Raw genomic sequence first — 144,179 nt, 5'->3', positions numbered from 1 at the left:
ATAGGGCTGCCGAGTATAAGTACTTAGCCCAACATACATTATATAGAGCTCCCGAGTATAAGTACTTAGCCCAACATACATTATATAGGGCTGCAGAGTATAAGTACTTAGCCCAACATACATTATATAGGGCTCCCGAGTATAAGTACTTAGCCCAACATACATTATATAGGGCTGCCGAGTATAAGTACTTATCCCAACATACATTATATAGGGCTGCCGAGTACAAGCACTTAGCCCAACATACATTATATAGGGCTCCCGAGTATAAGTACTTAGCCCAATAGATGCATTATATAGGGCTCCCGAGTATAAGTACTTAGCGCAACATACATTATATAGGGCTCCCGAGTATAAGTACTTAGCCCAACATACATTATATAGGGCTGCAGAGTATAAGTACTTAGCCTAACATACATTATATAGGGCTCCCGAGTATAAGTACTTAGCCCAACATACATTATATAGGGCTGCAGAGTATAAGTACTTAGCCCAACATACATTATATAGGGCTCCCCAGTATAAGTACTTAGCCCAACATACATTATATAGGGCTGCAGAGTATAAGTACTTAGCCCAACATACATTATATAGGGCTGCAGAGTATAAGTACTTAGCCCAACATACATTATATAGGGCTCCCGAGTATAAGTACTTAGCCCAACATACATTATATAGGGCTGCAGAGTATAAGTACTTAGCCCAACATACATTATATAGGGCTCCCCAGTATAAGTACTTAGCCCAACATACATTATATAGGGCTCCCGAGTATAAGTACTTAGCCCAACATACATTATATAGGGCTCCCCAGTATAAGTACTTAGCCCAACATACATTATATAGGGCTGCAGAGTATAAGTACTTAGCCCAACATACATTATATAGGGCTGCAGAGTATAAGTACTTAGCCCAACATACATTATATAGGGCTCCCGAGTATAAGTACTTAGCCCAACATACATTATATAGGGCTGCCGAGTATAAGTACTTAGCCCAACATACATTATATAGGGCTGCAGAGTATAAGTACTTATCCCAACATACATTATATAGGGCTGCAGAGTATAAGTACTTAGCCCAACATACATTATATAGGGCTGCAGAGTATAAGTACTTATCCCAACATACATTATACAGGGCTCCCCAGTATAAGTACTTAGCCCAACATACATTATATAGGGCTCCCGAGTATAAGTACTTATCCCAACATACATTATATAGGGCTCCCCAGTATAAGTACTTAGCCCAACATACATTATATAGAGCTGCAGAGTATAAGTACTTAGCCCAACATACATTATATAGGGCTCCCGAGTATAAGTACTTAGCACAACATACATTATATAGGGCTCCCGAGTATAAGTACTTAGCCCAACATACATTATATAGGGCTGCCGAGTATAAGTACTTAGCCCAACATACATTATATAGGGCTCCCGAGTATAGGTACTTATCCCAACATACATTATATAGGGCTCCCGAGTATAAGTACTTATCCCAACATACATTATATAGGGCTCCCGAGTATAAGTACTTAGCACAACATACACTATATAGGGCTCCCGAGTATAAGTACTTAGCCCAACATACATTATATAGGGCTCTCGAGTATAAGTACTTAGCCCAACATACATTATATAGGGCTCTCGAGTATAAGTACTTAGCACAACATACATTATATAGGGCTCTCGAGTATAAGTACTTAGCCCAACATACATTATATAGGGCTGCAGAGTATAAGTACTTAGCCCAACATACATTATATAAGGCTGCAGAGTATAAGTACTTAGCCCAACATACATTATATAGGGCTCCCCAGTATAAGTACTTAGCCCAACATACATTATATAGGGCTCCCGAGTATAAGTACTTATCCCAACATACATTATATAGGGCTCCCCAGTATAAGTACTTAGCCCAACATACATTATATAGGGCTGCAGAGTATAAGTACTTAGCCCAACATACATTATATAGGGCTCCCGAGTATAAGTACTTAGCCCAACATACATTATATAGGGCTCCCGAGTATAAGTACTTATCCCAACATACATTATATAGGGCTCCCCAGTATAAGTACTTAGCCCAACATACATTATATAGGGCTCCCGAGTAAAAGTACTTAGCCCAACATACATTATATAGGGCTCCCGAGTATAAGTACTTAGCCCAAAATACATTATATAGGGCTCCCGAGTATAAGTACTTAGCCCAACATACATTATATAGGGCTCCCGAGTATAAGTAATTAGCCCAACATACATTATATAGGGCTCCCGAGTATAAGTACTTAGCCCAACATACATTACATAGGGCTGCAGAGTATAAGTACTTAGCCCAACATACATTATATAGGGCTCCCCAGTATAAGTACTTAGCCCAACCTACATTATATAGTGCTCCCCAGTATAAGTACTTAGCCCGACATACATTATATAGGGCTCCCGAGTATAAGTACTTAGTCCAATATACATTATATAGGGCTGCAGAGTATAAGTACTTAGCCCAACATACATTATATAGGGCTGCCGAGTATAAGTACTTAGCCCAACATACATTACATAGGGCTCCCGAGTATAAGTACTTAGCCCAACATACATTATATAGGGCTGCCGAGTATAAGTACTTAGCCCAATATACATTATATAGGGCTGCAGAGTATAAGTACTTAGCCCAACATACATTATATAGGGCTCCCGAGTATAAGTACTTAGCCCAACATACATTATATAGGGCTCCCCAGTATAAGTACTTAGCCCAACATACATTATATAGGGCTCCCCATTATAAGTACTTAGTCCAATATACATTATATAGGGCTCCCGAGTATAAGTACTTAGCCCAACATACATTATATAGGGCTCCCGAGTATAAGTACTTAGCCCAACATACATTATATAGGGCTCCCGAGTATAAGTACTTAGCCCAACATACATTATATAGGGCTCCCCATTATAAGTACTTAGCCCAACATACATTATATAGGGCTGCCGAGTATAAGTACTTAGCCCAACATAGATTATATAGGGCTCCCGAGTATAAGTACTTAGCCCAACATACATTATATAGGGCTCCCGAGTATAAGTACTTAGCCCAACATACATTATATAGGGCTCCCGAGTATAAGTACTTAGCCCAACATACATTATATAGGGCTGCAGAGTATAAGTACTTAGCCCAACATACATTATATAGGGCTCCCCAGTATAAGTACTTAGCCCAACATACATTATATAGGGCTCCCCAGTATAAGTACTTAGCCCAACATACATTATATAGGGCTCCCGAGTATAAGTACTTAGCCCAACATACATTATATAGGGCTCTCGATTATAAGTACTTAGCCCAACATACATTATATAGGGCTCCCGAGTATAAGTACTTAGCCCAACATACATTATGTAGGGCTGCAGAGTATAAGTACTTAGCCCAACATACATTATATAGGGCTGTCGAGTAGAAGTACTTAGCCCAACATACATTATATAGGGCTGCCGAGTATAAGTACTTAGCCCAACATACATTATATAGAGCTCCCGAGTATAAGTACTTAGCCCAACATACATTATATAGGGCTGCAGAGTATAAGTACTTAGCCCAACATACATTATATAGGGCTCCCGAGTATAAGTACTTAGCCCAACATACATTATATAGGGCTGCCGAGTACAAGTACTTAGCCCAACATACATTATATAGGGCTCCCGAGTATAAGTACTTAGCCCAATAGATGCATTATATAGGGCTCCCGAGTATAAGTACTTAGCCCAACATACATTATATAGGGCTCCCGAGTATAAGTACTTAGCCCAACATATATTATATAGGGCTGCAGAGTATAAGTACTTAGCCCAACATACATTATATAGGGCTCCCGAGTATAAGTACTTAGCCCAACATACATTATATAAGGCTGCAGAGTATAAGTACTTAGCCCAACATACATTATATAGGGCTCCCCAGTATAAGTACTTAGCCCAACATACATTATATAGGGCTGCAGAGTATAAGTACTTAGCCCAACATACATTATATAGGGCTGCAGAGTATAAGTACTTAGCCCAACATACATTATATAGGGCTCCCAAGTATAAGTACTTAGCCCAACATACATTATATAGGGCTGCAGAGTATAAGTACTTAGCCCAACATACATTATACAGGGCTCCCCAGTATAAGTACTTAGCCCAACATACATTATATAGGGCTCACGAGTATAAGTACTTAGCCCAACATACATTATATAGGGCTCCCCAGTATAAGTACTTAGCCCAACATACATTATATAGGGCTGCAGAGTATAAGTACTTAGCCCAACATACATTATATAGGGCTCCCGAGTATAAGTACTTAGCCCAACATACATTATATAGGGCTCCCGAGTATAAGTACTTAGCCCAACATACATTATATAGGGCTGCCGAGTATAAGTACTTAGCCCAACATACATTATATAGGGCTGCAGAGTATAAGTACTTATCCCAACATACATTATATAGGGCTGCAGAGTATAAGTACTTAGCCCAACATACATTATATAGGGCTGCAGAGTATAAGTACTTATCCCAACATACATTATACAGGGCTCCCCAGTATAAGTACTTAGCCCAACATACATTATATAGGGCTCCCGAGTATAAGTACTTATCCCAACATACATTATATAGGGCTCCCCAGTATAAGTACTTAGCCCAACATACATTATATAGAGCTGCAGAGTATAAGTACTTAGCCCAACATACATTATATAGGGCTCCCGAGTATAAGTACTTAGCCCAACATACATTATATAGGGCTCCCGAGTATAAGTACTTAGCCCAACATACATTATATAGGGCTGCCGAGTATAAGTACTTAGCCCAACATACATTATATAGGGCTCCCGAGTATAGGTACTTATCCCAACATACATTATATAGGGCTCCCGAGTATAAGTACTTATCCCAACATACATTATATAGGGCTCCCGAGTATAAGTACTTATCCCAACATACATTATATAGGGCTCCCGAGTATAAGTACTTAGCCCAACATACATTATATAGGGCTCCCGAGTATAAGTACTTAGCCCAACATACATTATATAGGGCTCTCGAGTATAAGTACTTAGCCCAACATACATTATATAGGGCTCTCGAGTATAAGTACTTAGCACAACATACATTATATAGGGCTCTCGAGTATAAGTACTTAGCCCAACATACATTATATAGGGCTGCAGAGTATAAGTACTTAGCCCAACATACATTATATAGGGCTGCCGAGTATAAGTACTTAGCCCAACATACATTATATAGGGCTGCAGAGTATAAGTACTTATCCCAACATACATTATATAGGGCTGCAGAGTATAAGTACTTAGCCCAACATACATTATATAGGGCTGCAGAGTATAAGTACTTATCCCAACATACATTATACAGGGCTCCCCAGTATAAGTACTTAGCCCAACATACATTATATAGGGCTCCCGAGTATAAGTACTTATCCCAACATACATTATATAGGGCTCCCCAGTATAAGTACTTAGCCCAACATACATTATATAGAGCTGCAGAGTATAAGTACTTAGCCCAACATACATTATATAGGGCTCCCGAGTATAAGTACTTAGCCCAACATACATTATATAGGGCTCCCGAGTATAAGTACTTAGCCCAACATACATTATATAGGGCTGCCGAGTATAAGTACTTAGCCCAACATACATTATATAGGGCTCCCGAGTATAGGTACTTATCCCAACATACATTATATAGGGCTCCCGAGTATAAGTACTTATCCCAACATACATTATATAGGGCTCCCGAGTATAAGTACTTATCCCAACATACATTATATAGGGCTCCCGAGTATAAGTACTTAGCCCAACATACATTATATAGGGCTCCCGAGTATAAGTACTTAGCCCAACATACATTATATAGGGCTCTCGAGTATAAGTACTTAGCCCAACATACATTATATAGGGCTCTCGAGTATAAGTACTTAGCACAACATACATTATATAGGGCTCTCGAGTATAAGTACTTAGCCCAACATACATTATATAGGGCTGCAGAGTATAAGTACTTAGCCCAACATACATTATATAAGGCTGCAGAGTATAAGTACTTAGCCCAACATACATTATATAGGGCTCCCCAGTATAAGTACTTAGCCCAACATACATTATATAGGGCTCCCGAGTATAGGTACTTATCCCAACATACATTATATAGGGCTCCCGAGTATAAGTACTTATCCCAACATACATTATATAGGGCTCCCGAGTATAAGTATTTAGCACAACATACATTATATAGGGCTCCCGAGTATAAGTACTTAGCCCAACATACATTATATAGGGCTCCCGAGTATAAGTACTTAGCCCAACATACATTATATAGGGCTCTCGAGTATAAGTACTTAGCCCAACATACATTATATAGGGCTCTCGAGTATAAGTACTTAGCACAACATACATTATATAGGGCTCTCGAGTATAAGTACTTAGCCCAACATACATTATATAGGGCTGCAGAGTATAAGTACTTAGCCCAACATACATTATATAAGGCTGCAGAGTATAAGTACTTAGCCCAACATACATTATATAGGGCTCCCCAGTATAAGTACTTAGCCCAACATACATTATATAGGGCTCCCGAGTATAAGTACTTATCCCAACATACATTATATAGGGCTCCCCAGTATAAGTACTTAGCCCAACATACATTATATAGGGCTGCAGAGTATAAGTACTTAGCCCAACATACATTATATAGGGCTCCCGAGTATATGTACTTAGCCCAACATACATTATATAGGGCTCCCGAGTATAAGTACTTATCCCAACATACATTATATAGGGCTCCCCAGTATAAGTACTTAGCCCAACATACATTATATAGGGCTCCCGAGTAAAAGTACTTAGCCCAACATACATTATATAGGGCTCCCGAGTATAAGTACTTAGCCCAAAATACATTATATAGGGCTCCCGAGTATAAGTACTTAGCCCAACATACATTATATAGGGCTTCCGAGTATAAGTAATTAGCCCAACATACATTATATAGGGCTCCCGAGTATAAGTACTTAGCCCAACATACATTATATAGGGCTCTCGAGTATAAGTACTTAGCCCAACATACATTATATAGGGCTGCAGAGTATAAGTACTTAGCCCAACATACATTATATAGGGCTCCCCAGTATAAGTACTTAGCCCAACCTACATTATATAGTGCTCCCCAGTATAAGTACTTAGCCCGACATACATTATATAGGGCTCCCGAGTATAAGTACTTAGTCCAATATACATTATATAGGGCTGCAGAGTATAAGTACTTAGCCCAACATACATTATATAGGGCTGCCGAGTATAAGTACTTAGCCCAACATACATTACATAGGGCTGCCGAGTATAAGTACTTAGCCCAACATACATTATATAGGGCTGCCGAGTATAAGTACTTAGCCAATATACATTATATAGGGCTGCAGAGTATAAGTACTTAGCCCAACATACATTATATAGGGCTCCCGAGTATAAGTACTTAGTCCAACATACATTATATAGGGCTCCCCAGTATAAGTACTTAGCCCAACATAAATTATATAGGGCTCCCGAGTAGAAGTACTTAGCCCAACATACATTATATAGGGCTCCCCATTATAAGTACTTAGTCCAATATACATTATATAAGGCTGCAGAGTATAAGTACTTAGCCCAACATACATTATATAGGGCTCCCCATTATAAGTACTTAGCCCAACATACATTATATAGGGCTGCCGAGTATAAGTACTTAGCCCAACATACATTATATAGGGCTCCCGAGTATAAGTACTTAGCCCAACATACATTATATAGGGCTCCCGAGTATAAGTACTTAGCCCAACATACATTATATAGGGCTGCAGAGTATAAGTACTTAGCCCAACATACATTATATAGGGCTGCAGAGTATAAGTACTTAGCCCAACATACATTATATAGGGCTACCCAGTATAAGTACTTAGCCCAACATACATTATATAGGGCTCCCCAGTATAAGTACTTAGCCCAACATACATTATATAGGGCTCCCGAGTATAAGTACTTAGCCCAACATACATTATATAGGGCTCTCGATTATAAGTAATTAGCCCAACATACATTATATAGGGCTCCCGAGTATAAGTACTTAGCCCAACATACATTATGTAGGGCTGCAGAGTATAAGTACTTAGCCCAACATACATTATATAGGGCTGTCGAGTAGAAGTACTTAGCCCAACATACATTATATAGAGCTCCCGAGTATAAGTACTTAGCCCAACATACATTATATAGGGCTGCAGAGTATAAGTACTTAGCACAACATACATTATATAGGGCTCCCGAGTATAAGTACTTAGCCCAACATACATTATATAGGGCTGCCGAGTATAAGTACTTAGCCCAACATACATTATATAGAGCTCCCGAGTATAAGTACTTAGCCCAACATACATTATATAGGGCTGCAGAGTATAAGTACTTAGCCCAACATACATTATATAGGGCTCCCGAGTATAAGTACTTAGCCCAACATACATTATATAGGGCTGCCGAGTATAAGTACTTATCCCCACATACATTATATAGGGCTGCCGAGTACAAGTACTTAGCCCAACATACATTATATAGGGCTCCCGAGTATAAGTACTTAGCCCAATAGATGCATTATATAGGGCTCCCGAGTATAAGTACTTAGCCCAACATACATTATATAGGGCTCCCGAGTATAAGTACTTAGCCCAACATACATTATATAGGGCTGCAGAGTATAAGTACTTAGCCCAACATACATTATATAGGGCTCCCGAGTATAAGTACTTAGCCCAACATACATTATATAGGGCTGCAGAGTATAAGTACGTAGCCCAACATACATTATATAGGGCTCCCCAGTATAAGTACTTAGCCCAACATACATTATATAGGGCTCCCGAGTATAAGTACTTAGCCCAACATACATTATATAGGGCTCCCCAGTATAAGTACTTAGCCCAACATACATTATATAGGGCTGCAGAGTATAAGTACTTAGCCCAACATACATTATATAGGGCTGCAGAGTATAAGTACTTAGCCCAACATACATTATATAGGGCTCCCGAGTATAAGTACTTAGTCCAACATACATTATATAGGGCTCCCCAGTATAAGTACTTAGCCCAACATACATTATATAGGGCTGCAGAGTATAAGTACTTAGCCCAACATACATTATATAGGGCTCCCCAGTATAAGTACTTAGCCCAACCTACATTATATAGTGCTCCCCAGTATAAGTACTTAGCCCGACATACATTATATAGGGCTCCCGAGTATAAGTACTTAGTCCAATATACATTATATAGGGCTGCAGAGTATAAGTACTTAGCCCAACATACATTATATAGGGCTGCCGAGTATAAGTACTTAGCCCAACATACATTACATAGGGCTGCCGAGTATAAGTACTTAGCCCAACATACATTATATAGGGCTGCCAAGTATAAGTACTTAGCCCAATATACATTATATAGGGCTGCAGAGTATAAGTACTTAGCCCAACATACATTATATAGGGCTGCCGAGTATAAGTACTTAGCCCAATATACATTATATAGGGCTGCAGAGTATAAGTACTTAGCCCAACATACATTATATAGGGCTGCAGAGTATAAGTACTTAGCCCAACATGCATTATATAGGGCTCCCCAGTATAAGTACTTAGCCCAACATGCATTATATAGGGCTCCCCAGTATAAGTACTTAGCCCAACATACATTATATAGGGCTCCCCAGTATAAGTACTTAGCCCAACATGTATTATATAGGGCTGCCGAGTATAAGTACTTAGCCCAACATACATTATATAGGGCTCCCGAGTATAAGTACTTAGCCCAACATGCATTATATAGGGCTCCCCAGTATAAGTACTTAGCCCAACATACATTATATAGGGCTCCCGAGTATAAGTACTTAGCCCAATATGCATTATATAGGGCTGCAGAGTATAAGTACTTAGCCCAACATACATTATATAGGGCTCCCGAGTAGAAGTACTTAGCCCAACATACATTATATAAGGCTGCAGAGTATAAGTACTTAGCCCAACATACATTATATAAGGCTGCAGAGTATAAGTACTTAGCCCAACATACATTATATAGGGCTCCCGAGTATAAGTACTTATCCCAACATACATTATATAGTGCTCCCCAGTATAAGTACTTAGCCCAACATACATTATATAGGGCTGCAGAGTATAAGTACTTAGCCCAATATGCATTATATAGGGCTCCCCAGTATAAGTACTTAGCCCAACATACATTATATAGGGCTCCCGAGTATAAGTACTTAGCCCAACATACATTATATAGGGCTCTCGAGTATAAGTACTTAGCCCAACATACATTATATAGGGCTCTCGAGTATAAGTACTTAGCACAACATACATTATATAGGGCTCTCGAGTATAAGTACTTAGCCCAACATACATTATATAGGGCTGCAGAGTATAAGTACTTAGCACAACATACATTATATAGGGCTCCCCAGTATAAGTACTTAGCCCAACATACATTATATAGGGCTCCCGAGTATAAGTACTTATCCCAACATACATTATATAGGGCTCCCCAGTATAAGTACTTAGACCAACATACATTATATAGGGCTGCAGAGTATAAGTACTTAGCCCAACATACATTATATAGGGCTCCCGAGTATAAGTACTTAGCCCAACATACATTATATAGGGCTCCCGAGTATAAGTACTTATCCCAACATACATTATATAGGGCTCCCCAGTATAAGTACTTAGCCCAACATACATTATATAGGGCTCCCGAGTAAAAGTACTTAGCCCAACATACATTATATAGGGCTCCCGAGTATAAGTACTTAGCCCAAAATACATTATATAGGGCTCCCGAGTATAAGTAATTAGCCCAACATACATTATATAGGGCTCCCGAGTATAAGTACTTAGCCCAACATACATTATATAGGGCTCCCGAGTATAAGTAATTAGCCCAACATACATTATATAGGGCTCCCGAGTATAAGTACTTAGCCCAACATACATTATATAGGGCTCTCGAGTATAAGTACTTAGCCCAACATACATTATATAGGGCTCCCGAGTATAAGTACTTAGCCCAACATACATTATATAGGGCTCCCGAGTATAAGTACTTAGCCCAACATACATTATATAGGGCTGCAGAGTATAAGTACTTATCCCAACATACATTATATAGGGCTGCCGAGTATAAGTACTTAGCCCAACATACATTATATAGGGCTCCCCAATTTAAGTACTTAGCCCAACATACATTATATAGGGCTCCCCAGTATAAGTACTTAGCCCAACATACATTATATAGGGCTCCCCAGTATAAGTACTTAGCCCAACATACATTATATAGGGCTCCCCAGTATAAGTACTTAGTCCAATATACATTATATAGGGCTGCAGAGTATAAGTACTTATCCCAACATACATTATATAGGGCTCCCCAGTATAAGTACTTAGCCCAATATATGCATTATATAGGGCTGCCGAGTATAAGTACTTATCCCAACATGCATTATATAGGGCTCCCCAGTATAAGTACTTAGCCCAATATATGCATTATATAGGGCTCCCCAGTATAAGTATTTAGCCCAACATACATTATATAGGGCTGCCGAGTATAAGTACTTAGCCCAACATACATTATATAGGGCTCCCCAGTATAAGTACTTAGCCCAATATAGGCATTATATAGGGCTGCCGAGTATAAGTACTTATCCCAACATACATTATATAGGGCTCCCCAGTATAAGTATTTAGCCCAACATACATTATATAGGGCTGCCGAGTATAAGTACTTAGCCCAACATACATTATATAGGGCTCCCCAGTATAAGTACTTATCCAAACATACATTATATAGGGCTCCCCAGTATAAGTATTTAGCCCAACATACATTATATAGGGCTCTCGAGTATAAGTACTTAGCCCAACATACATTATATAGGGCTGCAGAGTATAAGTACTTAGCCCAACATACATTATATAGGGCTCCCGAGTATAAGTACTTAGCCCAATAGATACATTATATAGGGCTCCCGAGTATAAGTACTTATCCCAACATACATTATATAGGGCTCCCCAGTATAAGTACTTATCCCAACATACATTATATAGGGCTCCCCAGTATAAGTACTTAGCCCAATATATGCATTATATAGGGCTCCCCAGTATAAGTATTTAGCCCAACATACATTATATAGGGCTCCCGAGTATAAGTACTTATCCCAACATGCATTATATAGGGCTGCCGAGTATAAGTACTTAGCCCAACATACATTATATAGGGCTCCCCAGTATAAGTACTTATCCAAACATACATTATATAGGGCTCCCCAGTATAAGTATTTAGCCCAACATACATTATATAGGGCTCTCGAGTATAAGTACTTAGCCCAACATACATTATATAGGGCTGCAGAGTATAAGTACTTAGCCCAACATACATTATATAGGGCTCCCGAGTATAAGTACTTAGCCCAATAGATACATTATATAGGGCTCCCGAGTATAAGTACTTATCCCAACATACATTATATAGGGCTCCCCAGTATAAGTACTTATCCCAACATACATTATATAGGGCTCCCGAGTATAAGTACTTATCCCAACATACATTATATAGGGCTCCCCAGTATAAGTACTTATCCCAACATACATTATATAGGGCTCCCCAGTATAAGTATTTAGCCCAACATACATTATATAGGGCTCTCGAGTATAAGTACTTATCCAAACATACATTATATAGGGCTGCCGAGTATAAGTACTTAGCCCAACATACATTATATAGGGCTCCCCAGTATAAGTACTTAGCCCAACATACATTATATAGGGCTCCCGAGTATAAGTACTTAGCCCAACATACATTATATAGGTCTGCCGAGTATAAGTACTTAGCCCAATATACATTATATAGGGCTGCAGAGTATAAGTACTTAGCCCAACATACATTATATAGGGCTGCCAAGTATAAGTACTTATCCAAACATACATTATATAGGGCTGCCGAGTATAAGTACTTAGCCCAACATACATTATATAGGGCTCCCCAGTATAAGTACTTATCCCAACATACATTATATAGGGCTCCCCAGTATAAGTACTTATCCCAACATACATTATATAGGGCTCCCCAGTATAAGTATTTAGCCCAACATACATTATATAGGGCTCTCGAGTATAAGTACTTATCCAAACATACATTATATAGGGCTGCCGAGTATAAGTACTTAGCCCAACATACATTATATAGGGCTCCCCAGTATAAGTACTTAGCCCAACATACATTATATAGGGCTCCCGAGTATAAGTACTTAGCCCAACATACATTATATAGGTCTGCCGAGTATAAGTACTTAGCCCAATATACATTATATAGGGCTGCAGAGTATAAGTACTTAGCCCAACATACATTATATAGGGCTGCCAAGTATAAGTACTTATCCAAACATACATTATATAGGGCTGCCGAGTATAAGTACTTAGCCCAACATACATTATATAGGGCTCCCCAGTATAAGTACTTAGCCCAACATACATTATATAGGGCTGCCGAGTATAAGTACTTAGCCCAATATACATTATATAGGGCTGCAGAGTATAAGTACTTAGCCCAACATACATTATATAGGGCTGCCAAGTATAAGTACTTATCCAAACATACATTATATAGGGCTGCCGAGTATAAGTACTTAGCCCAACATACATTATATAGGGCTCCCCAGTATAAGTACTTAGCCCAACATACATTATATAGGGCTGCCGAGTATAAGTACTTAGCCCAACATACATTATATAGGGCTGCCGAGTATAAGTACTTAGCCCAACATACATTATATTGGGCTGCCGAGTATAAGTACTTAGCCCAACATACATTATATAGGGCTCCCCAGTATAAGTACTTAGCCCAACATACATTATATAGGGCTCCCCAGTATAAGTACTTAGCCCAACATACATTATATAGGGCTCCCCAGTATAAGTACTTATCCAAACATACATTATATAGGGCTGCCGAGTATAAGTACTTATCCAAACATACATTATATAGGGCTCCCCAGTATAAGTATTTAGCCCAACATACATTATATAGGGCTCTCGAGTATAAGTACTTAGCCCAACGTACATTATATAGGGCTGCAGAGTATAAGTACTTAGCCCAACATACATTATATAGGGCTCCCGAGTATAAGTACTTAGCCCAATAGATACATTATATAGGGCTCCCGAGTATAAGCACTTAGCCCAACATACATTATATAGGGCTCCCGAGTATAAGTACTTAGCCCAACATACATTATATAGGGCTGCCGAGTATAAGTACTTAGCCCAATATACATTATATAGGGCTGCAGAGTATAAGTACTTAGCCCAACATACATTATATAGGGCTCCCGAGTATAAGTACTTAGCCCAACATACATTATATAGGGCTGCCGAGTATAAGTACTTATCCCAACATGCATTATATAGGGCTGCCGAGTATAAGTACTTAGCCCAATATACATTATATAGGGCTCCCGAGTATAAGTACTTAGCCCAACATACATTATATAGGGCTGCAGAGTATAAGTACTTATCCCAACATACATTATATAGGGCTCCCGAGTATAAGTACTTAGCCCAACATACATTATATAGGGCTCCCCAGTATAAGTACTTAGCCCAACATACATTATATAGGGCTGTCGAGTATAAGTACTTAGCCCAACATACATTATATAGGGCTGCCGAGTATAAGTACTTAGCCCAACATACATTATATAGGGCTCCCCAGTATAAGTACTTAGCCCAACATACATTATATAGGGCTGCCGAGTATAAGTACTTAGCCCAATATACATTATATAGGGCTGTCGAGTATAAGTACTTAGCCCAACATACATTATATAGGGCTGCCGAGTATAAGTACTTAGCCCAACATACATTATATAGGGCTGCCGAGTATAAGTACTTAGCCCAATATACATTATATAGGGCTGTCGAGTATAAGTACTTAGCCCAACATACATTATATAGGGCTGCCGAGTATAAGTACTTAGCCCAACATACATTATATAGGGCTGCCGAGTATAAGTACTTAGCCCAATATACATTATATAGGGCTGCCGAGTATAAGTACTTAGCCCAACATACATTATATAGGGCTGCCGAGTATAAGTACTTAGCCCAATATACATTATATAGGGCTGTCGAGTATAAGTACTTAGCCCAACATACATTATATAGGGCTGCCGAGTATAAGTACTTAGCCCAATATACATTATATAGGGCTGCCGAGTATAAGTACTTAGCCCAACATACATTATATAGGGCTGCCGAGTATAAGTACTTAGCCCAATATACATTATATAGGGCTGTCGAGTATAAGTACTTAGCCCAACATACATTATATAGGGCTGCCGAGTATAAGTACTTAGCCCAATATACATTATATAGGGCTGCCGAGTATAAGTACTTAGCCCAACATACATTATATAGGGCTGCCGAGTATAAGTACTTAGCCCAACATACATTATATAGGGCTGCCGAGTATAAGTACTTAGCCCAATATACATTATATAGGGCTGCCGAGTATAAGTACTTAGCCCAACATACATTATATAGGGCTGCCGAGTATAAGTACTTAGCCCAATATACATTATATAGGGCTGTCGAGTATAAGTACTTAGCCCAACATACATTATATAGGGCTGCCGAGTATAAGTACTTAGCCCAATATACATTATATAGGGCTGCCGAGTATAAGTACTTAGCCCAACATACATTATATAGGGCTGCCGAGTATAAGTACTTAGCCCAATATACATTATATAGGGCTGTCGAGTATAAGTACTTAGCCCAACATACATTATATAGGGCTGCCGAGTATAAGTACTTAGCCCAATATACATTATATAGGGCTGCCGAGTATAAGTACTTAGCCCAACATACATTATATAGGGCTGCCGAGTATAAGTACTTAGCCCAACATACATTATATAGGGCTCCCCTCTCGCTCCTTCGTGCATCCCTGCTCTCACTTCTTGGACGTCGTTCTGACCCAGTCCCTGTCTGGACTCTTTAATGCCAGATCAATATAAAAAACCTAAATCCACTCCTCCGCTGTAGGGAGATATTCAGTATAGGTAGATTTAGCAAAGTACCAGCGGGCAGTAAACCTACCACATCTCTGTAGTGCGGTCTGCTACCCCCTCGAGATGGGCTTGTGACTGCAAGCCCCCCGCTACAGCAACTCACTGTCCGAAGCAGTGACAAACGCAGGCGAGAAGAGAAAAAGGAAACAGGAACGACAACAGGAAAAAAAACGATAGAAGTAAAAAGGCAAGAATAGAAGAACTGAAAAATAATAGATGAAGAGGAAGCTCTCGGTTAACTTGTGTTTGCAGGCCTCGTTCACATATCCTTCTTCAGGTACAGTATGTGTTTCTATATGTATTTTTATGGATACATCACAATCCAATTTATAGTCTATGGTGCTGTTCACATGTCGATATTTTCATGCTTTCTTTTCATGGATCAAAATCACCTATACAAGTCCATAGCTCGTTGAAAACCATGGATAGCATATGGATGTCACCTGTGTACGATTGAGGAAGTATCTGATTTTAACATTGTAATATGCAGGAAAAGCTTTGCAAATTTTTATTTTGTTTGTATACTAGAAAAATCACTGATGGTAAAAACGGACACACTGAACAAACACTGATGACAATCTGGTCCAGCACACTGACGGACATCAGTATTCACATATGAGAAAACCAGATGCCTGAATGAGACCTTAGACCATCAGCAGATCTTTATAGAACCTCTTATTTCCTACCTTCTCTTGTCATTTCTCCGGGTTCCAAGGAAAACCATCCCGAGGTGTCCAGAAGACAGCTTGAGAACTGGCGTCAGATTTGGATTCCATTTATAATTTAACTTGATTTAAAGGCTCTGAGAAGGAGAATCTAGAGCCAATAATGGGCATTACAGTAGTAATGATACTGTCAAGGAAAAGGCCCTCAAGATGGATTGTGGGTGTCATCCTCCAAATGTACAAACTTCGACAGCTGTCAAAACATAGAGGTAAACCCAAACTTGGAGTGCCCATCAAGAATGTCCAGGTCTTGTGGTGGTTCATCCTTGTTAGTATAATGGCGAGTGTCTTCAACGTGTCCATCAACGTTATGGAATAATAGCGATCCACAATGGAACAAGGATGAGGAGCGTGGATATGTAAAGCCAGCAGTCAATGAGAGGTAAACAATGGCCGTTATTCCTGGTTAGTACAGTGGGGAATATCCCCTCCTATCAACTATATAGAACTTTACAATCTACAATGAATCAAGAATAATGACAACGGACCAGTAAAGATGTCAGCCAATAACAAAAAAACCCAGTGGTGGTTCTTCCTCGTTAGTATAGTGGTGAGTATCCGACCTGTCAACTATTTAGAATAATAACAATGCACAATGGAACACGAATAATGACATTGGACCCGTAAACTATAGCCAATAGAAATAAATAACGACAGTTCTTCCTCATGAGTATAGTGGTGCGTATCCCCACCAGTCAGCTATATCAAATAGCAATCCACAATGGAACAAGAAAGATCAGTGTGGACCTGTAAAGGCAGCCGCCAATAAAAAATATGCGGTTCTTACTCTTCAGTATAGTCGTAAGTATCCTGCTGGTCAATTACATAGCATAATAACAATGTGCAATGGAACAAGCTTTCCTCCCTCGGCATCACTGAAACCTGGCTCACCCCCTCCAACATTGCCTCTCCTGCTGCACTTTCGTACGGTGGATTCCACCTTTCCCACACACCCCACTCCAATGGCAAGCACGGTGGAGGAGTAGGTTTCCTCCTATCAGAAAACTGCTCCTTCACCCAAATCCCACTGCTGCCCTCCGTTACTCTCCCCTCTTTTGAGGTGCACTGTGTGCGCATCTACTCCCCCTCCAACCTCCAACTGTCTGTCATTTAACATCCCCGAGGGTCAGCCACCACCTTCTTTGACCACTTCACCACCTGGCTACTTCATTTTCTTTCCATTGACATCCCCACTATTCCCATGGGTGACTTCAACATCCCCATTGACACTTCCCTCTCAGCTGCCTCTAAGCTTCTATCCCTCACTTCGTCCTTCGGCCTTACTCAGTGGTCATCCGCAACCACCCACAAAGATGGCCACACTCTGGACCTCATCTTCACCCGCCTCTGCTCCCTGTCTAACCTCTCTAACTCACCCCTCCCTCTTTCTGACCACAACCTACTTACATTCTCTACCCTCTCCTCTCCAGGTGCACAATCCCCACTCCACCAACTTGCACACCCTCGCAGAAATCTAAAACACCTTGACCTACACTAACTCTCTGAATCTCTTCTCCCTCTTACAGACATTAGTTCCTTACATGATGCAGATGTTGCAGCCACTTTATACAACACCACAACAGCTACAGCTCTCATTTCGGTCGCCCCCCTCACACATACGAAAGCTCGCACAATCAACAGGCAACCCTGGCACACCAGCCTAACCAAAGAACTGCGACGGTCCTCCAGGGTTTCTGAGCGTAGATAAAAAAGGTCCCACTCCAATGAGCACTTCATCACATTTAAACAGTCCCTCACTACCTTCAAGTCCACACTCACTGCAGCAAAACAAACATACTTCTCATCTCTCATATCCTCCTTGTCTCACAACCCCAAACAACTATTTAACACCTTCAATTCTCTCCTCCACCCCTCAGTGCCTCCTCCCTCTTCTCTTATTTCAGTGGAAAACTGTGCCTCATTCTTCAAGCAGAAGATTGACACCATCAGACAAAGCTTTTGCCTAAAGTCCCCACAGCCCCTCCTCATATCCACTCAACCCTCCTCCTCCAAAACCACGTTCTCCACCATTACGGAAGATCAACTTTCCTCTTTACTCTCCAAGTCACACCTCACCACCTGTAAGCTTGACCCAATCCCGTCCCATCTCATCCCAAACCTTACCACTATCTTCATCCCAACCCTAACCCACCTTTTCAATCTGTCACTAACAACTGGCATCTTCCCCTAATGCTTCAAACATGTCTTAATCACACCCATCCTCAAAAAGCCCTCTCTTGACCCTTCCTCTCTGATTAGCTATCGCCCCATATCACTTCTCCCTTACGCCTCAAAACTACTGGAACAACACGTCCATTCTGAACTGTCCTCCCACCTCTCCTCCTGCTCCCTCTTCGACCACCTAAAATCTGGTTTCTGACCACACCATTGTGATCCCACAATCGCATACAATATTTCTCCCGTGCATCCCCCCTACTCTGAAACGCTCTACCCCAACACATCAGACTCTCGCCTACTGGGGAAACCTTCAAAAGGAGCCTGAAGACCCATCTCTTCCGACAAGTCTACAACTTGCATTAACCATCGCTCCACCATACCGCTCCATGACCAGCCCTACCCTCACCTACTGTATCCTCACCCATCCCTTGTAGACTGTGAGCCCTCGCGGGCAGGGTCCTCGCTCCACCATACCGCTGCACGACCAGCTCTACCCTCACCTACTGTATCCTCACCCATCCCTTGTAGACTGTGAGCCCTCGTGGGCAGGGTCCTCGCTTCACCATACCGCTCCATGACCAGCCCTACCCTCACCTACTGTATCCTCACCCATCCCTTGTAGACTGTGAGCCCTCGCGGGCAGGGTCCTCGCTCCACCATACCGCTGCACGACCAGCTCTACCCTCACCTACTGTATCCTCACCCATCCCTTGTAGACTGTGAGCCCTCGCGGGCAGGGTCCTCGCTCCACCATACCGCTGCACGACCAGCCCTACCCTCACCTACTGTATCCTCACCCATCCCTTGTAGACTGTGAGCCCTCGCGGGCAGGGTCCTCGCTCCTCCTGTACCAGTCGCCGTCACACTTTGCTCAAGATTATTGTAATTGTATTTGCGATGTATACCCCTTTCTCACATGTAAATCGCCATGGAATAAATGGCGCTTTAATAATAAATAGTAATAATAATAACAAGAATGAGAACATTAGACCTGTAAAGCTACAGCCAATAAGAATTAAGCAATGGTGACTCTTCCTCGTTAGTATAGTGGTGAATGTCACCACCTTGTGGGGATCGTAGGGTTAATTCCGTGGTACAGAATTATTCCATTCTTAGGTTCTAACAATAGAGATATTGAAAGAGAAAAATACAAAAGACAACAATTTTCTAGGGAAATGTGAGGTGGTTGTGATGTCATGAGTTGAAGGGAAGGTGCCGTCATTTTTACTTTTGTATTAATAATTATTGATTATATAACCAATTATTTCTAATACAAATTAAATGCACTTGTAGCACCCTGAGGATTCGGCTGCTACAGGGGTATTGCACCTCAACCCAGAGGTGTGATATTCCACTCCCGAGTAAGGATGGAGTGTGGAACTGAGCTCGGTAGGCTGCATGCACTACATACATCCCATTTCCGAGGAGCAGACCGACGGTACTCCCACTTAGAAATGTGCAGGTACGACCGAGTCTGTTCCTGGCTGGAGTGGGAGGGGGGTGGTACATCCCAAGTAGTGTAGGGGCAGATAGGGGGAGCAGCCTGGGTAAAGATAGGAGCTCATTGGGTGCTGGTCACCTGAGCTCACACATAGAGGGTGTATATAAGGTGGGCACCAACTAAGAACAGGGTCAGTTGCAGAGAGGAAGTCAGCGAGCAGAGGAGAAGAAAGACCCAGAGTGAGAGAGGAGAAGAGAGAGAGAGACCCAGAGGGGGAAACAGCAGAAAAGGACTCCAAGAACCCAACTTAAATCCCCGGGTGAAGAGTCGGCACAGGGTACCGGAACCCAAGCTGGTGGGGGCAAAAACACACCCCAGCCAGAGACCGGAGACCGTGGGCAGCGTTTGTCACGGTCACCCACCACATCCACCACGAAGGCATACCACGTGGAGGGTCAGGGAACCCGAGGCCAAGGGTCTCCCAACAGAAGGCCCGAGGGAGCTGGACCTGGGTGGATCAATAGTGGGGACGGCCAGAGAACGGACAGAAGGAGAGCTCAGGGTCACGCTCCGGACTTATTTGGGGGTTGGCTGGATCCAGAACCTGGTGGACGCAGCACGGCTCGGGAGGTCACTCGAAGCTGGAGTGACCAGAACATCAGCAGTGAGTAAACATCCTAAACTGCATAACCCGACTCTGTCTCTGATTGCCGTCTGCACTGCATCACCACAACCCCCATCCTCTGCACCTGATCCCCCTGAGGCTATACCCCACCCGTTGGGGGTTATATCATCAAAGCTGCACCTACACCATCAGCCTCAGCGGACCCTGCTGCAGCGGCGGCCACAGTGACCGCAACACAACGGGTGGCGTAGTCGACATTAAGAACTTAGCAACATCTGTAGGACTGCCACATACAACTCAGTTTGACACCCTGGGCACGGACCGGGTCACAGCCACTCGGAAGACTACAACTCCCATCTGATCCGGCTCCGGATATTCCCCCTAAAGAATATGGCCCAGGGGGCGCGTCACACTGATTAAAGCAGAGCATCACGGCAGTGAGCGGTGGTCATCAGCATGACATTGTACTACTGTAAGGCTACTGCGCTGTTCTCATTGCTAGAGAAGTCACCACCGCAGCGCTGCTCTGAGCGGTGAGACCAAGACTGCAGAGAATTGTTCCAGAAGTGAGAAAATCACTGTTGCCTAATATTAGTTTTCCAATGTCAGGCTGCCCGACATGCTCTCACCGCTGCTGTCACTGCAATGTTCAGAGAACTGCAGTGCAATCATCACACTGCTGTGCTCTGAACACTGACTGAGCTCTGCTATATCAGTATAAGCTTCATTCATTGCTACCTGCATTACAGATATCAGAGGAGGCATTACGCTGACATAAAAAAACAAAACCCAAGATAAAAACAAAGTGAGCAAAATAACATGGTGTACTTGGTTAACATAATTTTGATCAAAAAAACATAAAAGACGTCCCACCACGTCATGGTGACCCTATTCGGGACCGTCCTAACCTCTAGTATTAAAACCTTACCATATGTCAAATGAGCAGGACCAAGACCCCGATTAATGGAAACCCAGCAATGGGGAGCTATATAAATGCAATGTTCAGCTAAAAAAAAGGGAGGCCACACCTTTATTTGCATTCTGTGCAAATAAGGTTGTGGCTTCCCTTTTACTTGAGCTGGACATTATGTTTATATAGCTCCCCATTGCTGGGTGTCCATTAGTAAGGGTCTCGGTTTTGATTCACATTTCCGTCATTTGACACATGTTAAGGTTTTAATACTAGTGGTTAGGATCATCCTGAATAGGGTCACCGTGATGTGGTGGGATAGCTTTTACATTTTTTAGATCAAAATTATGTTAACCAAGTACCCTATATTATTTTCATGCACTATTGATATTTATTTATTTACTGCAGAGTATTTGCTCATTTTGTTTTTATTTTGGGTTTTGTCTGCTTAGTAGCCAGTGTGAACATTCACCTACATGCTGCATGCGCACCAAGTTATATTCCAGTTAATTTCTTTAGGTTTTTGTTTACACTGACATTGTAGAGCTGTGTATCTAATCCCATCATGTGTGATACAGCCAACAGATCCACATATCTAATGCCCATATGTGATACAGCCTGCAGTGCTGCATATCTAATGACCATCATGTGTGATACAGAACAGAGCAACGTATCTAATACCCATCATGTGTCATACAGCCCACAGAGTGGCGTATCTAATCCCTATCATGTGTGATACATCTCAGAGCCATGTATCTGACGCGCCCCCTGGGCCTGTGTTGTGCAGGGGAACCCGGAACCGGGCCTGTTGTAGAATGCTGGGGGTTGTATTCTCCGTGTGGCGGTGACCCGGTCCGTGCCCAGGGTGGTCAAACCAGTGGCAGTCTTAATGTATAGCAAATGTCCGACTACGCCACCCTTGGATTGCGGTCAGTGGGGACCGCCGCTGCGCTGCCGACCGCTGAGGCTGATGTTGTTTGCGCAGCCGAGTATGGGATAACTCCCCACGGGAGGAGTATAGCCTCAGGGCAGCTAATGTGAGAGATGATGGGAGTGATGGTGTGAGGGTCCCAGTGCTAATGGTGCTGGTGCGGCAAGGAATCACAGAGACGTGAGGTGCAGTTCAGGGTCTTTACTGATGGTACAAGGCAGACCCTCCCAGGAGTACTGGCTAGTATAAGGGGCCTGGTCAGTCTGCGAGCAAGCAGGAGTTCCCCTGGCCAGGTGGAGTTGCAGGCCTCCCCGTTTATCTGCACTCTTCCTGGCTACCTTGCTGTCAGCGGTTACAAGTAGCCCACGTCCCTGAGTATACCGTGTGGTGCTCACCCGTATGGCTGGTGACTTGGGGCCTTCTGTTAGCCTCCGCTCCTGGATGGCGGCGCTGGTCCCTTCTTTGTGACTGAGCCTCCGGGCTTCTATGGCCAGAGGACCTGGAATCCCCTGCCGGCTGGTTTCTGCTGCTGGGTATATATCAGTCCCCACAGCCTCGGACTCCTGTGTCCGGTTTTAGTAACTTCAGCCAGGGCGAGCTATATCTCTGCTCACAGCCCCTGGCCTTCTGCCTCTGCTCCTACAGAGCTCCTGTTCTCACTTTCCCTCTCCAGGCTCTGACTGCTCTGCTTGTTCTCCAGGCTCTGTCTCACCTAATCCCGCCCCAGACCCAGTTTATAAGGGCAGATTCCTCCCCTCCCAGGTCTGGGTGGGCAGTGTTGCATGCTTAGGGATCCTGACCAGAGAAACCTCCCACTTGCTCTCAGACATAATATCTCTATTACTGTGGCAACCAGACCCCTGGGGTGTCACATATCTACTGCCCATCAGGTATGATAGAGCCCAGAGAGACAATAATATAATCCCAGCGTGATACACTTCTCGTATCTAATGCCAGCTTGTGATGCACAGACACGTATCTATTCCTAGCACGTGATCCACTCTGTGTATCCAATCCTAGCGCGGGACACACTTTGCGTATCCAATCTCAGCTCATGACACACTCCGCACATCCAATCCCAGCGCGTGATGCACTCTGCGTATCCATTCCCAGCGCGTGATACAGTCCGCGTGATACAGTCCGCGTATGTAATCCCAGCGCACACCACATCAAACATCACCAACAGAATCCGCGTTGCCAGCCATCCTCGGGGACTGTCCACATCTCAGAATCACTTTGCAGTCACCAGTAATCTCTCTGCTCCGTGATCCTAAACTTCATTCTCTCTTATTCCTTTTGCAGACAACCAGAAGGAGCGCGGAGAAGACATCAGACACCGCCCACTTTTACTGCAGTCACCTATGGGTAGTGTATTATCCTACATAGAGGCCTATAGGGAGTGCATTATGCTATATAGAGGCCTATGGGGAATGCATTATACTATATAGAGGCCTATGGGGAATGCATTATGCTATATAGAGGCCTATGGGGAATGCATTATACTATATAGAGGCCTATGGGGAATGCATTATACTATATAGAGGCCTATGGGGAATGCATTATACTATATAGAGGCCTATGGGGAATGCATTATACTATATAGAGGCCTATGGGGAATGCATTATGCTATATAGAGGCCTATGGGGAATGCATTATGCTATATAGAGATATATGTGGAGTGTATTATACTATATAGAGGCCTATGGGGGTTGCATTATACTATATAGAGGCCTATGGGGGTTGCATTATACTATATAGAGGCCTATGGGGAGTGCATTATGCTATATAAAGGTCAATGGGAAGTGCATTATACTATATAGAGGCCTATGATGAGTGCAGTATACTATATGGAGGCCTATGGAGTGCATTATACTATATAGAGGCCTATGGGGAATGCATTATGCTATATAGAGGCCTATGATGAGTGCAGTATACTATATGGAGGCCTATGGGGGTTGCATTATACTATAAAGAGGCCTATGGGGGTTGCATTATACTATATAGAGGCCTATGGGGGTTGCATTATACTATATAGAGGCCTATGGGGGTTGCATTATACTATATAGAGGCCTATGGGGAGTGCATTATGCTATATAAAGGTCAATGGGAAGTGCATTATACTATATAGAGGCCTATGATGAGTGCAGTATACTATATGGAGGCCTATGGGGTGCATTATACTATATAGAGGCCTATGGGGAATGCACTATGCTATATAGAGGCCTATGATGAGTGCAGTATACTATATGGAGGCCTATGGGGGTTGCATTATACTATAAAGAGGCCTATGAGGGTTGCATTATACTATATAGAGGCCTATGGGGAGTGCATTATGCTATATAAAGGTCAATGGGAAGTGCGTTATACTATATAGAGGCCTATGATGAGTGCAGTATACTATATGGAGGCCTATGGGGGTTGCATTATACTATAAAGAGGCCTATGGGGAGTGCATTATACTATATAGAGGCCCATGGGAAGCGCATTATACTATATAGAGGCCTATGGGGGTTGCATTATACTATAAAGAGGCCTATGGGGGTTGCATTATACTATATAGAGGCCTATGGGGGTTGCATTATACTATATAGAGGCCTATGGGGAGTGCATTATGCTATATAAAGGTCAATGGGAAGTGCATTATACTATATAGAGGCCTATGATGAGTGCAGTATACTATATGGAGGCCTATGGGGTGCATTATACTATATAGAGGCCTATGGGGAATGCATTATGCTATATAGAGGCCTATGATGAGTGCAGTATACAGTTGACGCGCCCCCTGGGCCATATTCTTTAGGGGAATACCCGGAGCCGGATCAGATGGGGGTTGTAGTCTCCGAGTGGCTGTGACCCCGTCCGTGCCCAGGGTGTCAAGCTCAGAGTATGTGGCAGTCCTACAGATGTTACAAAGTTCGTTATGTCGACTACGCCACCCGTTGGATTGCGGTCACTACGGCCGCCGCTGCAGCAGGGTCCGCTGAGGCTGATGGTGTTGGTGCAGCTTTAGATAGTATAACCCCCAACGGGAGGGGTATGGCCTCAGGGGGTCAGGTGCAGAGGATGGGGGTTGTGGTGGTGCAGCGTAGATGATAATTAAAGACAGAGTCGGGTTGTGCAGTTCAGGGTGTTTACTTACTGCAGATATTCCGGTCACTCCGGCCTTGAGTGACCACCCGAGCCGTGCTGCGTCCACCAGGTCCTGGATTCAGCCAACCCCCAAGCAAGTCCGGAGCGTGTCCCTGAGCCCTCCTTCTTGTCCTTTCTTCTGGCCGTCCCCACCAGGGATCCACCTAAGTCCAGCTCCCTCGGGCCTTCTGTTGGGAGACCCTTGGCCTTGGGTTCCCTGACCCTACACGTGGTTTGCCTTCAGGGTGGATGTGGTGGGTGGCCGTGGCAGATCCTGCCCACGGCCTCCGGTCTCTGGCTGAGGTATGCTTTAGCCCCCACCAGTTTGGGATCCGGTACCCTTTTGCCAACTCTTCACCCTAGGGTTGTACTTGGGTTCTCAGAGTTCCTTCTGTCTCCCCCTCTGGGTCTTTCTTTCTCCTCTCTCACTCTCTCTGGGCCTGGGGCTGCTCTTCTCCTCTGCTCTGCTCTTCCTCTCCTCTGGCTTCTCTGCAAAGACTGGCTGACTGACTTCTCACAGACTGACCCTGATCTTAGATGGTGCCCACCTTAAATACTCCCTCTATGTGTGAGCTCAGGTGACCAGCACCCAATGAGCTCCTAACTTTACCCAGGCTGCTCCCCCTATCTGCCCCTACACTACTGGGATGTACCACCCCCCTCCCACTCCAGCCAGGAACAGACTCGGTCGTACCTGCACATTTCTAAGTGGGAGTACCGTTGGTCTGCTCCTCGGAAATGGGATGTGTGTAGTGCATGCAGCTTACTGAGCTCAGTTCCACACTCCATCCTTACCCGGGAGTGGAATATCACACCTCTGGGTTGAGGTGCAATACCCCTGTAGCAGCCGAATCCTCAGGGTGCTACATTCCCCCCTGGTAAATCACAGCACGTCCTCGGGCTGTAAGATATAACAAACACCAAAACATACAATTTTTGCATAAACAACATAATAAAAACATATAAAACATATATATCAGCAATAAAACTTTTTTTTTTTTTTCATAAATAACATTGACTTCTCTTGCTTCTAGCTCCTCCTCCGGACACTGTGCAACGTGTGCCCGGGAAAAGTGCAACAGTTTCTCTAGAAAAATGGTCTTCCTATAAAACCGGTAGGGGGCGCTTTAGGAAGCGCAACTATATACAAGGGATATGGCCGCTCTCAGTCCTCGGCCAGGTAATGGGAATAGGGATGACCGCTCTCAGTCCTCGGTCAGTGGGAATAGGGACACACGGGTTAACAGTTCAGTTCTCTGGTCCCAACGGGGACTATAATAGCAGCAACGGTTCACTGTGCCCCGACGGGCAACTATATACAGCTTGTACTCTGCTGTACTCAACGACGACGTCCTCCTGCTCTTTCTTTGTGATTCACTTTAGCTTCAGACCCGTCCGGGTCCTCTTGCTCCTCCTCACACCGCAGCTCCTCCTCCGTCAGGCGATGCACATGGAGGGCGTAGGGTCCTTTGGCACACTTGTGCCGGGTGAAGGTGACCTCGTCCCCTATATACAGGTCACGTCCTCTGTGTCCCTCCGGTAGGTGGGACTCAACGTCTCTTCTTGTCACGAAGACGTCGCCTGGGGTGCGGTGATCTCGGATGAAGCCCCACCCGTGCTGCATATTAAACTTGATCACAGTCCCGGTGGAAGGGGGACCATGAGCTGCACGGGGACTCCTCCTGGCCCGGCTCTTCTGCTCCGCGCTCTTTATTTGGGCTTGTTGTTCCCGGACCCGCCTCTCTCTCCGCTCCCTCTCGAACACCTCGAGTTGCTGGCGGCAGCACTCTGCACGCTCCGCTGCAGCTGCCCGAGTCTCCTGAGTGAACCCCATGAGGTCTTCTCCGGTGGGGTCCCACTCAAACTGTGCCTCCTCTAGCGGGGGCGAGGTCCTTTTTACGGGCTTTGGAGCCGGGATCAGGGGTTCGCACATGGCCCTTGCTTTTTGCAGCTCCAGCTGGATGTATTCCTGGGGCCATATGAAGGGCTGCCCATCCGGGCACGTATGTTGGGCGAACAGATCTTCTCCCAGATGCGGCACTCTTGGTTTTATGGGCGCGGTGGTGGTGGCGCCCGGGTTGCCCAGGCCTTGCGGCCAGGCCTGGGGCACCTGGAAAGTGAAGGGCACCGTAAGGACGGCGGCGCCCTGGGCTACTTGGCCCTGCGACCAGGCCGGTGGCTCCGCGGAGGTAGGGGGCGCTGTTGGTATTGCGGCGCCCGGGGGTACTAGGCCTTGCGACCAGGCTGGTGGTACTTCCTGCTTGGTCACGCTCGGGGTCGAGGCGTGTGACGTCACAGGGGTCGCGGCTGCGGCTTCCGGTTGAGGCCTAGTCTGTGGCGGTGACGTTGCGGTTACGGGCACGGCAGGGGGTACTTCGGGCTCTGCGACGGGGAGCTGCGGCAGGTACGCGGTTTCCCGGTTTGGGGTAGAGACGTCCCCTTTACCTGCCTCCTTTCGTTCGGCTCCCTTCTCGGCGCCGTCTCCGGCCTTCAGTCCTCCTGCGCCATCCTCAGAGGCGGTCTGTCTCCTCGTCTCGGGTGGCGTGCTCCGCGGACGGGTTCTTGACCGCTGGGCCATCTCACGGCTCCACTCCGCCAACGTCTCTCGCTGCACCCGGGCCATCCTCCGTGCGAGGCCCTCCAGCGCAGTCTGTGCACACTCCCGATCTCGGGGGAGCTGTGCCAAGACCTCCACTAAGCCTAGTGGGGTCGTTGCTTCTAGCAGGCTCCTGACCAACGGGTCGGTGCTGCTCTGCTCTCCTTCCGTTGTCTCCAGCAGGCTCCTGGCCAGCGGGCCGGTGCTGCTCTGCTCTTCTTCCATCTCCGGGTAAGCTTCTTCTGGACTCAGCTCTAGGCTTCTTGTCTCCGGGTGCGCTCTCTCCAGACTGCTCCAGGCGACACCCATCTTTGCTCTCTTGTTCTCAGTCCTCCCACTTCGAGGGCGGTCCCGGGGCCACTTGGTGATTGTCAGCTCCAGGGGCAGTTCTTTCACGCTGACAGACACCTCTAGCATCACAGTCTCTGTTGGTGGGGGCGGTTTCCACTTTTGGCGCCATTTTCGGTCCTGGCCCACGATGGGAGGCGGCCTCTTGCCATCCTCTGGCACGCCCATAATGGCGTCCGCTCTGACAAGGCGGGAAACCTTTGGAAATGGCGGGAATCGTCTCCCAGTGGCGGGAAACTCTGCAGATGGCGGGAAAAAGCTGTTAATGGCGGACAACCGGCGGGAATCGATCTGTGATGGAGTCCGATGGCGGGGACCCTCCGGAACCGGCGGGAGACTTCTTTTTGAGGTAAACTTGTTCTTTTCTTCAGGCACGCAGTACCCGGGTGTTGCGGGCACGTAATCCTGCCGACTACGCCAAAGTTGACGCGCCCCCTGGGCCATATTCTTTAGGGGAATACCCGGAGCCGGATCAGATGGGGGTTGTAGTCTCCGAGTGGCTGTGACCCGGTCCGTGCCCAGGGTGTCAAGCTCAGAGTATGTGGCAGTCCTACAGATGTTACAAAGTTCGTTATGTCGACTACGCCACCCGTTGGATTGCGGTCACTACGGCCGCCGCTGCAGCAGGGTCCGCTGAGGCTGATGGTGTTGGTGCAGCTTTAGATAGTATAACCCCCAACGGGAGGGGTATGGCCTCAGGGGGTCAGGTGCAGAGGATGGGGGTTGTGGTGGTGCAGCGTAGATGATAATTAAAGACAGAGTCGGGTTGTGCAGTTCAGGGTGTTTACTTACTGCAGATATTCCGGTCACTCCGGCCTTGAGTGACCACCCGAGCCGTGCTGCGTCCACCAGGTCCTGGATTCAGCCAACCCCCAAGCAAGTCCGGAGCGTGTCCCTGAGCCCTCCTTCTTGTCCTTTCTTCTGGCCGTCCCCACCAGGGATCCACCTAAGTCCAGCTCCCTCGGGCCTTCTGTTGGGAGACCCTTGGCCTTGGGTTCCCTGACCCTACACGTGGTTTGCCTTCAGGGTGGATGTGGTGGGTGGCCGTGGCAGATCCTGCCCACGGCCTCCGGTCTCTGGCTGAGGTATGCTTTAGCCCCCACCAGTTTGGGATCCGGTACCCTTTTGCCAACTCTTCACCCTAGGGTTGTACTTGGGTTCTCAGAGTTCCTTCTGTCTCCCCCTCTGGGTCTTTCTTTCTCCTCTCTCACTCTCTCTGGGCCTGGGGCTGCTCTTCTCCTCTGCTCTGCTCTTCCTCTCCTCTGGCTTCTCTGCAAAGACTGGCTGACTGACTTCTCACAGACTGACCCTGATCTTAGATGGTGCCCACCTTAAATACTCCCTCTATGTGTGAGCTCAGGTGACCAGCACCCAATGAGCTCCTAACTTTACCCAGGCTGCTCCCCCTATCTGCCCCTACACTACTGGGATGTACCACCCCCCTCCCACTCCAGCCAGGAACAGACTCGGTCGTACCTGCACATTTCTAAGTGGGAGTACCGTTGGTCTGCTCCTCGGAAATGGGATGTGTGTAGTGCATGCAGCTTACTGAGCTCAGTTCCACACTCCATCCTTACCCGGGAGTGGAATATCACACCTCTGGGTTGAGGTGCAATACCCCTGTAGCAGCCGAATCCTCAGGGTGCTACACAGTCATGGCCAAAAGTATTGAGAATGAGACAAATAGTAATTTTTCCAAAGTTTACTGCTTCATTTTTTGTAATGGCAATTTGCGTATACTCCTGCATGTTAAAGAGTGATCAGCTTAACAGCAATTACTGTACATGCAAAGTCAATATTTGCCCAGAAAAAGAACTTTAACCCCCAAAACACATTTCAACATCATTGCAGTCCTGCCTTAAAAGGAGCAGCTAACATCGTTTTAGTGATTGATCCATTAACACAGGTGTGGGTGTTGATGAGGACAGGGCTGGCGATCAATCAGTCATGATTAAGTAAGAATGACATCACTGGACACTTTAAAAGGAGGCTGGTTCTTGGTATCATTGTTTCTCTTCAGTTAACCATGGTTATCTCTAAAGAAACACGTGCAGCCATCATTGCACTGCACAAAAATGGCCTAACAGGGAAGAGTATCGCAGCTACAAAGATTGCACCTCAGTCAACAATCTATCGCATCATCAAGAACTTCAAGGAGAGAGCTTCCATTGTTGTCAAAAAGGCTCCAGGGCGCCCAAGAAAGACCAGCAAGCGCCAGGACCGTATCTTAAAACTGTTTCAGCTGCGGGATGGGACTACCAGCAGTGCCGAGCTTGCTCAGGAATGGCAGCAGGCTGGTGTGAGTGCTTCTGCACGCACTGTGAGGCGGAGACTCTTTGAGCAAGGGCTGGATTCAAGGAGGGCAGCAAAGAAGCCACTTCTCTCCAGAAAAAAACATCAGGGACCGACTGATATTCTGCAAAAGGTACAGGGAGTGGACTGCTGAGGACTGGGGCAAAGTCATTTTCTCTGATGAATCCCCTTTTCGATTGTTTGGGACATCTGGAAAACAGCTTATTCGGAGAAGAAGTGGTGAGCGCTACCACTAGTCTTGTCTCATGCCAACTGTAAAGCATCCTGAAACCATTCATGTGTGGGGTTGCTTCTCAGTCAAGGGAATCGGCTCACTCACAGTCTTGCCTAAAAACACAGCTATGAATAAAGAATGGTACCAGAATGTCCTCCAAGAGCAACTTCTCCCAACCGTCCAAGAGCAGTTTGGCGCCCAACAATGCCTTTTCCAGCATGATGGAGCACCTTGCCATAAAGCAAAGGTGATAACTAAATGGCTCATGGAACAAAACATAGAGATTTTGGGTCCATGGCCTGGAAACTCCCCAGATCTTAATCCCATTGAGAACTTGTGGTCAATCATCAAGAGACGGGTGGACAAACAAAAACCCACAAATTCTGGCGAAATGCAAGCATTGATTATGCAAGAATGGACTGCTATCAGTCAGGATTTGGTCCAAAAGTTGATTGAGAGCATGCCAGGGAGAATTACAGAGGTCTTGAAGAAGAAGGGGCAACACTGCAAATATTGACTTGCTGCATTAACTCATTCTAACTGTCAATAGAACCTATTGGTCCTCATAATATGATTGCAATTATATTTCTGTATGTGATATAAACATCAGACAAACACTAATAAAAACCAGAGGCCAGCAGATCATGGGAAAATATCATTTTGGTGTCATTCTCAAAACTTTTGGCCATGACTGTACTATATGGAGGCCTATGGGGGTTGCATTATACAATAAAGAGGCCTATGGGGGTTGCATTATACTATAAAGAGGCCTATGGGGGTTGCATTATACTATATAGAGGCCTATGGGGAGTGCATTATGCTATATAAAGGTCAATGGGAAGTGCATTATACTATATAGAGGCCTATGATGAGTGCAGTATACTATATTAAGGCCTATGGGGGTTGCATTATACTATAAAGAGGCCTATGGGGAGTGCATTATACTATATAGAGGCCCATGGGGAGCGCATTATACTATATAGAGGCCTATGGGGGTTGCATTATACTATAAAGAGGCCTATGGGGGTTGCATTATACTATATAGAGGCCTATGGGGGTTACATTATACTATATAGAGGCCTATGGGGAGTGCATTATGCTATATAAAGGTCAATGGGAAGTGCATTATACTATATAGAGGCCTATGATGAGTGCAGTATACTATATGGAGGCCTATGGGGTGCATTATACTATATAGAGGCCTATGGGGAGTGCATTATGCTATATAAAGGTCAATGGGAAGTGCATTATGCTATATAAAGGTCAATGGGAAGTGCATTATACTATATAGAGGCCTATGATGAGTGCAGTATACTATTTGGAGGCCTATGGGGGTTGCATTATACTATAAAGAGGCCTATGGGGGTTGCATTATACTATAAAGAGGCCTATGGGGGTTGCATTATACTATAAAGAGGCCTATGGGGGTTGCATTATACTATATAGAGGCCTATGGGGAGTGCATTATGCTATATAAAGGTCAATGGGAAGTGCATTATACTATATAGAGGCCTATGATGAGTGCAGTATACTATATGGAGGCCTATGGGGGTTGCATTATACTATAGAGAGGCCTATGGGGAGTGCATTATACTATATAGAGGCCCATGGGGAGCACATTATACTATATAGAGGCCTATGGGGGTTGCATTATACTATAAAGAGGCCTATGGGGGTGTCATTATACTATATAGAGGCCTATGGGGGTTGCGTTATACTATATAGAGGCCTATGGGGAGTGCATTATGCTATATAAAGGTCAATGGGAAGTGCATTATACTATATAGAGGCCTATGATGAGTGCAGTATACTATATGGAGGCCTATGGGGTGCATTATACTATAAAGAGGCCTATGGGGAGTGCATTATACTATATGGAGGCCTATGGGGTGCATTATACTATATAGAGGCCTATGATGAGTGCAGTATACTATATGGAGGCCTATGGGGTGCATTATACAGCTCTGGCAAAAATTAAGAGACCACTGAACACTTTTCTATTGGAAAGCATGGAAAGACTGGTGGAAAGCAGCCAAGACGCATGAAAGCTGTGATTAAAAATCATGGTTATTCCACCAAATATTGATTTCTGAACTCTTCCTGAGTTAAAACAGGAGTAATTTGAGGTCTGGAAGCACTGTATCTCTGCTTCTCTGTTTCTTTTTTAGTATTTTGACGCTTTATCCTTTGATGCAAATAAATACAAAATTTTTAGCTTTGAATTTCGGAGACGATGTCAGTAGTTTCTAGATTAAAACAACAAGGTACATTGTACTCAAAAATCTACCTATAAAGAGAAAAATCAGAGAAAATGAAAATTTTGCAGTGGTCTTTTTGCCAGAGCTGTATTATATGAAGGCTATTTAGGGGACCATCATACAGTGAGGGGGCCATCATAAAGTGTAGGAGCTAATGTGGGGTCTTTGTACAGTGTGGGGGCCATCATACAGTGTTGGAGCCATCAAATAGTTTGGGGGCTACTAAGGGGTCAATATTCTGTGTGGGGTGTACTATACTATGAGAGGCATTATACAGGGGAGCTGTACAGGGGGAAACCCAGGACATTATTAAATCTCTAGTGGGCACTTATTGTTATAGGGGAACTCAGGTTATTGTGACTGTCAAAGGGGCACACAGAGGGCACTATTACTTTCTAGGGGGCAAAATGTGGGCTCTGTTTTCTAGGGCACTTGCACAGGGCATTAATATGTTCTAGGTGTTTGTTTTACCATCTAGAGGGATCACAGTACCACATAGTAGGGGTAGTAGTAGGGGCACATATGGCAGCCGCGGCTCATCGTTGTGGTATCAGCAGGATGAGGAGTTTGTGCAGGTTGGGGATAGGTGGAGACGGTGCCTGAAATGTGAGAAGTCAAATGTGTCTTTGTTGAAATCTCTGCAGACGAGACCTTGCTGGAAGACGTTTTCATGACGGTCTGGGCCAGATGGAAAAGACGGGAAAAGTGAACCATTCCATCATAAAGAACATCAACTGTAAGTTATTATATATAACTGTACTGTAATCTCCTATATGTTCTGCAGGACTGATATCTACAACTATATGTCACCATATGGCGGTAATATTAGTGTTGGTGTTTGTATAGAGAATTATATTAGCCCACTTTAATGCCCTTTCTGTTGTCCAAAACCCATTTGGGCCAGACTGGGGTAACCTGAATTTGATGTGGATCATCACTATATATCTAATGGTAGTGTGAGATCAGTGGCCCAATTTCATTTTAACCCCTGAAAAACACTAGTTACATAACTTATTCAACTCATCAAAATCGCCTGTCTGCCCACTTCCATGCCCGCTCTGATGCCCATGACTCGTTTGTGCCAGGCAGGAGTGACCTGAATTTGATGTGGGGCATCACTATCTATGTGTCTGCACTGTGAGATCAGTGGCCCAAAGTCATTTAACCCTTTCAATAATGTCCTTCAGTGCCCACTTTGATGCCCATTTTTGTGCCAGTTTTATAACTTTTTGTAGCTGCTTTTAAGTGTACTCACAACAGGGCTCCTCGCTGTATTGTATTTTATTGTTGTCATTTTTTATTTTTGTCATTAAACCTGTAAAAAAGCAGAAAAAAAAGAAATTGCCGAATAAGAAACCAACTTCAGCATCGTACCATGGGGGCACTTTCAGTGGTATAACTGCTATACAACACTATATCATCTGTATATAATTATAAGGAAAGTTTGTTGACCCCCTTTTCCCCAGTCCCCCTCTCCCATATTATTGAATGGATGTTCTCTCTGCAACAAACTTTCCTACCTCTCTGACCTCTTTATTTCTCATGATGGAAATATGGCTGACACCCTGTAACACAGCCTCCTATGGCAGCCTTCAATCTTCTGATGCTCGTTATTTTTTAGTCCCTTTAGGGGATTATTTGATTGCTTATAATATATACTACAATACCACAGTTTGTAGTATATAGTGAAAATCTTGATCTTCTATGGAGCTCAATCATTGGAATCCATTGGTCCCCTTAGATCGTGGGGACTGTTAACCATTTAATTGCTGCTGTCAGAGTTTGACAGCGACAATTAAATGGTTAACAGCCGTGGCCAGAACTCGGAGCCAGCCGCGGCTGCTGGAGATTGATGCCAGCTTTTTAATATAGTCGGCATCTGCCGGGTGTGGAGGAAGCTCAGCTCCTGAGCCCCCGTCTCACATTCAGACTTCCTCCCAGGACGTTAATACAACGTCCTAATGCGGGAAGGGGTTAATCCTGAAGTGACAATCACCTACTAATCACCAGGCTCTGTTGTCACCTCCAGGGACTGAAGCAGCATTTCTGGTGAACAAAGCGCCATCACTTTTGAAGAATTTGACGGGTGGCATGACCACACCCACCCCGCACTGGCTCCTCCCCTGATCCGCCCTCTACTCCAGGGCTGATTCAAATTTACATGAGAAAACAGAAATTCACACAAGTTTTGCACAACTCCCCGGTGTACAAAAATAAAGCAACTTTTCAAAGCTTTTACTCCAGTCCAAAAAAACCCCCAAAAACTAAAGTACCTAATTTCTGGAAATAGTCACAATAAAACAGAGACAAGTCAGTCATTCGCCCCAGCGTGCAAATCTGGGGAGGCAGGTTCTCTGGCCGTGGGTCTCCTGATCCGATAAGGCCGCCATGTTTGGGTCAGGAGACCTGCGGCCAATCCCTGCATCATGGTGTGTACTCGGCCCGAAACAAACAGAAGTCTCAATGGCTTCCACCTACATGGTGTAAAAATCACTAAAGCCAAGAAAACGGCAGCACATCCCGCTGAGGAAGGCGTGTTGTGCACTTACTCCATGACGGCTTCTGGACTCGACATTTGTCATCCATCTCTGAAAAACAAAACCAGATTCTGTAACCTCTGAGGGAAACTAGAGGCCGTAACGGCATAAATGATAGAAGTCATTTACCTCCATCTCCTATCAGAGACCTCCGGCCTCCATCTCCACAGGCCTAAACCTGACTGGTCGCCATAGCGACACCACAGCACTCGCTGTCACAAGATGGCCGCCTGCTTTACTTCTCAATACTCAGCTGGGACTTGTAGTTCTCGCTAACACAGTACATTACTAGAGACATGATTGCCTGGAGAGCTGCAGCACACCTCCTCCTCCTCACTGTGAGGCTGGGAAACCTCTGCTGGCTGTCAGTAACTGCTGATATTTCTCTCCATCATCCAGATCCTCACCTCCTCTTCTGGGGTCACCTGACCGTGAAGAAGGCGTGGCCTAGAGAATCGCAATGCTGCACATGTAAGACCACCGGAAGACCGTACATGGTGCAAAATAGTGTCGTTACTTAGGTTCTGCAGCATCTGAGGTGTATGATGAGGTTCTGCAGCAGCTGAGGAGTATTATGAGATTCTGCACCAGCTGAGGTGTATGATGAGGTTCTGCCGCAGCTGAGGTGTATGATGAGGTTCTGCAGCAGCTGAGGTGTATTATGAGGTTCTGCAGCAGCTGAGGTGTATTGTGAGGTTTTGCAGCAGCTGAGATGTATTATGAGGTTCTGCAGCAGCTGAGGTGTATTATGAGGCTCTGCAGCAGCTGAGGTGTATTATGAGGTTCTGCAGCAGCTGAGGTGTATGATGAGGTTCTGTAGCAGCTGAGGTGCATTATGAGGTTCTGCGGCAGCTGAGGTGTATTATGAGGTTCTGCAGCAGCTGAGGTGCATTATGAGGTTCTGCAGCAGCTGAGGTGTATTATGAGGTTCTGCAGCACCTGAGGTGTATTATGAGGTTCTGCAGCAGCTGAGGTGTATCATGAGGTTCTGCAGCACCTGAGGTGTATTATGAGGTTCTGCAGCAGCTGAGGTATACTGTGAGATTCTGCAGCAACTGATGTGTATTATGAGGTTCTGCAGCAGCTGAGGTGTATTATGAAGTTCTGCAGCACCTGAGGTGTATTATGAGGTTCTGCAGCAGCTGAGGTATACTGTGAGATTCTGCAGCAGCTGAGGTGTATGATGAGGTTCTGCAGCAGCTGAGGTGTATTATGAAGTTCTGCAGCATCTGAGGTGTATTATGAGGTTCTGCAGCAGCTGAGGTATACTGTGAGATTCTGCAGCAACTGATGTGTATTATGAGGTTCTGCAGCAGCTGAGGTGTGTATTATGAAGTTCTGCAGCAGCTCAGGTGTATTATGAGGTTCTGAAGCAGCTGAGGTGTATGATGAGGTGGGCAGCAGCTGAGGTGTATGATGAGGTTCTGCTGCAGCTGAGGTGTATGATGAGGTTCTGCAGCAGCTCAGGTGTATGATGAGATTCTGCAGCAGCTCAGGTGTATGATGAGGTTCTGCAGCAGCTCAGGTGTATGATGAGGTTCTGCAGCAGCTGAGGTGTATGATGAGGTGGGCAACAGCTCAGGTGTATGATGAGGTTCTGCAGCAGCTGAGGTGTATGATGAGATTCTGCAGCAGCTCAGGTGTATGATGAGGTTCTGCAGCAGCTGAGGTTTATGATGAGGTGGGCAACAGCTCAGGTGTATGATGAGGTTCTGCAGCAGCTCAGGTGTATGATGAGATTCTGCAGCAGCTTAGGTGTATGATGAGGTTCTGCAGCAGCTGAGGTGTATGATGAGATTCTGCAGCAGCTGAGGTGTGTTATGATGATCTGCAGCAGCTGAGGTGTATGATGAGGTTCTGCAGCAGCTGAGGTGTATGATGAGATTCGTCAGCAGCTCAGGTGTATGATGAGGTTCTGCAGCAGCTGAGGTGTATGATGAGGTGGGCAACAGCTCAGGTGTATGATGAGGTTCTGCAGCAGCTCAGGTGTATGATGAGATTCTGCAGCAGCTCAGGTGTATGATGAGGTTCTGCAGCAGCTGAGGTGTATGATGAGGTTCTGCAGCAGCCGAGGTGTATGATGAGATTCTGCAGCAGCTGAGGTGTATGATGAGGTTCAGCAGCAGCACAGGTGTATGATGAGGTTCTGTAGCAGCTGAAGTGTATGATGAGGTTCTGCAGCAGCTGATGTGTATTATGAGGTTCTGCAGCAGCTCAGGTGTATGATGTGGTTTTGCCGCAGCTGAGGTGTATGATGAGGTTCTGCAGCATCTGAGGTGTATGATGAGGTCCTGCAGCAGCTGAGGTGTATGATGAGGTTCTGCAGCAGCTGAGGTGTGTATTATGAGGTTCTGCAGCAGCTGAGGTGTATGATGAGGTTCTGAAGAAGCTGAGGTGTATGATGAGGTGGGCAGCAGCTCAGGTGTATTATGAGGTTCTGAAGCAGCTCGGGTGTATGATGAGATTCTGCAGCAGCTCAGGTGTATTATGAGGTTCTGAAGCAGCTCAGGTGTATGATGAGATTCTGCAGCAGCTCAGGTGTATGATGAGGTTCTGCAGCAGCTCAGGTGTATGATGAGGTTCTGCAGCAGCTGAGGTGTATGATGAGATGGGCAACAGCTCAGGTGTATGATGAGGTTCTGCAGCAGCTCAGGTGTATGATGAGGTTCTGCAGCAGCTCAGGTGTATGATGAGATTCTGCAGCAGCTCAGGTGTATGATGAGGTTGTGCAGCAGCCGAGGTGTATGATGAGGTTCTGCAGCAGCTGAGGTGTATTATGAGGTTCTGCAGCAGCTCAGGTGTATGATGAGGTTTTGCAGCAGCTCAGGTGTATGATGAGGTGGGCAGCAGCTGAGGTGTATGATGAGGTTCTGAAGCAGCTGAGGTGTATGATGAGGTGGGCAGCAGCTGAGATGTATGATGAGGTTCTGAAGCAGCTGAGGTGTATGATGAGGTACTACAGCAGCTGAGGTGTATGATGAGATTCTGCAGCAGCTGAGGTGTATGATGAGTTTCTGCAGCAGCTCAGGTGTATGATGAGATTCTGCAGCAGCTCAGGTGTATGATGAGGTTCGGCAGCAGCTCAGGTGTATGATGAGGTTCTGCAGCAGCTGAGGTGCATGATGAGATTCTGAAGCAGCTCAGGTGTATGATGAGTTTCTGCAGCAGCTCAGGTGTATGATGAGGTTCTGCAGCAGCCGAGGTGTACGATGAGGTTCTGCAGCAGCTGAGGTGTATTATGAGGTTCTGCAGCAGCCGAGGTGTACGATGAGGTTCTGCAGCAGCTCAGGTGTATGATGAGGTTCTGCAGCAGCTGAGGTGTATGTTGAGGTTTCTCCAGCAGCTCAGGTGTATGATAAGGTTCTGCAGCAGCTGAGGTGTATTATGAGGTGGGCAGCAGCTGAGGTGTATGATGAGGTTCTGCAGCAGCTCAGGTGTATGATGAGGTTCTGCAGCAGCTGAGGTGTATGATGAGGTGGGCAGCAGCTGAGGTGCATGATGAGGTTCTGAAGCAGCTGAGGTGTATGATGAGGTGGGCAGCAGCTGAGGTGTATGATGAGGTGGGCAGCAGCTGAGGTGTATGATGAGGTTCTGAAGCAGCTGAGGTGTATGATGAGGTTCTGCAGCAGCTCAGGTGTATGTTGAGGTTTCTCCAGCAGCTCAGGTGTATGATAAGGTTCTGCAGCAGCTCAGGTGTATGATGAGGTTCTGCAGCAGCTGAGGTGTATTATGAGGTTCTGCAGCAGCTGAGGTGTATGATGAGGTTCTGCAGCAGCTCAGGTGTATGATGAGGTTCTGCAGCAGCTGAGGTGTATGATGAGGTGGGCAGCAGCTCAGGTGTATGATGAGGTTCTGCAGCAGCTCAGGTGTATGATGAGGTTCTGCAGCAGCTGAGGTGTATGATGAGGTTCTGCAGCTGCTGAGGTGTATGATGAGGTGGGCCGCAGCTCAGGTGTATGATGAGGTGGGCAGCAGCTCAGGTGTATGATGAGGTTCTGCAGCAGCTGAGGTGCATATTACAGATCTGCCTGTGGTTTCCTTTGAGGTGTGATATGATATAATCAGGATGTGACCTCACCTCAACCTCCTTTCACTTTCATTGCCGATCGGCCGAGGATCAGGATCTTCGTTCCAGACGTCGTCATGTCGGGAGCCTCCGGTAATCACTCTCATTATTTGGGGCGCTTCTCCTGTCAGTCTTCTCTTATGTGAGAACCTTGTCTGCTCTGATGATTCGATGTAGCAGAGCTGAGATTGTCATTATATTTATTATTCGTGTACTGCTATCACAATGGAGAGAACCGAACGACAAACTCAGCTCTGCTGCACCTGTGCATATATTGGGTGACGGCTGCGCAGAGCGATGCTGGATCACATTCTGTACTGATTATCTGCTGGGTCTGGAGGTTGGTAACGTGAGGACACGAGACTCTGCAACAGAAAGTGATGAGTGCAGCAGTGAGGGAAAGGGATGGGACTAATATGTACAGACATAGGGCCCAAGAAGCCGACATTGGCTCTGCTGAGTATTGCAGTCCTTCTCTGAACTGAACTTTGATCATTCTCCTTTCACTTTCTCTTTCGCTCTGAGTAGGAGTTCAGCACTCATCTCTTCACATGCAGATTTCACCTTTGCTCTAGCAAACGCTGAATATCATATAGATAAGATTTTATCGCTTTTTTCTGTTTCCCATCCTTTTCCCTGTAACGTTCTTCTTTCTGTCGTTTCCCGTCCTTTTCCCTGTAACGTTCTTTTTTCTGTTGTTTCCCGTCCTTTTCCCTGTAACGTTCTTCTTTCTGTCGTTTCCCGTCCTTTTCCCTGTAACGTTCTTCTTTCTGTCGTTTCCCGTCCTTTTCCCTGTAACTTTCTTCTTTCTGTCGTTTCCCGTCCTTTTCCCTGTAACGTTCTTCTTTCTGTTGTTTCCCGTCCTTTTCCCTGTAACGTTCTTTTTTCTGTTGTTTCCCGTCCTTTTCCCTGTAACGTTCTTCTTTCTGTCGTTTCCCGTCCTTTTCCCTGTAACGTTCTTCTTTCTGTCGTTTCCCGTCCTTTTCCCTGTAACTTTCTTCTTTCTGTCGTTTCCCGTCCTTTTCCCTGTAACGTTCTTCTTTCTGTCGTTTCCCGTCCTTTTCCCTGTAACGTTCTTTTTTCTGTTGTTTCCCGTCCTTTTCCCTGTAACGTTCTTCTTTCTGTTGTTTCCCGTCCTTTTCCCTCTAACGTTCTTCTTTCTGTCGTTTCCCGTCCTTTTCCCTCTAACGTTCTTCTTTCTGTCCTTTCCCGTCCTTTTCCCTCTAACGTTCTTCTTTCTGTCCTTTCCCGTCCTTTTCCCTCTAACGTTCTTCTTTCTGTCCTTTCCCGTCCTTTTCCCTCTAACGTTCTTCTTTCTGTCCTTTCCCGTCCTTTTTGCCTGTAACGTTCTTCTTTCTGTCGTTTCCCGTCCTTTTCCCTCTAACGTTCTTTTTTCTGTTGTTTCCCGTCCTTTTCCCTCTAACGTTCTTTTTTCTGTTGTTTCCTGTCCTTTTCCCTGTAACGTTCTTCTTTCTGTTGTTTCCCGTCATTTTCCCTGTAATGTTCTTCTTTATGTTGTTTCCCGTCCTTTTCCCTGTAACTTTCTTTTTTCTGTTGTTTCCCGTCCTTTTCCCTGTAACGTTCTTTTTTCTGTTGTTTCCCGTCCTTTTCCCTGTAACGTTCTTTTTTATGTTGCTTCCAGTCCTTTTCCCTGTAACGTTCTCTTCCGTAACGTCCTTACCCCCAGAATACCATTTTTTGTTTTGAGCAGGTAACCCGGTAATTGAGCAATTTGCAGTCACATATGAGTCTCTGAAGCTCGGTGCTGGCATTTTATTTAATGAGAGGCAAAGTTTATCACTGTCTCAGGATCTAGCCATCTATGTGACCACGTCTATGTTGTCTTCCTCGTCTTGTAATAACGAGATGACTCGGAGTTCTGGATTCTATCAGAATCTGACAGAAATTTGCTTCTTTATTCTTTCAGTTCCTCTTCAGATGTTTGCACAATGACAGTCTTCTTGTCTTCTTCGTCAGGTGTTACAGGTCCTCAGGAAGTTTTTGGCATCACTTCTTTAGAATTTCACCGCTACAACAGGTCACTGTTGACTCCACACAGGTTGGGTTCTCCATGAACCTGTGCTCCACAGCACTTGCCACCACTAAACTCAGCTCAGTAACACAACCTGCAGTACATACACAGGAAGGGGGTCACTAACGTTCTGGCCCTATCTCTATGAGCTCTTACTCTCCAGACTCCACCTAACACACTCCTGTTCAATAAAATACACGTCACTGGCTACACCACAAGCCTCAGGGCAGCCGATCACACCCTACAGGCTGTCCACCAGCTTCTCTGACTGATGTTCCACACACTCCCTTTTCAACTAAGTTGTACCCTCCTCCAGGTACGTATCTAACTAAGCTTACGTCCTTTACCGCCCAACAGACTTTTCAGAATCAAGCCCTTACCTGTTTGACAATGCAGTCAGCCACACCACCCCAGTAACACTCCTGCAGTTCTGCAAGGTGTTGCCCTCTAAGACTTAACTACTGCAGCCCATTACTCGCAAGCAGCAATGAATTTCCTGGTCAACTCACCATCTGCTCTTCAGACCTCATTTGGCCATGTCAGCATCATGGCTTGGGTCCACTGAAAATTGTGGCATAGGATGCACTGTGCAACGCACTCCAAGCTACATCAGATAATCCGCACTCTGTCCCTTGATACCAAAACGCACCTTATGTTCCTGCCATCAGCATTCTGTCTCAGCACAAAGCTTACCCCATAGTCATCTTCCAGATAAAACCATCCCAAATGACAGTGTATCTTGGGGTGATAATCATAGCATGAAGAGACAGCACTATTCTCTTTGTCCGTAGCAATAAAGGGCAACTCTATACAAAGAGAACCTATTCGCAAAAATTTACAAAAACTAGATACAGTGTAATAATATAATTCATTATCGATGCGTTTAACTCTTTGATTCCTATTAACTCTCACTTCATTACTGCAGCTATGATGGACAGCCCAGTGTGTCTGATTGAGAACACCAAGGAAGGAAAGCTGGCGGTGAATCCTGAGGCCGTAAAATTCCTGACAAATATCATCCAGCCGGTGGTGGTGGTGTCAATAGTCGGCTTATACCGAACGGGGAAGTCCTACCTGATGAACAAGTTAGCTGGAGCCAAGAAAGGTTTGGTGCTCACTAGAATAAGTAGATCATCAATCCAACTCAGAGCATATATTGGTTTACACCAGAAATGTATTCAAAATCCATATAGAAGAAGATTTAGATTTATGTAATTACTGAAAAAATAAAAACATTAATTTTCAATAATTCATGTCCATAGGTTTTAACCTGGGTTACAATGTCCAAGCCGAGACCAAAGGCATCTGGATGTGGTGTGTTCCTCATCCTACGAAGCCAGACCACATCCTGGTTCTGCTGGACACTGAAGGTCTGGGTGATGTGGAAAAGGTAAGGTAGTGTAGGGGTTCATATTTTTTGGTGGCCGCTGGAGTCCACACAGGCACGAATTTTAGTATCAAACAGGATAAATTTGATTTTCTTGCATAAACTTTCAAAATAAAGTAAACAGTCCTCTCTTAGGGTAGGTGCAATAAAGTAGCACAGTCTCATCCACAGAGCAGTACAGGCACTGCTTATGCTCCAACACTACCGACCTCACCTAAGCCACCCCAACTGCCTTATATAAGACCTGCAAGCCCTGGACTGGAATGTATGGGAGCGACCTTTCCCACCCAAGCTCTTTTGGTCGCTCCTAAATCCTGGACCGAAAATCTGGTCCACTAAAATTCCTCTCAATAACTTATTGTTACCAGAGCACTATTTTCTGGGACTTACATCCCCTAGGCCAGCCACATTGGTGACACATACCTTCCATCCAAGACCTTCTCTCCTGTTTCCCTTCAGTAGATATAGGAGTCTTCCATGATCAGTGCTTGGACAACAAGAGAAACCACCAGTACATTGAGATCCAGGTTATGTGCACTAGATTCTGTGATGGGACATTGATCAAGGGAACTAATCTGATTCCCATATGTGGAGTAGGGAAGGAATTTTTCTGGTAATATGAAGCTATTCATGGCTGCCTGATGGGGTTTTTGCCTTCCTCTGGATCAACATATCAGGCTATAGGTTGAACTCAATGGACTTAAGTCTACCTTCAACAAAAACTATGGTCTTCAAGGGGATCCCAAAATCGGTAGATTTTCAGATCCCGAGTGGTGGGATCATTCTCGATTATCAACGTTATGATTAGAGTCCAATAGAATCAATAATACCTTAGAGATAGAAAAATAACGAGAGCGATGTGTAGAGCGTTTTTTTTTTTTTTTTTTTAACAGGGAGACAAGAAAAATGACATCTGGATCTTCAGCCTCGCCGTCCTCCTGAGTAGTGCCCTGGTGTATAACAGCAAGGGTACAATCGACCAAGATGCCATAGACAAGCTGAAGTATCCTTCGAAGAAGTTACATAAAAGTTTATGTACTTTTCTATTACAATTGTTATAAAGGGCTATTCACAAAAAATCATGTTATCCCCTATCCATGGTATAGGGGGTGACTTGCTGTTCATTAGGTGATGCAGTTGGATCATGGCATGTCTACGAGACTGACAAGCACGGCGCTCATCTATTTGCGTAAGTCCCAAAGAGAATGAATGAGGCGGAGACCACACATGCATGGGTTTGGACATCCAGTGATCTGCACGTTACCCCCTATACAAGGTTAGGGGTTAACTTGATTTTTTGGAAAAGAGATTGAGCGGTACTATTGATGCAGATCTAGATTGTCTATTGTATTTGTGTCCAAGAAGTCATTAGTGACTGTAGCCATTTTGATAGGTTGGACTTTTTTGAGACAAAGCGATTCCGAATACGTTTATTTTGTTTTATTTTATAGGTGACAAATAGTGTAATTATTTTATTTTATACAAAATTATAATTTTCATTTTCTAATACGGTTAATTGCAGTATGTAACTAAAATCACAATCTCCTATGAAGCACAGTATGTGGCTGGACTTCACAGGAGTTCCAACATGGCAGCCATTGAGCCATCAGCAGGTCCGCAGCAGCCAGACATGATTTTTAATAAATAGCAAACGATGAACGAATGATCATTAGTTGGCCCAGGTTTGTCTTATGGTTTTTTTTTATACATTTTGGAAGAGAAAAGCCATTATCCGGCATTTCCTTATCCACCGTGAATAGATTTGTGGGGGACCTCGCAGAACTAATCAAGGTGAAATCTCATGACAATGAGGATGAGGAGGCTGAATTCTCTCTGCATTTCCCCATTTTCATCTGGGCTGTGAGAGATTTCCATTTGAAGCTGAACGTTGATGGGAAACCGGTTACGGAGGATGAATACCTGGACAACGCTCTGAAGCTGAGAAACCGTAAGTATCAAAACAACACCTAGAGATATAGGAGCGGTATAAATGCAGGGGCAACAGTCAGAGATAGCTTCGCTTTCCATTGACTTTCATCCCATCACATTTCTCTTCTTCATGGCAGCGGAAAAAACAACCAGGGACGAGGATTATAACAGACCCAGGAAACGCCTCCGCATGTACTTCGGGAAGCGCAAGTGCTTCGTGTTTGATCAACCATCTGCGAATAAGGAAGATCTTCAGAACATGGACAACATTTCCGAGAGTGAACTGAAACCTGAATTTTTGAAGCAGACGAAGAATTTCTGTGACTATGTCTTACAGGAAGCCGGAGCGAAGAGAGTGATCGGCACCGTCACAGTTACAGGAAGCCGTGAGTTATGTCTGTGCGAAAGGGAGGCCATTACTAAAGCAAGAAAGATGGAGAGCAGACTGCTGCCACTATCAGAGAGTAGACTACCATTCCCACTTGAGAGTAGACTACCACCCCCACTTGAGAGTAGACTACCACCCCCACTTGAGAGTAGACTACCACCCCCACTTGAGAGTAGACTACCACCCCCACTTGAGAGTAGACTACCACCCCCACCTGATAGTAGACTACCATCACCACCTGAGAACAGACTACTACCCCCGCCTGAGAGCAGACTACCACCCCCCACCTGAAAGAAGACTACAACCCCCACCTGAGAGTAGACTACCACCTCCACCTGAAAGTAGACTACCACCCCCACCTGAGAGTAGACTACTCCCCCCCCCTGAGAGCAGACTACCACCCCCACCTGAGAGTAGACTACCCCCCCCCCCCTGAGAGCAGACTACTACCCACACCTGAAAATAGACTACTACCCACACCTGAGATTAGACTACTTCCCCCACCTGAGAGTAGACTACTTCCCCCACCTGAAAGAAGACTACAACCCCCACCTGAGAGTAGACTACCACCTCCACCTGAAAGTAGACTACCACCCCCACCTGAGAGTAGACTACTCCCCCCCCCTGAGAGCAGACTACCACCCCCACCTGAGAGTAGACTACCCCCCCCCCCCTGAGAGCAGACTACTACCCACACCTGAAAATAGACTACTACCCACACCTGAGATTAGACTACTTCCCCCACCTGAGAGTAGACTACTTCCCCCACCTGAGAGTAGACTACTACCCCCACCTGAGTGTAGACTACTACCCCCACCTGAGTGCAGACTACTGCCCCCACCTGAGTGCAGACTACTGCCCCCACCTGAGTGCAGACTACTGCCCCCACCTGAGTACAGACTACTGCCCCCACCTGAGTGCAGACTACTGCCCCCACCTGAGTGCAGACTACTGCCCCCACCTGAGTACAGACTACTGCCCCCACCTGAGAGTAGACTACTACCCCCACCTGAGTGTAGACTACTACCCCCACCTGAGTGCAGACTACTGCCCCCACCTGAGTACAGACTACTGCCCCCACCTGAGTGCAGACTACTGCCCCCACCTGAGTGCAGACTACTGCCCCCACCTGAGTGCAGACTACTGCCCCCACCTGAGTGCAGACTACTGCCCCCACCTGAGTGCAGACTACTGCCCCCACCTGAGTGCAGACTACTGCCCCCACCTGAGTGCAGACTACAACCCCCCTTGAGAGTAGACTACTACCCCCACCTGAGTACAGACTACTACCCTCACCTGAGTACAGACTACTGCCCCCACCTGAGTGCAGACTACTGCCCCCACCTGAGTGCAGACTACTGCCCCCACCTGAGTGCAGACTACTGCCCCCACCTGAGTGCAGACTACTGCCCCCACCTGAGTGCAGACTACTGCCCCCACCTGAGTGCAGACTACTGCCCCCACCTGAGTGCAGGCTACTGCCCCCACCTGAGTGCAGACTACAACCCCCCTTGAGAGTAGACTACTACCCCCACCTGAGAGCAGACTTCTACTTCCAGACTTCATCAGTTCATCCATTCGTTCATTGCATATTTTTCAGAGCTTGGTAAATTGGTGGAGATGTACACTGAGGCTATAATGACTTCCAATATTGCTTGCATGGAGGATGTGGCCCATACATTGTCTGACATGGAGAACAAGGCTGCCGTCCAGGAGGCTGCGCAATATTATGAGAACAAGATGAAGGAACGCGTCGTCTTTCCCACCGAGACTTTGAGCGAGTTCCTCGAGCTGAGCCGGAAGTGTGAGGACGAAGCCCTTCCGATCTTCTTGAAAAGGTCATTTAAAGACAAAGACCAGAAATTCCTCCAAGAATATATGGTGAGTCTGACACCAGTGATGAGCGAATTTGCCGAAATTATGGCCATTCAACTCACCACTTTGCTGGAAGGAAATCTAAAAAAAACGGATTTGGGTCCAAGTATTTTATTTTAATATAAAAGTAGAGAATTCGATTAGCTTTGAACAGTGTGATAAGACGACTCTCTCGGCTGTTTTCTGAAGTAGATTCAGGACACAGTTTCCTCTGCAGGTTTATTGTATGGCATAAAGCTCTGCAGATTCAGCAAAATAAACACGGCCTTCCTGCATAACGGCAAAACAAAAGGTAAACCATAGCACAGTCCATAGGAGTGTGGAGTTTGCCCACACAGGTTGTAGCACAGCCTTCAGCTCCTCTTGAGCTATGGCTTTCCAGTCTGGAGAACTTGCCTCTCCAACCACACAACACACAAAAAAAATTAGTCACTGAGCATTTATCCTAGCTCAGCCACACCCTGAGGGAAGGTAGGGTGAATGACTTCCCACCCGATCTCTATGCCATTCACACAAAACCACTCCCTTCACAATGGTGGTTAGTGGTTACACCCCCAACAGATAACATGCTGGGGAAAAGTTGTCGGTTCAGTTCATATAGGCTAGCAGCCGTAGTGACACATACCTCCCCTCGCATATAACACCAGTGTCACAACAGATTCAATCTTCTCATTCTAATACCTAAAATGAAGGTGATATTTCTCTTCTCAAAGCCTTTCATAGGAAATTCACATTCACAGTACTTCCAGTTTCCCAGGAGGCGCTCTACATCATGTCTAGGTGACTACCATGATAAGAAATCACGAGAAACTTGTATGACCAATACTATGAGAGAAGCGTGTAGGAAAAGTGGTGTAAAAAATGCAAAAATAATCAAAAGCACGACCCATATCTACAATAGGACCTTCAGACCGAATCTAATCTATCTTCATCTGTACCTTAAAAGTCCCAAATACTCCGTATATCGAGTTGCGCCTGGAGCTTGACTCTTATGACCAACTAGATGGTGGCCCGATTCTAACACATCGGGTATTCTAGAATATGTATGCGTCCGACCGGGTGCAATCAGCAGAGCGGTGTTTAAATGGGTTGTGCACTACTTTAAATTAACCCCCCAATGTATCCCCCCGGGCCCCTAATGAATTTTGGAGGACCGGGGAGCGAGGCCGCCGGTCGGGGTACTTCTGCGAGCAGCCGGGAGATGACCGGCTAGCACAGGGTGAGCTTGTGAGGGTGAGCGTGGGAGGGTGAGAATGTGAGGGTGAGCATGGGAGTGGGTGAGCGTGGGAGCGGGTGTGAGGGTGAGCGTGGGAGCATGTGAGGGTGAGCGTGGGAGTGTGTGAGGGTGAGCGTGTGAGCGTGAGTGTGAGCGTGAGTGTGAGCGTGTGAGTGTGAGCGTGTGAGTGTGAGCGTGTGAGTGTGAGCGTGTGAGTGTGAGCGTGTGAGTGTGAGCGTGTGAGGGTGAGCGTCCGAGGGTGAGCATCCGAGGGTGAGCATCCGAGGGTGAGCGTCCGAGGTTGAGCGTCCGAGGGTGAGCGTAAGCGTCCGAGCGTGAGCGTCAGAGCGTGAGCGTCAGAGCGTGAGCGTAAGCGTCCGAGCGTGAGCGTCCGAGCGTGAGCGTGAACGTCTGAGAGTGAACGTCCGAGTGTGAGCGTAAGCGTCCGAGCATGAGCGTCAGAGCGTGAGCGTCAGAGCGTGAGCGTAAGCGTCAGAGCATGAGCGTCAGAGCGTGAGCGTCAGAGCGTGAGCGTAAGCGTCCGAGCATGGGCGTCAGAGCGTGAGCGTCCGAGCGTGAGCGTCTGAGCGTGTGAGGGTGAGCGTGTGAGGGTGAGCCGCTAACAGCCGCCATCTTGTTCTGAAATCCCCCGTCGCTAATTGGCCGCGGCCTGACCAATCAGCGACGTGGGATTTCCTGGACAGACAGACAGAAAGACAGACAGACAGACTGGATGAGACAATTATATATATTAGATTATTCAGCAAAAATTTGCAGGTTGTCTTTTTCTTCCTTCAGGAACTGATACAACATAAGAAGAATGAGTTCTGTCATATCAATGAGGAGAAGTCTCGGGAAGTTTGTGAAGTCCTGATTAAGAAGCATGCTGCAGAGCACCAGGAAGCTTTTTCTAAAGGATCATTTTGCGTTCGTGGTGGCCATAAAAAATTCAAGCAAGACTTAAAAGCAATAGAGGAAAAATATCACATGGAACCCAGGAAGGGCATTCAGGTCGGTGGTAGAGAATAATGACTGAACATTTGTTCGGCAGACAGCTGACTTTCCTGACTCCCCCATAAGTGTGGAAGAGAGAGAGGAGAAAGCCGCAAGTAGACTCTTCTGGTAGCAGCTTATCTTTGAAAACAAAAGGATCAGGTGCTGAAATTCCAATGGTTCAATCCTTCTCTTCTCCGACATCATCTGTTCAGGAGAGTAAGGAGGCTCCCATAAACATCAGATGGCCGTCCAGTCCGGCCCTGATCGGCAGATTCAGTGGACTTTCATCGAATGTGTATGGGGCCCTTCAGGGCCCTCAGTGTCCAACATATCTATGATGCCTCCATCAAGTGATCGCTGACTCTTTCCAGTTGATCTATTTTAACCTTTGATGGCCATTTGTGCTTCGCGTGATGGACGAGACTCAAATTGGCCCTTCTCATGGTTCAAATAGGTTGGGTACTCATCATTTCTCCAAGATTTTTTATATTTTTTGCATTTCTTGTTCATGCAGGCTGAAACTATACTCCAGAAATACCTCACTCATTGGAAATCCATAGGAATCAATATTCTGAAGACTGATGAAGCCTTGACTGAGAAAGAAAAGGAGCTTGAAGGTAAAGGATCACTTATGGGAGTTGGTGTTCTTCTTACAGTTTTGTGTGGATCTTCTGACTTTCTCAACGTTGCGTTCACGATTTCTCTTATACATTTCTCAGCTCTTCATCCTCTGTCAGAGACTCATATCTTCACATATCCACAGTAATTGACCATGTCCACGGGTTTAATCCGGCTACGTACAACCTTCTTATGAAGCAATGCTATGAAATCTCCAGGCCAAAATCCTCGAGAAAGAAGTAATATAGTAGAAAAATGTTGAACTTTTGAGCTGAACATCCTTTAAATGTCCCTTTTGTCTAGAAATTTTTGTAGGGGTGAGGCGGACAATATGACACCGAACAATATGGCACCCTACTTCAGGTAAAGCCGTCTTATCTTCAATTCTTCTCTCTGCAGAGGAGAAGGCAAAGAAACAAATTGAAGAGATGGAGCAAAAAGTGCGTGAAATGAAGGAATCTCAGAAGAACCAGAAGCTTGAAGATGAGAAGGCGTACATAGGGAACCACGTCATGGGCGCGTTTGAAAAATTTTCTGAAGAAAATAGATTGATGGCTGCTCAAATTCAACGAGCTATTGCAGACAAGGAGAGGGTGAGTGCTGGCGGTCTGTGTCCTCGTACTGTATGAATGAGGCAGGAGACATTTATGACACCATTAATTCATAATAACTCCTTCAGCATAGATCAGATGTAGACATTGAACAGACAGCTTCATTCAATGTGTAGCAGCTGCTACCGGGTACTGTAGATCAAACGTATATTCAAGAGAAGGAGCTGATCTGCAGCACCCATCCACGACCACTACACACTGAAGGAAGCTGCACTGATCAAATCTGGCCGTCGCCAGAGCAGATAACAGCTGGTCAGTGGGGGTGCTGCATGTTTGCCCCTCAACAATCTGATATTGATGACCTATCCTGAAGATATGCTCAGGGAACCTCTGTTTCAAGCAATCAGTAGCCCTACAGAAAGTCACCAAGTAAACCGGGACTAATGGGCTACTGGGTTTTACCATTCTCATTGTTAGGACTTGTGCAGATGACCGTATAACTTGGACAAGTGCTATCCATCGATTTGACGACTTCAGCATGTTATTCTCTGGGGCCGTGCACGTGGAGTCAATCCGGAGAAAATAATCACACCATGCAGAGAGAATATGAGAATCGGATGGCACTCGACCATTCAACTCTATAGGTCCGATTTTTACAGACTGACATTATACAGAAGGTGGAGAAACCTTTTTTTTTCTCCATCTCCGAGAAAATCAGATCGCACTCTGTGGATGTGGAGAATCGTGTGACCCGAGCCTTAATGCTTCATGTGATGTGTCCTCACATGGTCTAATATTGTCAGCAATTAGAACTTTTTTTTAGATATCTTTAAACATTTTGTTATTACGTAGGGGTTTTTTTGTTTCTTTTTTACTTTAGTCCTACTGGGTGACTATTAGACAACCCCAGCTTAATCATTTGAGGACCCCAATTGAAATAATAACTATGTATAAATCTCCAGCATAACGCCGCTTTTCCCAGAGTGGCTGCCGTTTGGATGCAGCCTTTACTATTTCATCAGAGCAGACGATTGACTGCAGCGGTCACAACAAATATTGTCACTCTTTGGAAAAAGTGAGGTTGATATCGATGGAACGACACTGCTGCAGGATGTGAGCATGCACTGTTTTTATTTTACTTGACCTGAACTGAATAAGCTGGGAATGTGCAGCAGAGGACAACCACTTTAATTGCATATCTTCTGCACTATCGACAGACCTGATAATAGACTCAACCTTTGGTAGGGTGTAATAGAAATAGTAAAATGGAAGCCATGGAGGTAACGGTTAGACCTCCAACTGGCACAGTAGGGCGGTGGATGGGTGACAGAGCGAGCAGCAGCATCCTGAAGGTTAAGCTACCCGGATTGGGACTGGAACTGACTCATGCTCCTCTAAGACCCCCCGATCATGGGACACTTTGCCTGACTAAGACTTAGTGGGCGCTATTACCACAGCTTTATACTCAGCCATTCTTATTGTGTGCACAGGAGCGGGATTCCTACGTGAGACAGGGATTTCAGAAACAAGCCAACATGTACCAAGCGCAGATCAAGGACTTGCAAGTGGAGGAGGAGAAGAAGATGGAGGAACATCAGTGGTATACACCCGTCCTTGATAAGTTGAAGAACGTGGTCTCCGCTGTTGCCCCCTCACTTATTGAAATGGCGGGAAAGATGATCCATGCTAAAGCCGGCCAGATATATAAAGAATTCAAAATGCGTAAATAATCCATGTACGTAAATGCACAAAACATCGTTCACCCATCAGACCCTTGTACCTACACCCGCGTGCCGTAAACCCCTACTGTGGAGAAGCCCCTCACCTGCTGCCCAGAAGGCAACTCAACTAGTAAAGATGTCTTCTGTCCTCTGTACGCGCCTCCATATGACATCTCAATGTGTCATGCTTAGATCCACTGGAGTAACTCAAACCTTGCGGGTCCCCCAATGCAAAATCTTCAACAGGGCCCCTACGTACCAGGGGTCTCTAGTAGGATGGGTCATCTCCAATAAGCTGGATCTCGGGTGTGACTGCACCTGTTTAGATCATCTCATTTACAGGGTGTGTAGATTTATGTATCCACATCTGCGGTATGTTGTCCAAAGGGGCACCTCTGAACTTCACCTAGGGGGCTTTTAATTTAACTGGTCACATGATTGGCGAGTCGCCTCATTACTAATAACATACAGCTGTGACACATCAGGCACTGATTAGAGTTTTCTTTGTATCATTAGAATCATTCTTCACTTAGTAAGAATGTTATATCGGCATATATTACTACCGGATGGATATGTCGTGTACATGGGACCTGCCCCTCGTACATCATCATTGTCCACCATGTTGTTTCTTGGCAAACGCTCGGCTGCTAAGAGACGAAATGTTGCTGTGTTTCCTCACATTGACGAATAAACTACTGCATCTTTACAATATGGAATGTTGGTGTGCGGCCGTTCTTCATGGGTAGAGGGATAGAAGTTTTTTAGATCACAACTAATAGGCGTCCACCGGCTGCTACTTATTCTATCATCTCTCTATTATCTATCTATCTACGTACAAAAATGAAGGCTGCACTCCCAAAATAGAAAATTAGAAAAATGTAATAGCCCATAGTGATGGAAACGTTTCGGTTCAATTGAGGACCTTTCTCAAGCAGAACAACACAAAAACACAGAGGGGGAAAAAAAGCAGATTGGACATAATTTCATACAAAACCCCAGATATGGGCCGGACAAAATTGGGGGTAAATAACTTTGTTTCAAGTTTGTGATGCTCGTTCAGACTCACCTGTGGCAAGTAACAGGTGTGGGCAATATGAAAATCACTCCTGAAACCAGATAAAAAAAGGAGAAGTTGACTCAATCTTTGCATTGTGTGTCTGTGTGTGTCACACTAAGCATGGAGAACAGAAAGAGAACTGTCTGAGGATGTTGAGAACCAAAATTGTAGAGAAATATCAACAATCTCAAGGTTACAAGTCCATCTCCAGAGTTCTTGATGTTCCTTTGTCCACGGTGCGCAACATAATAAAGAAGTTTACAACCCATGGCACCGTTGCTATTCTCCCTGGATGTGGACGGCAGAGAAAAATTGATGAAAACTTGCAACGCAGAATAGTCTGGAAGGTGTATCAGCATCAAGGTTCAAAGAAATCCAAGCTGTCCTGTAGGATCAGGGGGCATCAGTGTCAGCGCGAACTATCCGTCCACATGTGAAGGAAATGAAACGCTATGGCAGGAGACCCAGGAGGACGCCACTGCTGACACAGAGACATAAAAAAGAGATAGACTGCAGCTTACCAAAATGTACGTGAGTAAGCCAAAATCCTTCTGGGAAAGCGTCTTGTGGACATATGAGACCAAGATAGAGCTTTTTGGTAAAACACATCATTGTACTGTTTACGGAAAATGGAATGAGGCCTACAAAGAAAAGAACACAATACCTACAGTCAGATATGGTGGAGGGTCACAGATAGTTTGGGGTTGATCACCTGTGGAAAGATCTGAAAATTGCTGTTGGGAGAAGACGCCTTCAAATATTAGAGACCTGGTGCAGTTTGCAAAAGAAGAGTCGTCCAAAATTCCAGCTGATAGGTGTAAGAAGCTTGTTGATGGTTATAGGAAGCGATAGACCCAATTATTTATTCCAAAGGGTATGCAAACAAATATTAAGTGGAGGGTGCCAACAATTTTGTCTGGCCCATTTTGGTATTTTGTGTGAAATTATGTCCAATTTGTCTTTTTTTCAGTTTTTTTGTGTTGTTCCAATACACACAAAGGAAATAAACCTGTATAAGAAACATGTGGAATTGTGATAATGTTCTGGGAGAAATACTTAATTTTCTGGGACAATTTCAAGGGTGCCAACACATTCGGCCATGACTGCAGCATTTGTCTAATTTCACTTAATCTTTCATAGATATTTTTTGTTTTCCTGTACGTTGTCCCCCCCCCCCCCCTCCGTTGCAGGCAGAGCACGCTGATACATCTCTGAGAAATTTTCACTTTCACTTTGAGAAAAGCCAGAAGTTTCCACCCTACGAGATCTGCAGGGTGGAGGTGTCTGCTTGCCGTCAGTGAATTCAGACCTCTCTTGTTTCCATCCAGGGGCAGTAACTTTATATACAGCCGGTCCTGCTCTGGCTGCAATTGTGTCCAGCGCAGACAATGCTCTGTGAGCTAAACAGCCGGTACAGCTGCTGCAGTTGTCCCCTGTAACTAGTTTTAGGACAGAGAGACAGGAATAAGTAAACTAACAAACTAAGCTGTACCTACTCTACCCGGCCGATGGTTGCTGTTGATTGGCAGCAGGGGTGACAGTGCTATAGCCAATCACTATGCTCAATGCTCAGGCTGTTGTAGTCGACATGAAACTGCTAAAACTGCCCAGTGATTGGCTGCAGGGGTCACATCCGATGTATTCGTGAAACCACCCTGTCAACAAAGAGTGAGGGGCAGCAGAGTGTAATCTAAGCAGCTGATGGGTTCTCACTGATTGCACCGTGGTCATAGGGCTGCGTTTACTGAGCCGCAGCTGCTACTTTATTGTTCCTCCCAGGAGTAAAGAAATGAGAAGAAAACAAGTAACAGCAGAAGACGAGTCGTCAAAAATAGAAAAGACGACTCCAAGGAAGAACCGAACATGGAAGAAGGATGAAAGGAAAACCTGCACCCAGAAGAAGACTCCAAGAAAGACCTGCACCTAGGAGAAGACTCCAAGGAAGACCTGCACCTAGCAGAAGACTCCAAGGAAGACCTGCACCCAGAAGAAGACTCCAAGAAAGACCTGTACCCAGAAGAAGACTCCAAGAAAGACCTGCACCCAGAAGAAGACTCCAAGAAAGACTTTCACCCAGAAAAAGACCCCAAGGAAGACCTGGACCCAGAAGAAGACTCCAAGACTGACCTGCACCCAGAAGAAGACTCCAAGGAAGAAGGGAACCCAGAAGAAGACTCCAAGGAAGACCTGAACCTAGAAGACTCCAAGGAAGACCTGTACCTAGGAGAAGACTCCAAGGAAGACCTGCACCCAGAAGAAGACTCCAAGAAAGAGGGGAATCCAGAAGAAGACTCCAAGGAAGACCTGAACCTAGAAGACTCCAAGGAAGACCTGTACCTAGGAGAAGACTCCAAGGAAGACCTGCACCCAGAAGAAGACTCCAAGAAAGACCTGCACCCAGAAGAAGACTCCAAGGAAGACCTGCACCTAGGAGAAGACTCCAAGGAAGACCTGCACCTAGGAGAAGAGAAACCTACAGAGAATAAGACCCCAGTAACAACGGGAGTGGGGAGCAGCTGCTGGGAGGGCTGTAGAGGAGCACACTATGGAGCTTGTTCCTTAAAGAGGTTGTCCACTACTTTTACATTGATGGCCTATCCTTAGGATAGCTCATCAATGTCCGATCGGCCGGGGTCCGACACCTGGCACCCCCGCCGATCAGCTGTTATCGGTGTCAGCTTGAAATACTCACTTGCTGAGATGCTCCATCTACTTGTAGTGGCTGCCGCAGGTTACTACACAACCGCCTCCTATTGATTTGAATAAATAATGTAGTAGATGTCACCTACAGTCCTATGTAACACCCAGACAGTGTGTTTGGACTTAGGTTAGTAATGTTTAACTGCTTTGGTTTCGTGGTTCCCGCAGGCACTTTGCCAACTTTGATGCCAACTTTCTAGTTACTTTGTGTTTCATCGTGTCAATGTCCTTTAACCCCATATCTCCCACTCTCGGTGCCACTTTGCTGCCCTTTCTGTCCTCCGGTTGGTATTATAGGGGGCCGCATTCAGTTTATTATCCTGGAACCTTTTCCTTATTAAAGACCCAATAAAGACAAGAATATTTTTCCTGCAATGAAGAAATTGGGGAAGAAATAAATGTCATAATCAGAACCGCACTCATCCCGGCGCTCGTGCCGTCCTTGCTGGCACTGGGTCCCACTAGGGCTGGGTATAACGTGCCACCACATGCCCTCCAGTGTCCGTCCTGGACCTTGGAGACCCCTGAGAGAGGCATCATTATATATCTACGGCTACATCCAGAGGAGCCATCGAGAGGGCGCCCCCGGAGGTACAGAGCAGAGATGACCAAGTAATCGCTCCAGTAACAATTCCAAAAGTTCATGTATTGGTAGAAAAGGCACGGCCATTGTTTGTTTGTGCCATAGAAACGAAGTCACAGCAACCTCCACCGAAAGGATATTACATTTTGCCAGAGGGCGATTGTCACACCTGAACTTAGAGGACGAGAACACAGAAGACTCACAGCTAGAAGACTGAGCGGAGGAAGAGTTGCAAAGAAGGACTCCCGGTAAGACTGAATGATATATGTACTCAGGGTCAACAGTACAGATAATGTAGTAGATGTCACCTGCAGTCCTATGTAACACCACAGATAACACAGTGATAACTCTCTGAGTACAGATAATGTAGTAGATGTCACCTGCAGTCCTATGTAACACCACAGATAACACAGTGATAACTCCCTGAGTACAGATAATGTAGTAGATGTCACCTGCAGTCCTATGTAACACCACAGATAACACAGTGATAACTCTCTGAGAACAGATAATGTAGTAGATGTCACATGCAGTCCTATGTAACACCACAGATAACACAGTGATAACTCCCTGAGTACAGATAATGTAGTAGATGTCACCTGCAGTCCTATGTAACACCACAGATAACACAGTGATAACTCTCTGAATACAGATAATGTAGTAGATGTCACCCGCAGTCCTATGTAACACCACAGATAACACAGTGATAACTCTCTGAGTACAGATAATGTAGTAGATGTCACCTGCAGTCCTATGTAACACCACAGATAACACAGTGATAACTCTCTGAGAACAGATAATGTAGTAGATGTCACCCGCAGTCCTATGTAACACCACAGATAACACAGTGATAACTCCCTGAGTACAGATAATGTAGTAGATGTCACCTGCAGTCCTATGTAACACCACAGATAACACAGTGATAACTCTCTGAATACAGATAATGTAGTAGATGTCACCCGCAGTCCTATGTAACACCACAGATAACACAGTGATAACTCTCTGAGTACAGATAATGTAGTAGATGTCACCTGCAGTCCTATGTAACACCACAGATAACACAGTGATAACTCTCTGAGTACAGATAATGTAGTAGATGTCACCTGCAGTCCTATGTAACACCACAGATAACACACTGATAACTCTGTGGGTACAGATAATGTAGTAGATGTCACCTGCAGTCCTATGTAACACCACAGATAACACAGTGATATCTCTCTGAGTACAGATAATGTAGTAGATGTCACCTGCAGTCCTATGTAACACCACAGATAACACAGTGATACCTCTCTGAGTACAGATAATGTAGTAGATGTCACCTGCAGTCCTATGTAACACCACAGATAACACAGTGATAACTCTCTGAGTATAGATAATGTAGTAGATGTCACCTGCAGTCCTATGTAACACCACAGATAACACACTGATAACTCTGTGGGTACAGATAATGTTGTAGATGTCACCTGCAGTCCTATGTAACACCACAGATAACACAGTGATAACTCTCTGAGTACAGATAATGTAGTAGATGTCACCAGCAGTCCTATGTAACACCACAGATAACACAGTGATAACTCTCTCAGTACAGATAACTTAGTAGATGCCACCAGCAGTCCTATGCAACACCACAGATTACACAGTGATAACTCTGAGTACAGATAATGTAGTAGATGTCACCTGCAGTCCTATGTAACACCACAGATAACACAGTGATAACTCTCTGAGAACAGATAATGTAGTAGATGTCACCCGCAGTCCTATGTAACACCACAGATAACACAGTGATAACTCCCTGAGTACAGATAATGTAGTAGATGTCACCTGCAGTCCTATGTAACACCACAGATAACACAGTGATAACTCTCTGAGAACAGATAATGTAGTAGATGTCACCTGCAGTCCTATGTAACACCACAGATAACACAGTGATAACTCCCTGAGTACAGATAATGTAGTAGATGTCACCTGCAGTCCTATGTAACACCACAGATAACACAGTGATAACTCTCTGAATACAGATAATGTAGTAGATGTCACCCGCAGTCCTATGTAACACCACAGATAACACAGTGATAACTCTCTGAGTACAGATAATGTAGTAGATGTCACCTGCAGTCCTATGTAACACCACAGATAACACACTGATAACTCTGTGGGTACAGATAATGTAGTAGATGTCACCTGCAGTCCTATGTAACACCACAGATAACACAGTGATATCTCTCTGAGTACAGATAATGTAGTAGATGTCACCTGCAGTCCTATGTAACACCACAGATAACACAGTGATACCTCTCTGAGTACAGATAATGTAGTAGATGTCACCTGCAGTCCTATGTAACACCACAGATAACACAGTGATAACTCTCTGAGTATAGATAATGTAGTAGATGTCACCTGCAGTCCTATGTAACACCACAGATAACACACTGATAACTCTGTGGGTACAGATAATGTTGTAGATGTCACCTGCAGTCCTATGTAACACCACAGATAACACAGTGATAACTCTCTGAGTACAGATAATGTAGTAGATGTCACCAGCAGTCCTATGTAACACCACAGATAACACAGTGATAACTCTCTCAGTACAGATAACTTAGTAGATGCCACCAGCAGTCCTATGCAACACCACAGATTACACAGTGATAACTCTGAGTACAGATAATGTAGTAGATGTCACCTGCAGTCCTATGTAACACCACAGATAACACAGTGATAACTCTCTGAGTACAGATAATGTAGTAGATGTCACCTGCAGTCCTATGTAACACCACAGATAACACACTGATAATTCTCTGAGTACAGATAATGTATTAGATGTCACCTGCAGTCCTATGTAACACCACAGATAACACAGTGATAACGCTCTGAGTACAGATAATGTTGTAGATGTCACCTGCAGTCCTATGTAACACCACAGATAACACAGTGATCACTCTCTGAGTACAGATAATGTAGTAGATGTCACCTGCAGTCCTATGTAACACCACAGATAACACAGTGATAACGCTCTGAGTACAGATAATGTTGTAGATGTCACCTGCAGTCCTATGTAACACCACAGATAACACAGTGATCACTCTCTGAGTACAGATAATGTAGTAGATGTCACCTGCAGTCCTATGTAACACCACAGATAACACAGTGATAACGCTCTGAGTACAGATAATGTAGTAGATGTCACCTGCAGTCCTATGTAACACCACAGATAACACAGTGTTTGTAAGGGGTACAGGGTGGTAGTAGTGTCGAGGAATTGCTGTGGTATTATATTCTCACCCTGACCGCCCACAAATACAAGATAATGTCCGTATTGTATTGTGCTTTGCATGTTGTGTAAAACACTTACTTTCGGTTGCTCCTCCATCTTCTTTAGGAATCCTGCCATTGGAGACAAGTAATCAATGTCACACACAGTCTCTCTTTTATATAACATAACTTTACTAAACTCCTTTTGTTTCTCAGTTCTGGTCACAGATCTCGTTCCTTTGCTCATCACAATTACATTTGTCATCCTCTCTTCTGTCCCTTTCGGTCCTATCTTCAGAGTTAGTTTCTCCGGTACCACCGCTTTCCAGGACACGGTCCTACTCTCCTCAGGTATGTACCCGTCCGCTCTCCCCTCCTTGGGAATTGTGAAGCCCTTCTACAGGCCTCAGAAGTTTAGGGAATTTTCCTCAGAGTTTACTGCTTCAACGTTCCCCAAGCTGCCTAACTCTTTCTGCCATCGACCATCGGTATCCTCATTGACCTTCAGCCCCAAGGGTCCCGAGCTTCTCCTCAGTCTTCCTCCAGCACATACTTTAACGTTACCAACAGCAACAACTGCTCTGACTGAACTCATCCCTGACAGGAATAACCGTTGCTCTCCTCTGGCCCAAACTCCTCCCCCTTTTTTCAACTAGACCAATCATCAACCGTCTCCGTCGGTAGCTGGGCAGACTACTCCGTTACTACCCCGACTCCTTCTACACTGGAGCTATTACTAAATATATTAACTATTTCTATCCTAAACTATTGTGCCCACCACTGCACTGCACAATGCCTAATCTAATACACCATCCACTCCTAACATATACTGTCCCTGTAGCCAACATTAGACAATAGACATTTACATATTCATATATAAGCACAGAGCACAGAACAATACATTCACAAAAGGGAAAGAGGCGCATGACCATCCAGGTCACCCTCTTACATTCCTCCCTTCTAAAATATGGTCGTCCCCAACCATATGGTACTGGTAGAATACCAACATGTGCATTGGCATATATTACTACATTTAGACAGATGCAACAAACAAAGAACGCATTTTTTCTTAGCGTTTAGTGTCCGTGTACACGAGAACAAAGTCTGTTACTTCTTCAACCTGGCACGCACATCGGGCCGTCCATTTTTCACATGGGTCCACATGACCCTGGTCCCACAGCTCCAGGGACCCGGACACAGAGTGTCCAAGTTCCTTATTAAACATGGGTCTGACTGACCCTGGCCCCTTTGCTCCTGGGGCCCATGAAAGTATCCATTTTAACACACACCAGGCCCGTTGGCCAATTAATATCAGCTCCAACAGACTAAGAGCAGTGACCCAGCACGATCCTCGAGTCGTCTTGACAGTTTCCCCCCTCCCTCCTTTCTGCTGGCTACAGCCCCCCTTTAAAGCAAGTGTGCTGCTCATTAGTTTCTGCAAAATGAGCTCAAGATAGAACAAAGGCAGTCCGTGAAAAAAAGGGCACAGTCTGTAGAGCAGTAGCATACAGTCTAGGCATAAGAGGCTTTTAACCCTTTTCAGGATTGTAGTCCTGTAATCCAGCAGGGGAATGTGCAACGAGTGCAAAAAACTTGGATAAGGGTAAAAAAATAAACTCACTGAACTTTCAGCCATCCGGTCAGCACTGAGCGCTTCTCAGTACCATCAGGGCTGCTTATCCTTTGAGAGGCGCAGAACAGTCTCTACAACAGTTACCGTACTTTTGGCCACTTCAGTAACTCTCAAACTCTTCAGGAACTCCTGTCCCAGGGAGACGCGGAACAGTTCCTTTTTTTTTTTTTAATGCAACCAGCACAATTTTTTCAATATCCTGAATGTTTAGACCCTTAATCGGGACCACTTGTTTCAGAGGTGGCAGCCGCCACTTCTGCTGATTCCGAATCGGGCCGCAACGCTAGCAGCTGTGACATAGCCGTGGTTTTTGGCTGAATGGTACCTTGGTGGATGTCTCCTTCCGGTTCGTCCTCCGGCAACAAGGAGACCACCGTACCCCCGGCTTGAGTCGGTGTAGACAAGCGGACCGCTGATTTTCTGACCAGCAGGGCTCCGCCTCCCGGACAACGAAGCTCTCCCCAGATTTCTCTCTCCCTCTGCTTCTTCTCCTGGATGACAGCCGCCAACCACTCCTCCCCCGGGGACGGGAAGGAGCCTTCCCCCTCTCCATACTTCAGGTCAGTGGGATGGAGAGACGCTTCTCCAAAGCGAGGCTGTTGTGGACGGGTCTGGAACCGCGCTCTACTCACCGGTCCAGCACCTCAGGGTTCCGTTACCTCCGTTCCCTGTCCACAATCCGTGGATACTCCAACTGCTTCACTGCCTCGGGCCCTCTCCAGTCGTTCCTTCACCGCAGGACTTGGTTGTGACAGTGTCACAGACGCTTCCTGTTCTCGGCTGTTCCGGTCGAAACTCTGGCTTTCCGCGTCGCCGGTCATATAAAGCACCAAGAGGAATGGGAAAGCTGTCAAACACTGATTCTTCCTCCGGTTCCTCCATCTCCTGTGGTTCTCTTGGCTGTCTCCTCATATCCTCTTTCTCCCATTTCCAGATAATGTGGCCGGCACCACCACGGTAACTAAAACTGCAGTGCTCCATGTTCTTCCGTGACTGTGTTCGCAATGGCGCCATGACACTGGTATTGTCGATGATCCGTTTAACCAAACCATCCAATATTAGTACCCTTCCTTCTGTGAAATTCCCTTACTGAAATAAAATAAGACCAAAACACCATATTCTTTAGGGAAATACTGGCCACAGCAGCCCTTATTTAAACAAAATTACATAGATAAGTAATTAACGCACAATGGTAGGCGGGTCCTTGAAGCTCCAAAGATCTGGTGATTAACATAAAACCAACAATTAACACCAAATTGCCCCCAGCCGATACCCCCAATGGCTCGAGCGCACCACAACCCAAAATGGTTTCCAATAATTACTTCAACTTCCCGGGCTCCGACATTGCCTGCTGTGAGACCCCCAAAACCAGATCAGTGATCAACGTTTTCCAATTAAGGAATCCATACCCTAATGGACCCCTTATACCAATTTAAATCCAACTTCAAGGACCCCCAACCGCCACAACGAGGGCCCTTTGAATATCTCAAATGCCCGAGACCCCCCCTGAACGAAAAGCTATGGCCCTCTCAATGCCCTCTTGTAACCCCAAAGCCCACATGTCAATGCCCACTGCGTTCAAATGTACCCCATCCGCCAACCAAAATTCACCCTCTCCTTTCTCTAACTCAAAGTGCCGCACGGCAATCCCCCCATTCCTAGTAACAAAACTAGAGACTGCCCTATTAACTTTAATCCTAGCTTTATTGATTTTCTCCACTGACCTAGCCCTACGCCAACATCTCCGAGGAACAATCTCCGACCAAACAATATACAAACCAGGAAATGCCACCCAAAAACGCAACAAATCATGTTTAATATCCTTTATCAGCTCTCTAAAGGGGCGTAAACCTAGGTCGTTCCCCCCCACGTGCAACACCAAAATGTCAGGTGACCTATCTAAACGCGCAATGTGATGTACCTCCTGCAGCACTCTACACCAACTCATGCCTCTAATGCTCAACCACCTGATCACAGCTGTTTCTCTGTCAAAACTGAGCTGCCTTCCTGCAGGCCTTATATCCGCCCTCAGTGCTCCCCAGTGCACATAGGAGTGTCCTAGAATCCATACCAACGCGGAATTGGAACCTGCAGAAAATACAAACAAACTTGAACAACTCTCACAATAAAACAACAACCGCCATAAAATCAAACATTAAAGATGTATTTTACCCTGAGCCTGAGGTCTGATATAACTCCGATAACGTCTCGATTCCCAACGCCCAATGCGCTGTATAGTTTCCCCACTAAGACCACCCGCAGCCGCTTCTGATGCTGCTCCAATCCGAAACGAGTGCGACCCAAAACGGGATGCATCTAACCCTAATGAATTTAAACACTTCCTTAATACCGCTATGAACTGATATCTGGACAAGAAGGACCCATCCTTGTGACACAATAATGGACCACCCTGCTTTGGTTCAGACTCCCTAAACTGCTGCAAGCATCTTAACGGACACATGATGGAATTCCCAATTGCTCCCAAAACTACACGCCTCCCTTTTCCCAACTGATCCGTTTTTGATTTCCTAATCCAAAATTCCACACCTCCTGAGGTACCCACCAAATCTGCTGACAAAAGTCCCCCGCCCACTGACCTGCTGGGTGATACGATCTCACCCAACCTCAACGCTCCATAGAAGGCCAGGGAGAAGGCCAATCTGAAAAGACAGATTTCAAACCCGGAGCAACACACAGAAGGTAACACCCCCCCCAATATTTTCCAAAATGCCAAATGAAACCGGCCTCCTGGAGTCCTCCTGCCCCTTCCCCTTCCGAAACCCCTTCAATGCCTGTTTTATCAAAAAACTTTTTGTTAAATCTCTCTGACCATGAAACTTGAAACCAAAAGCCAAAGCCGCCATAGTCCGAGAGATTTTTGCTACAGACCAACCCTCCTCAGCCCCTTGACTAATCCATGACAATAGTACACCTAACTGATCATCGTCCCGACTGTATTAAACAACCGATCTTCCCATAAATGCCAAATAGATTGATACGCTTCCCAAGTTCCCACCGCCAACGATGACCTAATCAGCGACTCAGCGGCCCGCATACCACCTTCCAAAGCTCTGGAGGGCACTCCAGCCCCTTGTCTGCCACCTCTGGTGCCAACTGCCGGAAGCGCTCCCACTGAAAACGAGAAAGTGAGTCAGCAATGGCATTCTGGACTCCCGGTACATGAGACGCTGTCACATAAGTATTCATGGAAAGGCAAGTCAGCACTAACTGGCGTAGAACCCTAATCACTGGAGGTGAGGATGCTGTAATGTTATTAATTGCACACACAACCCCCATGTTGTCGCAATTAAACCGCACCCTCTTATTTTGAAGTTCCCCCTTCCACAAATATACTGCCACCAAAATGGGAAAAATCTCTAATAGGGCTATATTCTTTACCAATCCTGATGTTACCCACTCCTTAGGCCAACTGGATGCGCACCATTGACCTCTAAAGTACACCCCAAAATCTAAACTTCCCGCTGCATCTGTGTACAACTCCAAAGCACAATTGTCCTGTACTTCCTCCATGAGCAATGAACGTCCGTTATATTGCTCCAAAAATTTCTCCCACACTACCAAATCATCTCTGTGTTCAGCCGACAAACGCACGTAATGATGCGGCAATTTTACACCCGCCGTAGCGCTGGCTAACCGGCGAGAAAAACTTCTCCCCATTGGAATAATGCAACTTGCAAAATTAAGTTTCCCAAGAAGAGACTGCATTTTTCTCAAAGTCATTTTCTTTAAATTCCTAGCCCGTGCGACCTCTTCTTTCAAAGCCGACACTTTCTCCTCAGGCAACCTAAATTTCCAATTAACTGAATCGATTACAATTCCTAAAAAACAAATGGTCGTAGTTGGACCTTCGGTCTTTTTCGAAGCCAAAGGCACTCCAAAACGCTCTGCTACCCACTGCGTCGCTCTCAGTAAAATTTCACATGAAGAGTCGCCCGAACCGATGCACAAAAAATCATCCAGATAATGTATAATAGATTCGAGCCCTGTCACATCCTGGACGACCCATTCCAAAAATGTACTGAAAGCCTCAAACAAGGAACAAGATAAAGAACATCCCATGGGCAAAAATCTATCCAAAAAAACCTCACTCCCCCAGTAACAACCCAACAACCTAACACTTTCAGGATGAATGGGCAACAAACGAAACGCTGATTCCACATCCTTCTTAGCCAGCAATGCCCCTTTTCCACACTGTCTAACCCACCGAGCCGCCTCATCAAATGATATATAAACCACGGAACATAGTTCCGGATCAATCCCATCATTCACTGACTTTCCCCGCGGATAGGAAAGATGGTGAATGAGCCTAAACTTATTAGGCTCCTTTTTGGGCACTACCCCCAATGGCGATACTACTAAATTAGAAAAAGGAGGCTCGGCAAAAGGACCGGCCATACGCCCCAAAGCTACCTCTTTTTGTAACTTAGCAGAAACCACTTCCGCATACTGATCCGCCGATCTAAGATTTTTCAACACCCGGGGAATCTCGAATGGAGGTGGAGGAATTTTAAAACCGTCAGCAAAACCCGATAATAACACTGCCGCTTTTTCCCTATCAGGAAACCTATTTAGATAAGGGAGCTGTAACATACCTGGCGGCGCCCTTGCATAGTGGTCCATCTCCCACTGTGCAAGAGCGCGCACTTGATCTCCAGTCCAGACTGCCACTCTGGCTTCTTTCCATGTTGTCTGCTTTGCTCTTGCTGCTTACGGCGACGCCCGCTGAACTTCCTGTTTCTTGTAGCTGCTGCTGACGCTCCCCTGATGCGTCCTCAGCCTATTGCTGTCTGTCACCTGCTATTTAACCCAGCTCCTCCTTGGAATCCTTGCCTGAGCATCTTGTTCTGTCAGTTGGCTTTTGGTCGCTGACATGCCAGGTCCTGTCTATGTTTCCTGCCTATCGGTATCAGTTCCCGTGTCTGAACTGTGTCCTGTCTGTGCACTCTAGCCTGTTGTCTGTCCGCCTTCCTGAGGCTGTATTTCCAGACCAGTCTGAACATGCTCTTAGCCTGTTCGTCTTGCCCTCTGGGGGCCGCATACCCAGACTCGCTCCTGTATTTGTTGCAGTACAGTTCCTGTCTGAACAGTCTCCTAACCTGCTTCCTGTTTCTTTCTATGTCCGTACCTTCCCTTTCTCCTGCTTTGTCTAAACCAGCACTTGGCTTTGCCTTGGCTCGTTCCTGTATTTTGTTGCAGTTCCTGTCTGAACTGTCTCCTTATCTTTTATCTATTTCGTCTCTATGTCCGTCCCTTCCCATTTCCTGCGTTGTCTGAACCTGCACATAACTCCTTCTCGTGTGTATCTGGTTCTGCCTTTCTTTCTGTTCCGTGTGAACAGAGCCCTATCCCCTTTGCTTTGTCTTTGTTTACCCCTTCGGCGATTTATCTCAGCCTTGTCCACCGCGTCTGCGGTTTCGCTCTGCTCTGCCTTGTCCGCCGCGTCTGCGGTTTCGCTCTGCTCTGCCTTGTTCACCGCATCTGCGGTTTCGCTCTGCTCTGCCTTGTCCACCGCGTCTGCGGTTTCGCTCTGCTCAGCCTTGTCCACCGCGTCTGCGGTTTCGCTCTGCTCAGCCTTGTCTACCGTGTCTGTGGTTTCGCTCTGCTCAGCCTTGTCTACTGCGTCTGCGGTTTCTCTCTGCTCAGCCTTGTCTACCGCGTCTGCGGTTTCGCTCTGCTCAGCCTTGTCCACCGCGTCTGTGGTTTCGCTATGCTCAGCCTTGTCTACCGCGTCTGCGGTTCTGCTCTGCTCAGCCTTGTCTACCGCATCTGCGGTTTTGCTCTGCTCAGCTTTGTCCACTGCGTCTGCGGTTTCGCTATGCTCAGCCCTGTCTACCGCGTCTGCGGTTTCGCTCTGCTCAGCCTTGTCTACCGCACCTGCGGTTTCGCTTTGCTCTGTTTGATTGACGCATCTGCGGCTCTGGGCTCGTCTCCCAGTCTGTGCTGGACCCTACCCGGCCTGCGCTCTAGCCTGCCTGTTCCTGTATTCCCCGGTGTGGGTCAACAGCCGTGTCCGGAGTCTGACCTGGAGTAGACCCTGGTCCCTCTGCTCGGTTCCTCCCTGGTGCACTGGCGTCGTATGCCATCGTGCGACCTTGGTCGGATCGAGCAGATACTTAGTTACGCCCCTCCAGGCAGTCTCTGGTTCATGGCACAGTGGAACCACTAAACACGCACACGCCAGCCAGTCCAGGCGTGTGCATTACAGCATGCTCAGGCCATGGTTCCCGTTGAGCCCCACGGCCTTCGCCTTCTGAGACCTTTTTCAGCGAATACTTGCATCTGGAAGAAATTTATTTATTTATTTTTTTTTTGCTACAAGCTGAGTTCCAGGCGAATTACGCACCCGTCCAGATGGAGCTTTCTGCACTCGTTCCTACGGATCCGCCACAGTACTATGGGGATCCAAGACTGAGTCGTGCATTTTGTGAAGCAATGCATGCTACACTTCAAGTTCTACCCTCTTTGTTTTCCCACTGATCGGGTTAAGGTGGGATTCATGATGTCTTACCTAGCAGGTGATGCCTTGAAGTGGATCACCACCCTATGGGATGCACAGGATCCTATCGTCCTGGACATAATGGCCTTCCTGGTGGCCTTTCTAATGGTTTTCGATGACCCTAACCCGGAGGCTCCTGCTGAAGCTTCACTTCCCAATATCCCGGACCAGCCCCGATGGGTAATGTGTGTGGGTAGCGCACTAGTCCTCCTGCCCGATGAGACTACTGCCCACCCAGAATCCAAACAGGATGACTACGCTCTCCGGACTACTTCTCCCAACTTCAAGAGGCAGTCCAGACGTGCTAGGCGTAGAGGCAAGCCGTCATGCCAGGGTCTGTCCTCCCAAAGACCTCCTGACCCCAACCTTGAAGTCCCTGCTGAAGCTTCACTTCCCAGTATCCCGGAGCAGCCCCGATGGGTAGTGTGTGTGGGTAGCGCACCAGTTCTCCTGCCCGAAGAGAATCCACACAGGAGGACTTCCTGCACCCGGTATCTGATACTTCACCCACTTTAACTGGTGAGCCTGTCCAAGGATACTCCGAAGCAGTGATTACCTCCGAGTCCGTGCACCTCTACAATCTGGCGGAGGACCCCCTGTTGCCTCCTGAATCCTCCGAGATACCACTTGATGACAAATGGAGAGAGACTTCCCTACACCCGGTACCTGATACCTCGCCCGCTTCGTCCAGTGAGTCCGACCTAGTGTACTCCGAAGCAGAGGTTACCCCCGAGTCTCTACACCCCTCCGACCAGGCGGAGGACCTCCAGTTGTCTCCTGAACCCTTCGGGGTGCTACCTGGTAGCGAAAGGACAGAGACTTTCCTATACTCGGTACCTGATGCCTCGGCCACTTCGTCCAGTGAGTCCGACCTAGTGTACTCCGAAGCAGAGGTTACCCCCAAGTCTCTACACCCCTCCGACCTGGCGGAGGACCTCCAGTTGTCTCCTGAACCCTTCGGGGTGCTACCTGGTAGCGAATGGACAGAGACTTTCCTATACTCTGTACCTGATGCCTCGCCCGCTTCGTCCAGTGAGTCCGACCTTGTGTACTCCGAAGCAGAGGTTATCCCTGAGTCTCTGCATTCCTCCGACCCGGCGGAGGACCTCCAGTTGTTTCCTGAATCCTCCGGGGTACCACCAGATAACAAAGGGACAGTGACTTTTCTGCACCTTATGCCTGATACCTCGCCCATTTCATCCTGTGAGCTTGACAAGATGTACCCCGAAGCAGAGGTTACCTCCGTGTCTCTGCACCCCTCCAACCCGGCGGAGGACTTCCAGTTGTCTCCTGAACCCTCTGGGGTGCTACCTGATAATAGGTGGAGACTTCCTTGTGTGCTGTTCCTGGTACTCCACCCGTTTCGTCTGGTGCTGAGGATGGCTGGATAGGAGGTAGCATCCTAGCTACCCAGATGAGACCAGTTTTGCTTCTTCCTGTGGACAGTAGAAGCAATCTCCTTGAGGAGAAGGATTGGCCCTCAAATTCCCTGCGAAAGATTCTGGCAGGCCTGAAGAAGAGGGGGCGTAAGGGGGGATTACTGTAACATACCTGGCGGCATCCTTGCATAGTGGTCCATCTCCCACTGTGCAAGAGCGCGCACTTGATCTCCAGTCCAGACTGCCACTCTGGCTTCTTTCCATGTTGTCTGCTTTGCTTTGCTCTTGCTGCTTAGGGCGACGCCCGCTGAACTTCCTGTTTCTTGTAGCTGCGGCTGACGCTCCCCTGATGCGTCCTCAGCCTATTGCTGTCTGTCACCTGGTATTTAACCCAGCTCCTCCTTGGAATCCTTGCCTGAGCATCTTGTTCTGTCAGTTGGCTTTTGGTCGCTGACATGCCAGGTCCTGTCTATGTTTCCTGCCTATCGGTATCAGTTCCCGTGTCTGAACTGTGTCCTGTCTGTACACTCTAGCCTGTTGTCTGTCTGCCTTCCTGAGGCTGTATTTCCAGACCAGTCTGAACACGCTCTTAGCCTGTTCGTCTTGCCCTCTGGGGGCCGCATACCCAGACTCGCTCCTGTATTTGTTGCAGTACAGTTCCTGTCTGAACTGTCTCCTAACCTGCTTCCTGTTTCTTTCTATGTCTGTACCTTCCCTTTCTCCTGCTTTGTCTAAACCAGCACTTGGCTTTGCCTTGGCTCGGTCCTGTATTTTGTTGCAGTTCCTGTCTGAACTGTCTCCTTACCTTTTACCTGTTTCGTCTCTATGTCCGTCCCTTCCCTTTTCCTGCGTTGTCTGAACCTGCAACTAACTCCTTCTCGTTGTCGCTGTACTTCCGTTTGTGAGTTGGAGTCCTCTCGCTACTTCTTTGCAAGTATCTAGTGTGTATCTGGTTCTGCCTTTCTTTCTGTTCCATGTGAACAGAGCCCTATCCCTTTTGCTTTGTCTTTGTTTACCCCTTCAGCAATTTATCTCAGCCTTGTCCACCACGTCTATGGTTTCGCTCTGCTCTGCCTTGTCCGCCGCGACTGCGGTTTCGCTCTGCTCTGCCTTGTCCACTGTATCTGCGGTTTCGCTCTGCTCAGCCTTGTCCACCACGTCTGCGGTTTCGCTCTGCTCAGCCTTGTCCACCGCATCTGCGGTTTCGCTCTGCTCAGCCTTGTCCACCGCGTCTGTGGTTTCGCTCTGCGCAGCCTTGTCTACCGCGTCTGCGGTTTCGCTCTGCTCAGCCTTGTCTACCGCGTCTGCGGTTTCGCTCTGCTCAGCCTTGTCTACCGCATCTGCGGTTCTGCTCAGCTCAGCCTTGTCTACCGCGTCTGCGGTTTTGCTCTGCTCAGCTTTGTCCACCGCGTCTGCGGTTTCGCTCTGCTCAGCCCTGTCTACCGCGTCTGCGGTTTCGCTCTGCTCAGCCTTGTCTACTGCGTCTGCGGTTTCACTCTGCTCAGCCTTGTCTACCGCGTCTGCGGTTTCGCTCTGCTCAGCCTTGTCTACCGCGTCTCTGGTTTCGCTCTGCTCAGCCTTGTCTACCGCGTCTGCGGTTCTGCTCTGCTCAGCCTTGTCTACCGCATCTGCGGTTTTGCTCTGCTCAGCTTTGTCCACTGCGTCTGCGGTTTCGCTCTGCTCGGCCCTGTCTACCGCGTCTGCGGTTTTGCTCTGCTCAGCCTTGTCTACCGCACCTGCGGTTTCGCTTTGCTCTGTTTGATTGCCGCATCTGCGGCTCTGGGCTCGTCTCCCAGTCTGTGCTGGACCCTACCCAGCCTGCGCTCTAGCCTGCCTGTTCCTGTATTCTCCGGTGTGGGTCAACAGCCGTGTCCGGAGTTTGACCTGGAGTAGACTCTGGTCCCTCTGCTCGGTTCCTCCCTGGTGCACTGGCGTCGTATGCCGTCGTGCGACCTTGGTCGGATCGAGCAGATACTTAGTTACGCCCCTCCATGCACTCTCTGGTACATGGCACAGTGGAACCACTAAACACGCACACGCCAGTCAGTCCGGGCGTGTGCATTACAGGAGCATCGCGGTTAGTTTCACCGGTGTCTCTCCCTTGAGAATTGGTGGCCCCTGACTTAGCCTTCTTTTTGAAACACCTGGCAGCACCGTGTGATGATCCACTGCAGTGCGAGCAAAGATGCTTGAACCTGCAGTTGGCCCCAAATTTACACTGGCCGACGTTGAACTGCCAGCATAAGCCCGGTTTCTGCGTTCCCGATTACCCTGAAGTGCCTCCGCTTCCCTGCGTACTTGATTGACCACCGGAATGGCCGGCAAAACCGGCCCCTCCGTGAAAGGAATGACCTAATCTAGAAGGAGCCATCACCCGTAACCAAAGGCCAATGTCCTTCTGATCCCATCCTATGGCAGGATGAATAGCTTTCCTCTGACGAAACTGCTCATCATAACGAAGCCATGCTTGTCCCCCATAAGTTCTGTGGGCCTCCCCAATAGCATCCATATAGCAAATCAAGGGAGAGCAATTCTCCGGTGCTTTCTCACCTATTACGCTCGCCAAAATGGCGAATGCCTGCAGCAAATTAGTAAAAGTCTGCGGGATTAAGCGCCACCTTTACTTTTCCTCCTCCTCCTTCTTACTATTATCCTTTTTACTTTTTTCCAGGTTAAATTTCACCAGAGGCAGAAGAGAAAAAATTTCAACGTATTCATCTTTCCAAATTTTTTCCCTCACCTCTTTCTTAAGGTGTGCACCTAACGGACCCTCAAAACACACATAAACCTCACCGTGAGACCTATCGTCCAAATGAATTCTACACTCCTTTTCCTTTTCTGTCTGCACTTACACCGAAATGGGCTCGGGCAATTGGCACGCACCCCCAAGTCTATTACCTATACTGTTCAGCCTGCCCCATTGCGGGCTCGCCCATGAGACTAAATGGCCCGAAGCGGCACTACTACCCCTTTCCAAACGCAACAATAACTCCCTCACACTTGCTAAAACCACACTCACACTCTCACCAGCCTGATCCTGACTTGTACCCCCAGCCACTGACCCCCGATTAGCACTTAAACCTTGGGATAAAAAATTCTGGGATAACGAACAAGACATAGAACCCAACTTACCAGGCTGCGGAGGAGCTGTCATCCCCCCAGCCGATATTCCCGACTCCAGCCGTCCATCCCGTCTTCTGACTCCTCCTGTTGGACCCTCTATCTCTTGAGGCCCGAGCACCGCCGATGCACTGGATCCCACTGACGCAGCCCTGTAAGGCCGAAAGTTACTGGCATGCACTGGAGTTGAAGAAGGACCAGAAGAAGGACCAGGGGGCTGTGTATGTGGGGACATATTAATGTCACCCAACCCCCTGCCCACCCTGCCCCCTGCCTGCAAGGTCTGTGTATTGGTATCCGGTCCTGAATTTAACGCTGCCCAAGGACCACCTGCAAGGGCCGGTAACAACACTTGCCTGTTATCACCGCACGATTGCTGCCCATTGTGAATGATCCTGCCGTCTTCTGTGTCTGAGGAGGCGGGCCACCCGACTGGAGCATCGCCGAGGCGACCCCCCGTGACGTCACTGGTGCTGAGAGGACTGGCGCGCGTAGGCCCCTCCCCGAACGCAGGCCGCGGCCTACTAACCGCCGCGTGACACAAGCTGGCAAGCGGATTCCTCCCAGACTGGGGCCTGCTGCTGCGCTTCCTGACCGGCACCCGGCCTGGAGGGTCCCCGGAGGGTCTCCTGAGCCGTGTCTGGGGAGCTAAGTCAGGCGACAGCCTGGCAGGAGGCCGCGCCCGATGGGAACGCCGCTCAGGCTGTGCTGACACAGCCACCGTCCCCGCTCCCCTTCCGGCGATCGCCGCTACCTGTTCTCCAGCCAGCCCACCGGGTGCGACTCTGCAGCCGCCCTCAGGGTTTCAAAGAGCTGCGCCGTGGACGCCATGAGGAACTCGCAGCACGATGTGGGGGAGACAACTCACCACCCTTGTGAGCGGGAAATTGAACAACCCCTCCCCTCGCTAGCATTTAAAAAAAAAACTGTTAAACCCCACTCTATGCTAATAAGCCCTAGACACTCCCTTCCCTCCAACCCATTGACATGCAGGCCTGTGTCCAAGCCTGCGGGGGAGGGGGGGGCGGCTGTACTCCGGCCTATCCTTGCTACTGTATGTGAGTATATGGATCAGGACTCCTCCTTTCTATGGGTGGGGTTACTCCTTCTTTTTCGAGGAATTGTAATACCAGAGGAGGCTTTTTCTTCCGCTGCGCCCACGATGGGCGGGCATTGACAATGGGCTGCAACCTAGACTCAGGCCAGCGCCCTCTCCAGTCAAAGGTTCGCATCGTTTTGCTAGCGGAATGGATATCATCAGCCTCTACTACTTTAAAATCTTCGACGGCCGCCACTTTGAGACTTCTAACAGCTGTTTCAGGGGTTCCTCTGCTCTCTATATGCGAGGACTCTGAATCCTGCCGACTACGTCAATTTTGTAAGGGGTACAGGGTGGTAGTAGTGGCAAGGTACTGCAGTTTTTGCGCATTTACATTCTCACCCTGATCGCCCACAAATAAAAGATAATGCCTGTGTTGTATTGTACTTTGCATGTTGTGTAAAACACTTAGTTTCCGGTTGCTCCTCCATCTTCTTTAGGAATCCTGCAAGTAATCATTGTCACACACAGTCTCTCTTTTATATAACATAACTTTACTAAACTCCTTTTGTTTCTCAATTCTGGTCACAGATCTCGTTCCTTTGCACATCACAATTACATTTGTCATCCTCTCTTCTGTCCCTTTCGGTCCTGTCTTCAGAGTTAGTTTTCCCGGTACCACCGCTTTCCAGGACATGGACCTACTCTCCTCAGGTCCCCGTCCTCTCTCTCCTCATTGGGAGTTGTGAAGGCTGGCTCCATCAGTCCTTCTACAGGCCTCAGACGTTTAGGGAACTTTCCTCAGAGTTTACTGCTTCAACGTTCCCCAAGCTCTTTTTGCCATCGACCATCGGTATCCTCATTGACCTTCAGCCCCAAGGGCCCCGAGCTTCTCCTCAGTCTTCCTCCAGCACATACTTTAACGTTACCAACAGCAACAACTGCTCTGACTGAACTCATCCCTGACAGGAATAACCATTGCTCTCCTCTGGCCTAAACTCCTCCCCCTTTTTTCAACTAGACCAATCATCAACCGTCTCCGTCGGTTGCTGGGCAGACTACTCCGTTACTACCCCGGCTCCTTCTATACTGGAGCTATTACTAAATATATTAACTATTTCTATCCTAAACTATTGAGCCCCCCACTGCACTGCACAATGCCTAATCTAATACACCATCCACTCCTAACATATACTGTCCCTGTAGCCAACATTAGACAATAGACATTTACATATCTACTATATAATCGGCTTATCCCGTCTGTTTGTCCGACCAGGAAATCCCGCGTCGCTGATTGGTCCGGCCGCGGCCAATCAGCGACGCGGGATTTCAGAACAAGATGGCGGCCATCACCTAGGCGGCGCCGCTCCCCGGTCCTCCCTTCACACTTGCCGTCAGGAGATCAGCAGCCCGGCTGCTCGCAGCGGAAGTACCCGCACAGGCAGCCTCGCTCCCCGGTCTTCACTAACACTGTTCGCTGATTGGTGCGAAATTTAAAACACCGCCGCCACCAATCAGCAACATACGCAATCCGGCCGCGAATTGGCGCCGGATTTGAAACACGCCTGAAACCATCAGCGATATTGGCGTGAAACTTAAAACACCGCTTCTCTGATTGGTTGCGGCCAGCCGGCCGCAACCAAACAGCTACTGGCGCAGCCCGGCCGCGAATTGGCGCCGGATTTGAAACATGCAGGCCACCATCGGGAGATCAGCGGCAACGCAGCCGGGAGATGACCGGTGCTAGCCGGTCATCTCCCGGCTGCTCGCAGCGGAAGTGCCCGCACAGGCAGCCTCGCTCCCCGGTCCTCCCTTCACACTTGCCGCGTGGTCAGCGATGTTGTCACAAGCAGTATTGACAACATGATGTAATTACAAAATTCATTAGGGGCCCCGGGGGGATACATTGGGGGGTTAATTTAAAGTAGTGCACAACCCTTTTAAACACTGCTTTGCTGATTAGTCGCGCCCGGTCGGCCGCATACATATTCTAGAATACCCGATGCGTTAGAATCGGGCCACTATCTAGTTCACATATAAACACAGTAGAACAATACATTCACAAAAGGGAAAGAGGTGCATGACCGCCCCCGTCACCCTCTTACACAGTAATAACTGTCTGAGTACAGATAATGTAGTAGATGTCACCCGCAGTCCTATGTAACACCACAGATAACACAGTGATAACTCTCTGAGTACAGATAATGTAGTAGATGTCACCTGCAGTCCTATGTAACACCACAGATAACACAGTGATAACTGTCTGAGTACAGATAGTGTAGTAGATGTCACCTGCAGTCCTATGTAACACCACAGATAACACAGTGATAACTCCCTGAGTACAGATAATGTAGTAGATGTCACCTGCAGTCCTATGTAACACCACAGATAACACAGTGATAACTCTCTGAGTACAGATAATGTAGTAGATGTCACCTGCAGTCCTATGTAACACCACAGATAACACAATGATAACTCCCTGAGTACAGATAATGTAGTAGATGTCACCTGCAGTCCTATGTAACACCACATATAACACAGTGATAACTCTCTGAGTACAGATAATGTAGTAGATGTCACCTGCAGTCCTATGTAACACCACAGATAACACAGTGATAACTCTCTGAGTACAGATAATGTAGTAGATGTCACCTGCAGTCCTATGTAACACCACAGATAACACAGTGATAACTCTCTGAGTACAGATAATGTAGTAGATGTCATCTGCAGTCCTATGTAACACTACAGATAACACAGTGATAACTCTCTGAGTACAGATAATGTAGTAGATGTCATCTGCAGTCCTATGTAACACTACAGATAACACAGTGATAACTCTCTGAGTACAGATAATGTAGTAGATGTTACCTGCAGTCCTATGTAACACTGTGTGTTTTGAGTCAGTCCGCTTCAAAACACCTGAAAAAAAATGTTTAAAAACTTTTTGAAAAGCTAGTCCCATTCATTGCTATTGTAAAACCATTTTGCTGTTCATATGTTCGGTCTTTTGAGTGTTTTTTGGGCTTTAGGTTTTGTAAAATGCCTGATGGGAAAAAAGAAAGTGCAGGTCACTTTTTTTAAGTAGCCCCTGATTTGCCCCAAACTTTACACTGTCCAATCAGAAAGCTTCAAAACACACTTTGTTGCGCTCACGCCCGGACTGACTGGCGTGAGCGTGATTAGTGATCCCACTGTACCATGAACCGAGTAGTGCCTGGAGGGGCATAACTAAGTATCAACCTGATCCGGCCAAGGTCGCACGGTGGCTCAGTCGACTCCGTGAACCAAGGAGGAACCGAGCAGAGGGACCAGGTGCTACTCCAGGTCAGACCCCGGTCACAGCTGTTGACCCACACCGGGGAATGCAGGAACAGGCAGGTTAGACTGACATGTAGACAGGTTGGTACTGGCAAACACGGCTGGTATGCAGACAGGTGGATATTGACAGGCACAGCTGGCATGCAGACAGGTGGGCACTGGCAGGCACGGCTGGCGTGCAGACAGGTGGGCACAGGCAGGTACGGCTGACATGCAGAGAGGCGGGTACTGGCAGGTAGAAACGCAGGCAGGATAGGGACCTGTACAGACTGGAACACAGGAACGGAGACGCAGGTGCGGTACACAAGCAGAGCAGAGCAAAACCCGCAGATGCGGTAGACAAGCTGAGCACAGCAAAACCCGCAGATGCGGTAGACAAGCTGAGCAGAGTAAAACCCGCAGATGCGGTAGACAAGCTGAGCAGAGCAAAACCCGCAGATACGGTAGACAAGCTGAGCAGAGCAAAACCCGCAGATGCAGTAGACAAGGTGAGCAGAGCAAAACCCGCATATGTGGTAGACAACCTGAGCAGAGCAAAACCCGCATATGCGGTAGACAAGCTGAGCAGAGCAAAACTCGCAGGTGCGGTAGACAAGCTGAGCAGAGCAAAACCCACAGATGTGGTAGACAAGCTGAGCAGAGCAAAGCCCGCAGATGCGGTAGACAAGCTGAGCAGAGCAAAACTCGCAGATGCGGTAGACAAACTGAGCAGAGCAAAACCCACAGATGCGGTAGACAAGCAGAGCAGAGCAAAACCGCAGGCGCAGTGAACAAGCAGAGCGGAGCGAAACCGCAGGAGCGGTGAACAAGCAGAGCGGAGCAGAACCGCAGGTGCGGTAAGTAAGCGGAGCAGAGCGGAACCGCCGAAGCGGTGAACAAGCAGAGCAGAATAGAACCGCAGGTGCGGTAACCAAGCGGAGCAGAGCGGAACCGCCGGAGTGGTGAACAAGCAGAGCAGAACAGAGCAGAAGGTGAAGGCAGACAGGACAGGGCTCTGTTCGCATGGAACAGACTGGAAAATACAGGAAGATGGTTAAAACACAGGAGGTAGATACGGAGGAAGGGAAAGGGGACAAGCAGAACCAGATACACACAAGGTACTTACAATGAAGTAGCAAGTGGACACAAAACTCACAAACATAAGTACAGAGACAACGAGTTGGAGTTAGGTGCAGGTTCAGACACTGCAGGAAAAGGGAAGATTCGGACATAGAGACAAACAGGTAATGAGCTAGGACACTGTTCAGACAGGAACTGAACCGGGAACAAGATACAGGAACGATCTGGGAACTCAGCCCCCAGGTTGGCGAAAACAGACTAGAAGTCAGAGATACAGGTAGTGGCCCTGGGTACTTGGCCCCCAGGGTGGCAGACAGACTAGAGTCAGGACAGGAACTGGCAACTAACAGTTGCACAGAACACAGACTGTAAGAAAGTGTTGCTCAGGCCCCTCCCGCTGGGTGGAGGGGGTTTAAGTATCCAATCACTCACAGCAATAGGCTGGGGATGCATTAGGACTGTGCACATGTGACGCCTCGCAAGCCCTGCCCTGGGAAGATGGGGTACTCGGAGCCGGGTCAGGTGTTGAGAAGGGGGATGCAGTCGTGGCCTTGACCCGTTCCGTGCCCAGGGCCGTCACATTAAAAATGATGTTAGGGCTATCCGGGTTGAGTGGTAATTGTCGACTACGCCACCTGTGGTGTCTGGTGATGCGCCACCAGCGCCGCTATAGTCCACTGAGGCCCGGTGTCTTGGCGGCTAAAGTTCTTGCTGCTCCCCACAGGCGGAGCGCGCCTCAGGGCAGGCAAGGTGGAATAAAGGGGGGTAGTAGTGTGGGAAAGCAGGCACCGTGTCGCGTGGTATGGCGCGTAATGGACAGTCCGGAGGCCAAAGGGATGAATTTCCAAGGCTTTACTCACAGTTCTCATAAGCAGCGCAAGGCTTCTCCCTGCTCCTCGCGGAGTCTTGCGGCCACCAGGGACGGGGGTCCGACTACCTCCGAGGAAGTCCAGTGTTCGGTAGCGTCCCTACACCAGAGTGTTCCTGCACTACAGACTTCACCCTTTCCCGTCTGTGCGTGTGTGGATAGGCCGGGTCTCCCTCTGAGCTCCTCTCAGGTGTAGGGCTCGGGTGGCAATTCCTCTCCATCCGAAGCCCGCCGGGATCCTCAGGGCCTAACTGTCCTGGACATAGAGTACGAGGTCGGGTGTCGGGGGCCGGTACCCCTCTTGCAGCCGGAATCCCTCTGAATAGATCAGGTAGGCGAGGACAGGTGGTGTGCTCAGCTCCGTCTGCATCCTCCTCGGGACCCATTTGCTAGGGAGCCACACTCTAAAGCTCCCGGGCCTTCTTGATCCTGGTCCTTGGCCGGGTTGAGACATTCCTCGTCTGCAACCTCCCTCTCGTCCCATAGATCGGGGTACGAGGGCTGTGTCCCATGCCGGTGCAGGCCCACACAGGATCTGCGCTCCCGGAGGGAAGTCACTTTACACACAGTTCATGACAGCACAGTACGACCACTTGACAGACACACTGTCAGAGACCACACAGGTCTGAAGGGCTGGACAGATCCACACAGGACCAGCAAAAGACCAGAGAAGAACCAAGATCAAAGGACCAAGATCTAAGATGGCATTCTATTAAATATGAAATTAGAAGTGTCACTAACTAACTGTTCCTCCACCCACACCCACTAACTGGTTCCTACCACTTTGTGTTCCCCAGTCTCCCTGTAACCAGGGGAGCAGCACCTAGTGCATACTAGCTCCCTCTGGTGGAGAAATGTGGTGTTGGATGTGAAAACTAGGTAACTACCATCGCACCGGACTTACCTCAGAGGAGGAACACCACACTCCATTAAAGAAGTGCAGCATTCCTGTGGTGGCCGAACCCTCAGGGGCGCCACACACACAATAGCTATAAGAAACAAGCAGAAAGCTTCGCCGACGCCCTAAGCAATCAGACAAGAGACATGGGCAGAGCAGGTACTGGAGGAAAGAGTGCAGCATGGACTGACAGGTAAGATTGCGGTCTTGCATGGTGGGAGGTGGTGCACCATGCAAGCACGCCGCCAGGGATTTTACACACTTCAGGGAAAAAATTCTTCAATATTTTTGACCTCTGGACTTTTTTTTTCAGCTTTTTTTTCGAGCATTTTTGTGGCATCTTTTTTATAGGTGTTTTCCAAACATTTTTTTTTTTCTAACTCCAATCAATAATGAAAAAATGCTAGCCATTCTTCAAGCAAGAACACCGATAAACACTCAAAAATATGTCCAGACATCTTCAGGGCGTCATATGAGGCTTCCTATTGTCTTTTGTTATGAAGTATCAAGCATCTTCAAGGCAGGAATTTCCTGAAGAATGGTCAGGTCACTAATCACCGGTTGGTTTCTTTTGAAACCTGAAGCTATTAAGAGATGCTTAAAAGACAGAATATATGAACTCTGAGTCATTTTTATATTGCAGTGAATATGTTTGTTCTTTTGAATGTTTTGTTTGAGCTTTTTCAGGCGGTTTCAGAGAAAATCCTCCGAGAAAAGACGTGTGCACATACCTTAAATACAGAATCCTTCCTGAAGTGGATTCCACTAGAAAACTCTTTGATGATCTAAAAAAAACCTGCTCGCTCTATCTTACTTTATCATGGATTAATCTCTCTGGCACAGTTGTGTAGCCACTGTATCTTGTTGCTTAGGCGCTCGTTCTCGCTCTTCTACCGAGGTAACTGTTTCTAGCACCTTTTGGAAGAGGTAACTGTTTCTAGCACCTTTAGAAGAGGTAACTCTTTCTAGCACCTTTTGGAAGAGGTAACTCTTTCTAGCACCTTTAGAAGAGGTAACTCTTTCTAACAGCTTTAGAAGAGGTAACTCTTTCTAGCACCTTTTGGAAGAGGTAACTGTTTCTAGCACCTTTAGAAGAGGTAACTCTTTCTAGCACCTTTTGGAAGAGGTAACTCTTTCTAGCACCTTTAGAAGAGGTAACTCTTTCTAACAGCTTTAGAAGAGGTAACTCTTTCTAGCACCTTTAGAAGAGGTAACTCTTTCTAGCACCTTTTGGAAGAGGTAACTCTTTCTAGCACCTTTAGAAGAGGTAACTCTTTCTAGCACCTTTTAGAAGAGGTAACTCTTTCTAGCACCTTTTGGAAGAGGTAACTCTTTATAGCAACTTTTAGAAGAGTAAACTCTTTATAGCACCTTTAGAAGATGTAACTTTCTAGCACTTTTAGAAGAGGTAACTCTTTCTAGCACCTTTAGAAGAGGTAACTGTTTCTAGCACCTTTTAGAAGAAGTAACTCTTTCTAGCCCCTTTTAGAAGAGGTAACTCTTTATAGGACCTTTAGAAGAAGTGACTTTTGCTAGCACTTTTAGAAGCGGTAACACCTTCCATCACCTTTAAAATTTGTAATAAACTTTACGGGATAACAATTTGATGCTTATGTGATGTTGGTAGGTTTAGTTGCTGTCCACACACTTGACTGACTCATTTCTGACCTGTGCGGACAAGGTGCTTACTTACAGTAGTATGGCCAGGACCATAAAGATCAAAAACTCCTCAGCAAGTGCATCTGATATGCATTTAAAAGTTTTAATCTGGATTTAATAACGATGAGAAGTTTGTTCTGGATGTTGCAAGTTCCCGTCTAATTTATGGATTGTAATTTCACGTTGATGAAGAACCGAGTAACGTAGATTTGACTTTTGAACATTGGTGCCAGGGGTTGCAACTCCACCAGGACCTGTTCCTGCAGTGTCTGCTTCTGTTACCAGGTGCTGCTGTATTCCGCGGGTGGCACTGGTAATAGAAGGGATGTTGGAACCAGAGGCTCTGAAAGGCACAGGCTCTTAGATTTGGGTTTCTGCAGTGCCATCCAGTCTTGCAGTATGGTGGGTGCGTGTACTTTTCAGCTGGAGCTATCAGCTCCTTGCTCCTGCCAATTGGAAACCACCACATCCTATTTAAGCTTTCAGCTTACTGCTAGAAGCTGCTAGATACAGTAAAGCTTGTGCTTCCCTGGTTTGGTCTGTGTCTTCTGCTCCTGTTATTTTTGTGCTTACCTGTTTTGACCTCAGTTTATTTATTGATGTTTCTTTTTAACAATTTTGTACCTTTTATGCCCTCTTGGTTTTGGCCAGGCTCCCTAACTATCCTTCTTATCAACTTGCACAACTGGGCAGCAGCTGGCTTTGTGGCAGTAGCCCAGTAACCCCTGTGTAAGTCCAGATCTCTGTATTTGGGGTTAAAGGGTGAAGGCTCTGGGAAACGCAGTAGCTTGTGCCAACACTGTTTGTGGTAGCAGTTTTAGAGCTATCGGGCGACCACTGTCTTAACCACCTTACACCAGGTTTACTGCCAAAGTCTGCTGTCATCTCATCTCGTTATAAGCAATTTCTATTAGACATGAGGAATTCGACACAATGCAAATTTGTGTCAAATTTTTAGAAATTCACTGAAAGAAGTACTCCTCCTCCTCATTCTCCTATCAAAAGTGTTATCCTCTTAATATATTGCAATCGCCATATTAAAAGCGCCGTGTACTTACTATTCTTCATTTTACCTTTCTACCCAGTTAATTCTTCTTTTTTCTATTACATCTATGACATCATGTGATTAAAAACTGACGAGCTGAATCCTTCTAAGCTCTATATAGAAACAGGAGGTCAATTTTCTCTGCGCAAGTCATGAGTCACTGCAAAATCAATGGCAGGGGGGAGAAGGGATCAGCTGGGTCAAGAGTTGAAGGGGGGAATGATAAATGCAGGGATAAGAGACTTCCTATTTCTACCTAGAGCAGATAAAAGAGAAGAATTAGCTGGGCAGAAAGGCAAAATAAGCAATTGTAAGTACGTAAGTATTATGACTGCAATATGGTAAAATGATAAAAACTTCTATAGGTCACTGAATTTAAAAAATATGTGAAATGCTGTTGTTATTTTATAAATTGCAAAAAATGTGGAATCAGGTAGAGAAGAATCACAGGAACTGTCATGCAGCTGGCCAGTTTTCCCCATAATGCCTTGCTATCACATCACATGGTATAGCACAGCTGATCAAGAGCCTGTATAAAAGCTAAGGCAGGGGATGCAGCAGCGATTTTCAAATGAGTTTGGATAGTGAGAGTACATCAAAGCTCACAGCTTAGCTAGAGGGAGAGAAAGCCATAAAATACTGAAGAAACAATACAGATAGTGTGTGACAACTCAGCCATGAAGAAGATTTGTGTTTGAGAAAAAGAGAATGACGCAGATATAATTGATTGTTGTGGTTCTAGTGCTGCTTCACTTCAATCACACAAACACAGCTTTGAAGGACAATTGGAGGCTTTGGAGTATTTTTGATTCACAATGAATTAATTCTCCAAAAATCCAAAATTAATTCGCCAAAAATTATTTCTGTGCCCTATTGTGTATAAATATGTGACTCTTCAGATTTTGTGTTATACTATGCCTGATGAACAGTTAGAGTTAGGACTGTCCCATAAGGGTTGCCGTGACGTGGCGGGATGGCTTTTACATTATTTTGATCAAAATTATGTTAACTAAATACCCTTTATTATTTATCATTATTTTTATGCACTGTGCGATTTATTAATTTACTTCCAGATATTTGGGTATTTTGCTTGTCTTTGGTTTTTCTTAGCCTGATGAAAAGACCTGAGTAGTCTCGAAAGCTTTCAATCTGTTACCATCTTTTCAGTTAGCCATTAAAAGGTATCAACCACTGAGGACTCTCAAATCTAAAATATATTTCGCCAAAAATCTAATTTTCTAGCAAAATTTGGAGTAGCTGACAAATTAGAATTTCAATAGATTCACTCATCACTACTTACTGCTTCTCAGATTTATGTAATTTTTGGCTTCAGATAATCTGACACCAGTTAGTGTTCAGTGGCTCAGTGGTTAACACTACAGCCTTACAGCATGGAGGTCCTGGGTTCAAATCCCACCAAAATGTTCTCCCCGTGTTTTGTGTTTCCTCCTGTTTCCTCCAACAGTCCAAAGATATACTGAATGTAGTTTGGGCCAGTGATGATGATGTCTATAAAGCTTTGTATGTCTGTATAGACCTCCATCCCGAGGTCTATACAGTATAAATACAGGAAACGATAAAAGCCTTTACTCAGCAAACTGTTCTCTTATTATTACCAGATATGAGCTCTAAGGAGAGTTTGCTTAAAGTGTTCCGGAAGATTCTTCAATCAAATTTGGCCAGTCTGGAAGAGGAGATTGAAACGTTGCTCCGTTATACCCTCAGGCACGATGCTGTGGAACAGATGGATGATCCGAGGAGGAAGACAGAAGAACTCTTGAACATATTACTGGATGGAGGGGAAGACGCTTGTCAACAGTTTTTGGAGCATTTGAAAAAAAATCCAAATTTGTTTCCCCGGATTTTACGTCTCCTGAGTGACACAGAAGCTGGTGAGTGACGATCTATGATAGCCTACACCATTGGCAGCATCTAGAGATGATTATATCGATTGCCGGCTGACAATACTGTAGAAGTATTAAAGTAGACTTTTTACTTCCATCTTAAGCTGTCCGTACTCTTAGTTTGAAAGTACTTGTTGAATAGCTTCTAACTCCCTGGACACCCTACTGGTTGTCAAATTCTTACATCTGTCCAACAAAAATATCCAAAAGGACCAGGCCAAATACTGATCCCTGTGAGGGTTTAACTGTAGTACTGATCTTTTATGAGACAGTATAAAAAAAAATCCCAAATATCTGATTCTGTCTTACAATGATCTGGTTGACATCGCCCATTGATCTGGTAATCCATGCTGACCATGTATGATGAAGGCCCTATCTTGATGCCTTATTAGTGACGAGCGAGCACTAAAAATGCTCGGGTGCTCGTTGCTCGTGCTCGAGCATTGGAATACTCGGGTGCTCGACCCAAGCAACGAGCCCAATGTAAGCCTATGGGAAACTCGAGCATTTTTCAGGCGGCTCCCCCCGGCAGTCTGCAGAGGGCCTAAAAATTGCCCAAATCGATGAGAACAGTGCTCAAATGACATGGGGACAGCATGGGGAAGACCCCTGGAAGCATCTCTGACTCCCAGGTCACTGCTGTCAACAACGTTGTCAGAGTATTACGCCACTTTTGCGAACTAACAATAAAACATACAAAAACAAAACCAAAATGGCTTTTCCTGGGAAATATGTTAAGGAACATCCTTTCCAGGGTAATGACTTGTATATAAGGCAAAATAAATAACCAAAACCAAAAATACTCCTCCACACCTTGGGCTATGTTCATGTGTAGCGTTTTTGATGCATTTTTGCACTTTTTCATTGCTTTCAACAAAGACAAATGCATTCACTGGGAAATGTCATTTTAACATTTTACAACCTTATCTGGCCATGTGGTGTGTGACACATCATCAGACACATGCATACAGTGCTGAAAAAACATGGGAACTGCATGGGGAAGACCTCTGGAAGCACCTCTGACTCTCAGGTCACTGCCTAAAAGTGTGTCCATCATAAGTGATCCTTTGCGCATGCGAAGATGCCCCCCGCCATGCACCTGTCGTTGCAGACTTGCAGCAATCACCGTCCACGTCCTTGTCCCAGTGCAGCGTTCAGTTTTCCCTACCCCATTCCTTGGAATGCAAGCGCAAGTCTGCAGCCAGCCAGCCACCCACCCACAGGCTGCAATACTATACTGACACATTTTTGACAGCTGCTTGCACTTGAAATGTGGCCTTTTAGGCTCGTGGATGCGGAAGCTTTTCATAACCTCATGCCGGTGGCGGCTTTTCATAACCTCATGCCAGGGATGGTACAGAGCCAGTCCACAGCTTTTTTCGCTGAGAGTTGTATTTAGCTCGGTGAAAGGACTGGCATAGAGAGAAACCGCCTAATCACAAACATGTGGACAGGTGAATGTGGCCAGGGACGCTACGGAGCCAGTCCACAGCTTGTTTTGCTCAGTTGTATTTCACCACAGCCATATTCTTTAGCTTGGTGAAAGGACTTGGGAAACCATATCTACCCAGCTGTCATTTCTCCCAGGAAGTTCTCTAAAGCTGCTTTCACTTGAAATGTGGCCTTTTAGGCTTATGGAGGTGGAAGCTTTTCATAACCTCATGCCGGCGGCGGCCGGGTGTCCGTACTTGCTCCACAGCAGCCACTATTTCTCCCGGTATCATCTCCGCCTTCCACAAGCACGGGTCCCACAACATTACCAGTGCCCTCCCCAGTTCATTTACTGGGAAGGACCGCCTAACCACAAACACGTGGACAGGTGAATGTGGCCAGAGACGGTATGGAGCCAGTCTACAGCTTTTTATGCTGAGAGTTGTATTTAGCTCGGTGAAAGGACTGGCATAGAGGGAAACCGTATCTACTCCGGCTGTCATTTCTCCATCACCAGGTTCCGCCCATTGTCACACACGACCATGCCTGGCTGTATGTTCAGCAGTGAGAGCCACAGATCAGGCTGCTGTGTTACAGCTTTCAACAACTCTGCAGCGCTGGGCGGTTTGTCAATTAAGGATTAAGCATGTTATCTTCAGCACAGCCTGTTGCCGCTTGGCCAAGGCAGTGCTGCAGTGCTGTCAGCTTGTGACTGATGTGGTCATTTCGGAGATGGAGGAGGAGGTGCAAGAGCTGAACAATGTGATTACATTGAGATTAAATTGGTGACGCTGTTTTTTATACTAAAGAAAGATCATATTGTTTTGTTTTTTTACGTTATTTTTTAAGACAAATGCATTCACCGGGAAATGTCATTTTAACATTTTACAACCTTATCTGGCCATGTGGTGTGTGACACATCATCAGACACATCCTGTTTTATTTATGATGGAGGGACTCTGAAAGTCATAAAGCCTATTTTTATAGGGACATCAGACGGCCCTTACTATTCTTAAAAGGCCAGCAGACAGCCCTCGCTATTGTTAGAGAGCCATCAGAGCTATGCTTTGTTGTTCCCATTATTAACAAGTGGGTCTCCTATACTGTTATTGTGTATCCAGTGACTGCAAGGGCTGCCAAAAATTTGGAGGCAACCCAATACCCTTTTGAAGAGACATAGAGGAGGGTCTCAGTAAAAAAAATGTTCCCATTATAAAAGAGCGGGTCTCCTATAGTGGTAGTGCCCATGTTGTGAATGCAAGGGCTGCCAAAATGTGGGAAAAACCCCACAAAGAATTTAAAAACACATAGAGCAGGGCCACAGTAACAAGTACGACATGTTCCCATTAGAAAGGAGAGGGTCTACTATACAGTTATAGGGTATGCAGTGAGTCCAACGGCTGACCAATTTTAGGAAAAACCCCACTAAGAATTTAAAGACACATAGAGCTGGGCCACAGTAACAAGGTATGACTTGTTCCCATTAGAAAGGAGAGAGTCTGCTATACAGTTATAGGGTATACAGTGAGTCCAACGGCTGACCAATTTTTGGAAAAACCCCACTAAGACTTTAAAGACACAATGAGCAGGGCCACAGTAACAAGTACGACATGTTCCCATTAGAAAGGAGAGGGTCTGCTATACAGTTATATGGTATGTGTAGCACCCCGAGGGCTCAGCTGCTACAGGGGTATTGCACCTCGAACCAGAGGTGTGATATTCCACTCCCGGGTAAGGATGGAGTGTGGACCAGGGCTCAGTAAGCTGCATGCACCACACACACCCCATTTCCGAGGAACAGACCAACGGTGCTCCCACTAGACAGAGTGCAGGCACGACAGCTTCTGTTCCTGGCTGGAGTGGGGAGGGGGTGGAAAACCCAGTGGTGTAGGAGCAGATAGGGGTGGGTTTCTGGGCATAGATAGGAGCCCATTGGTTGCTAGTCACCTGGGCTCGGGTGTCAGAAGGAGGTATATAAGGTGGGCACCATCTTAGAACAGAGTTCAGTCCAGCCAGTTCAGAGAGGAGGAGAAGAAGACAGGAGTTCAGCCAGAGAGGGCTGACAGGGAGCTGTGGCTCAGTCTGGGCCCAGCTCCAGAGGCAGGCCTGGAGTGGAGGCCAGAAACAGCAGAAAGAGAGAGGAGGAGGAACAGAAAGGAAAGTAAGAAAGGAACTGGAACAGAGGAGAAAGGAAGCAAGGAACACAGAGAAAGGCCCAGAGACACGAAGGCAGAAGGAACCCCATATGCCCAGAGGAGATACTGGGTGAAGGGTTGGCAGAATAGGGTACCGGAACCCAAATTGGTGGAGGCGACTAATCCTCAGCCAAAACCGGAGGTTGTGACCACATCTTGGTGCGACCCCTCACTACATCCACCAGAAAGGCATACCGCATAGGGTCAGGGAAACCGGGAGAGGTTTCGCCAACAGAAGGCCCGAGGAAGCTGGACAAAGGTGGGTCACTGGTGGGGACGGCCAGGAGAAAGGAAGAGAGGGGAGCTTTGAACCACGCTCTGGAATTGCCTGGGAGTTGACCGAGTCCCTCACCAGGTGGACGCAGCACGGCTTGGGCAGTCATCGCCTGCAGAATTGACCTGAATAACAACCGTGAGTAAAGCTTTGGAAACTGCAATTACAAGTCTCTGTGATTCCTTGCCGCTCCTGCACCATTAGCACTGGGACACTCACACCATCACTACCACCATCATCCACATCAGCTGCCCTGAGGCCATACTCCTCCCGTGGGGAGTTATCCCATACTCAGCTGCGCAACCAACATCAGCCTCAGCGGTCGGCAGCGCAGCGGCGGTCCCCACTGACCGCAATCCACGGGTGGCGTAGTCGGACACTTATTACAATACAAATAGACTGCCACTGGTTTGACCACCCTGGGCACGGACCGGGTCACCGCCACACGGAGACTACAACCCCCAGCATCTCAGCGATCCGGCTCCGGGTATTCCCCTTGCACAGCACAGGCCCAGGGGGCGCGTCATATGCAGTGAGTCCAACGGCTGACCAATTTTAGGAAAAACCCCACTAAAAATTTAAAGACACAATGAGCAGGGCCACAGTAACAAGTACGACATGTTCCCATTAGAAAGGAGATGGTCTGCTATACAGTTATAGGGTATGCAGTGAGTCCAACGGCTGAACAATTTTAGGAAAAACCCCACTAAGACTTTAAAGACACATAGAGCAGGGCCACAGTAAGGCTATGTGCCCACGATGCAGAAATGCTCAGGATTTTTTCCTGAGCGTTTCTGCATCTCCCTGACAGAAAAAAACGCATGCGGATTGTACATGCGGATTGAACATGCGGATTGTACATGCGGATTGTACATGCGGATTGTACATGCGGATTGTGCATGCGGATTGTACATGTGGATTGTATATGCGGATTGTGCATGCGGATTGTATATGTGGATTGTACTTGCGGATTGTGCATGCGGATTGTACATGCGTTTTTCCTGCCGGGGACATGCGGATGTGAAGCGTTCTTCACTTGCATTTCCGCATGCGGGTTGACAAGCGCTTTCCAAGCGATTTTAGCATCACTTGGAAAGTACTTGTCAACTTGGTCACACTATATAAATCCATGCAAATGGCATGGTTTTATATAGTGTGACCGTAAAAGAACGATAAAAAATAAAAATGTATACTTACCCTCCGATGGCCCGCGCTGGCTTCCTTCACCGTCCCGGCTGCCGGCAGCGGTACACTGAAGGGCCTGCCGACATCAGCGTCGCGTGACCCGTCACATGACTCTGACGTCAGCGCAGGTCCTTCATTCCATCGCAAACTGCTACCAAGCAAGGAGGAGCGCACCGCGGGCCGCCGGAAGGTAAGTATATATTTATTTTTTATTTATTTATTTTTTTTTACAGTTTTCAGTGGTACCCAGGTCTGGAGGAGAGTCTCCTCTTCTCTAGACCTGGGTACCATCCGCACATTAGAACACATGGAATGTGCATCTACATATGCAGTGATGCGTAATCCATGCAATCTAATGCAAGTCAATGGCGGCGAAAACGCAGCACTTCCGCAAAATAATTGGTAGTGCTGCGTTTTTTCCGCAATGATAATCCGCAGCGGAAATGTCCGCAGCATGTGCACAGCACACGCGGATTATCATTGGGGGACATGGCAGACCTTCTACCATGCGTTTTTTAAGCGTTTCTGCAGCGCTTTTGCCTCTGCGGAAACGCTTAAAAAACGCATCGTGGGCACACAGCCTAACAAGTACGACATGTTCCCATTAGAAAGGAGAGGGTCTGCTATACAGTTTTAGAGTATGCAGTGAGTCCAACGGCTGACCAATTTTAGGAAAAAGGCCACTAAGAATTTAAAGACACATAGAGCAGGGCCACAGTAAGGACAAATTCCCATAAGAAAGGAGCGAGTCTGCTATACAGTTATAGGGTATGCAGTGAGTCCAACGGCTGACCAATTTTAGGAAAAACCCCACTAAGAATTTAAAGACACATAGAGCAGGGCCACAGTAACAACAAATTCCCATTAGAAAGGAGAGAGTCTCCCATAGTGTTGGCCTATGCAGTGAATGCAAGGGCTGCCAAAAATTTGGAGGCACTTCAATGCCCCTTGGAAGAGACATGGAGGTCAGAGGGCCTCCTCAAAACAATGTTCCCATTATTAGGAAGTGAGTCTCTTATAGTGTTGGCCTATGCAGTGAATGCAAGGGTTGCCAAAAATTTGGAGGCACTCCAATGCCCCTTGGAAGAGACGTGGAGGAGGGCCTCATAAAAAAATGTTCCCATTAGAAAGGAGCGGGCCTCCTATACTTGTAATGCCCATGCACTAAGAGTATGGGCTAACAAACATTTACCCCCGGGGGGTATACATGAACATACTGTATAAAATTTTTTTTTTACGAGCATCATAAACACCCTTTAAAAAAATTATGTGGGTGTTGCATCACGGGCCACGGTCACCCTGGTGATATGGTGGTGGTGGAAGAGGAGAAGGAGAAGAACATGTCTGGGTGTGAAAAGGTGCATGGGAATACACCTCCGAAGAAAAGACACTGGATTTGAGTTTATGTTATGCTGCGATCATTCGGTGGTGTTGAGAAGTCTGGCCCAATCCAGCCCTTGTTCATTTTTATAAGAGTCAGCCTGTCAGCATTTTCAGTTGACAGGCGGATGCGCTTATCAGTTATAATTCCACCAGCGGAACTAAAAACCTGCTCTGATAAAACGCTGGCGGCAGGTCAGTCCAGGACCTCCAAGGCATAGAGAGCCTGTTCATTCCACGTATCCAGCTTGGATACCCAATAATTATAAGGCACAGAGGAATCATGGAGAACGTTGGTACGGTCGGCAAGGTACTCCCTCAGCATCTTCCAAAACTTTTCACTCCTTGTGAGAGTACCCCGCGCCTCAGGGCCTGTGCGGTGGGAGGGTCTGAGAAAACTCTCCCAGAACTTTGACAGTGTTCCCCTGCCTCTGCTGGATTGAAGTTGTGTCTCTCTTGCCTGTACTCCTTGGTTGTCCAACGAAGTGTGCCCTCTGCCGCCAGCGTTTTCAGATGGGAATTTTTTTAATAGTTCCGTAACAAGGGCCTTTTGGTACAGCCCCATTTTTGTAGACCTGTCCGCCTCAGGAATAAGAGATATAAAGTTCTCCTTGTAGCGTGGGTCTAGAAGTGTCACTAGCCAGTAATGACTGCCATCCAAAATTTTGAGAACGCGAGGGTCATGGGAAAGGCAGCGTAACATAAACTCAGCCATGCGTGCCAGACTACTAACAGGCAAGACTTCCGTGTCCTCACCAAGAGGATGACTAACCATGCTCTCCCCCTCCTCCTCCTCCTCTCTGTCCTCTGGTCATCCACGCTGAACAGACGGTATGACAGCTGGGCAGGTAGTACCGTCTATAGTGCATGAAACTAGCTCCTGTCTTTCCTCCTCCTCCTCCTCTTCCTCATTGTCACCCAATCCACGTTGGGATGAGATGAGGCTTGGCTGTGTGTAATCACCCTGTATGGTTCCTTGCTCCATCTCATCGTGCTCCGGCTGCAATGCATCCTCTTTGATTGTGAGCAGAGAGCGTTTCAGAAGACAGAGAAGCGGGGTGGTGACGCTAATTATGGCGTCATCGCCGCTCACCATCTTGGTGGAGTCCTCAAAGTTTTGGCGCATGGTACATATGTCTGACATCCATGTCCACTCCTGAGGTCTTATGTGTGGAGTCTGAACTGAATACCGACGGCCTTGTTGATGCTAGTACTCAACAACTGCCCTCTTCTGCTCAGAAATCCTTCCCAACATCTGCAGTGTAGAGTTCCAACACGTGGGGACATCACACACCAGTCTGTGAGCCGGAAGCAGCAAACGCTGCTGAAACATGGCAAGGGCGGCGGAAGCTGTAGCTGACTTCCTAAAATGGGCACACAGGCGGCGTACTTTAACAAGCAGATCCGGCAGCTCCGGTTAGGATTTGAGAAACCGCTGAACCACGAGGTTAAGCACATGGGCCAGGCATGGTACGTGTGTGAGCTCGCCTCGCCTCAGAGGCGCCACCAGGTTCCGGCCATTGTCACACACGACCATGCCTGGCTGTAGGTTCAGCGGTGTGAGCCACAGATCTGCCTGCTCTTTCAGAGCTGTCCACAACTCTTTAGCATTGTGTGGTTTGTCACCTAAGCATATTAGCTTCAGCACAGCCTGTTGCCGCTTGGCCGAGGCAGTGCTGCAGTGCTTCCAGCTTGTGACTGATGTGGTAATTTCGGAGATGGAGGCTGAAGAAGAGGAGGAGGCTGAGGAGGATGAGGTGCAGGAGCTGTAGACCGTGGGGGCAACCCTGATTGACCTAGGGCCCGCAATCCTTGGCGTTGGGAGGACGTGTTCCGTCCCAAGGTCTGACTGGGTTCCGGCTTCCCCTATGTTATCCCACTGTGCCGTCAGCGAGATGTACCGTCCCTTCCCACAAGCACTTGTCCACGTGTCCGTGGTTAGGTGGACTTTGGTAACTGCATTGTTGAGAGCACGGCTAATGTTTTGGGACACGTGCTTGTGTAATGCGGGGACGGCACACCGGGAGAAATAGTGGCGGCTGGGGACCCAGTACCGAGGGACGTCCACCGCCATCAGGTTGCGGAATGCTTCCGTCTCCATGAGCCTAAAAGACAACATTTCGAGCGCGAGCCTGTGGGGCGTTGTCTGCATATTTTGCGCTTGCGTTCCAAGGACTGGGGTATGGACAACTGAACGCTGCGCTGGGACAAGGACATGGAGGTGCTTCCTAATGCTGCTACTTGAGAGTGTGAAATGACAGGTGCGGGGCAGGAGGCATCTTCGCATGCGCCGTGGACAGGGGATTGGCTTGCCTGCACAACAGCGGAAGAAGCAATGGTGCCACCAGCAGACACTGTTCCTGGACCCTGTCGTTCGGCCCACAAAGTTGGGTGCTTTGCTGCCATGTGCCTGATCATGCTGGTGGTGGTCAGGCTGGTTGTTTTGCCACCCCTGCTGATGCTGGCCTGGCAGGTGGTGCAAATGGCCTTTTTGGGGTTATCGGCAGAGTCTTTAAAAAACAACCAGACTCGGGAAGACCTAACAGTTGTACTGGCAACTTCCTTCGTGTTGGTGTTACAGGGAATGGTTGCCTGCCTTCTGTCTGCGGCCACCCCACTGCTTCTTCCTTCCTGTTGGGGTGCTCTGCCTCCCTCCCCCTGTGTGCTGCTGTCCTCGCTCTGCATGTCCCCCTGCCAGGTTGGGTCAGTTACTATATCATCCACCACCTCATCTTCCACTTCCGCACCCTGGTCCTCTTCCTGACTTTCTGGCAATTGTGTCTCATCATCATCATCATCATCCACCTCTTGTGACACTTTCCCACCGTCGCCTTCGTGTGACCGTGGCTGCTCAAATATTTGGGCATCAGTACACATGATTTCCTCTTGCCCCGCTTCAAGTGGACCGGGCGAGAGGCCCGAATCTATAAATGGAAAAGTGAACAGCTCTTCAGAGTGTCCAAGTGTGGGATCAGTTGTCTCCGGGTACTCGGCATGGTGGGAGGAAGTAGGATCAGGGTGAGGAATATGCGGTCCAGACACACGGCTACTGAGTCTTGACCGTGTGGAAGACATGGTGGTGGTGGCTAAGTGACTGGAAGATTTATCCGCTATCCAGCCAACAACCTTTTGACACTGCTCTGGGTTCAATAGTGGTGTGCTGCTGTCCCCTAGAAATTGGGACAGGAAGGTCAGGCGAGAAGATGTGGGTGTTTGTTGTGGCACAATTTCGGCTTGCCCACGGCCTTGTCCTCGGCCTCTGCATGCACCATTACCATCACGTCCAGTTCCCCGTCCCTTGCCACGTGCCTTGCCCATTTTAAATGGAGGACAGTATCTACCACGCTCGCTACAAATGACTGAGTTTGGAGCGAACTTATATGTGATCCGTGTGACGGAGAAAACAGAGTTTTATATACCTGGCCTGTAGGTAAGTAGTTTGAACAGCAAACTGGTGTGAATTGCTTCACTGACACACTAAAGGAAATTTTTTATGGAGGCCAGAAATGGCAGCATTTTCTGACAACGTATATGTGATCCGTGTGACAGAGAAAACACAGTTTTAAATAGATGGATTTCTAGCGCTGTAATATGGAAAGGACCTGGCTTTATTCTGCAGTGCCAACAAGCAAATGGCGCAGAAAAACGGTGTTCTCTGTATTGCTTTTTAAGCAAATAATGAGGATTAAGATCCAAAGAAAATTATTCCTGGCCCCTGAGACCTGGACCTTTGTATAGAAATATCTAACAGCAGCAGAAGGCAGAATTGGAATGGAGCCTCTTGTACTATGTGCACTGCAGTCTGCTATATACACCGCCTGCCTATACACCCTGCCTGCCTGATATCTCTGCAGATGGATTAGTCCTCAGAAGGACTGTTTGTTAAGATGGATATGTGTAATGTACGTTTTTTCTCCCTACACTACCTAATACACAAGCAAATCTCTCCCTGACACAGCAGCAGCTCTCCCTACACTGTCTGATCCGGAGTGACTGTAACGAACATGGCGGTGCCAGGTCTGATATAGACCTGATGATGCTGTGCGGCCAGCCAATCACTGTAATGCCACAACCAACATGGCTACAGCATTACAGTGAGTGGCAGGCAACCCCTGCATGTTGATTGGCGCTCTAAAAAGCGCCAAATATGCAGGGAGGGAACCCGAGCTCCCACCGAGCAACCCCGGAAATACTCCGCGGGCGCCAAGCACCGAGCAGTAGCGAGCATGCTCGCTCATCACTATGCCTTATATCAAATATCCCATTTATGGATAGATTCAGAGTTCACCCATGATGGAAATGTAGCACCCTGAGGATTCGGCTGCTACAGGGGTATTGCACCTCAACCCAGAGGTGTGATATTCCACTCCCGGGTAAGGATGGAGTGTGGACCTGAGCTCGGTAGGCTGCATGCACTACACACATCCCATTTCCGAGGAACAGACCAACGGTACTCCCACTTAGAAATGTGCAGGTACGACCGAGTCTGTTCCTGGCTGGAGTGGGAGGGGGGTGGTACATCCCAAGTAGTGTAGGGGCAGATAGGGGGAGCAGCCTGGGTAAAGATAGGAGCTCATTGGGTGCTGGTCACCTGAGCTCACACATAGAGGGAGTATATAAGGTGGGCACCATCAAAGATCAGGGTCAGTCTGTCAGAGTCAGTAAGAAGCAGAGGTCCAGATGAGCCTGCAGAGAGAGAGTGGAGCAGAGAAGGAAAGACCCAGAGAGGGAAAAAGAAAGGACTCTGAGAACCCAAATTCAATCCCCGGGTGAAGAGTCGGCAATAGGGTACCGGATCCCAAACTGGTGGGGGCAAAAGCACACCCTAGCCAGAGACCGGAGGCCGTGGGCAGGATCTGCCACGGCCACCCACCACATCCACCCCGAAGGCAAACCACGTGGAGGGTCAGGGAACCCAAGGCCAAGGGTCTCCCAACAGAAGGCCCGAGGGAGCTGGACCTAGGTGGATCACTAGTGGGGACGGCCAGAGGAAAGGACAGAAGGAGAGCTCAGGGTCACGCTCCGGACTTGTTTGGGGGTTTGCTGAATCCAGGACCTGGTGGACGCAGCACGGCTCGGGTGGTCACTTGAAGCTGGAGTGACCGGAACATCAGCAGTGAGTAAATACCTTAAACTGCACAACCCGACTCTGTCTTCACTTAACATCTATGCTGCACCACCACAACCCCCATCCTCTGCACCTGACCCCCTGAGGCTATACCCCACCCGTTGGGGGTTATACTACCAAAAGCTGCACCAACACCATCAGCCTCAGCGGACCCTGCTGCAGCGGCGGCCATAGTGACCGCAATACAACGGGTGGCGTAGTCGACATTAAGAACTTTATAACATCTGTAGGACTGCCACATACTCTGAGCTTGACACCCTGGGCACGGACCGGGTCACAGCCACTCGGAAGACTACAACTCCCATCTGATCCGGCTCCGGATATTCCCCTAAAGAATATGGCCCAGGGGGCGCGTCAGAAACAACAATTTATGTTCAACGCATCAGAACTCACCCACCTTTTCATTGTAAAGGCAGAAAAGAATATTTGGTTTGGTGGTGGGGTTGGCTGTTTTTGATAGCATCAACTATCTTATTTTGCACAATCATTTTAAGAAATTCTCATTTTTTTTTTTTGCAGATAAAGTGATGTTCAAGATGATGTTAGAAGATCTAGGTCTGGGTACATTTATACAACAGAAGCTATCGCTTTCAAAAGTCCAAAGTATTATTTGTGATGAGCGAATGTCAGATGCTTCCTGCAATTCCACCAAGGACATCCCCATGCATCTTCTAAGACATCTCATGGCATTGAATATCCAAGAAGCTTTTAGAAGCTTTGACTTTATCCATGAATCTTCCCAAAGTAATTCACAACAGGACTCTTCAGGCAACGTATCAGGATCTGTCCACCCTCTAGACGTTCTCTGCGGTCTCCTCTATTGCTCCGACAATTTTCTACGACAAGATATTATAAGAAGGATGTCCATGTGCCAGGTCCCTGTTCCTCTGCTCCTTCCAGCTGGTGAAGAAGAAAATGGCACATTTTTGTTGTGGGCAATGAGAAGTATTATCATGGAAAGCTTTTCTCCATCGTTGGTTGACCATAGGGCATTGACTGAAGACAGTGTCGTAAACATCTCTTTGCCAGTCTTTTCTTTTGTAAGTCTTGGCAAGAGTCGATGCTTGTCCAAAGCCAAGGTTATGAAGCAAATTTTAACTTCAGCTCAACAGAGGAGTAAGATTAATTGCTTGCATAGAGTAATGGACTGGGGAGATATGCCAAATAATATCTCAAATGGTTTGGTGGAAATAGCTTGGTATTTCCCTGCCTATCAAAATGACGTGAATCCACTTGAAAAGCCTTTTGCATTGGCCAATCTACATGGAGATTTACAGACAAATATGAGGCAGTTTGAGTTTTTAACAAAGGTATCTTCTGCTGTGTTCATACTTATGGAAAATTTGACCAAACAACAGTGGGACTTATTATTACATGTCGGGGGCAGTGACAATAATTACTATTTCATATTCCAAGACCAGTTCAACCAAGAATCAAACCAATTCTGTAGACGATTATTTTCAGACTTCGGCCTCAATGAGCAGAAATTTCTGATGCAATCAGACAAGAAGTTGAACGAAAAGTTACAGTTTATTCTGAGAGATACCATCCAAAAATCTCCTAAAAAGATGACGTTGAGCGACATGTCAGTGGAAGCCGAAAAACTTCACTTTTATAGTGATGAAAACCAACATGGCTGTGAATATGGAAGATTATACTCTAAAGACCTCATCGATGATATTGTAAGTGCAATGAAATATGCAGCAGGAGATGTAAAACAGCTGCAAAATCTAAAAATGGAAATCGTAGAAATCGAAAAAGAGTTGTGTCGACTGAGACACCAAGAAGAACTTTGCGTAGCAGACTACAAAACTGAACTAATCAATAAAATCTATGATCTCCTGAAGGTTCAAAGTCAATACAATCACAGTGATATAATGGTAAATCTACGCTATGCATTTACTTACCTGAACATCGTAGAACAACAATATTTCTTAAAGTGGACACAGTTTCAAAAATTCTCTGCAAACGCCATCTTGGATAATGCGATACAAGAAGATGTGTTTTCTAGGATTGGATGGATGTATGAAGCAGAAGTTATTGTAGAAAACACACCAGAAGGTGTAAGGCTATGTGCCAATTTTCCTAAAGCAGCTGCAGATCTTCTCCTACAAGGAATTCCAGTCCAACTCATTGATGGAGATACTTCCAGAATATACCTGCAGTGGATCACTGATGTCCTCACCGAACTTCACACCAAAACAAAAGGGAAATGCAGAATACGAGTGATATCCGTTCTAGGAGTCCAAGGCACAGGGAAGTCAACCCTGCTGAACAACATGTTTGGTCTACAGTTTCCAGTGGCCCATAGACAATGCACACATGGAGCCTTAATGAGTCTTATTAAGGTAGAAGAGAAAGACTTGGGCTGTGACTATTTTGTGGTGATTGATTGTGAAGGACTACGAGCTCTCCATAATGCTTCTGTGGAGGAGAGCTTTGACCATGACAATGAGTTGGCGACACTGATGGTTGGGTTGAGTGACATTGCCATAATTAACATGGCTTTAGGAAGTACCTCAGAAATGCAAAACATTTTGCAGATTGTGATCCATGCATTAATAAGGATGAAAGGAAATGGGCAAAAGCCCAACTGTGTATTGGTCTATCAGACAGTGGACAGTGCATCTTCTGGAGAAGAATCTATGATAGATAGGGAAATGCTTCGTATAGGTGCAGAAAGTAGCAAGTTCCTTGAGTTTTATGACGCAATTGATAATTTTTTACCGTATAATATTTTGACAGATGACTGGATTATTCCTCCATATGATCTCAAAACTTCTTGTTACAGTGAGAAAGTTGTAGAGTTAAAGAAACATCTACTGCAATTAATAAAAGATATGTCTCAAAGTGGCAGCTTTCGCAACGTGCAGAACTTTACTGAGGACATGAAGATTCTATGGAACTCTGTAAAACACGAAAATTACATCTTCAGATTCAAAAATATTTTAGAAGGAAACATCTACACTGAACTCTATGAAAAGTTTCTGGAACAGGAATGGAACTTGTGCAGAAAAATGAGCCGGTGGTGGGCCAACATAAAAGAAGACACCTCCAAACATCCTGCTTCTGAACTTCATATACACATCTTAGTCCAAAAGGTATTAAGAATGCTGAATGAAGAGGAGAGGATGATGAAGGAATCCCTACAGATTTATTTCACGGCTAACTCCGAAGACACGAATATCCGCATAGCAAAAAAGTTTGAAGCTGAGTTTATGGACAAGATCCAAAGCCTGAGGAGTAAGCTGGAAACTCACTACAACATCGAGTGTTCGAAGATAAAAATTTTAAGAAGTGGGTTAAAAGACACAATTCTAGAGGATTTCACCCGAGAAGAACCAGACCTTCATGGAACCAGATTTGATGCTGAACATTACTGGAATGAGGCTGTAACCAAATATAAATCCATGATTCTGCGTTATGACGTGGAGGAGGAATTTCTACAACTCCTGAGACAAGACATGAGGACAAAAGGAAGCAAAATCACCGAACTGATCCACGGTATCAGCCATTTGTCCAATTACGCTGCCCCAAGTTTCACATATGGGGCAAGATATGCCAATAGATATGGAAATGTAAACATGGAGAAAGATCCAGCCTACAAAAGCAAAAGGGACAGTATTGCCAAATTCTTGCTGGAAAAGTCAAACAAATATGTCCGGAAAATGGTTACATCAAAAGCAGAGTATAACGAAGTGCATGGAATGAACCTGCTGAAAATGGTCAATGACGTGATCCATGCAAACACCATGCCTTATACGGACCTGTTCACATTAAACCTGAAGCTCCAAATCTTGGCACAATCTGTGCCACATTTTCAGAAAATACAGGAAGATTCCTTAAGAAAATGTGCTACACCGTATTATGAGAACCATCTAAAAGGTGAGGTAATACTTTGCCTAAAATATGTGCTAAGAGATAAAACAATCGCCAATAACTATTGTCAAGTTTGTCTAAAGCCGGCGGTGGAAGTAAAAGTCAAGAAAGTATTGAAACATAGACTTGCCAGTGACTTTACCAGCTGTATGTGTGCAGAGAGGAGCCGTATGAGACCCTCCGGGGGTCCTCGTGGGCAGAGGTGCATCCACCATCCTCCGGTAGTAGACACTCCGGAAAATATCTGCACCCGTTATACGGGTCAGGGAGAGATTCAGGTTCTATTAGCGAACATCATTTCTTCAGTCACAGAAGACATCAGGAAGGTGCTAACCCACCCAGACATCTTGAAAAGAGGGAATATCGGGGACCTTTTGTCAGCTCTGTGGTCAGTCCTACAAGTGGACATGTCGGGTGTAAGAAGAGACATCTTAAAGGCCCCTTACAGTGTCACAGTTTCGGTTGCCCATTGGGCCTCATATCTGGTATTCTTTGCAAATAAATTAGAAAAACAACTTCAGGAAGAATTCAGGCCTAAGAGCATCGAAGAGCATTACATGGAGTGTCCTTATCTAATACTCTGACACCGGCCGGGCACTGGGTCGTAAAGTCAGAAAAAAAACATTGTGCCCCCGGGAGAGTGCTTAAAGGAGTTTGCAATATTCCGAGATGGTAATATTCATGGCGTATCCTCCACAACATCAGACTGGTGGAGTCTCAATCTCGGCACTCACAGTGAGCCTCTGTGTAAGGGGTCGTTCATTATTTACTCTGCTATATACCAGGTGGACAAGGGCGGACATGTTTGATGTGGGCACCGGAAGCTTTCTGTCCTGTCAATTGTCCAGAAATGTAATTTTAACCCTCACTTTATATAATCATTTCTTAAAGATGAAAATAATATAATAATACTTCAACTCTATATCAATGAAATTATGATATATTTGTGGTTATTACAAAGGCTGTTACTCGATCGCGGTCGGATATGAGTGTTCAGCTTCTAATATTCATCCTCTATTTATATTTATATATATAAAATGCCTAATACAAATAATAAAATTTGATCTGAAATTAATCCTTTCTGAAGAGTCAATTGTTATTTTTTAAAAAAGAAAATTCTGTAATTTTTTATGGTCTAAGAGCCAGAAAGGCCGAGAGATCGAGAGGTAACTTTTATACATACGTGGGTGTATCTCGCGGGTGTATCAAGTGTGACATACAGTCGCTCTGATTCCGGCTATAGAAGGTCACTGTGCTTGGCATTGCAGACACCTTCTTGATCCTCTCATCTCTGTAGTGTAGTGATATCCTTCTTCCTTTAGGACCCAGCAGCGACCTCCACCTTCTGCTGCTGATTGACACACCCTTGCTTAGTAGTTAAAAACTCTCAGTATCTGCAGAGAGCCGCCGGTGATAGTTCTATGTTCCACTGTCCATGCCTGGAGTACTAGTAGTTGGCTAGTTTCTTCTTGGACTTCCCTTGGAGAACAGTTGGCGTTATCTCTCTGGTGTCTTCTCAAGCTAAGTGTATCCCCTTTGTTTGTTTACCTTGTTGTCTTTAGTTACAGTGGGGCCTGACTCGTGTTCACCCCGTCCCCTCCCTATCTAGGGCCTATTGCTAGGGGCACTCAGAGATTAGGCTCTTGCTCGGCGATAGGTGTGGAACCTAAAATATATAGGGATGATAGGGATGTCAAGGTGATATTAGATCTGCCTAGGGGTCTCCACTCCCCCCTTTCCTTAGCTGTTGGGCTTCCTTCCCCCTCTTCCCGTCGTTGTACACTTGTTCCTTCCCTCACTTTGTGCGACAGTGTAAGGATGTGTTCATATCTGAAAAGACAAAAGTGATTTTAGAACAAATTGTGTTGATTTTATGATGTGGTATTTGCCCATATGGTTTTTATGCTGTTTATTTTACATGTTCCACCTCTTTACTGGCCACAACTCTTTGCTTGTCCATCCGCTCTTTGAGGATTGACCACCAAAGGTTTTTTTCCTAAGAATACGGCCATGAATAAAGAACGGCATCTAAACCTCCTTCAAGAACAACTTCTCCCATCATCCAGGACAATGTGGAGATGATGCTTTTCATCCTTGAATGAGACCAGGTCACAAGGCAAAGGTGAAAAGTAAGTGGCTCATGAACAAAACATTGATATTTTGGGTCCAGAAAACTTTCCAGAACTCAACCTATTGAGAACCTGTGGTCAATTCCCAAAAAGTGACAAAGAAAATCCAGAAATTGTGATAACTCCGAGCTCTAATGAGACAAGAATGGGTGGCCCAGTGATGAGCGAGCACTAGAATGCTCGGGTACTCGTTGCTTGGGTCAAGCACATTGGAATACTCGGGTGCTTGACCCGAGCAACGAGCCCAATGTAAGTCTATGGGAAACTCTAGCATTTTTCAGGCGGCTCCCCCCGGCGGTCTGCAGAGGGCCTAAAAATTGCCCAAATCGATGGGAACTGTGCTCAAATGACATGGGAACAGCATGGGCAAGACCCCTGGAAACATTTCTGACTCTCAGATCACTGCTGTCAGAAACGTGGTCAGAGTATTACGCCACTTTTACGGATTCACAATAAAACATACAGAAACAAAAACAAAATGGATTTTCCTGGGAAATATGTTAAGGAACATCCTTTCCAGGGTAATGACTTGTATATAAGGCAAAATAAATAACCAAAAAGAAAAATATTCCTCCACACCTTAGGCTATGTTCACACGTAGCGTTTTTGATGCGTTTTTGCACTTTTGCATTGCTTTCAACCAAGACAAATGCATTCAACAGGAAATGTAATTTTAACATTTTACAACCTTATCTGGCCATGTGGTGTGTGACACATCATCAGACACATGCATACAGTGCTGAAAAGACATGGGAACAGCATGGGGAAGACCTCTGGAATCATCTCTGACTCCCAGGTCACTGCCTAAAAGTGTGTCCATCATAAGTGATCCTTGGCGCATGCGAAGATGCCTCCAGCCATGCACCTGTCATTGCAGACTTGCAACAATCACCGTCCACATCCTTGTCCCACTGCAGCGTTCAGTTCTCCCTACCCGATTCCTTGGAATGCAAGCGCAAGTCTGCAGCCAGTCACCCACCCATTTTTGACAGCTGCTTGCACTTGAAATGTGGCCTTTTAGGCTCATGGAGGCGGAAGCTTTTCACAACCTCATGCCGGCGGCGGCCGGGTGTCCATACTCGGTCCCCAGCCGCCACTATTTCTCCCGTTGTCGCTCCGCCTTCCACAAGCACGGGTCCCACAACATTACCCGTGCCCTCCCCAGTGCACTTACTGGGAAGGACCGCCTAACCACAAACACGTGGACAGGTGAATGTGGCCAGGGACGGTATGGAGCCAGTCCACAACTTTTTTTGCTGAGAGTTGTATTTAGCTCGGTGAAAGGACTGGCATAGAGGGAAACCGTATGTACCCTGCATGTCATTTCCCCCAGGAAGTTCTGTAATTGAGCTTGTTGCAGAAGCAATGGCAGCCCGTCCAACATCAACTCGCACTTGTCGGTGGAGCTTTGACAGACACACATCTTTTCATGAATACAGAGTTGGACAATGGCCTGATCTGTAATGCGTTTTGAGAAATAACATGCATAAGCATGGCTGATCCACATTAAAAAAGCAGCTATAGAGTGTCCGGGAACCTTCCCCCACACTTTTCTTAGCCAGGGCTGCTTTTCGGCAGGGTTGGACGGGCTCACCAGAGAACCGGAGACTCCTCCGGCGGGCCCTGGCTTCTCCTTCAAGAGAGTTCACAGTGCCGAGGTGAGGCCATGATGATGATAGAGGCCACCATCTGCTTAGTTTTCTGTTACTTGGAATGCAAGTGCAAGTATGCAGCCAGCCACTCACCCTCCCACAGGCCGCAACACTAAACTGTCAGATTTCTGGGCAGCTCTTTGCACTTGAAATTAGCCTTTTAAGCTCGTGGAGGCGGAAGTTTTTCACAACCTCATGCCGGCGGCGGCCGGGTGTCCATACTCGGTCCCCAGCCACCATTACATTTCCCGGTATCGCCTCTGCCTTCAACAAGCACGGGTCCCACAACATTACCCGTGCCCTCCCCAGTGCACTTACTGGGAAGGACCGCCTAAACACAAACATGTGGACAGGTGAATGTGGCCAGGGACGGTACGGAGCCAGTCCACAACTTTTTTGCTGAGAGTTGTATTTAGCTTGGTGAAAGGACTGGCATAGAGGGAAACCGTATCTACCCTGCGTGTCATTTCTCCCAGGAAGTACTCTAATGCTGCTTGCACTTGAAATATGGAACATTACTGCTGGCACTTTTCTGTGGGAATTTGCTTGCCTCCTACCAGCCTGGAATATTTCCAGCAAACTATGGTACGATGCCATGGTATTAGCACTGCCCCCAGTACCAGTAACGAAGCCATCCCCAATTTCCTTCTCAGGAATTTTATTTGGTTGACTGAGTGGCTACCCAAATATATTTTCTCACAAAGAAGCTGAGTGGCAGTAGGTGCAAGTTTCTCCAGCCTGTTAGATATTAGAGGGTGAACGGCAGCACATTGGATCAGTGGTTGGGTTCCTGGGTTCAAATCCCAGCAAGGACAACATCTGCAAGGACTTTGTATGTTCTCCCCATGTTTGAATTTGTTTCCTCCTCAGTAAAAAGGTAGCCATAGAGTGTCCAGGAACCATCCCACACACTTTTCTTAGCCAGGACTGCTTCTCGGCAGGGTTGGACGGTCCCACCAGAGAATCCTCTGGTGTGCCTTGGCTTCTACCTCAGGAGAGTTCATGATAGAGCTAACTTTGCAGCTGCTATGGGGCTCTTGAGCGGTTGAGAAAGGTTAGCCCTCAGAATCAAATCCTCTGGTGGGCACAATGTTTTTCAATCTGAAACAGCTTCTCAGTGGGAGTTGTATTTCACCACAGCCATATTCTTTCGCTCGGTGAAAGGACTGGCATAGAGGGAAACCGTATCTACCCCGGCTGTCATTTCTCCGTCACCAGGTTCCGCCCATTGTCACACACGACCATGCCTGGCTGTATGTTAAGCGGTGAGAGCCACAGATCAGGCTGCTGTGTTACAGCTTTCAACAACTCTGCAGGGCTGGGCGGTTTGACAATTAAGCATTAAGCATGTTATCTTCAGCACAGCCTGTTGCTGCTTGGCCAAGGCAGTGCTGCAGTGCTGTCAGCTTGTGACTGATGTGGTCATTTCGGAGATGGAGGAGGAGGTGCAAGAGCTGAACAATGTGATTACATTGAGATTAAATTGGTGACGCTGTTTTTTATACTAAAGAAAGATCCTATTGTTTTGTTTTTTTACGTTATTTTTTAAGACAAATGCATTCACCGGGAAATGTCATTTTAACATTTTACAACCTTATCTGGCAATGTGGTGTGTGACACATCATCAGACACATCCTTTTTTATTTATGATGGAGGGACTCTGAAAGTCATAAAGCCTATTTTTACAGGGACATCAGACGGCCTTTACTATTCTTAAAAGGCCAGCTGTTAGAGAGCCATCAGCCGGCTATGCTTTGTTGTTCCCATTATTAACAAGTGGGTCTCCTATACTGTTATTGCTTATCCAGTGACTGCAAGGGCTGCCAAAAATTTGGACGCAACCCAATACCCCTTTGAAGAGACATAGAGGAGGGTCTCAGTAAAAAAAATTTTCTCATTATAAAGGAGCGGGTCTCCTATAATGGTAATGCCCATGATGTGACTGCAAGGGCTGCCAAAATTTGGGAAAAACCCCACTAAGAATTTAAAGACACATAGAGCAGGGCCACAGTAATGACAAATTCCCATTAGAAAGGAGAAAGTCTGCTATACAGTTATAGGGTATGCAGTGAGTCCAACGGCTGACCAATTTTAGGAAAAAACCCAATAAGAATTTAAAGACACATGGAGGAGGGCCATAGTAACAAGGTACGACATGTTCCCATTAGAAAGGAGAGGGTCTGCTATACAGTTATAGGGTATGCAGTGAGTCCATTGGCTGACTAATTTTAGGAAAAACCCCACTAAGAATTTAAAAACACATAGAGCAGGGCCACAGTAACAAGTACGACATGTTCCCATTAGAAAGGAGAGGGTCTGCTATACAGTTATAGGGTATGCAGTGAGTACAACGGCTGACCAATTTTAGGAAAAACCCCACTAAGAATTTAAAGACACATAGAGCAGGGCAACAGTAACGACAAATTCCATTTAGAAAGGAGTCTGCTATACAGTTATAGGGTATGCAGTGAGTACAACGGCTGACCAATTTTAGGAAAAGCCCCACTAAGAATTTAGAGACACACAGAGCAGGGGTACAGTAACGACAAATTCCCATTAGAAAGGAGAGAGTCTCCCATAGTGTTGGCCTATGCAGTGAATGCAAAGGCTGCCAAAAATTTGGAGGCACTTCAATGCCCCTTGGAACAGATGTGGAGGAGGGCCTCATAAAAAAATGTTCCCATTAGAAAGGAGCGGGCCTCCTATACTTGTAATGCCCATGCACTAAGTGTATGGGCTGACAAACATTTACCCCTGAGGGGTATACATGAACATACTGTATAAAAAAAATTTTTACGGGCATCATAAACACCCTTTAAAAAATGTATGTGGGTGTTGCATCATGGACCACGGTCACCCTGGTGATATGGTGGTGGAGGATGAGGAGAAGGAGGAGGACAAGAGCAAATAGCCAAAATCAGGAAGCGTATACCCATGTCTGGGTGTGAAAAAGTGCATGGGAATACACCCCTCAAGAAAAGACACTGGATTTGAGTTTATGTTACGCTGCTATCTGTTATGCACACGCCCGGGCTAGAGCGGCGTGTGCATGTGATTGGTAGTGATTCCACTGGACCGTGCCGGAGAGTGTATGCCTGGAGGGGCGTAACTAAGTATCTACCCGATCCGACCAAGGTGGCACGACGGCATACGACGCCAGTGCACCAAGGAGGAACCGAGCAGAGGGACCAGGTGCTACTCCAGGACAGACCCCGGACACGGCTGTTGACCCACACAGGGAAATACAGGAACAGACTGGTATGCAGGCAGGCGGGTATGCAGGCAGGCGGGTATGCAGGCAGGCGGGTATGCAGGCAGGCGGGTAAAGGCAAGCACAGCTAGAGTGCAGACGGGGAGGCACTAGCAGGTAGGAACACAGGCGGGATAGAGCCCAGTAAACACTGGGACTCAGGAACAATACAGGCAGGATAGGGCCCAGTACACACTGGACAGACAGGAAGGGAAAGGCAGAGCCAGACACCCACAGGGTACTTGCAGTGAAGTAGCGAGTGGACCACAAACTCACAAACGGGAGTACAGAGACAACAGGCAGGAGATAGGTACGAGTACAGACTCTGCAGAAAAAGGAAGGGAACGGGCATAGAGGCAAAACAGGTAAAGGATAGGAGAGAGTTCAGACTGGAACTGAGTGTACGGAGGAGACCGACACTGCAGCGGGATACAGGAGCGGGTCTGGGAATACTGCCCCCAGAGAGGCGGAACGAACAGGCAAGGAGCGTGTTCAGACAGGACAGACTAAAGAACACAGAAAGGACTCAGTTCAGACTCGGGAACTAATACCGTAAAGCAGGAGACATACAGGACACAGTTCAGACACGGGAGCTGACACCGCAAGGCAGGAGAAATACAGGACTTAGTTCAGACACGGGAACTAATACCGTAAAGCAGGAGACATACAGGACTTAGTTCAGACACGGGAACTAATACCGTAAAGCAGGAGACATACAGGACACAGTTCAGACACGGGAGCTGACACCGCAAGGCAGGAGAAATACAGGACTTAGTTCAGACACGGGAACTAATACCGTAAAGCAGGAGACATACAGGACTTAGTTCAGACACGGGAACTAATACCGTAAAGCAGGAGACATACAGGACACAGTTCAGACACGGGAGCTGACACCGCAAGGCAGGAGACATACAGGACACAGTTCAGACACGGGAGCTGACACCGCAAGGCAGGAGAAATACAGGACTTAGTTCAGACACGGGAACTAATACCGTAAAGCAGGAGACATACAGGACTTAGTTCAGACACGGGAACTAATACCGTAAAGCAGGAGACATACAGGACACAGTTCAGACACGGGAGCTGACACCGCAAGGCAGGAGACATACAGGACACAGTTCAGACACGGGAGCTGACACCGCAAGGCAGGAGACATACAGGACTTAGTTCAGACAGGCCTGGAAATACAGCCTCCAGGAAGGGCGGACAGGGAAACAGGAACGGGACCTGGCAACTTCAGAGTGCAAGCACACACTGAAAGAAACACATATGCACAGGCAGGGATAGAAGGGAGCTGCTGAGCTATATACCAAGAGACAGACAGCGATAGGCTGAGGACGCACAAGGGGTGTGACCCACAGCAGGTACAAAAGGCAGGAAGTGATCGGGCGCCGCCCTTAAGCAGCAGAAACAGACACAGACACAAACAAGACAGCATGGAGGGAAGCCAGAGAGACATTCTGGACAGGAGATCAAGTGCGCGCTCCTGCACAGTGGGAGATGGACCACTATGCAAGGACGCCGCCAGGTATGTTACAGTACCTCCCCCCTTACGCCCCCTCTTCTTCAGGCCTGCCAGAATCTTCCGCAGGGAATTCGAGGACCAGTCGTTCACTGGGTTGGAGGGGGACAGAGACTTGAGGGTAATCTCTGCTTCGAGGTACATCTTGTCAAGCTCACAGGAAGAAATAGACGGGTTATCAGGTACATAATGAGGAAAAGTCACTGTCTCTTTGTTATCTGGTGGTACCCCGGAGGATTCAGGAAACAACTGGAGGTCCTCCGCCGGGTCAGAAGAGTACTGAGGCTCAGAGAAAACATCTGCTTCAGAGTACACAAGGTCGGACTCACTGGAGGAAGCAGGCGAGGTATCAGGTACAGGAAATAGGAAAGTCTCTGTCCATTCACCACCAGGTGGCACCCCGAAGGGTTCTAAACACAACTGGAGGTCCTCCGCCTGGTCGGAGGGGTGTAGAGACTCGGGAGTAACTTCTGCTTCGGAGAACACTAGGTCGGACTCACTGGAGGAAGCAGGCGAGGTATCAGGTACAGGAAATAGGAAAGTCTCTGTCCATTCACCACCAGGTGGCACCCCGAAGGGTTCTAAACACAACTGGAGGTCCTCCGCCTGGTCGGAGGGGTGTAGAGACTCGGGAGTAACTTCTGCTTCGGAGAACACTAGGTCGGACTCACTGGAGGAAGCAGGCGAGGTATCGGGTACCGAGTATAGGAAAGTCTCTGTCCATTCACCACCAGGTGGCACCCCGAAGGGTTCTAAACACAACTGGAGGTCCTCCGCCTGGTCGGAGGGGTGTAGAGACTCGGGAGTAACTTCTGCTTCGGAGAACACTAGGTCGGACTCACTGGAGGAAGCAGGCGAGGTATCGGGTACCGAGTATAGGAAAGTCTCTGTCCATTCACCACCAGGTGGCACCCCGAAGGGTTCTAAACACAACTGGAGGTCCTCCGCCTGGTCGGAGGGGTGTAGAGACTCGGGAGTAACCTCTGCTTCGGAGTACACCAGGTTGGACTCACTGGACGAAGCGAGCGAGGTATCAGGTACAGAGTATAGGAGAGTCTCTGTCCTTTCGTTACCAGGTAGCACCCCGAAGGGTTCAGGAGGTCTCAGGGAGGACAGACCCAGGCGTGACTGCTTGCCTCTAAGTCTAGCACGTCTGGACTGCCTCTTGAGGTTGGAAGAAGTATTCCGGAAAGCGTAGTCACCCTGTGAGGATTCTGGGTGGGCAGTAGTCTCATTGGGCTGGAGAACTATTACGCTACCCACACACATTACCCATTGGGGCTGCTCCGGGATATTGGGAAGTGAAGCTTCAGCAGGAGCCTCCGGGTTAGGATCATCGAAGACCATTAGAAAGGCCACCAGGAAGGCCATTAGGTCCCGGAGGATCGGATCCTGTGTCTCATATAGGGGGTTGATCCATTCCAAGGCATCCCCCGCCAGGTAAGACATAATAAAGGCCACTTTAGCCCAATCGGAAGGAAAATAAAGAGGGTAGGCCTTAAAGTGTAGCATGCATTGCTCCACAAATGCACGACACTGTCTTGGATCCCCATAGTAACGTGGCGGATCCGCAGGAACGAGAGCTGATAGATCCATCTGGACGGTGCGTAATTCGCCTGGAACTCAGCTAAGGGAAAAAAAATTTATTTATTTATTTTAATGCAAGTCTTCGCTGGAAACTTCTCAGAGAGCGAAGGCCGTGGGGCTCAACGGGAACCATGGCCTGAGCATGCTGTTATGCACACGCCCGGGCTAGAGCGGCGTGTGCATGTGATTGGTAGTGATTCCACTGGACCGTGCCGGAGAGTGTATGCCTGGAGGGGCGTAACTAAGTATCTACCCGATCCGACCAAGGTGGCACGACGGCATACGACGCCAGTGCACCAAGGAGGAACCGAGCAGAGGGACCAGGTGCTACTCCAGGACAGACCCCGGACACGGCTGTTGACCCACACAGGGAAATACAGGAACAGACTGGTATGCAGGCAGGCGGGTATGCAGGCAGGCGGGTATGCAGGCAGGCGGGTATGCAGGCAGGCGGGTAAAGGCAAGCACAGCTAGAGTGCAGACGGGGAGGCACTAGCAGGTAGGAACACAGGCGGGATAGAGCCCAGTAAACACTGGGACTCAGGAACAATACAGGCAGGATAGGGCCCAGTACACACTGGACAGACAGGAAGGGAAAGGCAGAGCCAGACACCCACAGGGTACTTGCAGTGAAGTAGCGAGTGGACCACAAACTCACAAACGGGAGTACAGAGACAACAGGCAGGAGATAGGTACGAGTACAGACTCTGCAGAAAAAGGAAGGGAACGGGCATAGAGGCAAAACAGGTAAAGGATAGGAGAGAGTTCAGACTGGAACTGAGTGTACGGAGGAGACCGACACTGCAGCGGGATACAGGAGCGGGTCTGGGAATACTGCCCCCAGAGAGGCGGAACGAACAGGCAAGGAGCGTGTTCAGACAGGACAGACTAAAGAACACAGAAAGGACTCAGTTCAGACTCGGGAACTAATACCGTAAAGCAGGAGACATACAGGACACAGTTCAGACACGGGAGCTGACACCGCAAGGCAGGAGAAATACAGGACTTAGTTCAGACACGGGAACTAATACCGTAAAGCAGGAGACATACAGGACTTAGTTCAGACACGGGAACTAATACCGTAAAGCAGGAGACATACAGGACACAGTTCAGACACGGGAGCTGACACCGCAAGGCAGGAGAAATACAGGACTTAGTTCAGACACGGGAACTAATACCATAAAGCAGGAGACATACAGGACTTAGTTCAGACACGGGAACTAATACCGTAAAGCAGGAGACATACAGGACACAGTTCAGACACGGGAGCTGACACCGCAAGGCAGGAGACATACAGGACACAGTTCAGACACGGGAGCTGACACCGCAAGGCAGGAGAAATACAGGACTTAGTTCAGACACGGGAACTAATACCGTAAAGCAGGAGACATACAGGACTTAGTTCAGACACGGGAACTAATACCGTAAAGCAGGAGACATACAGGACACAGTTCAGACACGGGAGCTGACACCGCAAGGCAGGAGACATACAGGACACAGTTCAGACACGGGAGCTGACACCGCAAGGCAGGAGACATACAGGACTTAGTTCAGACAGGCCTGGAAATACAGCCTCCAGGAAGGGCGGACAGGGAAACAGGAACGGGACCTGGCAACTTCAGAGTGCAAGCACACACTGAAAGAAACACATATGCACAGGCAGGGATAGAAGGGAGCTGCTGAGCTATATACCAAGAGACAGACAGCGATAGGCTGAGGACGCACAAGGGGTGTGACCCACAGCAGGTACAAAAGGCAGGAAGTGATCGGGCGCCGCCCTTAAGCAGCAGAAACAGACACAGACACAAACAAGACAGCATGGAGGGAAGCCAGAGAGACATTCTGGACAGGAGATCAAGTGCGCGCTCCTGCACAGTGGGAGATGGACCACTATGCAAGGACGCCGCCAGGTATGTTACACTATCATTCGGTGGTGTTGAGAAGTCTGGCCCAATACGGCCCTTGTTCATTTTTATAAGAGTCAGCCTGTCAGCATTTTCAGTTGACAGGCGGATGCGCTTATCAGTTATAATTCCACCGGCGGCACTAAAATCCGCTCTGACAAAACGCTGGTGGCAGGGCAGGCCAGGACCTCCAAGGCATAGAGAGCCAGTTCATTCCACGTATCCAGCTTGGATACCCAATAATTATAAGGCACAGAGGAATCACGGAGGACGTTGGTACGGTCGGCAAGGTACTCCCTCCGCATCTTCCCAAACTTTGCACTCCCTGTGAGAGTACCCCGCGCCTCAGGGTCTGTGCGATGGGAGGGTCTGAGAAAACTCTCCCAGAACTTTGACAGTGTTCCCCTGCCTCTGCTGGATTGAAGTTGTGTCTCTCTTGTCTGTACTCCTTGGTTGTCCAACGAAGTGTGCCCTCTGCCGCCAGCGTTTTCAGATGGGAATTTTTTTAATAGTTCTGCAGCAAGGGCCTTCTGGTACTGTCCCATTTTTGTAGACCTCTCCGCCTCAGGAATAAGAGATATAAAGTTCTCCTTGTAGTGTGGGTCTAGAAGTGTCACCAACCAGTAATCACTGTCACCCAAAATTTTGAGAACGCGAGGGTCATGGGAAATTCAGCGTAACATAAACTCAACCATGCGTGCCAGACTACTAACAGGCAAGACTTCCGTGTCCTCACCAAGAGAATGACTGACCATGCTCTCCTCCTCCTCCTCTCTGTCCTCTGGCCATCCACGCTGAACAGACGGTATGACATCTGTGCAGGTAGTACCGTCTATAGTGCATGAAACTAGCTCCTGTCCTTCCTCCTCCTCCTCCTCTTCCTCATTGTCACCCAATCCATGTTCGGATAAGATGAGGCTTGGCTGTGTGTAATCACCCTGTATGGTTCCTTGCTCCATCTCATCGTGCTCCGCCTGCAATGCCTCCTCTTTGATTGTGAGCAGAGAGTGTTTCAGAAGACAGAGAAGCGGGATGGTGACGCTAATTATGACGTCATCGCCGCTCACCATCTTGGTGGAGTCCTCAAAGTTTTGAAGAATGGTACATATGTCTGTCATCCATGTCCACTTCTGAGGTCTTATGTGTGGAGTCTGAACTGAATACCGACGGCCTTGTTGATGCTGGTACTCAACAACTGCCCTCTTCTGCTCACAAATCCTTCCCAACATCTGCAGTGTAGAGTTCCAATGCGTGGGGACATCACACACCAGTCTGTGAACCGGAAGCTGCAAACGCTGCTGAAACACTGTGTAACATACCTGGCGGCATCCTTGCATAGTGGTCCATCTCCCACTGTGGAAGAGCGCGAACTTGATTTCCAGTCCAGACTGCCACTCTGGCTTCTTTCCATACTGTCTGCTTTGCTCTGCTCTGGCTGCTTAGGGCGACGCCCGCCGAACTTCCTGTTTCTTGTAGCTGCTGCAGACACACCCCTTATGCATCCTCAGCCTGTTGCTCTCTGTCACCTGGTATTTAAACCAGCTCCTCCTTGGAATCCATGCCTGAGCATCTTGTTCTGTCAGCTGGCTTCTTGTCACTGATGTGCCAGGTCCTGTCTATGTTTCCTGCCTAGCGGTATCAGTTCCCGTGTCTGAACTGAGTCCTGTCTGTGCACTCTAGCCAGCTGCCTTTCCTGGAGGCTGTATTTCCAGGCTTGTCTGAACACGCTCCTTGCCTGTTCGTCCCGCCCTCTGGGGGCCGCATACCCAGACTCGCTCCTGTATTTGTTGCTATACAGTTCCTGTCTGAACTGTCTCCTAACCTGCTTTCTGTTTCTCTCTATGTCCGTACCTTCCCTTTCTCCTGCATTGTCTGAACCAGCACTTGGCTTTACCTTGGCTCATTCCGGTATTTTGTTGCTGTTACAGTTCCTGTCTGAACTGTCTCCTTATCTGTTTCCTGTTTTACTTTATGTCCGTACCTTTCCTTTTTCTGCTGAGTCTGAACCTGCTCCTAACTCCTACTCGTTGTCGCTGTACTTCCGTTTGTGAGTTTAGTGTCCACTCGCTACTTCATTGCTAGTATCTTGTGGGTATTGGTTCTGCCTTCCCCTTCCTGTCTGTTCCGTGTGAACAGAGCCCTGTCCCCTCTGCTCTGCCTTGCTCACCGCTCCGGCGGTTCTTGCCTGCTCTGCCTTGCTCACCGCTACTGCGGTTTCTGCTCTGCTCTGGCTTGCTCACCGCTTCTGCGGTTTCCGCTCTGCTCTGCCTTGCTCACCGCTTCTGCGGTTTCCGCTCTGCTCTGCCTTGCTCACCGCTCCTGCGGTTTCCGCTCTGCTCTGCTTTGCTCGCTGCTCCGGCAGTCTCGCTCTGCTCTGACCCTTTGCTCGCTGCTTTGGCAGTCTCGCTCTGCTCTGACCCTTTCTCGCTGCTCCGGCAGTCTCGCTTTACTCTGACCCTTTACTCACTGCTCCGGCAGTCTCGCTCTGCTCTGACCCTTTGCTCGCTGCTCCGGCAATCTCGCTCTGCTCTGACCCTTTGCTCACTGCTCTGGCAGTCTTGTCCTGCTCCACTCTTGCTCTCCGCTCCAGGCGGCCTCGTCCTGCTCTACTCTCTCTAACCACTCCAGGCGGTCTCGTCTTGCTCTGCTCTTGCTCACCGCACTGGGCGGCCTCACTCTGCTGTGTTTGTCCACCGCATCTGCTGTTCTGTTCCTGAGTCCCAGTCTGTACTGGGTCCTATCCACTCTGTGCTCCAACCTGCCAGTACCTCCTTGCCTGCATACCAGTCGTGCTTACCAGCATACTGTTATGATCTGCTACAAGCACTAAGGAAAGAAAGGAGATCTGTTCCTACAATAGAACTAAGCTAGATCCCTACGATGTAACGGGGAACCTGATCCTGCGATCAGACCCGCTAAAGTCCTCGGCTAGTCTGTACGAAGACCTATAGATGCAAGGGAGGGATCCCTACAAGAACTAGGGACTGAGATAAAGTTGGACACCTCCTAGCAGAAATTGTAGCAGTAAAAGACAAACACACAACATAGAACATAAAGGTCCGAAGACCTAGCTAAACTGACTGAGAAAGGTAACTAAGCACCAGGCTAACTTAAGAGTAGAAATTACAATGAAGTCCAGCAAGGCCAGGAGGGCGGAGCAGGATTAAATAGGCAAAAAAGGTCATGTGACCGTTTAGATAGAAAAAACCTAACAGGAGAGTTCTAACAGCACCCCCTCTTCTATGAGGATCCTCCGGATCCCCTAGGCCCAGGCTTATCAGGAAACCTCTTGTGAAACGCTCTGACAAGTCTGGAAGCAGAAACATTATCCGCCCTCACCCATGAGTTATCCTCGGGTCCGAAACCCTTCCAAGCGACGAGATACTGCAAACTCCCTCTATACAGTCTAGAATTTAGGATGCGGGAAATTTCGTATTCCCCGTCCTCCACCACCGGAGGAACAGTGGCAGAGGCGTCTCCATTAGAGATGAGCGTTGTTCTACTCGAACTGTTCGCCAATCTCAAATTCGAGCTGTTTTGGGCGGTGTTCGAGCCGTTCGGCGAACACGAACAATTTGAGAAAAATTCGGCTGTTCGAGGTTATGTTCGATAACTGTTCGTGCACCAAAATCATAACTGGATTTTTTCTCAGTAATGATGAAAATTAATGTTAATACGCAGTTTGAGTGTACAGCGGGGCGGGGGGAGGGGCAGGGGATGGATCTCTGCAGGAACAATGAAGATCTCCATTTTTTTTCCTCTTTCCCGCATTTGCAGTGGGGAGGTGCAATCTGTCAGCCTATCAGCAGCGCACACACGGAGCGAAGTGCTTTTTTTCACACAAGCAAGGGCATGTGTCATTGGCAGTGTATGTCACATGTCCTTGCCCTATAAGACCAAGCCATTTTCCCCGTCGCCACCATTTTCTCACTGCTGCAGCTGCGTGTTAGACGGCACCGCTGTTGCTGTGTGCGCTATACCTTGTTAATTTCAAGCCAATTTTCGCACAAATCTACAGATAGCTTGGGAGTAGGGAATAGTTGTGATTGCAGTCCTTTTAAGGACTAGGTTACAGCATTTCCTACGACTTTTATCAGGCAGGTCTGTGCTCTTAAATAGATAGATTGTGGGAGTAAAGACTAATTGTAATTGGAGTCCTTTTCAGGACTAGGTTACATCAGTTCCTATCAGTTTTTGCCAGGCAGGTCTGTGCCAGTGCTGTGCAAGTTTTATTCACAGCATTTGGCTGAATCTAGCAAAGCTAATCCTTTTTGGCCTATTGCAGAGTGTGTTAGTCAGTGGAGTAGCCTATCTGTGTTGCAAGATATACCACCTGTGTATAGAATACCAATTTTTTTACTGCACCTAGTGAAGTAAAATCTTTTGGGCATAGCATCATTCTATTAGTCCATCTATACTGACCTCCATCAGGTTGCAAATTGAATATAATTTTTTTCTGCATCTAGCTCTGAAAAAATATTGGGCTTCTAGCTGTGTGTGGGACTTGTTCTATTAATCCATCTATACAGACCTCCATCAGGTTGCAAACTGAATATATTTTTTTTCTGCATCTACCTCTGAAAAAATATTTGGCCTTCTAGCTGTGTGTGGGACTTGTTCTATTAGTCCATCTATACTGACCTCCATCAGGTTGCAAACTGAATATATTTTTTTCTGCATCTACCTCTGAAAAAATATTGGGCTTCTAGCTGTGTGTGGGACTTGTTCTATTAATCCATCTATACAGACCTCCATCAGGTTGCAAACTGAATATATTTTTTTCTGCATCTACCTCTGAAAAAATATTGGGCTTCTAGCTATGTGTGGGACTTGTTCTATTAATCCATCTATACAGACCTCCATCAGGTTGCAAACTGAATATATTTTTTTCTGCATCTACCTCTGAAAAAATATTGGGCTTCTAGCTGTGTGTGGGACTTGTTCTATTAATCCATCTATACAGACCTCCATCAGGTTGCAAACTGAATATATTTTTTTCTGCATCTACCTCTGAAAAAATATTGGGCTTCTAGCTGTATGTGGGACTTGTTCTATTAATCCATCTATACAGACCTCCATCAGGTTGCAAATTGAATATAATTTTTTTCTGCATCTAACCCAGCCAATAGTTTTGGCCTAATACCACAGTTTGGCCACTCAGCTCTGCTCGGTTCCCATCCATTGTTTTTTTATGCAAACAACTCCAGAGTTGTGAATTAGTTAACCACCAAAATGAGTGGAAAAAGGCCTGCTGCTGGTGGAAAGGGGAATAGGCGTGTTGGGAAGGGGAAAAAAGGTTGTGTCCGTGGGGTAGGTGTTAAAGCAACAGTAACATCTGCAGAAGAAAGACCATCTTCCAGCCAAACTAAAATGTCTACTTCTTTTAGCGGACAATGTGATAAGATCCCTTTCTTACGGCCACGCCAATCGCTACAAATTCCAGATGAGGCACAAAAACAGCAGGTGCTTCAACGGATATCAAGTGCTCCTTTAAGTGGGCTCTCCTCCACATCAACTTCAACATCACAAATACTCCAGTCCTCAAAGGTGTCACCCCAATCGCACTTGCTTCCTCACAGCTCCCAAATCTCCAGCTGCCCGTCTGAGTATGAGGTAGAACAGATGGTTGAGTCTGCAGAGCTGTTTACTCATACTATAGCCTGGGAATCAGAGGTCGACTCCAGCGCTTCTGTGAATCCAGACGAGGAAATGATCTGCACTGATGCCCAGAATCTTTATGAGTCGGATCCAGGACCAGACGCAGAAGGTTCTGACCATAATGTAGACCCTCATTCCCAAACTGTAACTCCTGTTGGTGGAGACAATGAGGAAGACGATGATAAGACTCAAATACCTGATTGGAGCGACAACTTTAGTTTTTTGTCAGGGCAGGAACAGGTTGGCTCTGAGGACGACGGGTGTGATAACGCACAGGGTGATGATGATGAGGTTGGAGATCCCACTTACTGTCAACCCACAGTCAGCCAAGAGATGAGGTCAGCAGAGGAGGTGGAGGAAGATGCTAGTGACGACGAGGTCAGGTTGCGCCTTCCTGGACAGAGACGTAGTACTGGAAGCACGTCAACAACTGCATCCTCAAACACAACTCTGCCTCTCACCACAAGTCGTGGTGGCTCTTCAGGTCGCATGGGTGCTAAGCCTTGCATAGCCTGGGCATTTTTTCAGATCGATAAAGATGACCCAACTCGTGTTATCTGTAACATTTGTCAGCAAAAGCTAAGTAGAGGCCAAAAAATACATAGTTTGAGTACTTCATGCATGAACCGGCACATGGACATGAAGCATAAGTTGCAGTGGGAAGCTCAGTGTGCTACAATGCGGCCTAGCCGGCCGGGCCAACCACCGTCTGCCATATCTTGTGCATCCGCGGCCTCTTCATCCTCTGTGACTGGGGGGACAGCAGTCACACCTGTTTTGGGGCGCAGACCTGCCACCTCTTTACCCGCAACAGCCAGCGTGATTGGCAGGTCATCATTTTCTTTGGAGGTGGTAACACCAGCTGGTGTTGAGCGCTGTCCGACATCGATAGCACCACCTTTGGATCAAGGCAACCTAACATATCCGCCTGCATCTTCATCACAGACCGGCAGTTTGCCGGGGACACCCTTATCAACCCCGTCTAAGCACAATAGCCAGCCCTCGGTCCCTCAGATGTGGACAAGTAAAAGACCATTTCCTCCTAGCCATGAGAAAGCTAAGAGGTTGAATTTCACCATCTGCAAGCTCTTGGCTACAGAAATGCTGCCTTTCCGCCTGGTGGACACAGAGGATTTTCGAAACCTTATGTCCGTCGCAGTGCCCCAGTACCAGATGCCCAGTCGGCACTACTTCTCAAAGAAAGGTGTGCCTGCGCTCCACCAGCATGTCGCACACAACATCACCGCTTCTTTGAGAAACTCTGTGTGTGACAGGGTGCATTTCACCACAGACACTTGGACGAGTAGGCATGGACAAGGGCGTTACATGTCGCTGACTGGGCACTGGGTAACTATGGTGACAGCAGGACAAGGGGCTGCTGTCCAAGTCTTGCCGTCCCCACGAGTTGTGCGTCAATCCTCTTTATGTCAAAGTTCCTCCACTGCTTCTGCCTCCTCAACCTCCTCTCGGTCTTACACCTGCACCCAAAGCCTGTCTGGTCATGCCACAAGCTTTCTAACTGCGCAGAAGGGATCCTGCACACCTCCTTACTATGCTGGCAGTAGGGCTCAACGTCATCAGGCGGTTTTTACATTGAAATGTCTGGGAAATGTGAGTCACACAGCTGAGGAGTTGTGGTCAGCTCTGGAGAACCAATTTCATGAATGGTTGTCTCCACTGGACCTGAAACCAGGGAAGGCCGTGTGCGACAATGCTGCAAACCTGGGTGCGGCCCTTCGCCGGGGCAATGTCACACACGTGCCTTGTATGGCTCACGTGTTGAACCTGGTTGTCCAGCAATTTTTAGCCCACTATCCCAGACTAGATGGCCTTCTGCAGAGAGCACGGTCGCTGTGTGCTTACTTCCGCCGTTCGCATCCCGCAGCTCAGCGACTTACATCTCTACAGAAGTCGTTGGGCCTGCCACTTCACCGGCTAAAATGCGATGTGCCTACCCGGTGGAATTCAACTCTGCACATGTTGCAGCGACTGTGGCAGCACCGACAAGCCCTGGTGCAATACGTTCTGACGTATAGCCTGGGCCAACGAGATTCAGAGGTGGGGCAAATCACGCTGGAGGAGTGGTCTCAGATCAGGGACCTATGCACCCTTCTGCACAGTTTTGAAATGGCGACGAAGATGTTTAGTGCTGACGATGCCATTATCAGCATGACTATTCCGGTGATTTACATGCTGGAGCACATGTTAAACAGAATTCGGAGTCAGGTGGTGGCACAAGAGGAGGTGGAGGAAGTAGAGGAGGAGGAGTTGTATGCGGAAGGGCTAACATCTGCAAGGTCCAGACGGTCGGCAGCACCAAGGCGGCAGGCATGTGAGGGTGGGGGAGATGGTTTTACCAGGGCGCATGGTAGCAGCCAAACTAGTGAGGAAGGTGCAGGAGCCCAGGAAGAAGTGGAGGACGAACTGATGGAAGACTCATCAGATGAGGGAGACCTTGATCACATTTCTGTTGTGCGAGGTTGGGGGGAGAGGACAGAGGAAGGAAGCATGATTGTTACCTCGCCACCAACACAACAGGGACTTGGTGCTCCTGGATGCGCAACACACATGAGTGCCTTCTTGCTGCACTACCTGCAACATGACCCTCGAATTGTGAGAATTAGAAATAATCCTGAATACTGGGTTGCCACACTGTTAGATCCCCGGTACAAAAGTAAATTTGCAGAAATTATTCCTGCCATAGAAAGGGATGCACGCATGCAGGAGTATCAGCAGAGACTGTTGCAGAATCTTACATGTGCTTTTCCACAAAATACCAGTGGTGCACGTAGTGAATCTCACAGTTCCAACTTGCCAACCGTGGGACCGTCAAGTGTTCAGCACTCAAACCGTAACAGAACCACAGTATCTGCTGGTAACATCAATTTTGCGGAATCATTTCACCACTTTTTTAGCCCATCCTTTGCAAGGCCACAGGAGACAAGAAGTCTGACACATAGTCAACGCCTAGAGACGATGGTACAGGAGTATCTCCAAGTAAACATTGAAGCCACGACTGTGTCACTGGACCCTTGCTCTTTTTGGGCTTCCAATCTGGATAAATGGCCGGAGCTAGCCACTTACGCCTTGGAGATCTTGTCATGCCCCGCAGCCAGCGTTCTGTCTGAACGTGTGTTCAGCGCTGCTGGTGGTGTGCTGACAGATAAGCGCACGCGGCTCTCCACTGATAATGTAGACAGACTCACGTTCATAAAGATGAACAAATCATGGATCCGAAACGACTTTTCTACCCCTGTGTCATCCTGGGGAGAGTAAAAGCTTGATGATTGGTTAAAATCACCCTACCAACCGTTTTAAGCTTTCAAATTACTAATCATGTTTATCTGTATCTTGGCTGGAAAATAATTTGGGCTTTGTAGCAGTGTGCAGCACTGATCCTATTAGGCCATCTATAATAAGCTCCACCAGATTTAAAATTACTAATCATGTTTATCTGTATCTTGACTGGAAAATAATTTGGGCTTTGTAGCAGTGTGCAGCACTGATCCTATTAGGCCATCTATACTAAAGCTTCACCAGATTTAAAATTAATAATAATTTTTAGCTGCATCTAGCCCGGAAAATAATTTTGGGGCTCCGAGATGCGCAAGACACATAAGTGCCTTCTTGCTGCACTACCTGCAGCATGACCCTCATATTGTCAGAATTCGAAGTAATCATGACTACTGGGTTGCCACACTCTTAGATCCCCCAAACTTTTCGATCAACCTTTTCATTTTAATAAAGACCAAAAAAATGGTCATTTTTGAAATTATAAGCATTAGCAGGTTATTAGAAACTGAAATCAAACAGTTTTCAACTCAAAACTTTATTCTAGGTGATGTTACATTTTCACATAGGACCCCTTGTTCGAAAGGAGCTTCTGAACTCTCTCGTCCATTGAATTTGTCAGGTTTTGGATGGTTTCTGCTTCAATTGTTTTGCATGAGGACAGAATACCCTCCCAGAGCTGTTGCTTAGATGTGAACTGCCTCCCGCCATCATAGACACTCCTTTTAATGATGCTCCAAAGGTTCTGAATGGGGTGCAGGTCAGGGGAGCATGGGGGTCACACCATAAGTTTGTCCCCTTTTATGCCCATATCAGCCAGAGATGCAGATGTTTTATGTGCAGCATGAGATGGTGCATTATCATGCAGAAAAATGATCTTGCTGTGAAATACACGGTTCTTCTTCTTGAACCATGGCAGGAAGTGCTGTTTGAGAAAATCCACATACATTATGGAGTTCATCTTTAGCGCCTTCAGGGATCCTAAAGGGGCCGACAATCTCTCTCCCCATGATTCCAGCCCAAAACATTACTCCACCTCCTCCTTGTTGGCGCTGTAGCCGTGTTTGCGTGGGGTGTCCATCAACCAGCCATCCTCCACTCCATCCATCTGGACCATCGAGCGCTGCACGGCACTCATACGTGAACAAAACAGTTTTGAAATCAGTCTTCATGTAATGTTTGGCCCACTGGAGCCGTTTCTGCTTGTGTGAAGTGGATAGAGGAGGTCGACAGGATGGCGTATGCACAGCTGCAAACCTCTGAAGGACCCTGCATCTTGTTGTTCGGGGGACGTTGGAGGCACAAGCAGCTTCAAAAACTTGTCTGCTGCTATGACAAGGCTTTTTTGCCGCTGCTCTTTCAACCTGACGTAATTGCCTGTAGGAAAGAGTCCTCAATTTGCCCTTATCAGCACGCACACGTGTGTACTGTGAATCAGCTACATACTTCTTGATTGCCAAGACACTTCATCCTGATCATCGCACAATGTTGATTGTAGTCATGCCTTGACCTAAACACTCCACAATTTGTTGCTTCTCAGCAGCCGACACATCCTTTTTCTTCCCCATTTTGGCAGAAAATGTAGGCTGCTTAATAATGTGAGACAACCTTCTTAAGTAGTCTTGCCTTTCATTGGACACACCTGCCAAACTAATTAGCACAGGTGTCTGCAATTGCTTACAGTGATATAAAGAGCCCTGACACACATCACCATCAATGAGTTTAACTGACAAACAAACAAATTCTTCCCTTATCACTCCTAAACACTTTTTGCATAATAATTTGGAACGCAGTGTACATGTGCTTTTCCACAAAACACCAGCGGTTCACGTAGTGAATCTTACAGTTCTAACTTGCCAACCGTGGTCTGTATGGAGTTGTTCAATAAAGGGCCCAAAATTAAGATAACATAGATGGGAGAGGTCTCTATGAATAGGAATTCCTAAGTATTTGATACCCTGTGAGGGCCAGGCAAAGGGAAAGTTGGACTGGATGGAATCCTATATGGATTTGGGGAGGGAGACATCGAGGGCCTCAGACTTCGCTGCATTGATTTTAAAATTTGACCATGTAACAAAGTGATCTATTTCAGCCATAACAGCATGGATGGATATATGTGATTGAGTGATATATACTAGGACATCATCAGCAAATAGAGAGCACTTGTACTCGGTGCCTCCCACCTCAATCCACCTAATATTGGGGTTATGGCGAATTGATGAGAGCAGGTGCTCCGTCACTAGGATGTATAAGAGAGGGGACAGAGGACATCCCTGCCTTGTCCCATTGGTGATTGTGAAAGGTGATGAAAATGTTCTGATGCACCCCCTGGGCCTTGGGACACCCGGAGCCGGACCCTTTTTGGTGGATGCTGGTGGTTGTAGTCTTCGTGGCGGCGACCCGGTTCCGTGGCTCAGGGTGGTCAAACCAGTGGCGGAACTATTTATGTGGTTTTGATGTTTAAATGTCCGACTACGCCACCCGTGGATTGCGGTCAGAGTGAACCGCCGCTACAGGGCAGACCGCTAAGGCTGGTGTTGTGGGTGCAGCAGAGCGTAGCATAACTCCCCACGGGAGGAGTATAGCCTCAGGGCAGTGTATGCGGAGGATGGGGGTGATGGTGCAGGGCAGCAGCAGTAACGACACGGAGTCAGTGATGCAGTCCAGGGCCTTTACTCACAGTTCTTATTATCCAGACCACGTCTGCAGGTAACGGCTGCCCACGTCGTACTGTGCTCACCAGGTGAGGGGCTCAGACAACTCCCAGATAACTTTGGAGCGCTTCACAGGACCCCCTTTGTGTGTCCTTTGTCTGGCCTTTCTTACCAACACTTCTGTCCGGCTGCCTCGGGCCTCCTCTTGGTAAACTTGGCGCCAGTTTCCCTGACCCTATGTGGTGCCTTCCTAGCGGGTGTAGCGAGGGGCTGCGCCACATAAAATGTCACAGCCTCCGGTTTCTAGCTGAGGGTCGTTTCCTGCCTCCACTAGTTTCGGGGACCGGTCTCCCCCTTTGGCCTGACCCCTCCACGCAGGTGGATTCGGGCGTGCGGTGGCGACTCGCCCGTCCGCACCCCTGGGATCCCTTCATTCCTCGTTCCTGGAGCCTTCTCCGCTCCTCTTCCTTCCTTCTCCCTCTTCCAGGCCTGGGCCTCTGTTACTAGGCCCGCCTCCGGAGCAGAGCTCATGCAGATCCCCTTCTCCCTGCCACTTCTGCTCAGACTTCTCTGCACTGAACTAAGATGGTGCCCACCTTTTATACTCCCTTCTCAATGCACCCAGGAACTGCTTCCTCCCTGCTCCTGCACTACAGGGTTCCCCTTCCTCAGTGTTCCCTCCCCCCACTCCAGCCAGGGACAGGGACTGTCGTGCCCATCTCAGAGGCATATTGGTCGCCCTGCCCCACGGCAATGTGGTGTAATGCATGCAGGTGTCGGGTCATGATCCACACTCCATCCTTACCTGAGAGTGAGATATCACACCTCTGGGTGAGGTGCAATACCTCTGTAGCAACCGAGCCCTCAGGGTGCTACAGTTCCATTTATCTTCAGCCTAGGTGACGTATTGTGATACAGGGCCGTGATTTTGGCTATAAAAGGGTCCCCTAGACCCCTACCCCAAGCTTTTTAAGAGAATCATATATGGCGTGCCAGGAGACTCTATGGAATGCTTTCTCAGCATCCAACGAGAGTATCTAATTACAAATTTTTAACTGCATCTAGCCCAGGAAATACTTTGTGCCTAGTAGCAGTGTCTGCTAGTCAGCGGATTATCCCGGCTGTTAAGCAAGCTACACCACCTGTAGTTTAGACACTTAATTTTTTCAAAGGAAATGCTTCGGGACCATGGGATACTCAGTGAAGAGCATCAGGAGGCACCCCAAGGCATAGGGGCTGGGACTGGCAGTAGGATGCCTTGCGGTGGACAGCCGAGCTCGATCCTTATAAAAGCTTTTTAACTGCAGCAGCTTTAGTGGACGCTACTGGAGCTGGAATTACGCGGCTGCTGGCATGAGACTTGCCCTCCAATAGATCCTTGTAAATGGATTTAAAGTGTATTCATTCAAATTAGAGAGACAATTTAAATTAAAAAGCTTAGAGCTGCCTCCACCACAGGGGGGCTCGCTCGACCCACCAGCGGACAGGCACCAGTATTGGGAGAGGGGGGCTGGCCATCAGGGTTCACCGCGGCTCTGGCACAAACCCGGCGACACGGAGGTGGCACGGGCAGGAGCGGACTGGCCGTGTCGGCTTCTCACTTTTTGGATTTTAGAAGGGCATGACATGCCTATATCTGTGTCTCCCCCTCCTTTTACTCCTCCACCTCTTTTATTTTCGCATGACTATATGTACTTGTCACTTTTCCATGTGTTAGTTATGTCTTCTGAGCAGTTTGTCAGCTTTTGGACACCTTTGAAGGTGTTTTCTATGTGTTTCTATGTGTTTTTGTTTGCCTGCCATTGGTTTTAACGGTGTTCGAAGGTGTTCGACGAACAGTTCGACGAACAGTTCGGCGAACACACGGGTGTTCGACGAACCGAACCGAACTCGAACACTACGGGGGTGGCTCAACACTAGTCTCCATCCGACACATAAGCTCTTTTCAACAGAGAAACATGAAACACCGGATTAATCTTCCAGGAGGTAGGAACCTCCAACCTAACAGCAGATTGGTTAACTACCTGAAGCACCTTAAAGGGCCCTGCAAACTTGGGACCCAATTTTTTAGAAGGAATCCTCAACCGCAGATTCTTAGAGGACAACCAAACCATGTCACCAATAGCAAACAAAACCTCTTGCCGTTTCCTATCAAAGTACCTCTTAGATTTTTTGTTAGCCTCCTGAAGATTACCACGCACATCTGTCCAAACTCTCTCCAAATCACCGGAAAAACTCTCCTCCTGAGGCACAGCCGATACCAATTTGGAGAATGACCCAAAAGACGGATGTCTCCCAGAACAACAAAAAAAAGGCGAACACCCAGCAGAGGAGGATGTATGGTTGTTAAGAGCAAACTCAGCAAGTGGCAGAAACTCAGACCACCCCTCCTGATTGTCTAACACAAAACAACGCAAGAACTGCTCAACATCCTGATTCTTCCTTTCTGTCTGGCCATTAGACTCAGGATGATATCCGGATGAAAACGACAAATGAACTCCCAACCTGTCACAAAAAGCACGCCAAAAACGAGCCACGAACTGAGGTCCCCTATCCGAAACAATGTCAGTAGGAACGCCATGTAGTCTGACCAATTTCCTTGACAAAGGCCTTAGCGAGTGTCTTAGCGCAGGGCAGTTTGATGAAAGGAACCAAGTGACACATCTTGCTAAAACGGTCCACGACCACCCAGATGACTGTGAAACCCTCAGAGGGGGGAAGGTCAGTAATAAAGTCCATAGCCAGGTGTCCAACGTGCACTAGGAACCTCCAGAGGGCAAAGCAACCCCGCAGCAGGAGCATGTGAAGACTTAGATCTAGCACACACCGTACATTGACGCACCCACTTAATGACTTCCTTCTGCCATCCAGGCCACCAAAAACTGCGACCCACAAGTCTCTTGGTCTCAGAAATTCCTGGATGACCTGCCAACCGAGACTCATGACACTCAACAAACAAATCTCTCCTAAAGGTCCTAGGCACAAACAACCTCCCATGGGGAGTGTTAGATGGGGCATTCTCCTGTGCTTTAAGAATCTCATCTTCCAAAACGGAGTCCAATGCAGCAATCACAACACCTTCTTGTAAAATGCTCCCCTCCTCCTCAGCACCGACCATGGGAGAAAAGCTGCGAGGCAAAGTATCAGCTTTAACATTCTTGGTACCCGGGATATAAGTAACGGAAAAATTAAACCGCGAGAAAAAAAGTGCCCACCTAGCCTGACGGGCATTCAAGCGCTTGGCAGCATCAAGATAGATCAGATTTTTATGATCAGTGAAAACCTGAATGGGAAATTCAGCACCTTCCAAGAGATGACGCCAGTGTTCAAATGCGAGTTTAATCGCCAGCAATTCCCGATTACCAATATCGTAATTAAGTTCAGTCTCGGAAAATTTTTTTAAAAAAAAGCACAGGGATGTAATCCATCCCCGTTATCCTGAGACAATACTGCGCCAACCCCCACAGAGGAAGCATCAACCTCAACCAAAAACGGCTTAGTCACATCAGGCTGCATAAGGATGGGAGCAGAGCTGAACCTCTCCTTTAGAAACACAAAAGCTTCAATGGCCTCAGTAGTCCACTGAACCGCATTAGCACCTTTCCTGGTGAGATCGGTCAGCGGTTTGACAATAATAGAAAAACTTTTAATGAATTTTCTGTAATAATTGGCGAAACTCAAAAACCTCTAAATCGATTTCAAACCATTAGGCCTAGGCCATTCCTGAACCGCCTGAACCTTTACAGGGTCCATCTCAAAGCCCTCGCTGGAGATAATGTAGCCCAAAAAGCTAATTCTCTGTACAGCGAACTCACATTTCTCCAGCTTAGCAAAAAACGAATTGTCAATTAATAACTGTAATACCTCACGTACGCTCCGCCAATGAGACTCCAGATCCGGTGAATAAATCAAAATGTCATCCAAATACACAACCACATTTTTGCCGATCAAAGGTCTAAGGATGTCATTAATAAGATTCTGAAATAACGCGGGAGCATTGGTAAGACCAAAAGGCATAACCAGGTTCTCAAAATGACCCACAGGAGTGTTAAAAGCAGTCTTCCATTCATCACCCTCCTTCATGCGCAACAAATTGTATGCCCCCCAGAGATCAATTTTAGAGAACCACTTGGCCCCCACTAACTGGTTAAACAAATCAGGAATCAATGGCAGTGGGTAAGGATTGCGTACAGTAATTTTGTTAATCTCACGAAAATCCAGACAAGGACGTAAACCTTTTTTTTAACAAAAAAAAATCCAACAGCCACAGGAGACTTGGAAGGCCTAATGTGACCGGCGGCCAAGCTTGTCTGTATGTATTCCTCCAAAGCCTTTCTCTCAGGAATAGTAAGATTAAATAAACGACTTTAAGGAAGAGTCGCTCCAGGGACAAATTCAATGGTACAATCATAGTCTCTATGGGGAGGCAAAATTTGTGACTCCTCCTCAGAAAAAACTCTCCAAAAATCCGGAATAGGTACAGGTAATTCCCCTTTTTCCACTGCAGCAATATGTCCGTTACAACACTTGTCATAACACTTAGGGCTCCAGGACTTAATTTCATTGGCAGACCAATCCAGTACAGGATTGTGCAATTTTAACCAGGGTAACCCAAAAATTACTGGAGAAGGCAAATTATCTAATACCACCAGATCCAAATTTTCTTGGTGAATACCATTAATAGTGAGGGGAAATTCACAGACCTTGTGAGTAACACTCTTCAAGGGGGAGCCATCGACAGAAACCACAGCAATAGGGGATGACAAAGGTTTGGGTTTTAATTTAAGTTTTTCCAAAAATCCCCCATCAATCACATTCAGAGTAGAACCACAATCCACAAATATCTGAAATTCAATTAATTCTTCCTGAGCAGCAGTAGTAGCAGAAAGAAATACCCCCTTAGTATTTAAACAGGCAATACGGGCGTAACTGACCTTTTTTTTTCTTTGTTCATACGAAGCACACAGTTCTTAATAAAATGGTCAGATTTCCCGCAATAAAAGCACAAACCTTCAGAAGATCTGCGGTCTTTTTCCTGAGAGCGGGGTGCCTTCTCCCCAATCTCCATCGGCTCTCCAATGTCAGCACAGACCCTCTCAAGACTCGGAGCTGACATGGCAGAGGATTTACTCTCATTAACCCTTGCACGCAGTCTCCTGTCAACCCGTATAGCTAATTGCATTGCCTCCTGCAAGTTTCCAGGTGTGGGATAAGCAATCAGCAAATCCTTAACCCTTTCACCTAGCCCCGCAAGAAACAAACTTTTCAAAGCTGAATCGTTCCACCCCACCTGGGCAGACCACCGACGGAAGTGAGAACAATATTTTTCCACATTACCTGATCCCTGCCTCAAACGTCTCAATTCAGTCTCAGCTGATGAGACACGATCAGGATCATCATACAACAAACCCAAAGCAGAAAAAAAACTATCCACTGATCTAAAGCATGGATCACTAGGTTGGAGAGAAAAGGTCCATCCCTGAGGTTCTTTGCGCAAAAGTGATATTATGAACCCTATGCGCTGTGATTCATTACCAGAGGATCTGGGTCTCAAACGAAAATACAAACAAGCATTTTTAAAGGAAAACAATTCTTCTTGATCACCAAAAAATAAATCAGGCAAACGTACCTTTGGCTCCACAAAATGTGCTCCAGAACAGCTACTCACGTGTTGTTGGAGCTCGGCCACCTCCAGAGAGAGTCCCTGCAGGCGTTGAGCCAAATCCTGAACCGACACCATGATGGAAACTGGAAGTCTTTCCTTAGAGATATTTTTGGGCTGGACTTACTGTTATGATCTGCTACAAGCACTAAGGAAAGAAAGGAGATCTGTCCCTACAATAGAACTAAGCTAGATCCCTACGATGTAACGGGGAACCGGATCCTGCGATCAGACCCGCTAAAGTCCTCGGCTAGTCTGTACGAAGACCTATAGATGCAAGGGAGGGATCCCTACAAGTTCTAGGGACTGGGATAAAGTTGGACACCTCCTAGCAGAAATTGTAGCAGTAAAAGACAAACACACAACATAGAACATAAAGGTCCGAAGACCGAGCTAAACTGACTGAGAAAGGTAACTAAGCACCAGGCTAACTTAAGAGTAGAAATTACAATGAAGTCCAGCAAGGCCAGGAGGGCGGAGCAGGATTAAATAGGCAAAAAAGGTCATGTGACTGGCAAGATAGAAAAAACCTAACAGGAGAGTTCTAACAATCCCCCTGCATGCATACCAGCCGCACCTGCCAGTACCACCCTGTTTGCATACCAGTAGTGCTTGCCAGCGTCCACCCGTCTGCACACCAGCCGTGTCTGCCTATACCCACCAGTCCGTGTGCCAGCCTAACCTGCCTGTTCCTGTATTCCCCGGTGTGGGTCAACAGCCGTGTCCGGGGTCTGACCTGGAGTAGCACCTGGTCCCTCTGCTCGGTTCCTCCTTGGTGCACTGGCGTCGTATGCCGTCGTCCGGTACGGTCCAGTGGAATCACTACATATACACGCACACGCCAGTCAGTCCGGGCGTGTGCATTACAGCATGCTCAGGCCATGGTTCCCGTTGAGCCCCATGGCCTTCGCTCTCTGAGACGTTTTCCAGCGAATACGTGCATCTAGAAGAAATTTATTATTTTATTTTTTTGCTACTAGCTGAGTTCCAGGCGAATTACGCACCCGTCCAGATGGAGCTTTCTGCACCCGTTCCTGCGGATCCACCACGGTACTATGGGGATCCAAGACAGAGTCGTGCATTTGTGGAGCAATGCATGCTACACTTCAAGTTCTACCCTCTTTATTTTCCCACCGATCGGGTTAAGGTGGGATTCATGATGTCTTACCTAGCGGGTGATACCTTGAAATGGATCACCCCCCTATGGGAAGCACAGGATCCTATCGTCCTGGACCTGCAGGCCTTCCTGGTGGCCTTTCTAATGGTCTTCGATGACCCTAACCCGGAAGCCCCTGCTAAAGATTCACTTCCCAATATCCCGGAGCAGCCCCGATGGGTAATGTGTGTGGGTAGCGCACTAGTCCTCCTCCCCGAAGAGACTACTGCCCACCCAGAATCCACACAGGATGACTACACTCTCCGTAATACTTCTCCCAACCTCAAGAGGCAGTCCAGACGTGCTAGGCGTAGAGGCAAGCCGTCACGCCAGGGTCTGTCCTCCCAAAGACCTCCAGACCCCAACCTTGAAGTCCCTACTGAAGCTTCACTTCCCAGTATCCCGGAGCAGCCCCGACGGGTAATGTGCGTGGGTAGCGCACCAGTTCTCCTGCCCGAAGAGACTGCTGCCCACCCAAAATCCACACAGGAGGACTTCCTGCACCCGGTATCTGATACTTCACCCACTCTAACCGGTGAGCCTGTCCAAGGGTACTCCGAAGCAGTGATTACCTCCGATTCTGTGCACCTCTACAACCTGGCGGAGGACCCCCTGTTGCCTCCTGAATCCTCCGGGATACCACTTGATGACAAATGGAGAGAGACTTCCCTACACCCGGTACTCGATACTTCGTCCGCTCCGTCCTGTGAGCTTGACAAAGGGTACCTTGAAGCAGAGCTTACCCCCGAGTCTCTACACCCCTCTGACCAGGCGGAGGACCTCCAGTTGTCTCCTGAACCCTTTGGGGTGCTACCTGGTAGCGAATGGACAGAGACTTTTCTATACTCTGCACCTGATACCTCGCCCGCTTCGTCCAGTGAGTCCGAGCTAGTGTACTCCGAAGCAGAGGTTACCCCCGAGTCTCTACACTCCTCTGACCAGGTGGAGGACCTCCAGTTGTCTCCTGAACCCTTCGGGGTGCTACCTGGTAGCGAATGGACAGAGACTTTTCTATACTCTGCACCTGATACCTCGCCCGCTTCGTCCAGTGAGTCGGAGCTAGTGTACTCCGAAGCAGAGGTTACCCCCGAGTCTCTACACTCCTCTGACCAGGCGGAGGACTTCCAGTTGTCTCCTGAACCCTTCGGGGTGCTACCTGGTAGCGAATGGACAGAGACTTTCCTATACTCTGCACCTGATACCTCGCCCGCTTTGTCCAGTGAGTCCGAGCTAGTGTACTCCGAAGCAGAGGTTACCCCCGAGTCTCTACACTCCTCTGACCAGGCGGAGGACTTCCAGTTGTCTCCTGAACCCTTCGGGGTGCTACCTGGTAGCGAATGGACAGAGACTTTCCTATACTCTGTACCTGATACCTCGCCCGCTTCGTCCAGTGAGTCTGACATAGTGTACTCCGAAGCAGAGGTTACCCCCGAGTCTCTGCCCTCTTCCGACCCGGCGGTGGACCTCCAGTTGTTTCCTGAATCCTCCGGGGTACCACCAGATAACAAAGGAACAGTGACTTTTCTACACCTTGTACCTGATACCTCACCCATTTCATCCTGTGAGCTTGACAAGATGTACCCCGAAGCAGAAGTTACCCCCGAGTCTCTGCACCCCTCCAACCCGGCGGGGGACTTCTAGTTGTCTCCTGAACCCTCTGGGGTGCTACCTGATAATAAGAGGAGAGAGACTTCCTTGTGTGCTGTTCCTGGTACTCCACCCGTTTTGTTTGGTGCTGAGGATGGCTGGAAAGGAGGTAGCATACTAGCTACCCAGATGAGACCAGTTTTGTCTTTTCCTGTGGACAGTAGAAGTAATCTCCTTGAAGAGAGGGATTGGCCCTCAAATTCCCTGCGGAAGATTCTGGCAGGCCTGAAGAAGAGGGGGCGTAAGAGGGGGGGTACTATAACATACCTGGCAGCGTCCTTGCATAGTGGTCCATCTCCCACTGTGCAAGAGCGCGCACTTGATTTCCAGTCCAGACTGCCACTCTGGCTTCTTTCCATTCTGTCTGCTTTGCTCTGCTCTGGCTGCTTAGGGCGATGCCCGCTGAACTTCCTGTTTCTTGTAGCTGCTGCAAACACACCCCTAATGCGTCCTCAGCCTATTGCTGTCTGTCACCTGGTATTTAAACCAGCTCCTCCTTGGAATCCATGCCTGAGCATCTTGTTCTGTCAGTTGGCTTCTTGTCACTGATGTGCCAGGTCCTGTCTATGTTTCCTGCCTAGCGGTATCAGTTCCCGTGTCTGAACTGTGTCCTGTCTGTGCACTCTAGCCAGCTGTCTTTCTGCCTTTCCTGGAGGCTGTATTTCCAGGCTTGTCTGAACACGCTCCTTGCCTGTTCGTCCCGCCCTCTGGGGGCCGCATACCCAGACTCGCTCCTGTATTTGTTGCTATACAGTTCCTGTCTGAACTGTCTCCTAACTTGCTTTCTGTTTCTCTCTATGTCCGTACCTTCCCTTTCTCCTGCATTGTCTGAACCAGCACTTGGCTTTACCTTGGCTCGTTCCTGTATTTTGTTGCTGTTACAGTTCCTGTCTGAACTGTCTCCTTACCTGTTTCCTGTTTTTCTTTATGTCCGTACCTTTCCTTTTTCTGCTGAGTCTGAACCTGCTCCTAACTCCTACTCGTTGTCGCTGTACTTCCGTTTGTGAGTTTAGTGTCCACTCGCTACTTCATTGCTAGTATCTTGTGGGTATTGGTTCTGCCTTCCCCTTCCTGTCTGTTCCGTGTGATCAGAGCCCTGTCCCCTCTGCTCTGCCTTGCTCACCGCTCCGGTGGTTCTTGCCTGCTCTGCCTTGCTCACCGCTCCTGCGGTTTCCGCTCTGCTCTGGCTTGCTCACCGCTTCTGCGGTTTCCGCTCTGCTCTGCCTTGCTCACCGCTCCTGCTGTTTCCGCTCTGCTTTGCTCGCTGCTCCGGCAGTCTCGCTCTGCTCTGACCCTTTGCTCACTGCTCCGGCAGTCTCGTCCTGCTCCACTCTTGCTCTCCGCTCCAGGGGACCTCGTCCTGCTCTACTCTTACTCACCGCTCCAGGCGGTCTCGTCTTGCTCTGCTCTTGCTTGCCGCTCTGGGCGGCCTCACTCTGCTGTGTTTGTCCACCGCATCTGCTGTTCTGTTCCTGAGTCCCAGTCTGTACTGGGTCCTATCCACTCTGTGCTCCAACCTGCCAGTACCTCCTTGCCTGCATACCAGTCGTGCTTACCAGCATCCTACTGCCTGCATACCGGCCACACCTGCCAGTACCACCCTGTTTGCATACCAGTAGTGCTTGCCAGCGTCCACCCGTCTGCATACCAGCCGTGTCTGCCTATACCCACCAGTCGGTGTGCCAGTGACGCGCCCCCTGGGCCTGTGCTGAGCAGGGGATACCCGGATCGCTGGGGGCTGTAGTCCTCCGTGGCTGTGACCCGGTCCGTGCCCAGGGCGGTCAAACCAGTGGCAGTCTTAGTGTAATAACAAATGTCCGACTACGCCACCCGTGGATTGCGGTCAGTGGGGACCGCCGCTGCCCTGCAGGCCGCTGAGGCTGATGTTGTAAGCGCAGCCAAGTATGGGATAACTCCCCACAGGAGAAGTATTGCCTCAGGGCAGCTAGTGTGGATGATGGGAGTGATGGTGTGAGCGTCCCAGTACTAATGGTGCTGGTGCGGCGATGAAACACAGAGACGTGTGGTGCAGTTCAGGGTCTTTACTGATGGTATAAAGCAGACCCTCCCGGGAGTACTGGTTAGCAGTAGAGGCCTGGTCAGTCTGTGAGCAAGCAGGATCTCCCCTGGCCAGGCGGAGTTGTAGGCCTCCCCGTCTATCTGCACTCTTTCCTGGCTACCTTGCTGTAAGCGGTTACAAGTAGCCCACGTCCCTGAGTATACCGTGTGGTGCTCACCCGTATGGCTGGTGACTTGGGGCCTTCTGTTAGCCTCCGCTCCTGGATGGCGGCGCTGGTCCCTTTCTTGTGACTGAGCCTCCGGGCTTCTATGGCCAGAGGACCTGGAATCCCCTGCCGACTGGTTTCTGCTGCTGGGTGTATATCAGTCCCCACAGCCTCGGACTCCGGTGTCCGGTTGTAGTGTCCTCAGCCAGGGCGAGCTCTGCTCAGCTCCAGCCCCTGGTCTTCAGCTACTGTTCCTACAGAGCTCCTGCTGTATCTTTCCCTCTCCAAGCTCTGACTCCCTAATCCCGCCCCAGACCCAGTTTATAAGGGCAGATTCCTCCCCTCCCAGGTCTGGGCGGGCAGTGTTGCATGCTTAGGGCTCCTGACCAGAGAAACCTCCCACTTGCTCTCAGACATAATATTTCTATTACTGTGGCAACCAGACCCCTGGGGTGCCACACCAGCCTAACCTGCCTGTTCCTGTATTCCCCGGTGTGGGTCAACAGCCGTGTCCGGGGTCTGACCTGGAGTAGCACCTGGTCCCTCTGCTCGGTTCCCCCTTGGTGCACTGGCGTCGAATGCCGTCGTGCGACCTTGGTCGGATCGGGTGGATACTTAGTTACGCCCCTCCAGGCATTCACTCTCCGGTACGGTCTAGTGGAATCACTACATATACACGCACATGCCAGTCAGTCGGGGAGTGTGCATTACACCCTGCAAGGGTGGTGGAAGCTGTAGCTGACTTTCTAAAATAGGAGCACAGGCGGCGTACTTTAACTAGCAGATCCGGCAGCTCCGGGTAGGATTTTAGAAACCGCTGAACCACGAGGTTAAGCACATGGGCCAGGCATGGTACGTGTGTGAGCTCACCTCGCCTCAGAGCCGCCACCACGTTCCTGCCATTGTCACACACGACCATGCCTGGCTGTAGGTTCAGCGGTGTGAGCTACAGATCTGCCTGCTCTTTCAGAGCTGTCCACAACTCTTCAGCATTGTGCGTTTTTTCACCTAAGCATATTAGCTTCAGCTCAGCCTGTTGCCACTTGGCCGAGGCAGTGCTGCAGTGCTTCCAGCTTGTGACTGATGTGGTCATTTCGGAGATGGAGGCTGTAGAAGAGGAGGAGGCTGAGGAGGATGAGGTGCAGGAGCTTTAGACCATGGGGGCAACCCTGATTAACCTAGGGCCCGCAATCCTTGGCGTCGGGAGGACGTGTTCCGTCCCAAGGTCCGACTGGATCCCGGCTTCCACTATGTTAACCCAGTGTGCCGTCAGCGAGATATACCGTCCCTGCCCACAAGCACTTGTCCACGTGTCCGTGGTTAGGTGGACTTTACCTGCGTTGTTGAGACCACGGCTAATGTTTTGGGACACGTGCTTGTGTAATGCGGGGACGGCACACCGGGAGAAATAGTGGCGACTGGTGACCGAGTACCGAGGGACGGCCGCCGCCATTAGGTTGCGGAATGCTTCCGTCTCCATGAGCCTAAAAGGCAACATTTCGAGCGCAAGCAGTCGTGAAATGTGAGAATTTAGTAGTGTGGCTTGTGGGGTGTTGGCTGCATATTTGCGCTTGCGTTCCAAGGACTGGGGTATGGACAACTGAACGCTGCTCTGGGATAAGGACATGGACGTGCTTCCTGATGCTGCTACTTGAGAGTGTGCAACGACAGGTGCAGGGCAGGAGGCGTCTTCGCATGCACCATGGACAGGGGATTGGCTTGCATGCACAAATACAGAAGAAGCAATGGTGCCACCCGCAGACACTGTTCCTGGACCCGGGGGTTCGGCCCACAAAGTCGGGTGCTTTGCTGCCATGTGCCTGATCATGCTGGTGGTGGTCAGGCTGATCGTTTTGCCACCCCTGCTGATGCTGGCCTGGCAGGTGGTGCCAATGGCCTTTTTGGGGTTATCGGCAGAGTCTTTAAAAAACAACCAGACTCAGGAAGACCTAACAGTTGTACTGGCAACTTCCTTCGTGTTGGTGTTACGGGGAACGGTTGCCTGCCTTCTGTCTGCGGCCACCACACTGCTTCTTCCTGCCTGTTGGGGTGCTCTGCCTCCCTCCCCCTGTGTGCTGCTGTCCTCGCTCTGCATGTCCTCCTGCCAGGTTGGGTCAGTTACTATATCATCCAGCACCTCGTCTTCCACTTCCGCATCCTGGTCCTCCTCCTGACTTTCTGGCAATTGTGTCTCATCATCGTCCACCTCTTGTGACACTTTCCCACCGTCACCTTCGTGTGACCGTGGCTGCTCAAATATTTGGGCATCGCTACACGTGATCTCCTTTTGCCCCGCTTCAAATGGATCGGGCGAGAGGCCCGAATATATAAATGGAAAAGTGAACAGCTCTTCAGAGTGTCCAAGTGTGGGATCAGTTGTCTCCGGGCACTCGGCATGGTGGGAGGAAGGAGGATCAGGGTGAGGAATATGCGGTCCAGACTCACGGCTACTGAGACTTGACCGTGTGGAAGACAGGGTGGTGGTGGTGGTGGCGGCTAAGTGACTGGAAGCATTATCTGCTATCCAACCAACAACCTTTTGACACTGCTCTGGGTTCAATAGTGGTGTGCTGTAGTCCCCTAGAAATTGGGACAGGAAGGTCAGGCGAGAAGATGTGGGTGTTTGTTGTGGCACAATTTTGGTTTTCCCACGGCCTTGTCCTCAGCCTCTGCATGTGTGGCGCCCCTGCGGGTTCAGTCGCCACAGAGGTACTGCATCTCACCCAGAGGTGTGGTAGCTCACTCTCAGGTAAGGAGAGAGAGCTGCCCGGGACCCTAACACCCGCATCCAACACTACACTACTCCAGACCAGCAGGAGGGGCAAGATGCGCTGCTTCTCTGCTGAGCCCTGTCCCTGGCTGGAGTGTGGGGGGGAACCAAAGTAGGGGGAACCATGTAGTGGGTGTGGGTGGAGGATGCAGAACAGGAGAGCACTTGAAGAGGAGGTGTATAAAAGAGGGAACCATCTTGGGAGTTCAGTTCAGTCTGGAGATCAGTCAGAGGAGGAGAAGTGAGAGGAGCAGAGGCTCTGCAAGAGCCCTGATCAGGAGGCGGGCCTAGCCAGTGAGACCCAGGACTGATGGAGGAGAGGAGCAGGAGAAAGGCTCTAGGAACAGAAGGGATCCCAGGGATACGGTGAGTGCAAGAAGCTACGCGTACGCCCAAATCTGCCAGGCGGTGGTGGGATCAGGCCGCAGGAAGGGCACCGATCCCTGGACTAGCCGAGTTACTCTAGGTCTCGACTAGAAACGGGAGGCTTCTGTACTTTTAGGGTGCAGTTGCCACATCCGCACTCAAGTCACTGTAAAGGTAACCATATAGGATCAGGGAACTCCAGGTTGCCCAGAAAGGATCCGAGGATACCGGCTCAGGACTTTGTTTGGCGAGGCGCAGGGCAGGAGGGTGAGACCCAGTGCAGAAAGACGACCGAGGAAGGAACATAGAACGGGGTCCTGTCAGGCACTCTTTAATTACTTGAGGGATTGCTGAACCCCTGCCTGGTGAACGTAGCACGACGTGGGAGGTTGTAGTCCGGAACCTGTAACCTGAGGAATTTAACAACTGTGAGTAAAACCTTGAAGACTGCACCCCACTGTCTCTGTGATTACTATCTGCGCCATCACCCCTGCACTAGAACGCCCAGCATCTCCTATAACATCTCTACACTGCCCTGGAGCTAAGCTCTACCTGTGGAGAGCTAATCCAACTCTGCTGCATTAAACAACAGCTCCAGAGGATCTGCACCGCAGCGGCAGCTCCATATACAGTGGTGGCCAAAAGTATTGGCACCCCTGCAATTCTGTCAGAAAATACTCAGTTTCTTCCTGAAAATGATTGCAATCACAAATTCTTTGGTCTTATTATCTTCATTTAATTTGCTTGCAAGGAAAAAACACAAAAGAGATTGAAGCAAAAATCAAATCATTGATCATTTCACACAAAACTCCAAAAATGGGCCAGACAAAAGTATTGGCACCCTCAGCCTAATACTTGGTTGCACAACCTTTAGCCAAAATAACTGGGAACAACCGCTTCCGGTAACCATCAATGAGTTTCTTACAATGCTCTGCTGGAATTGTAGACCATTCTTCTTTGGCAAACTGCTCCAGGTCCCTGATATTTGAAGGGTGCCTTCTCCAAACTGCCATTTTGAGATCTCTCCACAGGTGTTCTATGGGATTCAGGTCTGGACTCATTGCTGGCCACCTTAGAAGTCTCCAGTGCTTTCTCTCAAACCATTTTATAGTGCTTTTGGAAGTGTGTTTTGGGTCATTGTCCTGCTGGAAGACCCATGACCTCTGAGGGAGACCCAGCTTTCTCACACTGGGCCCTACATTAGGCTGCAAAATTTGTTGGTAGTCTTCAGACTTCATAATGCCATGCACACGGTCATGCAGTCCAGTGCCAGAGGCAGCAAAGAAACCCCAAAACATCAGGGAACCTCCGCCATGTTTGACTGTAGGGACCGTGTTCTTTTCTTTGAATGCCTCTTTTTTTTTCCTGTACACTCTATGTTGATGCTTTTTCCCAAAAAGCTCGACTTTTGTCTCATCTGACCAGAGAACATTCTTCCAAAACGTTTTAGGCTTTCTCAGGTAAGTTTTGGCAAACTCCAGCCTGGCTTTTTTATGTCTCGAGGTAAGAAGTGGAGTCTTCCTGGGTATCCTACCATACAGTCCCTTTTCATTCAGATGTCGACGGATAGTACGGGTTGACACTGTTGTACCCTCGGACTGCAGAGCAGCTTGAACTTGTTTGGATGTTAGTCGAGGTTCTTTATCCACCATCCGCACAATCTTGCGTTGAAATCTCTCGTCAATTTTTCTTTTCCGTCCACATCTAGGGAGGTTAGCCACAGTGCCATGGGCTTTACACTTCTTGATGACACTGCGCACGGAAGACACAGGAACATTCAGGTCTTTGGAGATGGACTTGTAGCCTTGAGATTGCTCATACGTCCTCACAATTTGGTTTCTCAAGTCCTCAGACAGTTCTTTGGTCTTCTTTCTTTTCTCCATGCTCAATGTGGTACACACAAGGACACAGGACAGAGGTTGAGTCAACTTTAATCCATGTTAACTGGCTGCAAGTGTGATTTAGTTATTGCCAACACCTGTTAGGTGCCACAGGTAAGTTACAGGTGCTGTTAATTACACCAATTAGAGAAGCATCACATGATTTTTCAAACAGTGCCAATACTTTTGTCCACCCCCTTTTTTAGGTTTGGTGTGGAATTGTATCCAGTTTGGCTTTAGGACAATTCTTTTTGTGTTTTTTCATTGAAGACAAATTAAATGAAGATAATAATACCAAAGAATTTGTGATTGCAATCATTTTCAGGAAGAAACTGAGTATTATCTGACAGAATTGCAGGGGTGCCAATACTTTTGGTCACCACTGTAGCTGCATACCACAGGTGGCGTCACGAGCTTAAATATAAAAACTATAAGTCCCCTGTAAATAAATCCCATTTTTACTGACCGCCCTGGGTCACGGACTGGGTCACCGTCACTGTGACATCTCCCCTAGCAACGACCGGCCCGGCACCGAGTACCCCACGGCCCATGGGGCGCGTCAACTTGGCGTCCCCGAACAGGATATGAACCCACCCGTTATCACCGGGTATTGTGCGCTTAGAGACTGTGTTTGATACTCAATGTGGCGCCCGCCCCACAAGAACGGGCGCTATTATGCGCGAGACCAAAGACAACAAGAAACCACCTCCCATCGTGGGCCGGATCCGAGAATGGCGCCAAAAGCGGAGCACGCCCCAAGCAGCAGTGACCCTGTACGTAGATGTATCCATCAAGGTGGGGGAGCTGCCCCCAGGTGTGGCCGACGGCAAGGAGCCATGGGACCGCCCCCGAAAGGGGAGAGGAAAGAAGAAAACTGGGAGACAGGGTGTGGTCTCAAGCAGTCTAGACAGACCACACCTGGCAGGCAAGATGGAGGGAGGTGAGCCTGGAACCTCATTCAGCGGCCTGCAGCAGATCGAGACACCTCTTACCCTGGAGGAGGTGGTCTACAAGCTATCCCTGGAGGATGCAGGGTTCCTCCACGCCGAGATGTGTGAGCCCAGTCGGCGGGTGGGAGAGGCCCAGCAAGCAGCCATCACCGGCTGGAAGAAGGAGGTGCTGGAGAAGATGAGGACCAGACGGCAGCAAGTGCCGGATTCCACCGGCAGCGCCCCAGCCCCGGCGGAGCCTAACCAGGACCAGGAGGCAGAGTGCAGCACAGGAGCGGCTGCGGGAGCAGGTAAGAAAAGTTTCCCTGTCCCGGGCGCAGACAGCGCTGACCTGCTCCTGGGCCCCCTGGCAGAGCCTCCGTATACGGGCGGGCACGCCCCAGACTTGCTCCAATGCCCAAAGTCTCCTACACCGGGCGCCTGCTACGCCGACCAGCTCCTCGATCCCCTGGCAGAATCGCCATACCTGGGCGCCTGCTCAGCTGACCTGCTCCTCGGCCCCCTACCAGAGCCACCTGCTCCCGCACCTGAGTGGGTACATGGAGGCCGCACTTACGACTTGTCCGCCAGGAATGAAGACCAGCAAGGACTCCCTCTGATGCCCACACCTGCGCCCCTGGTTACCTGCCAAGAGGGAGAGGAGTACCGGGAGGGGGATCTCATCGGCTTCCTGTGGGAGACTCAGGCCCAGGCTCGCAAGAGGGAAGAGTACTGCAGGAGGCAACTCCTGCAGTTGGAGAAGGAGCGACACGACTGACAGGTGCAGTGGGAACTGATGGAGGCTCGAAACATGGTGGCCAAGGTCCGGGCCCGCCAGGCAAGGCCCACTAGGAACATAGAACGGGGTCCTGTCAGGCACTCATGAATTACTTGAGGGATTGCTGAACCCCTGCCTGGTGAACGTAGCACGACGTGGGAGGTTGTAGTCCGGAACCTGTAACCTGAGGAATTTAACAACTGTGAGTAAAACCTTGAAGACTGCACCCCACTGTCTCTGTGATTACTATCTGCGCCATCACCCCTGCACTAGAACGCCCAGCATCTCCTATAACATCTCTACACTGCCCTGGAGCTAAGCTCTACCTGTGGAGAGCTAATCCAACTCTGCTGCATTAAACAACAGCTCCAGAGGATCTGCTCCGCAGCGGCAGCTCCACATAGCCGCATACCACAGGTGGCGTCACGAACTTAAATATAAAAACTATAAGTCCCCTGTAAATATAAGCCCTTTTATTGACCGCCCTGAGTCACGGACCAGGTCACCGCCACTGTGACATCTCCCCTAGCAATGACCGGCCCGGCACCGAGTACCCCACGGCCCAGGGGGCACGTCATATTCACCATTACCATCACGTCCAGTTCCCCGTCCCTTACCCATTTTAAATGGAGGACAGTATCTTCCACGCTCACTGCAAATGACTGAGTTTGGAGCGAACTTATATGTGATCCGTGTGACGGAGAAAACAGAGTTTTATATACCTGGCCTGCAGGTAAGTAGTTTGACCAGCAAACTGCTGTGAATTGCTTCAATGACACACTAAAGGAAATTTTTAATGGAGGCCAGAAATGGCAGTATTTTCTGACAACGTATATGTGATCCGTGTGACGGAGAAAACACAGTTTTAAATAGCTGGATTTCTAGCGCTGTAATGTGGAAAGGACCTGGCTGTATTCTGCAGTGCCAACAAGCAAATGGCGCAGAAAAACGGTGTTCTCTGGATTGCTATTTAAGCAAATAATGAGGATTAAGATCCAAAGAAAATTATTCCTGGCCCCTGAGACCTGGGCCTTTGTCTAGAAATATCTAACAGCAGCAGCCGACAGAACTGGAATGGAGCCTCTTGTGCTATATGCACTGCAGTCTGCTATATACCCTGCCTGTCTATATACACTGCCTGCCTGATATCTCTGCAGATGGATTAGTCCTCAGAAGGACTGTTTGTTAAGATGGATATGTGTAATGTACGGTTTTTCTCCCTACGCTACCTAATACACAAGCAAATCTCTCCCTGACACAGCAGCAGCTCTCCCTACACTGTCTGATCCGGAGTGATTGTGACGAGCATGGCGGCGCCAGGTCTGATATACACCTGATGATGCTGTGCGGCCAGCCAATCACTGTAATGCCACAACCAACATGGCTACGGCATTACAGTGAGTGGCAGGCAATCCCTGCATGTTCATTGGCTCTCTAAAGAGCGCCAAACATGCAGGGAGGGGACCCGAGCTCCCGCCGAGCAACCTGGAAATACTCGGCGTGCGCAGAGCATGTCGAGCAGTGAGATGCTCAGGCGAGCACCGAGCAGTATGGAGCATGCTCACTCATCACTAGTCAAGATCTGCCCAGGATCCGATATCCAGCTGATGATAATCGATAAATTTGAGTCCATACAACTTGTATCGTGTTAGGAAAAGATTAAAAAAGCAATGTCACCGCTCACACTAAATAATCTATAGAAGGACAGGCACATATACATGTATATACAACTCCCAAGCTATAAAAAAAGAATTAGGAAAAAAGTGAATGTATATAAAACTATACAAAAAAAAAAGTGATAGAAAACAAAAAAAAATAAAAACTTATACTCAAAAAAACAATAATAATTGAAATGAACTGATAAAACAACACAATTGTTCACCCAGTGATGAGGATGAACCATGGGAGCCGACAAGTTTCAAAATAGACCTTGGGTGAACTCCACTCTCAAAAAACAAAGAAACATCCCGGTATACAGTATATAAATTCCATTTTCATCTCAGCCCATCCAGGAATCAGTCTTCCTTCTGCCCATTTCCCTCTATTGTTCTGCGCACCGGGTTCAGTGAAGAAATCAGTCCACTAAATAAACTGGAAGAATTTCAGTGTTAGACTTGAAAAATCAAAATGTACAAAAAAAGGTAAAAAATAAAAAAATGTAAAGTTTGCAAAAGATAAAAAAGAGAATAAATTTGTTACACAAATTTCATAAAAGCCAGAAAAATGTAACATAACATATACAGCAAGAGATGTATACATATATACTATAGTATCACAGGGATAATAACAACCTGTCCAGAAAAGATAAGGTGGCATCTACCGTTTATTGTGCAATCAGTGTACAAGGAAAAAGACCTCACATAATTGCATTTTTTTGCACTTCACCAGTCAATAAAATAAATAGAAGCAAAACAGT

At 47.5% G+C, this 144,179-nt stretch overlaps 2 protein-coding genes across 5 annotated transcripts; both read left to right on the top strand.

Moving 5' to 3' along the window:
* The first annotated feature begins 40,487 nt into the window (after positions 1–40,487).
* On the top strand, positions 40,488–53,912 carry LOC141162607 (guanylate-binding protein 1-like). Of its 2 annotated transcripts, none has more exons than XM_073648877.1 (11): positions 40,488–40,583; positions 43,448–43,627; positions 43,785–43,912; positions 44,803–44,912; positions 45,670–45,857; positions 45,976–46,224; positions 47,827–48,107; positions 50,116–50,328; positions 50,828–50,930; positions 51,331–51,524; positions 52,973–53,912. In XM_073648877.1, the coding sequence occupies exons 1-11, from the start codon at positions 40,568–40,570 to the stop codon at positions 53,210–53,212; spliced, it is 1,902 nt and encodes a 633-aa protein (XP_073504978.1). In that variant the 5' UTR covers positions 40,488–40,567; the 3' UTR covers positions 53,213–53,912. The 2 variants fall into 2 exon arrangements, with proteins under 2 accessions (XP_073504978.1, XP_073504979.1); XM_073648878.1 differs by lacking the exon at positions 40,488–40,583 and adding an exon at positions 42,720–42,838.
* Positions 53,913–57,168: 3,256 nt separating this feature from the next.
* LOC141162606 (up-regulator of cell proliferation-like) lies at positions 57,169–101,677 on the top strand. 3 transcript variants are annotated; one of them, XM_073648875.1, is made up of 4 exons: positions 57,169–57,551; positions 57,649–57,791; positions 84,947–85,219; positions 97,344–101,677. In XM_073648875.1, the coding sequence occupies exons 3-4, from the start codon at positions 84,949–84,951 to the stop codon at positions 101,285–101,287; spliced, it is 4,215 nt and encodes a 1,404-aa protein (XP_073504976.1). In that variant the 5' UTR covers positions 57,169–57,551; positions 57,649–57,791; positions 84,947–84,948; the 3' UTR covers positions 101,288–101,677. The 3 variants fall into 3 exon arrangements, with proteins under 3 accessions (XP_073504976.1, XP_073504975.1, XP_073504977.1); XM_073648874.1 differs by having other exon boundaries at positions 57,169–57,791; XM_073648876.1 differs by lacking the exons at positions 57,169–57,551; positions 57,649–57,791 and adding an exon at positions 80,721–80,816.
* The last annotated feature ends 42,502 nt before the right edge of the window (positions 101,678–144,179 follow it).

Source organism: Phyllobates terribilis, unplaced genomic scaffold (genome assembly GCF_046119375.1).
Source record: "Phyllobates terribilis strain yellow unplaced genomic scaffold, ASM4611937v1 Scaffold_9__5_contigs__length_417890890, whole genome shotgun sequence".
Lineage (NCBI taxonomy): Eukaryota > Metazoa > Chordata > Amphibia > Anura > Dendrobatidae > Phyllobates > Phyllobates terribilis.
This window is presented reverse-complemented; position numbering and strand designations above follow the sequence as displayed.

Bases quoted from the DNA above. Each gene is read 5' to 3' on its own strand.
- LOC141162607 (XM_073648877.1), top strand. The intron at 43,913-44,802 runs GTAAGGTAGTGT...TTTTTTTAACAG, and splicing joins GTCTGGGTGATGTGGAAAAG to GGAGACAAGAAAAATGACAT. The intron at 46,225-47,826 runs GTGAGTTATGTC...CATATTTTTCAG, and splicing joins CGTCACAGTTACAGGAAGCC to AGCTTGGTAAATTGGTGGAG.
- LOC141162606 (XM_073648875.1), top strand. From the start codon at position 84,949: ATGAGCTCTAAGGAGAGTTTGCTTAAAGTGTTCCGGAAGATTCTTCAA. The intron at 85,220-97,343 runs GTGAGTGACGAT...TTTTTTTTGCAG, and splicing joins CCTGAGTGACACAGAAGCTG to ATAAAGTGATGTTCAAGATG.